At 42.9% G+C, this 144,179-nt stretch overlaps 1 protein-coding gene across 2 annotated transcripts; it reads left to right on the top strand.

Annotated features, from left to right (window-relative positions):
* The first annotated feature begins 78,755 nt into the window (after nt 1-78,755).
* LOC147426900 (protein translation factor SUI1 homolog) lies at nt 78,756-135,362 on the top strand. 2 transcript variants are annotated; one of them, XM_086498344.1, is made up of 5 exons: nt 78,756-78,909; nt 79,202-79,267; nt 80,575-80,780; nt 134,999-135,052; nt 135,134-135,362. In XM_086498344.1, the coding sequence occupies exons 2-5, from the start codon at nt 79,231-79,233 to the stop codon at nt 135,176-135,178; spliced, it is 342 nt and encodes a 113-aa protein (XP_086354470.1). In that variant the 5' UTR covers nt 78,756-78,909; nt 79,202-79,230; the 3' UTR covers nt 135,179-135,362. The 2 variants fall into 2 exon arrangements, with proteins under 2 accessions (XP_086354470.1, XP_086354471.1); XM_086498345.1 differs by having other exon boundaries at nt 78,889-78,945.
* The last annotated feature ends 8,817 nt before the right edge of the window (nt 135,363-144,179 follow it).

The raw sequence follows: 144,179 nt of genomic DNA, 5'->3' as shown, positions 1-144,179 counted from the left end.
CGCTTGAGCTTATTGTACTCTATTTTCCTCTTTGTTTTGGTCATTTCGGACTTTGTTTTCCCCCCTTTCTACGACTTAGTTGTTTGCTTCTTGTGTATGTTCTTCTAGTTGTTTTTCTGCGGTTTAGTTTTGATAAACCGGCCAGTGACCTCGTCTTTGACACAATCATCAACTTTGACAAGCTTTAGATATCCCGTTCTATCATTGACAAGAGGCATCAGATTATGCTTATTCACCCTTGATTTTCTCGTTCTTTTGGATTTATACCGCTCCTGTCGACTAGGTTTTTGGTTATGAAACTCGTAAAACCTGTCCTATCTCGACCTGTATTTCCTATTCGTCTCTGATGCGCCTCTATCAGTTGGATTTCATCGTTCAGTGATGGAAGGTCACAGCATAGTGAATCCATGAATTCCTCCTCCGTTCGATTTCTATCAATCACCACAGATATCTCATCAATGATTCTTTTACACTCGGTCTCACGTGGTAGTTCTTCTTGTTCCTCGCTCTCCGATCCTGACTCAAGGATGATGCTAGCCATTTGCAACGTTACTAGGTCGTATCTTTCTTCGTCACAAAATGTCGTAGGTGTACATTCGTTAACACATATGTCCAAGGTTGACAATATTTGAGTCCACCCGAGTGGCTCAAATAAATGTTCAAGAAAAGGCTCTGGGAAATAAGCTTCGTCTTCTATGGATCTTTCCAAAACGCATTCCTCTTTGATTATCTCTCCACAATCAGATGCTCCACACATCCAGACGTGCACTTTCGTTTGCATCCATGCAGGTATTTCTTTTTTATTTACAGTGGTTGAATTAAATTCTTGCACTGGTGTTTTTGCAATGTCTCTATAGCTGTGATCCTTCATGTTGATCTTCGTTATTAGCTCTTCGTGCCTTAGGTAGATTTGGTCGTAACCCCAATCTTGTATCATTTTGAGTTGACGCATAAAAGGTCGTCCCAAAATAATGTCAAAGTTGTTCGTTTTCCCGAAATCCACCACAGCAAAGGTGTGCTCATAGTTAATTCCACACGAAGTTACAACTATTTGGTCCAGGATTCCCAATGGTATCTCTACATACCCATCTGCGGGTTGCAGTTTCATTCTCGTTTTCTTGAGGGTTGGACGGCCCCATTTCTCCCAGATTTGCTTTGTAGCAATCGCTACTCTTGATCCACTATCTAGGATGGCTATCGTTTTTATATCCCGAAATTCAACAGGTAGGGTCGTATTCCCCTCCTCGCCTTCACAGTAATCTCCAACCTTGTTTATGGGCACTGGTTGGGCTTTGGGTTGACTTTCCCGTTTGTTTTCTTCTCTCGTAGGGTTTGTCGAAAGAGGAATCTTTATTCCCTTGTGCTCCAAGTGTTTCCCCATGTCTTCCAATAAGTGTGGTCTGACTCTCAAGAATTCGGACAGCGTGATTGTGCATGTTATAGGTGTCGACAGCATATCTTGAAGACTTTTTGAGTCAACCATATGTGGAATAGTTCTCGTCTGGGATGGAACTAACCTTATCTCCGATTGTGCCTCATGTTCACCTATAAATGAAGGCAGGGTTTTCAAGGATTGGGCTTTGCTTTCCACTGAAATTTCCGTTCCCGCATCCCCATACAGCGATTGTATATCGACTGGATAAAATTCGTTATCCAGGTTAATCTCAAGAATTGGAGCAGACTGTAACGTCGCGCTTCCGTCCTTTCTGTTTCTAATGGTTTCCCACAAGTGTTGTGGTCATTGTTCTTCAACTTCTAGAATTGGCATCATCGTCATTGACTTAGCGTCATCACTCGTGTTTGGCACCACTCGATGATTCAGTGACAATATTGTTTCAGGCCTGGATTCGTTTACTTGTTTTGGTCATTGACTTAGCGTCATCACTCGTGTTTGGCACCACTCGATGATTCAGTGACAATAATGTTTCAGGCCTGGGTTCGTTTACTTGTTTTGGTTCATCGGTTTGTAGTTTTTCTCGCTCTTTATGAATCAACACTTCTTGTTCTGGGGTTCTAACCATCTTAGGTTCCATCAACGCCTGGGCTGTTTCAATGAGGTGTTTACACATTTCCAAATGCTTCGTTTCCACTTCTGGTTGAGGATCAGTTAACCATCTTTGCTTTAAAGTTTGCCATTGTTTCTAGCCTTGCTTCGTACGCTTGTAATAGAGCATCTAACGGCTCTAGCACTTTGTCAACCAAGACTGATCCCCCTCAGGACGCTTTCCTCGGTTTGCTATTATCCTCAGCAGTCCTACTCTCTCTCTCTCTTGTTTGAGTTGCTCCTTCGTTTCATGCAATTCGTTTTGCATGGCAATTTGGCTGTTCACCCTTCTTGTTTTCATCCTGTCTCGTTTCGCCTTCCAGGATTTTCGTTGGGTTCTCATGGATAAGCTTTCATTTTCTGTCAGTATAGACAACTCTACCCTTTCCTCCATGGGCTCGTTTTTACTTAAGTCCTTGGCTTGGGCTCTGGTTATCGCATTGATTTGGATCATTGGATCGGTTTCTGATCCGCTGCTTGCACTTTGTATCACCCCCACTATATTCATAGTCGCTTTTCCCTTGTTGTCCGGATTTTTTAGGCAATATGGCAATATGTGATTCACACCACATCCATCTCAAAACCCAAAAATTTTCACTCTTTCGCCTTTGAAAGGACAGTTACGCTCCCAATGATCCGTACTACCACAGCTATAGCACTGTCCAATTGGTGTTTGATTTTGAGGAGGTGGTCCCATAGGTTGTCCTGCTCTATTAGGATATCCTCTTGGTTTGTAATTCTGGTTCGCAATGAACATTAACGTTCTTTCGTCTACCAAATATTGATCTCTCGAAGGTTGTGCTACATACGTTGGTGGTGCCATACCCTCGCTATTTCCCCATGGTTGATATGCTTCGTCTGCGTACATTTGTGATTCAGGTTCTGTTGAGTAAGGCTCATTCGGTTCCTCATAATAAGAAACTTGAAGTGTACTATTTGTTCCTAGTGATGCTTCACAAAGTTGAGCATACCTAATCATGGCCCTATTCTCCTGTGGTAATGGAGGTTGTTGACCCAACACAGGTTGGGGTCTATCTGCTCCAGCTACCAGATTCATATTTGTTCCAACTTGATATCTTGGAGGAGGTGGTTGGGATGGTCCTGCTGGAGGCCCATACGGTCTTTCCCTCACATAGTTTTTGTTATAAAAACGCTCTTCCGTGCTATGATTCGTCCATTTTTGTTCTATGGCGCACCATTTCAGTACTCGTCCATTCACAACTGGTGCTTTCGGCTGTTGTGGGCACCACGGTGTCGGATGATCCCCCCCACATGTGTCACACTTCCTCGTCTGAGACTGTCTCATTACCGGATTTGATCTCATCTGTTGCTGCATTCTCTTCGTTACCTCCTCTATCAATTGATCAGCTGTCGGCATCAAGGATGCCTGGGCATCTTTCTTGGTAGAGGGTTCGCTTTTAATCAATGAAGAGCCACTGGTTACTGAATCAGTATCCTCTGACACTTCCCCATATGCTATGCAGTTATCGACAAGATACAACGCTTCCCTTGTAACCTGTTGAAACATACTACAGGCCTTCAGGTGAAGGTCCTTTCTCAAGGTTTCATTCCTAAGTCCTTTAACAAAGAGCACAGACAATCTCTCATCCTGCGGTAATTCCCTCCTCGGGCACCTCTCAATGTATTGCTTGAATCTCAAGGTTGCTTCCTTCACTTTTTCATTCTCCCTTTGTTTAAAAGCGTGTATCTGCGATACAATATTATGCTTTATACCCCGTTTTGAGAATTCTTCCGTGAACTCGCGCAATACATGTTCAATATTCGGACAAGTTTCAGGGTTTAAAGGTTGAAACCAGGTTAAGGCCATCCCTTCCAAGGTCAGCCCGAATCCCTCGTATTGAGTGTGGAAATCAGTGATCTGTTCTGCTCTTAAGACTTGCTTGAAGAGCGATACATGGGCATATGGATCCCCCGATCCGCTATACTTCTTTGGCATGCACTTCGCTACTTGGGATGGCCTGATCCGTCTATGGTCAATGGTCAATCTCATTGCTCCCGTGTCTCGACTTAATCGTTCTCGTGCATCATGGAGGTCATAGGTTGCTCTCGTTGGCTCCCTCACCCCAAATCTACTACTAGGTGGTAAATGTGAAGGAGTGGCTGCAATTGTCAGACCTACAGCCGTATGTGTAGAGATCGGAACCGCACTACCTCGATTAGTAGACATTGATTCTCTAGAAAGTAACGTTCCCATGGGGCTTGGCATCGAATAATGAGGTCGACTGAAAGAATCAACTACATGAGTCCTCCCTCCTCCTGTGGTCAATGGTTCTGGCACGACAGTTGTAGAGGCTGGTCTTAGAGGGCTTGGAGTGACATAGTACTGGTGAAGTGGTCCCCCAAAGTACGTATATCCTTCCAATTCTTTTTTATCGATTGTTGCATATCGTCTCCCATACTTGTCGTATGCTGCTATTTTCGTTTCCGCTCCCTCTGTGTAGGTGAAGACATAAAGTCTTTTCCACTCAGTCATCTCCCCGACGTAGGGTTCCTCGCATCTATAATAGAGATCTTGCTCTCCATTATTATACTTCTATAACCCCAAGTAGACATTATCCGTGTTGATTCTCAACGTTTCGTTTTCTCGCCTTAATCTCGCATTAGGTAAGCTCATTGTTGGAGCCCTTTCCTCATGTTCCTCGTCTATTTTGGCTTTTGTGCCCATCAATCCCCACTTGTCTACAATGTTAGGATTCAGGACTACCAAGTATATGATACCCTCGTCATCTAGGTACCTGTCTCCGCTATAGCTCACAGGCACTAAGTCCCTGAACTCACTTGGTCTATCTTCTATTTTCACACAGTAGCGGTCCATACCATCTTTGTATATCTTGGCACCTTGCTTGTTGTCATATTGATACTTGATGAACAATAGAATTAGTGTGGCCGAGGGGTCTGATGGTCCTGCTGCCATGTTTTCTCTCCCGTTTAGTTTTATTTGTCCCAAGTGTTTTGTGAAATACTCGGAAGATCTCTCTGAAGAAGTATCGGAGATGACTTCTTCAAGGATCGTCTCTAACGGTCGCACTATCCCTTGGTTTACACTCTCCTCCGTTGATGCAACACTCGTTTGATCCGCTAAATTTAGGTGTTTGGTGTTGATTTGTTTTCCCGATCTCAAAAACATGAAGAAAGTGGGATTTACTGACTGAATCCAAACCTCTTACCTGGAGATGGCAAGATCTTCCAATTCCTGCGACGACTGCATGGGTTGGTACTTGATCGGTCTCTGCATATGAATACACTGGATGGCTATGAGATCACTATATCATTCCAACTGTCAGCAAATTCAACACTTCAAAATGATCTCAACACAATTTTGCTTGCAGATTATTGACAGTATGTCCAATTTGAGTTTTGACAACTCTTGGTATCTTGTATAACCTAGGTCTATGAGCAGGTCAAAATTCAGCTGGATCTGGGCCAGAGGTACACCGATCGCGATCGTACTTCTGAGCCCAAATCAGATGAAACTTCACCAGCTTGTTCACTAGGCTATTTTAAGACTACCTGCCATACACTTTTGTATTTGAACTCAAAAAGTCAAGTATTTACCAATTCTTGGTTGGAAGTGTCTGTTTTCCCAAATTTATCAGTTTGACTGGATTTTGATGTTTGATTTGGGATTTGAGAGATACCTGGGGTTGTCCTGTGTACATGCTATCCTTCAGTATGGTTCCTTCCTAGTTTTGACGTTTTTTGGTCTACTGAAAGTCAATTTCTAAGTCCGTTTAGCAATTTTTGACTTGGATTTGTGTTCCGATGGTTTGACAGGTATTTTGAGGTTTCTGGCTCTAGGTCCTTTAGACTTTTATGTTTGTATACACCTGGGGATCTCACAGATAAAATATGGTCCAATTCTAGCACTTGGGTACACCGATCGCGATCGTACTTTTGAGCCCAAATCAGACCAAACTTGGCACGCTTGTAGACACTGATGTTTTAAGGCTATCCCCAAAGTCTTTTTGCAATTGGATCACCAAAAGTCAAGATTTTGCACTTTCTGGGTCTGTCAGGCTAGTTTTACCAAAGTGGCCTGATTTTCTTGGTTTTTGATGTTTTTGGGTGTGGTTGCTATAGACAAAGTTGTTTAGAATCTTATCAGGAAGGCATATGTCAAATCTGGCCAAATCTGGCACTTAGGTACACCGATCGCGATCGTAGTACCTGGGCCAAATCTGATGAAATTTTGTCTGCTCCCTCTGACAAGTGTTTCCTAGTGTTTTGTGCTACCACTTTGTGATTTGAATCAATATCAATCCTTTTGGTCAGTTTTTCAGAATTTCAGAGTCTTATGGCTTTTTTGGCCAAAGTTATGGTTTTTTGGTTTCTCGACTCTAACTTTTGCCCCAAATATGATTGGAATGTGATTTGCTTATCCTACTCCTAAGTACAGAACTGAAAGAACATAAGAAAATGAATCAAACAAAACAAACACGACGGATTTCGGGTGAGATTTCAGTACCACTTTGTGATTTGAATCAATATCAATCCTGTTTGGTCAGATTTTCAGAATTTCAGAGTCTTATGGCTTTTTTGGCCAAAGTTATGGTTTTCTGGTTTCTCGACTCTAACTTTTGCCCCAAATATGATTGGAATGTGATTTGCTCATCCTACTCCTAAGTACAGAACTGAAAGAACATAAGAAAATGAATCAAACAAAACAAACACGACTGATTTCGTGTGAGATTTCAGTACTCAATCGAATTAGAGAACCCTTGTCTAGCAGCCTAACTAAGGTGTAAAATGGATTTGTGGATTGATATTTTTTAAGGAGTCTAACTGCGCACTCGGTCACTCATCACCTAAGGTGGATTCCCCGGCAGCGGCGCCAATGTTTGCGGGTCGCCGCGACGGACGTCCATAGCATAGCTCTCAAGCATCAACATATTTATTAATACAGGGGAAGCGACTAGGATCAGGCATGGGAACTCACTAGGGTGTCAATCCTAATGAATTGAACTCGAAGAGATGCAACTTACTAACTCTACAAGCAAATCAAACGCATTACCGCCAAGTAATCTGCCTATGTCCTCCTACACTGTTCTTCAGTCATCACGCCCGTTTACCATGCAAATCATATCGGAATCGCACAAAACTTGAAGGGAAGTTATAGGGGATTATCAGGAACATATCCTATCAATGTCATAGCATTCTGGAGAGGTACAACGATCGCGATCGTTCGTCCCAAAGTCAGCAAAAATAGCGAACAAATGATCCTAATGGGTCGTTTTAGGGTCCCTAAAGCCTCTCCTAGGGTCAAAACAACATAAAACACGCTTATAAACACTCAAAACAACGATTTAAGGCCTCAAACTCGTAGTTGAAAACCTACACCGAATCTTGAATGATTACACTTGAATGAAAGAGCAAGAGGAGAGGAACACAATGCAATAATCAAATCTGAATTTGGATTACCGTAGCCGCAATGGCGAAGATTACAAGTTTGACAAGAAGGAGCTCTCAAACGTACGTTGTATTCTCAGTTCTCCATTCAAAAGATTATCTTCAAACTTACAAAAAATGACCTTTATAGATTAGGTCTTTACAAAATGGCTTGTCCGGCCATAAGCCCCTAATCTTAAAACTGGCTCTCTAATATACAATTGCTCCCATAAGAATAATCATACATCTTTGACAATTTCTCAGCTTAGAGATACTTCTTTACAAAAGAATTTTATAATGATTTCTCAGAAAAATATGGTCCTTCTGGCCGCGGCCGCTTGTTGCTTCCTCCACCAAACAACTTGACAGTTGTGCAGGATAAGATACAGTGTCTGAGTACCCTAGTGACAGCGAGGTCACATTTGCTTCCTGTATTACTCCTGATTTTTTGACGTCTAAGAATAGTGCACTTATTTTGCAGTGGGTGCTAGACAAGGATGCTACTTTTCATGTCAGTCCGTATCGTGCCTGGTTCAGTAGCTATTCTAACAAAGTGCATGGTAGTGGGCGATTGGCAGATGGGTCACTGCATGAGATTGCTGGTTCAGGAGATGTGAGACTGTCATTACCGAGCGGTGCATCATATGTGCTCAGAGATGTGCATCATGTGCCAGATTTGAGGATGAGTTTTATCTCCGTTGGTTAGCTCAGGGATAGTGGATGTCGGGTATCGTTGCTTGAGCGATCTTTTGGGTTGCATTTGGATTCGCTAGTGATTGCGAGAGGTGCTAGATTTGGCACATGGTACCCATTGCACGTAGTACTGGTGCGAGATGGTTGAGTCTCAATCTTGTTACAGCCATACAGAGAGCGTGAGACCCGGACAGTCTCTTGTGCTCATGGGTTGCAGGGTGCTTTGCATGGAGTGCAGAGTAGTGAGCTCATTGTGCACACAGTTGGGGCACGACTTGAGCAGTCACACAGAGAGGTGACAAAGTCAGACATGCATGCTTTGCTAGTGATTCAGCAAAGCAGAGAGTCAATTGTGCGAGATACTTCTATGCAGGATAGATAGGTAGAGCGGTCTTGCTCTAGTGAGTCACGACAGGAGGACGTTGTGCAAGAGTCTATACATACGGAGTTAGAGCATGAGAGCTCTAGTGAGTCACAGCAGATTGAGTGGTCATGTTTGCAGTGGATGATTACAGAGGAGGCTGAGATGTAAGCCATTATGCAGTCATTCCTTTCTATGCTCGACAATGAGCATGGGGATAAATTTATGCAGGATATGTCTTCCAGTAGACACCTAGAGCAGCTGGTTTTCTCTGAGGTTGCACGACAGGTTGATGTGTCTTTTGCGGACACTCAGGCGATGCATGTGGCAGACACGCCTTGTCAGTAAGAGATGCCTATTGCCAAGGATATATATGTTGATGCATGCTCCATAGAGCTATCACGGCCCGCTAGCATTGCATCGGCATTCGGTGGTCTCATGTATGAGATGCTGATCTTGAGACCGGATATCGCAGCTGCAGTGGGAGCATTTGCAATTGGGGTTGTCAGTCGTTTGTTGACTGATGATGGCATAATGCACGAGGGAGATATGCAGGTATTGCGTACATACTTGCAGTACATGTGTGGTACGTCTGGTGGTGTATGGACTTACACGGGAGCACGACAGCCGGATGCACACGATCATAGCCAGCCAGTGGGAATCGGTTGAGAGCGATTTTCTCTCGCCTTTTGTAGTCTTTAGACTAGGTTCTCTTGCTTAAAGGCACAGTCGCCTTTAAGTGGGAGGTTGTTGGGGTATAGGCGCCTGTGCCTTGCCCGACTGCCCAAAGTCTGGGCGCCCACTGACTTGTATATCTTATACATAGCATAAGTGTATAGGGGGTTGCTCACTCTTTGAGTCTCCCCACCCATATCTGTGTGTCGTGTGTCTCCTTCTCTCTCTGACTCTCCATTTGTGGTGCTCTCCGATCCCCTTCATAAAGTGCTAGGCCTCACATGGACACAACATAACATAGAAATTTTCTTTTCATGTGTCTAGTAGTTTCTTGACACTTTTTTGTTTCATTGATTCATTTTTTAGCACTTTTTTACTGCTTCCAACATGAGATTCTTATGGCAATTGGACTAAAGGACTAAAGCCTAATCATAGCCCTAGGTCATGTTAAAAATGAATGGAGTATTAAGACTATCACTAAGAGTCTAGGACTAATGAGAAATGAACCTACATTAACCTAATGTCAAGGCCAATTACGTATGATTAGCACACATAAAACTAATTTTTGATGAGTTAATATTCACAAAGCAAAGTGTTGAAACTTTAGGATTCCTAGCTTTTGAATATGAAAGAACCATAGCTTAGAATAAAAAAATTACTTAAGCCAAGCATAGAGAATGGAGAGATTTTAAAAAAGAGCAAAATCATGGAAGGATTACACCTATTCATGCTCTTTGTGCATCCTTAGCTTCCTATGACATGGTGACCCACTCTTGGACTCTAATTTCTGTTTTCAGCTCAGAGGAGGTCCTCGTTTTGGCTCGTCCAATCAGCAGCTTCACTCAGAGTAAGTGGTTTTCTTTTCCTTCGACAATCCAGCTTGTGTGCTGCAAAGATGAATTACGACTGGTGGGGGGGCGCACAAATTGTTTCTTGGAACCATTGTCTTACTGGTGCATGCAAGTGGATCTCAAGAGTGGCCCCATCTTAGACTGAGTGGAGTTGCTTCCTTCACGTCTGACTTATAAGCCCGGTGTCTGCTCCCTCGTCTACTATAATCCGGTGAGGCTTGGCAACATCCCACTTCGAGCCGCCTTGCGGATGCCCAATAACTGACTTTCAGCGCTGGGTTCATAGCAATGCATTTCACCAGCCCTTGATATGGAGTGCCCCAATTGAATAATTATATTGATCTCACTTTTATACAGGCTACATCTAGTTAGCTCTTAAAACTGTTTGGTTAAATGTACTCCTAGAAGCTGGAGTTAGCTCTCAAAACTTTTGCATGTTGTAAGCGAAAGGACACCGCATGTCACCTCTTGTTGCGATTACATTCTTGACAGGAAGCTTGGCAAGCATAGTTTGATCTTTTGTGAAGCTCTACAAGCACATTCCATGATTTGGCTTATGCGATGCTGATTTTGATCGATCCATGGTAGCTTGATATTGCCCGATAGATATGCTGATTTTGACCGATCCATGGTAGCTTGATATTGCCCCTTTGTAGAGAAGCTTCTTGATCTTTTATTACAATCCAAGCTTTTTTGAACCTAAGTGTAAACACAAACTCCAAAGGCCTTTTATTGAAATCCAAAAGCACACAAAAAACATTAATGAAAACCTAAAGCTAAGGTCTTCCATACCCGAATTTGCCAAAGGGAAAAAACCCAAGGGAAAAAAGTGCCTTTGGTTATGCACATGATGCTCTTTGTAGCAAATTTATGCATACATACCAACAATGAGAGAGATAAAATGCTTCTAACTAAGAAAATTTTACAATTTTTACCATCTCTCATGCATGATTCAAAAGTTAATTAGTTTCTAGCTCACTTAAGTATGGAATTTAAAAGAAGTCAAGAGCTAACAAATAATGCAACTTTGATGAAATGAAGTGGCTTCGATAGCCAAATTTTACAATTTTAAAGCTTTCCAAAAAGTTGGCTAACAACTAACTCATAAAATTCTACATTTTTAGAGCAATATATGAGCTAGAGATGACTCCAACTTGATGAAATGAAAATGAATGGCTCTCAGTAGCCAAATTTTGTACTTGAAAGCTCTCAAAAAAGCTGGGTAAACACTAGCTCAAAATGAAAAAATTTAACTTTTGACCAAGCTATGAGCTAGCATATATACAACTTTTAATCCAAACAATTGGAATGGCTCTAAATAGCCACATTTTGCAATATGATGCAATGATGACCCCTTCTTGGATCAATTGAAAGCACACACCTGCCCACAACCTTTCAAAACAACTCAAATCATTAGTGCTCTTTAAGCATTTGGTCATATAACACAAACACTAAAAAATCATGTTCAATGCTATCTCATGGTCATTCAAGAAGCTCAATGATTAGTACTTTTGCAAGAAATTTTCTTTGAAATTAAGCACAAAAAAAGTATCAAGCAATGCACACTCTCGACCACCAAGTGTCAATGCATCATTTGGTTGTTGTCAAAAGTGAAGCTTCATGCATGTAAAAATGAACTTGTCTTTTAGTGTAAAAAGCTCTTGATCAAACCAAACACCACATCATGCTCAATCATAATTCAATGGTCCTTTGAGCAAGCTCAATGGTTAATGTTATGTAGTGATTTTAGCATTCAAATCAGACGCAACAAGCTAATCAAGTCCAAGCACAAAGTCCCAACCCAGCACAATTCTCCATCCAATGTAACTCTCAAACCCCATGCATGTCAATCAATCCAAGCACTAAACCATGTTCTGCACTAGCCAACCATTAGTGCAAAATACGATCATTTGTGCATAGAAGTTATCACACAATCAAAACACACAACCGATGTACACATCATGTTGATATAGCACATATGGCATTTAGAGCAAATCATGAAGTGTCAATTGAGCTCTCTTGAAGCATCAAAACCTTGTTTTGTATTATTGGCCACCATCCCTTCAAAAAAGATCATTGATTAGTGTTCGCAGGAAATTTTTATTCAACCCAAGTTCCAAAAACCACAAACTTGGCAATTTTGATGTAACTCTATGAACAATTGTTCACCCATCGCATAGTAAATCAATGCATTTGCTTCTCATGCTCTTATGTAGCATATTTTGACATACAAAGCAACAAAAGAGAGAAAATGGCATTGGCCAAAGATTGCACCTATCATAACTTCATTCAAAACTCTCTCTCAAGTGGTTCAAAACAAAAATTGCATCTTAAATTACAATGTCACATTTTTAAATGCAATCTATGCAAAAATGTTCCGAACCTCTTAATAAATGTACATGAATATGCCCTCAAATCCCCATAATCCAACTTGATTAGAGAATTTCAATCAATTTTAATTGTGATAATGACAACATGAAAAAATGTTCGATCAAGCTTAAAGCCATGCACAAAAATTCCCACACCGTTCTTCATGCAGTCGTTCTTGATTTTCCACATGGACAAATCCACTTTAGGCGAAACCACTTTTTTTTTTCTTTTTACTGTTGGCTTCAACGGGGAGACTCTTTTCAAATTTCAAGTTTTTTGCCAAAATTTGTGGTACAAGGGTGGGAACTCATTCTTGGTATGAGAGTTTTTAATTTTATTTTTTGTTTATGCTTTCTCATTTGATTTGATGGCAGCAGTCTGTGACAGAGAGAGTGCACGAATCAAGTGATGCAGGGAAGCATCGCATTGCGTGCAGCATTTTCCAAAGTGCCATGGCCAGTGAGAGATGAGAAGAGAGAAGCTAAGCGCTTGCAAAATGGGTGTGTGTGTGTGTGTGTGTGTGTGTGTGTGTGTGTGTGTGTGTGTGTGTGTGTGTGTGTGTGTGTGTTTTAGACAAGCCGGGCCAAAAAAAGGCTCAGTGACTGCAGGCGGCAAAGGTGTCCACGCCCGCAACGTGTGTGTGTGTGTGTGTGTGGGGGGGTGGGTGGGGGGGGGGGGGGGGGGGGGGGGGGGGGGGGGGGGGGGGGGGGGGGCGTTGGCGCAAATCCGAGTAGAAAAGTATGTGGCCCGTGGGTGACGTCATTGAGGTGTTTGTTTTGAGTAATTTGGCATCCTCGCAATCAAGGTAGGCGTGCCATAATTGGCAGCACCAATAGCAACAAAGCAAGGCTCATGTATCATACTGGCAGTCCCGCGGTTGGTGTTGTACTCCTGGACCCAGGTTTCATGTGTGAGCAACGAGCTTATGGGCGACAGTCAGGTGCAGGTGGTCCTGTTGTGGTGATCTCAATAGCATGCGAGCTAGCACAAAAAGTGTGTGTGTTGTGTGTTGTCTTGCATCATGCATAAGCGGCAATCCAGGCAAGGCATTTTGTGTCTGTGTGTGGCAGTGTATGCGCCAATTACGGCCACCGTGGCAAAAAGGTGAGCGCCCTGAGTTCGTATGCAATCATGATGTAGATTCGGCCTCTCTTTTTTTTCCTCTTTTTTTTTTGAAAAAAGATCTAGAAGACATTCCCACGGTAGGCAATGACGTAGTGAATATGCCCGTGTTCATGAGAAAAGTGTCAAGGGTCACCGAGAGAGTGGAGCATGATAATCGTCCAAGATCGAAATTGCACTTCAAAAAATTCTCGCAATCCATAATCAAAATCACAAGGTTTGCACAAATGGTTATCAAAGAACAAAATTTGTATTCCTCCTCAATATCATTCTTTGTATGCAATCATGAGTCAAAATGTTGGCAACTGATTTAAATTTGATATCTATCTCAAAATTGCATCGTTGTTCAAACAAAATACACAAATATTGCATGCACGTTTATCCAAAATCATAATTAATCATTGATTTGCATTAAATCAAATAAAAATTATTCTCAAAACAATTGACAATCCACACACAAATCCATTAGATCATACAAAGTTCATCAAATTCTTGTTCATCTTGCTTCAATTCGGAAATCATTTGTCCATATCCTTTTTGTAGAGGACCAAATTCATGCTCAAAATTGATTTTGAATAGTACATCATTCATGCAGATAGGATGAGTAATCAAACCTTCCTTGGGTAATCCAAGTCCAATCTTTTTATCAGAATCCAATGCTCATATCCAATAGGCATAAATCATCCAAATCAAATTGGCTTGTCATTTTGGTATGTGAGGTGACACACAATAAATTATGGCATTTGCACATGCAAAATCATTGAAATTTTTTGCGTTTTTCAATCAAATTGGCACAGTGATTACAAAGGTAATGCACATAAATCATCTTCAATTGAGTACCAATTGAATCATCCCAAGTCAATCAAGTACATACACATCACCTTTTTAGGTCTTTTAATCATCATAATTGGTAATTACTACCAATTATCCATCCCTAATTTGGATATCCTATACCATTGAGTAGGCACATACATTAGTGCAATCAACTATTGGCCAAATTAATCATCATAATTGATGAAAAATACCAATTGTTCATTCACACATTGGATTTCACATGCCATTGGTTGGCACACACACCCAAATTTAAGCCAATAATTTATATGCAAAAAATCCATCAATTTCACATTGTAATGCTCAAATTGCAAAGTCAATCAAGCATAAGTAAATGCATGCATGCTCAATTTCTTAAAAATTAACATTATTTTGACTTAATCAAGCAATGCACACACTCAAAAATTAAGCACAAAAGATCAAATTTGGCTCAATTGGCAATGTATTTAGGTTTACACTTAATGATTGCATACACTTTTTATGAACATTTCACAATCAAAAATCATTTTGGTGCCCCAATTGACCATCAATCATTGAAAATCATGTGGCCTTTGATGGGCACACACACTCAACTTTTCTCCAAATTTTTGGCAATTAGGCTTATCCAATGATTGAATTAGCTTAGCATACGCATCAACGCATCAATTACATGATTGCATACTCATATACCATCAATTCCATCACTTTATATGCATGTACACACTCAAGATTAGGTGCACACACACTTGAAATTTTTGACAGTTTTTTTTACCTCTTTAGTGCATTACACACACAATGATTTTTATGCACACACATAAATTCTTGATGAGAATTAAGCATTATCTTGATACACAAAGTTCATTAGTCAAGATTTGACCATCAATTTCTTTCCAAGTGTGTCAAATTAGGTACACAGTGTAGGTCCATTGAGTTACACACCTAATTTTAGCAAATAATTAGCAACATTGAATCACATTAATCAATCAAGAATTAACATGAGCAAGTGAGTGTACTTACATCGTAATTACACTCCGACCTATTCCTTTCCTCCATGCAAAGACGCATCATTGCACACACAAGTGTGTGCACCATCAAATTGGCTCCAAAATTTGACCATTGTAGGCCAAAAATCAAACACTCAAATCATCAAATTAGGCATAAATTAGCACAATTAACTTTATTAGAGTGATGATTCCACCTTTAAAAAAGGGGATTTAACATACATTACACTTCAATGTTAGTGGTTAGGTTAGTAAAATTAGTAGAAAATAGCATGAAATTACTACAATCAGCATGGAAATGAAGCAAAATTAGCAAGGGTTAGTATGAAATTAGTGAAACTGTGGGTGGAATTGGGGGTTTGAGGTATTCATAACTAAAAATTGGATTCAATTACTTGCACAATCATCATCAAATCACACCAAATTTGAGTTACATGCACTCAAAAACCAAGAAATTATTAGTGAAATTACTATATTCTAAACATCATATACTCACTAGCTTAGGTTATCGATCCCCGACAGTGGCACCAAATGTTGGGAGGCATTGTGGCAATGACCTAATCACAACCCACACAAAATTATCAAATTCGTGGATCGGCAACCCGGCTAGGGCATGGAAGCACGAGCATCGGATGAATAGAAATAGAAGATTCAAGAGATCACCTGTCCAATGCAAGTAGAGATTGGCCATGGCAAGACTAACTCTAAACATACTCTAATCACTAATCAAACAACTCCTCCACACTTCAAGTCCACTAAAGCCCAACTTACCATAGACTAGAAACCCCAAGCACACTAATGATAAGCACGCACTAATTACATTGGTGTTGGCCTCTCCAATCACCACATGTCAATCACGGCACTTCATCAATAGCTACACACTAGAGGTGAATGGTGCTAGAGTTTCATAAAACCTATCTACACACAAGCAAACAATAGGGACACACACTAATTACAAGATTAAGACCCAACTTAATCAACTTAATTAGTGATGCTAAATATCACAAATCGAATGCTTGTAGAAGAATAGGAGTGGTTAATAGCAAGAAGCACATACCTCTCTCAAATCTAGAATAATGAGAGTAATACTACTTCATGACATAATGAAATGTAGAGAATAAGTAGACTAATGAGAAAATAGGAATTGTATTAATCAAGAAGAGCTTACTCTAATTACAATGGATTAGCACTAGCCTATTAAGCATGGGCAATAAGCTCAAGGCTAGGCCATAGAGTGAACACTCAAGAGAGAGGGAGCTCTCAAAAGTGGATCCTCAAGAGTGGATACTCAAGAATGAAGCCTTCTTGCATAAAGGCTTCCTTTTAAAGGCTTTCACCACAATCCCTTCTACTTTGGGTTTAAGCTTGAGCCCTCTAACTCACATATACAACTTCGGAACTCCAAGTGAGCCCAAGACTTATACAAAGTGAGTTGAAAATATTATGCACAACCATAGCATATCTCACCCTCATATTATATTTTATTTTTGGAATGATAAATGATTCATAAATGTTTATACATGGGTGGAAAACTAGAGCTAGAGCTACGAAGAGCACAAGGCTATAATAGAATAAAGATGCTTACATCAAAAGGGTGGTAGTAATCAAGAATAGGCAAGATGATGGGACGTGGGGATCTAAGGATTTCATCAAGCATCTATTCTCCATATAGGAAAACAATATTTTTTTGATAGAATATCTTCCTATCAATGTACATGTTTACATGCATGTGTTGCAAGAAACAAAAAGAAAAAACATCTGGGGTTATTGTGATTATCCATGTTGGGTGTAGGGCAAGGCTTCAAAGACTAGATTTGCATACCTTAAGTGTTGAGGAGGTGACACCTTCACCATAGGCCTCTACCTCTTGTTGAAGCCCACATAATCCTCCATACTGGGTTCAAAAATTGACTAGGCCAGAAGAGTCTACCTTAATCAGCTTTCCAATTTTGCCAGTTTTCTATGTTTGCAAAAATCTGATATGGTTTCTTCTTTGCCGCCTCTTGAAGCACCTGTCAAACATGTTTGCGAAGGATGTATTCTAGGTAAGATGCAGCATTTGAATTTTCCAAAGGATGGTTTGGTTAGGGCCACATGTAGGTTGCAGCTTGTGCATAGTGATGTTTGTGGGCCCATGCAAACTCCATCCTTGGGCAATTACCTTTACCTCTTGACTTTCATTGATGATTACTCTAGGCATGCATGGGTATAACCCCGTAAAGCAAAGTACGATGTGTTTATGTGCTTCAAAAAAATTTTGGTTATGGCTAAAAATGTCTCAAAATGTACTATGGGCACCTTCTGTCTCAATCGAAGGAGGGAGTATATGTCTCATGAATTTAATGCATTTTTGGCTAGTCGTGGGATAAAGCACCAATGTAGAGTGCCTTATATGCCTCAGCAAAATGGTGTTGCTGAGAGGAAAAATAGATCACTTGCAAAAATGGAATGATGTATGGTCAAAAGTCAAGCTTTGCCGCATTTGTTTTGGCTTGAGGCCATCATGTGTGCCACTTATGCACTTAACATGTGTCTTACAAAATCTTTGCAGTTTATGACTCCATATGAAGCATGGCATGATAGAAAGCCTTCTATTGAGAACATGCGTGTTGTTGGTTGTTTGGCATATGCTTTGGTGCCACAAATGCAACACAAAAAATTGGATGATAAGGCTATCAAATGTATTTTTGTTGGTTATAGTGTTGAAAGCAAAGATTACATGTCGTATCATTTGCAAATAAAGCGTATCTTGGTCTCACGAGATGTTGTGTTTATGGAAGATTCTGTTTAGCCCCTGTTGTCATGTACTAGAGACAGTAATGTAAGCTCACAGGGCATTTATGACATTATCTGGCCTCTTTTAAGTGGTGAAAGTTCGAATGTAAATTCCAATGAGAAAAATGTACAGCCTATGGGGTTCTTTAAAAATGTTACAGGTCAGCCTATTACTTATGTAGGTGTACATGATGAACTTGATGAGGAAAGGGTTGAGAATGAGTAGGCTAGAGGTATGCCTAAATGATAGGTGCATACTTTGTGTGACAATAAATTGGATGCACCTTTGTCTAGTTGTACTCATTCAGGTTCTCCCCATGCATCTTATGCATCAAATTGTTATGCTTTGGTTGTGTCTAGCTTATGTGATGTTGAGGAACCTTTGTCTTTCAAAAAACTGGATGGCTTCCATGCATTTTGAATATGATGCACTTATAGAAAATGACACATGGACTTTATGTGATTTGCCTCCTGGAAAAAACGTCCATTGGTACAAAGTGGGTTTACAAGTTGAAATGCAAGCTGGATGGTGAAATTGATCACTATAAGGCTTGACTTGTTGCAAAGGGTTATCCATAGCAAAAAGGCACAGATTATGAAGAGACTTTTTCTCCCACTTGTCACATGACTATTGTGCATTTTTTATGTGCATTTGTCCGATCGGCTGCCAAGCCTCACCATATCAATGCTAGCAAAGCAAGAACCACATACATAAAAAATATCAATCCGTAAGATTTAGCTGATCTGACTAGTGCATGGAGGCTACAAGAGATAGCTAATCTGTCAAAAATCCCAAGTCTAAGCCGTTCCTACCTATCTCAGTCTCAAATGTGTGTTAGACATCAAAAGCTACTTTCCTTACCACAAGATTGTTTTGATGATTTGGTATAGCTATGGGTCTTTGAATGCAACAAAACTTTATGCCTAGCATGAGCAGAGTATCCTTAATGCTCCCGTGTACTCAAATGTCATTTTTGACACTCGGACAAAATCGCACCTAAGTCAGTCAATTTCGAAATCAGAAGCACTCTATAGCTTCCTCTAGACGTTCTCTATCTATCCCTAAGGTCAAAAACCAATTTTGGTGCGTGCATGGTGCATAGGGAGAAAAATCAACTTGTATTAAATTGAAGAGCTTTCACCTGCAAACATGTTGGTATGCTCGAAATAGAAATGCAACACCATACGAGAGAGACATGAAGAATCAAAGAAACAGTAGACTCACGTTGAGCTTATGCAGGAAACGATTACTTCCATTATCCAAAACTTAGGTTTTGAATTACAAAAGTTGGCTTTTATACGTTAGCCAAGGTTCAAAGAATGGACTTCTAGCTATTTGGGCTCAATACAAAGCTTAGAAAGTGCATATGATTACAAACTTGGAGGCCTTCAACTCCTTTAGACTCATTGGCAATCAACAATATTACAATGGCTTTGGACTTTGCGGGAATTTTTAGTGATATATAGGGATTTAATACATTTGATTGGCTTTTTAAAAAATGAGTGGCATCCCTTTTGATGCTCTTTCTTTAGCTCTTGTTAGCTTAGTAGCTAACATTCCTCTCTCCTCACATGTGTCGTCCACGACACTACTTAGGGTGCTAAGTAGTGATCGGGCTTCCTTGCCATTGTCCTTTGTGCGTGCTACTTGAGACCTTGTTGTTACCTGAGGTGGAGTTGTTTATCTTAAATTGACATAAACTGCATGGTTACTTTATTTTGTAAATCAAGTAGAGAAACCAATAAGATAGAAATGGGCACTAAAAAGCACAATCTTGGCATAATTTATCTTAGCTGCACCTAAGATATAGATGGGTACAAGTTGTTACCATATACATGTGGTAGTGATGTGTGTGAACACACTAGGACCGTCGGGGGCATTTTTCCCCTCTTTAGGAGGTTTTTTCCCCCGTGCATTGTATATAGCCCATCACTCTACGGCTATCTATTTTTCCATTGCACACTAAGTAATACACTCTCTGTTGTGTGCCTTGAGCTTCCTTCATCTTCTCCAAGGTGTGTGTGTTTTTCTACGCCCCTAATTCCAACAATTGGTATCAGAGCAGGTGTCGTCCTCCCGGGCTTAGTCGCCAGCAGCTCCAGCACACGCCTGTTCACTCTCTTTGATTCTTTGAGCTTTGGTGAGCGTTTGTAGGTCAACAAAAATTTTGGGAGTCTACTCAGATTTTTGATTTGGGCTCATTTCGGCCTCCGTTTCCACTATAGGCAGGTTTGCACATGCAATTTTGTCATTTTGTGTAGAATTTCTGTCAGTGCCATTTTTTGCATAGCAAGTCCTATACAATCTACTGCGGGTTGTGCTATATAGCATGTACTACTCTCACTCAGTTTCTCCTCATTTTGGGCAGTTTTCACATCAGGTGTAGACATTTTCCATGGCTGACAACAACACAGATGTGTTCAAGATGTTTGCTGCTTAGGACAGGTTGGATGGGGACAATTACCCTATGTGGGCTTACATGATGCAACATGTTCTTGTGTCAAAGGGCGTCTAGAATATTGTGCAGGGCATTGATGTACGTCCTGGTTCTGAGGATGTAGGCGATGTTGAGGATGTTGTAGGTGTTGCTGCAAGAATTGCTGCTATTAGAGTTGTTTTGCCTATGGTAGAACAAGCTTGTTAGGATGCAAAGGATGCATAGGCTCATGCATTGATTTCATTCTCTATGAAACACACCATTACTCCTCACATTCATTCAGCAAAATCTGTAAAACAGGCTTGGGATATCCTGGTAGGTCTTTATGCAAGCCGCAATGCTACTAAAATTGCTTTGTTGCGTAAAGACCTGGAATCGAAGATTATGCATAAGAAAGATGATATGGAAACTTTCTCTGTTGATGTCAAGGATATCAATGAGCAACTTATTTTTGTAGGTGAAGTCATTTCAAACAGTTCCCTTGTGCGGACTGTTCTTGATGCCTTACCAGATTCTTACCAGACTTTTGCTAGTACTTGGAGACTTCTGACCCAATGAAATCTTGAAGTTGTCAAGTTTGATGCATTATGCACATTGTTGTTGCAAGAGTCACTTTCCAAAAAAAACAGGACTAGGCACCGTGCAGTTGAATAGGCTTTTATTGCTTCTCAAAGAAAGGGTGGTAAAAACAATGCAGCCACTTCTTATGGTTCTGTTGTGAGTGGCAAAACTTCTATTCCTAATGCTTCTGCTGGCAGCAATTCGTATGGAAATTTTGATGATAAGGGCAATAAGAAGATGCATTGCCATTATAATGATCACTTGATCAAGCAGTGTCCTGAGTTGAAGGCCAAAGAGACTAAGAAGAAGGAGGGTGGTTCCACTGCAAATGTTGGTTCCACTACAAATGCATCCATTGTTGAGTCTTTTGTAAAAGGAGACTGTGATGCTGATGTTGATGCAGAATGGGCTTTTAGTGCAGAGTGCACTTGCAATCCTGCTGTCCATGATGCATGCATGTCAGTTGCTGTAGATTCACATGTGTGGTATTTCCATAGTGGTACTACAAATCACATTACCTCACATCGTGAATTGTTCACCTCTCTCGAGTCTGTCCCTCATGGGAATTGAGTCACTTGTGCCAACAATGCCTCTTATCCAGTTCAGGGAGCTAGAAGATTGCACTTTATGTACCTAGGATCAAGAAGAATCTTTTGTCTGTATCTGCACTTGCTAGACTTGGACTTGTAGTCATATTTGTGGATGATAGATGTACAGTTCATGATCTCTTTGGTGATGAAATTGTTGCATCTGTCCTTTTGTGTCGTGGGCTGTATAAGCTCACTTTGTATGACAAGTGTGGACAAAACTTTGCAAATGCAATTGAAGATTCAAGGACTATTTCAGATGCAAAACTGTGGCATGAATGTTTTGGGCATCTGAATTTTGACAGTTTGCTGCATTTGCAGAAATCTGATATGGTTGCTTCTTTGTCGTCTCTTGAAGCACCTGTCAAACATGTTTGTGAAGGCTATATTTTGGGTAAAATGCAGCGTTCTAAGTTTCCAAAGCATGGTTCAGTTAGGGCCACATGCAGGTTGCAGCTTGTGCATAGTGATGTTTGTGGGCCCATGCAAACTCCGTCCTTGGCAAGCATGCATGGGTATTTCTACTTAAATCAAAGTCCGAAGTTTTTATGTGCTTCAAACAATTTCTGGCTATGGCTGAAAATGTATCAAAATGTACTATGGGCACCCTTCGTTCGGATCGAGGGGGGGAGTATATGTCTCACGAATTTAATGCATTTCTGGCTAGTCATGGGATAAAACGCCTATGTACAGTGCCTTATACACCTTAGCAAAATGGTGTTGCTGAGAGGAAAAACAGGTCACTTACGGAAATGGCACGATGTATGGTCAAAAGGCAAGATTTGCCGCATTCTTTTTGGCTTGAGGCCATCATGTATGCCACTTATGTACTATACAAAAGCTTTGCAGTCTATTATTCCATATGAAGCATGGCATGATAGAAAGCCTTCTATTAAGCACATGCGTGTTTTTGGTTGTTTGGCATATGCTTTGGTGCCACAAACACAACGCAGAAAATTGGATGATAAGGCTGTCAAATGTATTTTTGTTGGTTATAGTGCTGAAAGCAAAGGTTACAGGTTGTATCATCCGCAAGCAAAGTGTATTTTGGTTTCACAGGATGTAGTGTTTGTGGAAGATTTTGTTCAGCCCTTGCTATCATGTACTAGAAACAATCATGTAAGCTCAAAGGACATTTATGACACTTTGTTGCCTCTTTTCAGTGGTGGAAGTTCGAATGTAAATTCCAATGAGGCAAATGTACAGCCTATGGGGGTTCTCGACAATGTTACAGATCAGCCTATTACTAATGCAGTGTACATGATGTACTTGATAAGGAAAGGGCTGAAAATGAGCATGCTAGAGGTATGCCAAAATGGTCGGAGCATACATTGTGTGATAGTAAATTGGATGCACCTTTGTCTAGTCGTACTTGTTCAGGCTCTATCCATGCATCTTATGCATCGGATTGTCATGCTTTGGTTGTGTCTAGCTTACATAATGTTGAGGAACCTCTTCCTTTTGATCAAGTACAAAATTCAAAAAATTGGATGGCTGCCATGCAATCAGAATATGATGCACTTACAAAAAATGAGACATGGACTTTATGTGATTTGCCTCCTGGAAAAAAGGCCATTAGTACAAAGTGGGTGTACAAGTTGAAACACAAGCCGAATGGTGAGATCGATCGCCATAAGGCTCAACTTGTTGCAAAGGGTTATGCACATCAAAAAGGCATAGATTATGAAGAGACTTTTGCTCCCACTTGTCGTATGACTACTGTGTGTTTTCTATGTACATTGGCAACTCATTTTGGTTGGGATGTACATCAATCAGACATTGTTACTGCTTTCTTGAATGGTAACATATTTGAGGAAGTTTATGTAGCACAGCCTCACGGTTTTGTCATGAAAGGACAAGAGGACAAAGTGTGTAGATGTAAGAAGGCTTTGTATGGGTTGAAGCAATCTCCTCATGATTGGTATGAAAAAGCTGACACTCATTTGGTCAAACGAGGCTTTCGTAAAACAGTCCAACAGAAAGCACATTGTATGTAAAGCGTGAGGGTGATGTACTTCTCATTGTTGTTCTTTATGTGGATGATTTTCTGATCACTGGTCCCAATGAGGCACATATTGTTGAATTTAAGGCTGATTTGAATGCTACTTCCAAGATGAAAGATTTGGGGTTGCTGCATCAGTAGCAGGTTAATTCCCTGAGTTGTAATTCTCTCATGACAATTGTAAAGGTCCATGTGAACCCGCCATCGGCCATTTAGAATGTTCTAGGTATAAAGGAAGACATCAATTCGTGCAAGCTCTTGGTATCCATCATTTTTGGTGTTGCTTTCCACTAAGAAGGTGCCATTTTAACATGAAATTTTTTTTTGAGTTCTCATATGAAAGATGGCAAAGTCTATAGAGAGTGTGGTTTGCTCTCTTTAGATGCAATAGATGTGACATCTCCAGATCTTATACCACCATGGAAAAATTTGTGATCCATGTTTATCTCAAGGATAGGTGCCAACTGTAAAGTAGCACTACCATCTTTTTGGTTTCTGATTGATTCCCATAAGGATTGTGGCCACGGTTCTTCTACCTCCGGAATTGGCATCATTGCTTGTGAGCCCACCCCATCTGTGGTATTGGCTACTTCCCTTGTATCTAAAGGTGCCTCAACTCCTGGATCTTCCTGGTCTCTATTTACAATACCATGGCTCTCCATTTCGTGAATTTTTTTGCGGATTAGCTCCTTCATTTTTGGAGCATCTAGAACGTGTGATTCCATAAGAGCTTGAGTCGTCCGGATGAGCTCCTTGCACATTTTCAACCTCTCTTTTCTATACCCTGGATGAGGATACATCAGCCATCTATGCTCTTGGGTTTGATTGGGTTTTAGCCTAGCTTCATAGGCCTTCAAAATTGTATCTAAAGGTTTAAAGACTTTGTCCACCAAGACTGAACCACCTGAGACACTCTTTGACAATTTAGGTCCCTTTGCATTTTTTCTTGCTTTCTTGCTCTCGTCTAAGCTGTTCTTTTGTTTGATGCAATTGTTTCTAAAGTTGTTTTCTCCTTCAACCTCTTTGCTTTCATTTTGTCTCGTTTGGCTTTCCATGATTTTCTTGCAGTTCTCACCGATATGTTTTCGATTTCTGTTTGAGTAGGCAATGTGGCCTCCTCCTCAACAATTGCGTTTTTGGCAGCTTCTTGAGCTTGAGCTTGCATCACCTTTACAAGATTTGTGGGTTCTACCTTAGATCCGCTTGAAGAAGGCATCAGGCCTACAACATTCATAGTTGCTTTCCTTTGTAGTATGGATTCTTAGCACAATTTTGGAGTACATGGTCTCTCCCACATCCATCACAGACTCCAAATAATTTTATTTTTGGACCCTTATTTGGAGAACCTCGTGCCCAATGGTCACATTTAAATTCATAGCATGGACCTTCTTGTTTCATAGATGGTGATACAGCCAATGGTTGTTCTTGCATGGTAAGAATTTTCTTCGAACCATACTCTTGATTGGCTATGAACATGAGCGTATTTGCATCCATGGAATATTGGTTTTTAATGGGTTGTGGTATATGTGTTGGCTGAGTGTAGTTAAATACTACTCTACCATCATTCAAAAGAGGTGTTGTTGCCCTAGAATTTGTTACAGCTTTGGTTGAGTGCTACACCACGGAGTGGTTTGATCCCCTCCACAAGTATTACATCTCCTCGATTGATTATGTCGCACATTTAGGTTTTGCTTGTAGCCTTGGTTTATTCTTCTAATCACCTCTTCGACCACTTGGCCAAAGCTCTACACCATAAGAGGTTGAACATCTTTGTTGTGGGTTCGGCTCTTTAGAAACAAGGCACTACTAGTCGCGTTGTCTGTATCTTCAGTCACCTCTCCGTAGGCCTTACAATTGTCAACTAGATATAGAGCTTCGCTAGTGACTTGATCGAACGTTGTGCATCCTTTCAAATGTAGGTCCTTTTTGAGAGTTTTATTCCTCAAGCCCTCTATGAAGAGAAATGGTACCCTCTCACCTTGAGGTAGCTCTCTTACAGGACATGTGTCTATGTACTGTTTGAAGCGAAGCAGAGCTTCCTTCACTTTTTCATCCTTTTTTTGTTTGAAAGCGTAGATCTGGGACACTATGTTGTGTTTGATCCCCCTTTTTGAGAAATCCTCTAAAAATTCTTGTAAGAGTTGTGCTATGTTTGGAAAGTTATCTCTGTTAGAGATTGGAACCATGTCAAAGCCGTTCCTTCTAATGTCAATCCAAATCCCTCATACTAAGTATGGAAATCCGCAATCTTTCAGCTCTCAAAACTTGTTTGAAGAGTGAGACATGAGCATATGGATCCCCTAACCCACTGTACTTTGTCTTGACACATTGAACCACTTGATATAGTCTTAATCGTTGTGGTTCAGTCACTAATCTAACCATTTACGGTCTCTTGGAAAGACGTCTCTCATTCTCTCCTCTCGTTTTGGAGAGAATCTTGGTGGAACCCTCTCAGATATGTGCTCTGGCATCATTATTGGTTGAAAGTAAGTAGAGATCGGAGTACCCTTGTATGTGTATTGTTCTAACTCAATTGGATCGACAAGTTTGCACTCTCTTCTATACTTATCTACAATCAAAACTTGCACTCCATGGGCATCTGTAGATGTGAATGCATAGAGGTTCTTATGGGTGGTCAACTCTCCAGCATAGGGTTAAACACACTTGTAGAAGATATATGAATCCCATTTGTGAATCTACATATGTTCTTATGAACATAATCTATAAGCACTCTCATGGCTTTGTTGGTTCTGATGAATCCGAGGATGCCTCTCCTCTAAGTATTCTCCCAATCCCCCTGTTGTCGACATTGCAACATTTTTCATGTCTCTAGTGGAGTAGAGACCTGGTGGTGGATGATTTATCATGGTCAAGGCTCACTCAAAACTCTCAAGGCAGTCCTTGGCAGGCCCACTTTGGCTTAGTGCAACTTATCCCCTTTTGGCCCTGATCAGGCCTCTCAAAACTTAGGTCTTTGTGGCTTTTTGGTCTCTAGAAACTAGTTCTATGGTACCCTAAAAGTTTGGAATTAGGAAACCTAAAAAAATTCGGCTTTAAAACCAAAACTTTCTTCTTGGCTAAAACTGACTCAATTTGAAGTTGTCTATCAAAAGTTAGTGCAATTTTAGTGAACTGCACTTGAAACAATACTCAAGACAATCTCAGGATCAAAACACAAGAACATTGGCTTGTATATTGATCTCTACAAGGTATTTTTAGCTCAAACTTGAGATTTGGGATGTAGTCAAGTATGTCTACAAGATCACCAAGTCAGATACCCCCACTATACTGAGGTACATGGATCATGATCCATGTTCCTCTGAAAAAAAAAAATCTCCAAATTTTGACAGTATGTAGGCAAGGTCATATGCAAGCTATGTATCAATTTTCATCAAATTCTGAGGTTGAGGTACATGGATCGTGATCCATGTTCAACCACATCTGGACTTGATCTCTTGGGAGTTTGTTCCTGACTATGTCCACAAGCGAAATCTCAAATATTTTTGGATTTGAACTTGGTTTGACAGGTCAAATGCCCAATACTAGGTCCGCACTGCGGTTTTTAGTATGTCACATTTTTTGCACCCTTTTGACCCAAATTTGTTGGTTTTTTTCGAAAGTAGGTCTTGGACATATGTTTCCTTATGTATGCATTAATGATCTGGAAAGTTTCAGGTCAAGCTGTCACTATGGGTACATGGATTGTGATCCATGTTTGGAGCCCAAATTAACTTCTCTTGGTACCATCAGATTCAGCATGATTAGGAGGTCCTATGGTATCAATTTTTTTGAAAATGAGCCTCTGGATTGAAAGTTAGGTCAGTTCTTGCACTTTGCCAAAATGCTTGATAGTTTTGGGCTTTTGGTCTAGTTTTTGATATCCAAATTCAGTTTTGAAAAGACCACTATATTCCTTGTGATGTCCTCTAGCTATGGTGCAAGTTTGGTATCAGTCTGGACAGAGGAACATGGATCGTGATCCATGTACCTCTGTGTCAGATGGTAATGAAACTTGACTCGCAGCTTGCCCTTGGTCTCCTGATGCTAGCTATATGGTTTTTATGTGTTTTGGATCACTTTAGGTCAAGCAAAAGTCAATTTACAGGTCTGTTTTAGGGTTTTTACCTTTAACTGTTTTTGACACTTCTTATGAGTTTTTTGGACTTTTTTGACAATGCTTCTTTGGGGACTTTTGTTCACAATGTTCTTTGCTATAGGCTGGAAAAGTTTGTGTCCAAAAATTTCTCAGGGGGTACATGGATCGTAATCCATGTTCCACCACTTTTGGATCTGAACTCACTTTGGTGTGCTGATAGCTTGTGATGTGTAAGGTCTCTGCCACCCTTGGACAGGGGATTTCCATGTAAAGGAATACATATCAGGCCATTCTAGCCATATACAAAAAGTTACTATTTTTGGCAATTTTTTCACCTTTGATGAGCTAATGATAAATATATTGTTGTAAGACTTTCAAAAATAAAAATTTTAATTTTTTGTCATTTTTGTCCTGAAATAGAAAGTTTTGAGGTGCTTACATCCACCTAGACGTGAGCGTCTCGTCAAAATCTATCCCGTCCTAAATTTGCATAAAAATAGATGCCTGCTTCAAAAACTGCTAAATATAGCAGGTGTGTGCATCCGACACCTTAGTCTGTAGTCCTCAAGCTCTTATTTTAGTAGCAAGTTTTAAAATTAAATTTTGATCAGCCAAGCTCACTCTAGACAATTAATTTTTCATCCTAATGTTAATAAATTAATTCCTAAGTCTAAGATATGCATATGTACGCATGTGCATGGGCATGTATGTGCATGTATATGTATGTGCATGTGTATGTATGTCCATATATTCCCATACATGACCCATATCCATGGACCCATGTCTTATAGGATAATTGACTATGAGCATGGGAGCACTACATGAGGTGTATCACCCAAAAGGGTAAAGAGGGACATCTCTAATGGCTAAGTAGGAGCTTGTGACACCTCTACTCTTTATTTTAGCAAGAGGGGGCGAGATAGGGAGATATGGGGCTGATTTGGGCAAGCCTTGGCCATCAAGCAACCCCAAAAGTCTATAAAAGGAGCATTCCCACCCAATTTTACACACTTGAGCACACATTGGAGATAGGGAGACTCTGCTGTTGTGGCTACTCGTTGGTGAAGCTTCAACAAGGCTTTGAGAGATCAATAACTCCAAGACACATTTGGGTAATGTAAATCTCTTAATTAATCAAGGTTATTATCAATCTCTTCTCTCAATTAGAATCATTTCCAATTGCTGCCATATTACAATTGGAATCCTTTTTAATTACTACCATATTATTATCCAATTGGAATTCTTTCCGATTGCTACTCTATTATCAAATGCTATACTCTTATTTACCTATCCTCAATTGGAAATCAACCATCGTTATACCTATTTTATGGTAAATTCTCTACATTGCAAAGTAATGAAGGCCTCACTGCTTGATTGCACAATTGTGGTGATTGCATGCACAATTCTTCATCATGTAATATAGATGCTTGTATAGTCAATTGTGGTGATTGCATGCATAATTCTCCAGCAATGTAGCTTAGATGCTAGCATGAATTAGCTAATCATATTCAAGAAATGGTCCAACTAAAATGACGGATTATTCTTGCAAGTATATATAAGTAATTAATCATGTGATTAGTGTATAAGTTATGACACATGGTATCATAAGATTATGGCAAGATCAAGCAAGCATATGTTTTTGAGTTGATGTGTAGAGTAACCATTTATGTTTTGAAATTAAAATACTTATAATCATTTACCCTACCTCCATTGTATTCTTATACTTTAGCTCACAACTTCTCAAGTTAAGTTAAGTATCTAGTAGTAGGAATGGCACCAAGAGAACTTGCTATGGTGGATAACACGATCACAAAGCCGGAACCAGTGATGGTAAAGGAAAAGGAAAGCGCCCGGTGAATGAGGATGTGCCACTTATCCCGCGAAGTGATGTTATTTCTCGTGAACAGGTAGGAAACTTCTTTTTGTTCAATGCAGCAATTAGGAAGGAGAAAACTACCTAAACATTGGATCAGTCCCAATTTGAAACCACATCAATTGAACTTGTTAATTTTCTTTAAGTTGTATTAAATGGAAGGATTGTTTTAGGATATACTATCTAAAATAGGAAAGAAATGCTTGCCTAGTAGGAAAACTCTCGAACCTTCTTCATTCCAAATCCTATACCAATATAGTCAAAACTCCCTTTGATATCCAGGGAGAAGGGCTTAGCGGAGTGAATGCTAAAGCAATGCATATGGGTGTACATATCTTGTGGATTTGTGTCCAAAATGCAAGATATTACTTGCAGATTTGTGCCCAGGTTGCAAGTTAGTCACTGCGGGTTTGTGCCCAGAATGTAGGACAATTTAGTTGTATGGGCAACTAAAGACACCAGGAGTTATAAACTCTTGCCAAGAGGAGTTCATGAACTCTTGGGGTTGGGATATTTTAATCAAGAAGGATTGTATGTTGTTTTTCTTCTAGAAGAGATTGTCTTGGTGCCGATTTGACAATTTTTGAAGCGCTGTCTTAACGAACTTGTGATGGAAACCATAAAAAGGAACTTTGTGTATGAACAATCATGTTGTAGTAATCAGAAAACAAGATAAAAATTGTGAGTGTGGAGTTGGAAAGTGGGGACTGGCTCAGGTTGCTAGTCAAGGATGGGTGGTCTTGATTAGTCGAGAAACTCTCCCGCTCCTCATTGATGGAAGAAGCAAAACTAGAGCCTCATTGTGCCAAGAGTCGAGAAGTTCCAATTGTACGTGCCTCTGAAAATTATAGGGAAAAAGGCATTTGGGGTTTCTCTCTTTTGGAAGGTGAGAATTAGGAACGTGAGAATATTGTGTTAGTTCATGCTTTCCTTGTGAGACAGGGCTAGTCTGTCCATTAGAAATCGTGTCTATCTGACTATGCTTTTCTCAATCGATTAGGGCCTATCGACCTGTCAGGTACCCTCCTTTTGCCAAATGGATATGGTAACGGGGTGGCGACATCACCTGATGTTTGTAGCTCGCTCCACAAAAAAATTCTGGATTTGGATGAGTTTTGACCTACCAAAACTGACTTCTACAGTTTGATGTGGCAGTTTTAAGAATGTTCTCTTTTTTGCTCTTTTGACCACTTTTTTCAATTTTTTTTGCAAATGGTTCTTTTGGGAAAAGTGTTTGTCTATGTCTCAACTACCTACTGCCCAAATCTCAGCCAAAAATTTTGATAAGGTACATGGATCTCGATCCATGTCCCATCAAATCTGAACACCAAATTTGACATGCTGATTATTGGCAGGGTCAATAGTCTATTCCACCACTTCTTTTTAAATTTGAACAACTTTTTTCCAGTCAAAAGTGAGTTTTTTTGTCTGTCCTACGATTTTTTACTAGTTTTTTATTTTTGGCTATTTTGGCCAACTTTTTTCAATTTTTTGCTATGGTCCCTTTTGGCAAAGTTGTTCCACTAGTTATCAAGGATGTACTTGTCAAATATGAGCCCCAAATGTCAAAAGGTACATAGATCGTGATCCATGTTTGACTGTATTTTTTCATGAATTTTGTTATGCTGGTTCTCTATTCCCTATAGAAGCCAAATCTTACCCCTTTTTGAATTTGGATCCTAGAAAGTTTTTATAAAAAACATTTGTCTACAACGCTTGTTTTACTATTTTTGCCCTTACAATCAATTTTGATTTGATTTTTGAGTTTCTCTTTCAAGAAAACTTGATTGAGAGCAATGTCCCACTGATGTGCAGTGTCACTAGTCACTTTTTTGCCAAAATGGTCTCTGGGATACATGGATCACGATCCATGTGCCTCCACAAATTCTTGCCAAACTTTCTAGATTGCTTTTAGAGAGTCTGTTGATGCCCTGATCCACAAATTTTTGAATTTAGTTACTTTTGAGGTCTCTACCATCAAATTTTTAGAATTTCTCAGTTATGGTCATTTCAGCCAAAATATGGTTTTCACCCTTTTTTCCCTCAATCTTTTAGTCTGAATTTGATGGTGGTAGTTTCTACTTACCCTACTCCTAAGTACTAAAATGAAACATGAAACAAAAACAAACAAAACGGAACAAAATAAAGTCAAACTGAAAAATGGAACAACACTCTGAAAGCAAAGAGAAAATCAAAGAATGAAATGCTTTTGGCTATCTCACTCACAACCGTCTTTACCTCTCGAGAATAAACCTAGCACATCCTCAACTTTTAGACTGATGAGCCCATTGAGATTAGCATTGGTGCTAATTAGGTTCATAAATTAGAGAGAGAGTGTGTGTGTGTGTGTGTGTGTTTGTGTTTGTTTGTTTTTTGCCATAACCATTAGCTTAATCAACCTTTGCATTGGTATAATTAATTTGCTTACTTCATGTGGGCACTTTGTATCCCTCTATTTGAGCTTTGATTAGATCAACTACTTATCACCTGCTTTTAAGCTTTTTTGTGCCTTGATTAGCATTGTTCCTCATGATTTATGTTTAGATGTGTATGTGAGAAAGAAAGGTTGTTATTAGGCATGTGTGGAGAAAAGGGGTCTTCTCAAAAGTTGTCTACTTCCTTTTCAAGGCACCTCCAAAGGGAGAATTTAGGAAAGTAAAGCATTTTTTGGCTATTGAAGGTGAATGGGCACGTGGACACATCACATGCATGCCTTGTCAGTCACTACCTTCAATTGCGCACTCAAACGGCACTAAAACCCTGTTGGGTCAACTCCAAACGCCATGTCTCTTGTTAGTATTAATGCTAGTCCAATCACCATATTCACACTGCTGCTCTAGGTCAATTTGAAGCTCCTTCATCATCACTAATCAACCAAATTGTGGGTACATGTTGTCCACCTCAAATCAAGCCCTTACCCTACCATTGCAATGTGTTGTACGACCCCACTCCTTGGCTATACACACCCACCACACAAACCCTTTTTTGTTTAGTGTTGACAAGCTTGCCCAGCTCTGTCAATGCCAAATAAGCACTACGCACTTGTTGCTGCACAACATTTGTTAGGCAATGGACAACTTTCAAGAGTTTGCCCCTGCTCGAACAATCCAAACCTGCACCATCCTTGCTCAATTAGAGGAAATCAATATTCTCTTGTTCTAGGCACTCAAGTGAGGAGGCACAAGAGTAATTTTGTTTAGTGGCTCAAGAACCCCTTCCCACCACGGACCCTTCCCAATTTCAAGGCCTCGTTCCCACTTTGTTTTCTTCAAAGTTCCAATTTTATCCCCTCTTGACATAAAGATTCTACAGCGGCATTCTCGGAGAAGAGCAATCAAGCATTGAATCACCCTTGTATTTTGTGCTTGTTAAACTGCTATGTATAATAACTATCCAAGCTTTTGGATCCATCTTGTAAAGGATTAGACATTGCCCATTTTCACATTGGGTAAGACCTTCCTCATACCCCTCACACATGCATTCAATTGCACCATCATGGGAGGGGAGAAAGGCATAAATAAATTCAATGGTAAGGAATTCCACACATGCCAAGCCAAGACCAAAGGGTATTTAATAAAAAGACAATTGTGATATGTGTTCAAACCACTCGGGGAGAGAGAGAAAATAGAGACCAAATATAGCATTGCTCAATTTCTGCCAAAGATGATGGGCATCTTTCTCACCTCACTTGATGACAATTTTGTGCACTATTTAGATAGTTGCAAAACTTATTATGAGGCTTGGATCATGCTAGAGAAGCACTTTGGAGCCAAATCCAAAAACTCAAAAATTCTCTTAAAACGGATCTTTGTAGTGTAAGTATGGAACCCAAATGAAGATATAGCCTCACTAGTGAACTCTATCAAAAGCATTTGCACGTAACTTGAAGAGTGCATGCATGCATGGTGTGGATGCGGTGCGGTGTGTGCATGCAAGAAGGGGAGATTGAGAGAGTAGACCACTATGTGGGTGGAGTAGGGCTCTAATGAGCTACTCCGTATAGTTGTATATATGTACAACCAATCAGGTGAGTAGTGCGCGGGCACCCATAACCTGGGAATTCGGGCAAGGCACGTGCTCATCCCAACAATCTCCCACTTAAAGGAAAATGTGTCGATAAGTGGGTCCTATTAGCTAAACTACTAGTATGTACAAAAAAACGGGTGAGAGACTCTCTCGACCTAAACCCAGTGGCTCACTCATTCGATCTACACACACGCTCTAGCTCGTTAAAGAGTGTGTGTGCTCGGTGTCAGAGGATATGTGTTCGAAAGGTGAGCCAGGAAGGCGCGGGGCCTCTGGTTGTGAGAGGTGTGTGAGAGATAGAGGATCATAGACAATGATATCTTTGGTAATCACCATAATCATAAATAAGTTGCATACAACTTAATCAATACCCAAGGTGGGTCGTTAACGGTACCATCACTTGGTTAACATTAAGATTAAGGATTTTAAGCTCATTACAAAGACTAAGTGGGCCATTAACGACATTGTCGATTGGATTAAATTGAAATCAAGGAGCTTAAGCTCCCTTTATAAAGAATTTAAGAGAAGTTCATCAAGCCCAAAAGACCATGAACCCAATGCCGCCGACGGTAACAAACGCCGACGATCATATCGAGCACGATCGCTCCCTTGGTTCTCCTCTGCTTGCTTCCGTAATGATGATGGAGCTCCTCTCTTCTTTGATCACCAAAAAAAGCTCTTTCGATCTTGCTATGTTAGCTCTCAAAATGTCTCTCTCTCTTTGTGTTGTTCTTCCCAAAAAAAACTCAAACTCTCCACTCCCCAAAAAAATTTCCTTTTATGGGTGTGTGTCTCTATTCTTGCATGCCAGTCCTTACTATTTTCCTCTTGCTTTTTGCATGTGACACACCGCTATCTATATCTGGCTTGACTTGAGCATCACGGGAGGGCCCCCTCCTTGCTATGCAAGTAGTAGCCCTGACACTATTGGGTGGGAACCCCCTCCCTTTATCCTCAATAAAAGAGCTTGGTCCGTAAGGGCGCAAGAACACACACAATGCCACATCATCATCTTGCTCAAGGGCCACCTGTCAACCACTAGCGTGCAGCATCGTTGTGCCAAAACAAGCCCACGCACCGCCTAGCAACACCGCATGTGGGGTCAACCTAGCGCCGCAGTGTGCTCCCCCGTAGCCACATACGATGAGAGCTCTCAAGGAGCCCTCTCTTTTGATGCCTTCAAGTGGGGCGCCCCTATAGCTCTTATACCCCAATAGCCAAGTCCAACTTGAGGTCATTCCATGCCACCATATGGCACTATTCCAAAGCCCTGGTCCTCTAAAGGCCTCCAAAATTCCCAAAACCCCTTCAAAATCTCCCTTGTTAAAAAGATTTTTTCCACCAACTTGAATCATCTGTAGTTTAATGCTCAAGAACTTGGTGATCAAGCCGTAAAACCCCAGAAAACCCGAGTGAAAGCCCCGATCCCCGGCTTCAATCCTCATGAACCCGACCCCTTCTCGGATTTTTTGGGCCCTCCAATCTTCACGATCAAAATTGGGAAAGCCAATCTGGTCACATCCTGCTAGCAACTACTGTCGACTTTGAACTTCAACATCTCACCAATCTGAGCTCTGATTGACGAGTCGTGAACTCGTATGGTCTTCAAATATTGTACGCTTTGCATAAAGACCCTTATGAGGCTGCAAAACCTTCGAATGGCACATTAACCAAGGCGATCAATGTGGTACAGAACTGGTCCACATTGAAACTTAAATTGTTAGTATATTGGCAACCAGAACTCCGATGAAAAAACCAACATGCCCCATATGATGAGCACTATTGGCACATGTATTCATACCAACTTTGACCCCTCATCTGCAACCGCCCAATCCGGTACGGGTCTGCAATGCACTCCAAATTCAAATTGATATAACTTCCTCACCGTATCTCCAATTGATGAGCTGTAAAGGCAACCCTGTAAAGCACTTTGAGTATTGTAGTTCTAGTCCATAAACTCCCTCTTTTGACATATTCAAACATCTTCAATTTTAGCATTACCAATGTCATAAAATCTAATATCTAGCCAACCCAAATGATTTTCTTCATATTAAACTGATCATTTAATGTGGGAGAATAAACGGGAACAAGGGTTAGAATATAGACATGTGCTTATGAATCTGTCTCAACACGATGCCAAGGTTAAAGGGGTCCAAATGAAAGATGGTTTGTTAAAGAGCAATGCTACCTAATGGAGCTTAAAGACCTTAGGATTAGCTTCATTAAAAACCTGCAAAAGTTAGTGTTAAAAAAATCCTTTGACCTTAGGCAAGCTAGTGCTGACCAAGTGGGAATCCTACCCAAGCATGAGGTGCTTGTCGTGCTTGCTAACTAAGGTGCTTAAGGTGTTTGTGGGAACCTTGCCCAAGCTTGAAGTGCTTACCATGCTTAAATGACTAAGGTTCTTGAAGTGTTCAATTCAAACATGATCTCTCAAGAGGCATAAATAATTTTCATGCTTAAATGACTAAGGTGCTTGAAGTGTTCAATTCAAACATGATATCTTACGAAGCATAAAAGACACATGTCAAGATCCTTCCCATTTGGCCCTCATGATGTGCTTGAATCCTATTGGATAGGCTTTAAAGGGGTCAATGAGAATTAGATGCATAAAAATAAATAATTAAGTTCTTTCTCTCAAAGAGAAAAAAGAAGACACATGTCCAAATATATAATTAAATAATACGAGAGAGAGAGAGAGAGAGAGAGAGAGAGAGAGCGATAGGTGGACCAAGCATGAGAGGGGGTATACTCTCCCACAACCACACAAACACTCTCTCATTGTGTGAAGTGCAAAGTGCAAGAGCTCCATCTCCTTCTCCAAGCTTGTTGAGAAGTTGAGAGCCTACACCAACACTCTTGGCTATGGAATGCAAATCCAACTAAGAGCCATGCTTCAATGCTTAAGCTTTCCATCTTCTTTATCTTCATAACTATGCTCGTATGCTATGCTAAGCAAGAAGAATGATGATAAGTCAGAAACTATTTCTTTCTCCTATGAATGATTCTCCTTCCTCTTCCCTACCCTCATTCCCTGCTATCTCTCTCCACCTTCGAAGGTGTTTGAGGCCTTGGGACTGAGGCTTGGGATAGTTAATGCTTTTTGCAAAGTTTATGTTATGCTCGTGATGCATAAAGTTTTCCATATTCATTGCATCACCTAGGTCACAAGGAACACAAAGATTGTATTGTACCAAGTCTCTCTTGATGGGAGAATCTATAACGTAAACGCCTTTTGGAGGGGGGGAACGGCTCCAAGTAAATCCGGTCCTCAATTATTGTCATGTTCTCTAATACTCTCTCTTGAAAAAGTATTATCAATGCCAAGTTAATTAAGTACTATTTTTATGTTGCTACCATCAATTAAGTTCACCCTCTATGTTCTCAAAGTAATCTCACAAAAATTCTCACTTTAATCCTCTTGATTCCGCTATTCTCAAAGTTCATAGGCCATTTCTATTACATTGGTATCAAAGCATTTGGTTTCTCTTTTCTTGCTTAAGAAGAGAGGTCCTTAGATAGCCTATTAAGATTTTGTTAATTATATTAGGGTAAGTGGGACTAAGATCTATTATCAGTTTTCTTGAGCCCACTATGTGGGATATGGTGCACACCTCGGGAGTTTTAGTCTTAATAATGGGCCTTTACCATTATTGAGCCATAAAAAGTTTGAAAGGAGCTAGCCCTCGGCAATTCTGAAATATTAGACCCACTCCACTACTCTCTATAATTAACCAATTCGAGCCGTGGGTGTAGATACTTAAGTGATGATTTTCAAAGGCTATGGCTGACAATAACCAAGAGAGTAGAACGAACATTGATAACTTTGATTTTTGTACATGAAGGTGCTAATGATGATGCTCCCATGTTTGTCAATTATCTTGTGACGGTTGCAGCAAGCTATGGGCAACCCTACTTTGCAAGCGGAAGTTACTCAACAACGTCATTCTTATGGGTTTTCCCTTCCTCTTGAAGAGGAGAGAGAGCTTAGGAGGCCTCTTGATGAGACCCCCAAAAGAAGACTCTCTCCCATACGAGAGGAGGAATCCAAAGAACAAGAAAGTAATGAATCCGTAAGTTCCTCAGAAGATGTGGCTCCATGAAGATGGCGGTCTAGACAATTGCCAACTCCTCCCAAGAGAAAACGGTCAATACACAACCCTTCTCCTTGTCACTTCAGAAGGGAAGAGAGGAAACAAAGGAAGAAAAGTTCAAAAAAGAGGTCACCCTCTTCTCCTTCTTCTTCACCTTCCTCCTCTTTTGACGAAAGCTATGGATATTCTTCTAGAGAATACAAGAGAGAAGGACATCGTAAATCATACCGTACATGGCGAAGGTCCCAAAAGCTCAAGAAGTTCAAAGAAGGAGGAAAGAGTATCTCTTTTCTCACCTATGACGGCACCTTTGGTGCCACTGACAAAGTATTGACCTTTATCGAGCAATTTGATGCGACCTTTGGATACGAGGGCATCATGGAGTCCTCCAAGCTATGCCATGTAGCTATGCACTTTAAAAAATTGGTTCGTCAATGGTGGGCTAGCCTTCGTGGCAACAACGGCGAAGCCCCAAAGATGTTGGTGCAACCAAAGTTGATCCAAGTTGGAAAATGGTATATGTCAGGCAAAGGCTGCAGGCAAGTGCAGTGTAGAAGGCTAGAGCAGGTATGGAGTTCTTGGGCAGATTGGTGGCAGCGAAAATGTATGCTTAATGCAACTTTTTAGGCCAAAAAATCTCCAAGGTGGCTCAATTGGGATAGCAAGTGAAGGTGCCCTAAGTGCCAAGTCAATGCTCTAGAATGTAGTGTTTGATGTGCTCTAGAAGCCGGTCCAAACGGCTCATCAAACGGAGCCCCGGATCTCAAGATATTGCAGTTCAAAGTTAGAAGGTTTAGTAGATCCCCAAGGAACAGGGCAGCTGGGGACAGGTGGTCCAAGTGAATGTCAGCAAATAACTGTGTAGAGCTCAAATTATGGAGCGTGCTTGTCTTCTCGAATTGCAGATCAAAGCTCTAGATAGCAAGTTATGGCTAGTTGAAGATTTGTCAGGGGGCCAGTTAAGGGCCAAGTCGACCGCATGGGGAATCATGCCATTTGGCATCTTTTGAGCTTCAATATGGATTGGAAAGGTAGTGCAAACCGTGTGGAGTTGACAGCAAGTGATCGTGCGTCAATTAGGTTTCTAGACAACAAGATGTGCTAGTTTGAAAGTTGAGTGCAGTCGTCGCCGAGGGGAGAGCATCAGACGATTTTTTATCCTTTTTTGCAGCCCCATATGACAGGCTTGGGAGTGCAAAAATGTGGCAAGGACTGGGCGCTTTCAAGTCGGCACAATGAAATTGCCGCCGGGCTTTGCGACTTGGGGATCCGACCTCGGAGCAGTACATGGGAGTATGGGGAAGGTTGGCCCAAGAAGGGGAGTGTATGAGGGTGTTTTTTGGGGAATTTTCAAAGCCTTTAGAGGCTCGATGACCCAGTGGATAGCACATGGCACTACAATGGTCCCATATGTAGAGACGGCGAGCAAAGAGCAAACTATATAGCCTATAAGCACACTCTCAATGGGTGTAAGTTGAAGAGAGGGAAGCTTGGAGGCCCCGTTGGCTATGGCGTACCCGTCAGGTGGCACACTAGGGCACTGCGTGCATGCCTCTGGGCAGCAACGAGTGAAAATATCAAGGTTTTTGGTGTTCGACGGTAGCACAGAGTGGCGTGCTAGTGACGGCGGCAATCTATCCATCTGATGATGTGGCAAGCTCGAGCGGTTGTTCTCGCGACCCAATGGGGCCTGGCCTTTTAAGTCATAATTTAAAAGTGAGAAGGGGAGCACTAATGACCTTGCTAGTGCCCCCCGGGGGTATATAGTGGAGGGTGAGAGAGAAAGGGGAGGTTTCATGCATGAAGTGAGAGAGAGGGCGGCCGGGTGTGGGGCCCAAAGGGGCTCCGAATTGGCCAAGAGGACCAGCAGTCCCATAGGAGGTGTGTGTGTGTGTGTGTGTGTGTGTGTGTGAGAGAGAGAGAGAGAGAGAGAGAGAGAGAGAGAGAAAGAGGGAAAGAGAGGGTGACTCCAAGGTGGAGAGAGAAAGCCCGCCTCAAAAAGCACCAAGGCCCCGGACCAAACGGGCAAGAGAGAGAGGGCCATTCCAAGGCCGGGCACAGCAAGATAAAGAGAGGGAGAGCCCAAAGGCTTGTCAAAGAGGGCAAATCAAAGCCACCCGAGAGGCACGAAAGGAAAAGGGAGAGTTCAAAGAATCCAAGCTCAAGGGAGAAGTTAAGAGCTGCGGCCAAGGTGGGCAGATGGAGCAAATTTAAGGGTGAAAATGAAGAAAAAATAAAATGAAATATAAAAAATTCCTAGGGGCACTAGTGACATCGCTAGTGCACCCCCTTCTCAAGCGCAAGCCCAAAGAGAGCAAAAGAAAGAATATGAAAATGAGGCGGCTCCCTCCTTCCAAAAGATGCCAAATTAAGGTGCCAGATGGGCCAATTAGGAAGCAATTTCCAAAGTTGAAGACCACCCACTATAAAAGCCTTTTTTTTATGAAAGGGGGGTTTTTTTTGTGCCGTTTGAAGCCTGCAAAGGAGAGCTCTTTGGCAGAAGAGTGTGCCTGTCAAATCCCTTAGTAAGTTTTCTTGAAAATGGCCATGGTGATGACATTGCAAGCTTTGTACATGCCTTTTGAAGCATAATCAAGCCACTATTGCCCAATTCAGTTGTTGTTTCCCCTTCCCCCCTTCTCTTTCTCCTGCTCTTGTGTCTCTCTGTGGTGCCTGCAGTGTGGATGTGTGTGCCCCCCCCCCGGTCTGGTGGTGCTTTGTGTAAGAGAGTGAGATTGAATAGTTGTGTGCGTGTGTAAAGGTGGAGACAGATCGTGGCAGTAGGTGTGCATTGTGTGGTGGACTTGTGGAGTATGTAGGCATTGGGAAAAGAGAAGGCGGTGGTCTACTAGTGTAAAGAGTGTTTTTGAAGGTGTTTTCTGAGAGGATAGGGGTGTTGTGGATACCCTAAGCTATAGAGAGGCCTTTGTTGTTGTGTCGGGTGTGTTCCCCCATTCCCCCTCTCCATCTTCTGGTGCCCCTACAAAGGAGCACACTGATTGCTCCGAGTTGATCGAAAAGAAATAGTTTTTTGCATTGAAAGTCATGGCGGCTAGAAGCTATGGACCGATTTTCACAGGCGAGGAGGACCCCGACAAGTGGATGTTGGATTTTGAGTTGTATATGCTATCGTTGCGTATGTCAAACGAGGATAGCAAAATGCAGCCTTTTCCTTTGATGATACGTGGAAAAGCTAAAGTTTGGTATGAAGCTCTGGAAGGCGATCCGAGGCAAGCATGGCCGGCTCTACAGGCGAGGTTCCTTCCCAATTTTTGCAAGGAGGCGTCCCCAGTCGAGATGGATGCGAAGCTGAAGGCGCTTAAACAAGATGTAAGTGAAGAGTTCAATCTATTTTTAGGTCATTTTGAAGAGTGTTGGGCAGAATTAGCGGCAGTCGTGCAATTGGCTAATGGGGATTACTTTAAGCTGGACAAATTCATGGCGTGTTTTCACCCTAAAGTGAGAGAAAATTTCGATTTCTAGAGCCCAAAAAATTACAATGGTGTTGTAGCAATCGCATGGTCAAAGAGCAAAAAGATAAAGAAAAAGATTGAGCAGGGCCTGTCGGGCTACGAGACAATGGTCCCCCTTCAACCGCAGAGTTCGAGGGAGGCTATGCATGAAGAAAATCACGAAAATCGAGGTGTAGCCGTTGTGTTGCACAATTGGGTATGTACGGTGCAGGATTTGTCCGAGCAGATGCAAGAGTTGCGGCTAGCATGGTTGACAGAGGACAACCAAGAGGAGCCAGAGGCAGTGCAAGACCGCTGCCAGGTAGGTGTTACAATTGTGGAGAGGAGAGGAACCATGCACCTGATTGTCCTCAACCGCCGAGAGAGAGAGGAGGCATTTACCCACTGTTTTGGTAAAGGTCAAGGCCAAAGACATTTCAATGGTCCAAGAGAGCAGACAGTGCAGAATCCTATGCAGCCATCCCTCTTTATTCTCATGTATATGAAGAATAAGGGTATGTAAATATGTGGGCACGCGGTCGAACACTAGACATTCAGGCCGGGCAAAAGGCATAGCGTCTTTACCCCAACAGGTGCATGCATGGTGTGGATGTGGTGTGGTGTGTGCTTGTGAGAAGGAGAGAGGGAGAGAGGGAGAGAGTAGATCGTTGTGTGGATGGAGTAGGGCTCTAATGAGCTACTTCTTGTTGTTGTATATATGTACAACTAATAAGGTGAGTAGTGGGCAGCCACCCATAACCTGGGTGGTTGGGCAAGGCACAGACAGCTTTACTCCAGCAATCTCCCACTTAAAGATGAATGTGCCGATTAAGTGGGTCCTACTAGCTAAACTACTAGTATGTACAAGAAAATGGGTGAAAGACTCTCTCAACCTATGCCCACTATCTCGCTTAGTCAATCTACATGCAGTCGTATCAGCTCTAGTGGTAGGCGAGCATGCGTACCCATGCTAGAGCTTGCATTTAAATCTCGTGCACAACTTTGTATGATCTACAAAACTCCATTATGCATCATGCTAGTGTCAGTCACCGTACGACTGACAATCCCTACTACAAATGCTCCCACTACAACTGCTAGGTCAGGACTCGACACTAGCAAGTCATACATGAGATGCCAAACGCTGACAAAATCTGCACAAAACTGGTTGTCCTAGCCTCCCCTGTGCTATCTACATGTAATGCATCATCATGACTACCTATCATGTATGGATGTGTCAACGCCGACATTGAGATGGCTACATCCCTCTCACCCATAGGCGGAATTGTGTGTCTTGGCACCAACTCATCAGCCTCTAGCATGAGCATATCAAAGAACTCCATGTCTGTCATCTTTGCCTATGTCTCTAGGGAGCAGACCCACTCTACCTCTGCCTACATAGACCCTGACAACACCTAATGTGTCTCACTAGAGCATTGTCACTCTACCTTTGTCTCTACGAGTCTATTGGCACGTCCGGCACAGCTAAATGCTCTATCTTGTGAGCATGGTGGAGCTCAGTCTCACTGCGAAGGAGACGGGTCTCGTCTCTCATTCAAAGCATGCCAGCAACAAAATTGAGACCATGCTATCTCGAACATCAGATACATGCATAGGATATAACAAGCCACTGGGGGTGCCTCTGGAAATCACTAATGAGCCGTAATGCATCTGGAAAGACTTCTCCCTAAGCAGTGTCTGACACTAGCAAAAAATTTCCTTTTATGGGCATGTGTCTCTATTCTTGCATGCTAGCCCTTCTTGCTATTTTCAGCTTTCTTTTTGCATGTGATACACTGTTAGCTGCATCTAACACAGGCTACACCGAATATGCATCAAGCGGGAGATATCTATGGATGTCACAATATTTCCCACTCACTTTGTATAAGTCTTCTGCTCACTTGGAAGAAGGGATTGTGGGGAAAGTCTTTAAAAGGAAGCCTTTATGCAAGGAAGCTTCATTCTTGAGTATCCACTCTTGAGGATCCACTTTTGAGAACTCCCTCTCTCTAGAGTGTTCACTCTATGGCCCAGCCTTGAGCCTTGAGCTTAATGTTTATGCTTGAGAGGCTAGTGCTAACCATTGTAATTAGTGTAAGCTCTTCTTGATTAATCTAATCCTTATTTCTCATTAGTCTACTTCTTCTCTACATTTCATCTTGTCATGAAGTAGTATTACACTTTTATTATTCTAGATTTGACAAATGTATGTACTTCTTGCTAGTAACCACTCCTATTCTTCCATAAGCATTCGATTTGTGATATTTAGTATCAGTAATTAGGTTAATTAATTTCGGTCTTAATCTTGTAATTAGTGTGTGTTCCCTATTGTTTGCTTGTGTGTAGATAGGTTTTATGAAGCTCTAGCACCATTCACTTCGTGTGAGTAGCTATCGATGAAGTTCCATGATTGACATGTGGTAATTAATGTGTGCTTGGGGTTTCTAGTCTATGGTAAGTCACACTTCGGTGGGCTTGATGTGTGTAAGAGTTGTTTGATTAGTGATTAGAGTAGGTTTAGAGTTAGTCTTGCCATGGCTAACCTCTACTTGCAATGGAGAGGTGATCTCTTGAATCCTCTATTCCATTCATCCGATGCTCGTGCTTCCATGGGTTGCCGATCCACGGGTTTGATAATTTTGTGTGGGTTGCGATTAGGTCATGCTACAACGCCTCCCAACATACACCTCTATCTATATCCAATTTTACTTGAGCATCACGGGAGGGCCCCCCTTGCTAGGCAAGCAATAGTGTCAGTGATACTAGGTGGGAACCCCCTCCCTTTATCCTCACCAAAAGAGCTTGGTCCATAAGGGCACGAGAACACACACAATGCCACATCATCATCTTGCTCAAGGGCCGCTTGTCGGCCACTATCGTGTGGCATCGTCATGCCAAAATAGGCCCACGCACCGCCTGGAAACACCGCATGCAGGGTCAATGCAGCGCCACAATGTGCTCCCCCATAGCCACATACGTGATATCTCCTAAGGAGCCCTCTCCTTTGATGCCTTTAAGTGGCCTATAGCTCTTATACCCAGTAGCCTAGTCCAGCTTCTTGCTTATGGGATCATTCCGCACCACACATGGCACTAATCCACAGTCCTCGTCCTCTAAAGGCCTCCAAAATTCCCAGAACCCCTTCAAAAAATCCCTTGTCAAAAAGATTTCTTCCACCAATTTGAATCATTTGTAGTTTAATGCTCAAGAACTCAGTGACCGAGCTGTAAAACCCGAGTGAAAACCCTAGTCCTTGGCTTCAATCCTCGTGAACCCTGCACCTTCTCGGCTTTTTTGGGCTCTCCAATATTTGTAGTCAAAATTGGGAAAACCAATCTGGTCCCATCCGGCTTGCAAACCACCGTCGACTTTGAGCTTCAACATCTCCCTGGTCCAAGCTCTGATTGATGCGATGTGAACTCCTATGGTCTTCAAATATCATACACTTTGTATACAAACCCTTGCGATGCTACAAAACCTTCAGATGGCACATTAACTGAGGCCACCAATCTAGTATAGAACTAGCCTCAATGAAACTTAAACTGGCAATATCTTGGCAACCAGAACTCCAATTGCCAATCCGAAAGAACCACTGTGCACCATATGATGATCACTTCAGCCCCATGCATTCATACCAACTTTGATCCCCTCATCCGCAAGCTCCCAATCCGGTACGAATATGCAATGCACTCTAAATTCAAACTGACATAACTTCCTCATTGTAGCTCCAATGATGAGCCGTAAAGATAGGCATGTAGAGCACTTTGAGTACTGGAGTTCTAGTCCATAACCTCCCTCTTTTGATACATTCAAACATCTTATCTTTTTAGCATTACCAATATAATATTTGGCCCTTTAAAGCCGCATCTGGCATACATTTAGTCATTAAGCTTTCTTGTTACCAAGCCCTGATCACTGGTCAATAATCATGTAGAATTCAATTAGGCAAAATCTGCATCCTTTCGGTCTTTTTCTCATCATGGAAGCGGAGCTTCACGACATTCACCCCATGTGAACCTACACAGCCTCCGATTTATGCCAACTAGTCTTCTATCTGCATCTGCTATAAGCACTTAAGCTCTTTGCCATCATCAAGCTCATGTAATTGGTATGTACATGAAAAACAGTATAAGGTTTAAACCCTATCATCAATGGTCTAGCTTAATCATTTGGTAACTACCCATCGCAAATCTTTGAACCGTATCTGTTGTATCTCCAAAGCACTCAATTATGGAAAACCTGTTCAGTGAACCCCACCATACTCAAGTGCTCCGATTAATTATGCACATGGCTTTACCATCAAGCTCAATTTAGGGAACTCTGTCAAGCTCAAGTATGCCTTAGTCTGTCTGCACATGGAATGGCTATCAAGTTGTTCTTTTCAAGTTGTGGCAGCATAACCAACTTAAAAGATGTGAACCAAAGAAGTCAATTGGAAGGTAGCCATGTAAGGTTACTAACCACAAAACCCAAAACTCTTTCCTCTTATCTTAAATCCAAACAAAGAAAAACCTATGCCAAGCAACCTGCTACAAAAAAATACCCAATGTCCTTTGAATCCGTAACCTGCTCTTCAATAGCCCCCAGGATCAAATGGGATAAGACGGAATTGCCCAAACAATGGAGCAACATAATATTCACATGAGCATACATTTCCTGTATCAATCAACATCAAACATCTCTGGTGCAGGCTTGCTATTCCTGGATCCAATAGGAAGCAACCACAATGCATATCCAAAAGTATCCATCCATATTGAACCTGCTTTCCAAGATCCTTAAAATCTCTTGGATCAAATACCCTCAAGATCACATAGCATTGATGGGCCCCACAATATACTAAAGCATCACCTGAAGCATAGTGTAGCACCCACATCCCATAAATTGTTGGCAACTTTAGCTCGTTACGAGCAAGTATTAAAGAGAACTGACTCCCTTTTACTCGCAGCCAAAACAACACTGACATAAGAATCATCAGAAATAATATCCAAACCCAACCATAGCATGCATATTGTCCAAGGAAATGAATAAGATTGTGCACTTTTTGTAGTACCAAGGAGGATTTAGCATCATGACCCCCTCTAGCTTCATAGCCATCACGAAGAACCTAGGAACAATCTGCACCTATACCATTAGAGGATTTTTTACATGGGATTTCAGCTTGATCATGGGAAACAACTTTAGCTTGTAAATATTCATCCACAACATCCTTAGGAAAACCAGCCTTCAAAGACTCACCATTCATCAGAATTGTAGGAGTTACCTCCTCATGCAACCCCTGTATAAGCATAGAAGTAGAATCCCCATGGATAACTTGTTCACAACCAACGTGATCTAGACAATCTTCAAACTCATCAATGTTGTCCTTTGTTTCCTCGTTTGCATCCATGCTACTTAACAACCCATCATAATATTGCAAACATTCTTCTGACACCCTCTCTAAAGTGGTACATGCATCAGAAAGCTCTTCTATACTATTCTAATCATCTCCTTTGAATCTGGTCAAGAAACCATTAATTATGGCATCTCCTTCTTCTTTTGTGATAACAACACCTGCAATCATATTTTTTGTAGCAACCATAGACTCAAAGGCATTGTCAGGCTCATCCTGTGTTGGCTCCACAATCTCTATCACTTCATCAACTATTGTATAAATAATAACTTTATTAATGCAATCATATGTAGCAAACTTTATTAATGCAATCATAACTTTATTGTCTTGCTCGGCTATAGTACTGATAGATCCTTTAGTATCCTATAGAGGCTCATCTTCTTGATGAACTCCTTGAAAACATCCCATGCCAAGGTTAGTTCCTGGTGAAACACTTGATGTACAGTGTACGTCTTCACTGGAATCATTATTAGAGGTAACTTCCATGCAAGCAATCTTTGAAAAAAATTCATATATTTTTGTTTCAACATTAAATTCATTATTTACATTTGCTAGGTTGCTCAAAATATGGTCCTATGTGACTGAATCTGCTACTTCCAAAGCAGTATTTGCCTTGGCTTTACTTCTTGTTGTCGAAACGTGTTCCCAAAATTCATCATAGTTGAGGAACTGCACCTGATCCCCTTCACCTTAACTGAAGACAATCTGGCTTTGTTCAGTAATTTGCTTCATTGCCAATTCGATAATCCTTGAGTTTTCATGAACAAATCCATCCGCAAAATAGTCCCACTGTGTGGGATATTTGTGTCCTTGAAAAGCACCACATTGTTCCCATACGACATCAGGTGCCATCTCCACCTCATCGTCAATTTGCTTTTTCATCTTCATGGCTTTCACTTCGAGCAAACATCCTTGAACTAATTGAGCATATTCAACAAATCAGGAACTGCTATATTTTTTTCAAATCCCTTCGAATGGAAATCTTCAATAAATTGTACCAATTGTTCTAGCATCTCCATCTCACCTCCCACCCTCGCTCATTTCACGTCGGGTTCACCAAATATGTTGGGGGATATGTGTTCGAAAGGTGATTCAAGAAGGCACGAGGCCTCTGGCTATGAGAGGTGAGAGAGAGAGAGAGAGAGAGAGAGAGAGAGAGAGAGAGAGAGAGAACCGTAGACAATGATAGCTCTGGTAATCACCATAATCATGAATAAGTTGAGTACATCTTAATCAATACCCAAGGTGGCCGTTAACGGCACCATCACTTGGTTTACACTAGGATTAAGGAGTTTAAGCTCCTTACGAAGATTAAGCGGGTCATTAACAACACCATCAATTGGATTAAACTGAAGTCAAGGAGTTTAAGCTCCCTTTACAAAGAATTTAAGAGAAGTTAATCAAGCCCATGTTGTGTGAGTGTCCAAAGACCATGAAAAACAGTGTCACTGACGGTAACAAACACCGATCATCGTAGCGAGCGCGATCGCTCCCTCGGTTCTCCTCTGCTTGCTTTCGTAATGATGATGGAGCTCCTCTCTTCCTCGATTGACAAGAAGAGATCTTTCAATCTTGCTATGTTAGCTCTCAAAAGCTCTCTCCCTTTGTGTTGTTTTTCCCCCAAAAAAAACTCCAACTCTCCACTCTCCAAAAAAAAAAATCCTTCTATGGACGTGGCCTCCAAAATTCCCAAAACCCCTTCAAAATATCCCTTGTGAAAAAGATTTTTTCCACCAACTTGAATCATTTGTAGTTTAATGCTCACGAACCCGATGATCAGGCCATAAAACTCAAGTGAAAGCCCTAGTCCCCGACTTCAATCCTCGTGAACCCCACCCCTTCTTTTTGGGCCCTCCAATCTTCACAGTCAAAATTGGGAAAACCAATTTGGTCCCATCCGTTGTCGACTTTGAACTTCAACATCTTACCAATTTGAACTTTGATTGACGAGTCGTGAACTCCTATGGTCTTATTGTACACTTTGCATAAAAACCCTTGCGAGGCTGCAAAACCTTTAGATGGCACATTAATCGACGCAAATAATCTGGTACAGAATTGGCCCCCAAAGAAACTTAAAATGGTAGTATCTTGGCAACCAGAAGTCCGATTGCCGATCTGAAAGGATCTACATGCACCATATGATGAGCACTATAGGCCCATGCATCCATACCAACTTTGACCCCTCATCTGTAACCACCCAATCCGATAAAGATCTGCAATGCACTCCAAATTCAAACCGACATAACTTCCTCACCATACCTCCAATTGAGGAGCCGTAAAGACAGGCATGTAGATCACTTCGAGTACTATAGTTCTAATCCATAAACCCCCCTCTTATGACAAATTCAAAAATCTTCACTTTTTATGTTAGACAAGGGGAACTAAAACCTAGGAGTCCACCTCCCAACCACCCACTATATAGCATGGCTCCTAGCCCTTTGCCCTAGTTGGACTCCCTTCCACACTGCCTAGCCCGGCCTTGCCCTTGTCTAGTCCAGCCTTGCCGTTGTCTTGACATTACTCCCCCCTTAAAGAAGAGTTTTTGTCCTCGAAAACAAAAGTGGGGAACTTCTTCTTAAGAACACTAATGTTTTCCCAAGTGGTACCTTCCTCAGGTCGATCTTTCCACTTAATTAAGGCTTGTTGACGTACATGATGACGTGTATGTAACTCATGATAGTCGAGAATACGTTCAGGTTCATGCGATAAGGTAGGAGGTTCAACGAAATCAACCAAAATCTGTTGGTCAATGACATTGTCGTCCCCATGTAACCGCTTACGTAAACCGCTTACATGAAACACCGGATGAACACGAGAATGTGTAGGTAGCAATAATTTGTAGGCACGATCACCTACTCGCTTGAGTATTTTGAAAGGCCCACAATATCGGGGAGATAATTTAGGTGTTGGCCCAATTTTCAGACTTTCTGAATGTTCTGGCGCATTTAAAAATACTTCCTCTCCTTCCTCAAAGGTAACTTGCCGACGTTTCTCATCAGCATACTTCTTATACCGATCCTGTGCTTGTCGAACATTCTGACGAGCGAGTTTCAGCATATTCATGTGGTCTTGGAGAAAATCCTTAACCTGTTGAAGCTTTTCGGTTGCCAACCCCACCGTAACGGGTGACCTAGGTTGAAACCCATACATGAGCATGAAAGGACTAAATCCAGATGTGACATGCTTAGCACTATTGTAGGCAAACTCGAGAATAGGTAAGTATTCTTCCCAGTTTGACTGCTTTTTGCTGACGTATGCTCTTAGCATATCCTCTAGCACTTGGTTAACTCCTTCAATCTGACCATCTGTTTCTGGATGATCGGTTGTACTGAGGTTTAGTTGTGTACCCAATCGTTTGAACACAGCCCTCCAAAAATGACTGTTAAACTTGGGATCACGATCACTAACGATGTTACTTGGCAAGCCATACAACTTGTATAGATTGTCCACAAATAACTTGGCTAGTTCTAGTGTCTTAAGCGTTGATTTGGTTGGAATAAACTTACATAGTTTAGTCAACCGATCTACGACCACCCATACTGAGTCATGACCTTGTACAGTGGTTGGTAAACCCACAATAAACTCGATAGAGATACTTTCCCATTTTCCAATGGGAATCTCCAAAGCATGTAAGAGTCCTCCTGCTTTCAGGCGCTCTGCTTTGTTAACTTGACATTTTTGGCAATGCAAGACATAAGCTTGAACAAAGCCATGTATACCTGGCCAGTAAAACTGTCATCGTACGAGAGCATAAGTTTTTCTAATACCTGGGTGCCCTGCACTTGGAATATCATGACATTCATAAAGAATTTGGCGCCAATGTCTGTGTCCGTCGATACACAAACTCTCCCCTTATGGAGTAGGTACCCATTGTCGATGGTGAAATGCTTCTGTCGCTGTAGTTCATCACTCGATAGAGGAGAACTAGGTGTGGAGGTTAACGTTACACTACCATCATTGGAGTGAGAAGGATCCCTCATTTGTACATGGCTCCACACTTTGGAATATGCTTCATCATGCTCATATTTGTCTTTGAGAGAATCCAAAAATTCACTATGAAGTTCCGTAAACAAGAGAGCATTGATCTTTGGCATACGACTTAGAGCGTCAGCCACCACATTGTATCGTCCTTTACGATACCGAATCTTGGCATCATATCCCTCAAGAATCTCGGCCCTTCAAATCCGTTTGTTGTGTAAACCATTTGATGCTTTCATGGTCAAACACAATCTCAAATTGAGCACCATACAAATAATGCCGCCATGTTTTTAAGGCAGACACTATTGCATAGAGTTCGTGCTCATAAGCAGAGTAGTTCTGTTGAGCTGCATCAAGCTTCTTACTTTCAAATGCAATTGGATGTCCGTCTAACAGGACTGCTCCAATAGCATGGTCATTGGCATCAGTTTCCAAAACAAATGGTTTCAAAGGATCCACAATAGCTAGTATGGGAGTTGTAGCTAATGATCCTTGAGCCTATCGAAACTGTGTTGTTGAGCAAGTCCCCACTGAAAAGCTTTGCCTTTCCCTTTCAGTTGATCCGTCGTGGGAACAGCAATATTAGCATAGTTTTTAACGAACCTTTGGTAAAAACCTGCAAATCCTTAAAAAATCTGTAACTCTTCCAGATTTTTAGGAGGAGGCCATTGCCGGATTGTATCCACTTTGGATTGATCCATATATAGCCCATTAGCTGAAATAACATGCCCCAGATAGTGAATTTCTTCTTTCAAAAAATCACACTTAGATTCCTTGGCATATAATTTATTTGTTCGTAACAATTTGAACACCTGCCTTAGATGTTGTAAGTGTTCTTCTTCAGAAGCACTGTAGACTAGAATTTCATCGAGAAAAATGATGACAAATTTGCCCAAGTACGGCTTCAAGACACTATCCATAAGTGTCATGAATGTTGCGGGCGCATTGGTTATACCAAAGGGCATCACCAAGAACTCGTAGTGTCCAAACCTTGTTCGGAATGAAATTTTGGGTATATCAGCAAGTTGAATACGGACTTGGTGATAACCTGGCCGCAAGTCTATTTTCGTCGAACAACTCATCCACTCGTGGCCATGGGTACTTGTTCTTAATTGTAACCGCATTTAAGCCACGATAGTCTACGCACATGCGCATACTGCCGTCTTTTTTCTTCACTAATAGGATAGGAGAAGCCCATGGTGAAGAACTGGGTTGGATAAACCCTCTGCTAAGGTAGTCAGCAAGCTAACGTTCCACCTCAGCAGCTTTAGAGTAACTCATACGGTAGGGCGGTTTACTGACAGGTTTACTGCCTGCAACCACATCGATACTATGTTGCACCGATCGTGTCGAGACGGATAATCCTGGTGGAAAATCATTAGGAAAAACATCTTGAAATTCCTTTATTTTTTTTTGTAACTCACTAGCAACGTTTGCTTGTTTGGAAGTAGCCATTGGTGGCAGAGATGAGAGAGAAGCATGCGGCGTTGAGGAATGTTCAACAGATTCAATGTTAGAGAGAAAATGAGACAATGAGTAACACAAGAAAACTTGATCTATTTCATTATCAAAAACGAGCTGCATAAGCTCAGCTATACATATCAATGGTGAAGAAGGTACATTCTTCTCTCCTAACAACAACACATGTGCGCCATGGGATTCGAACATCAAGCTGTTGTGCTCATAGCTACGCTTCAGTGATGGTCCTAGGTTATGCAACCACTCCCTACCAAGGACCACGTCTGCCCTCTCCATGTTCATAACCTGAAAATCCAAGGATGTGGAGTAACCTTGTACTTCCAACGGAACAGCTCGGACTTGAGTATCCCAGATTTCAGTATCATGTCCATTCATCATTGCTACCTTGTAGCAGTGGGTACTCGGAGTTTGAGGAAATTTGAGTTTTTTCACCAATCCGTAATTGATGAAATTGTGAGTAGCATCATCATCTACCAAGATGCGCACCTTGTGCCCTTGCAGAGATCCGTGCATACGTACTAACTCATGTGGTCTGAAGGTCTATTGCCACATGGAAGCTGTGAGACAGCATTCATGCACCACCTCGGTGTGTGTTACTTCCACTGTAGAGAATCGTGAGGAAGACTCAAGAGGCAGCAGTTGCACCCTGTGCACTGCTTTCTCCTTGCATCAGATTTCTCCTTGGGAGAATCCTTTTTGACCGCTTCCTAAACATTGAAAACATAATTTCTCTTTCTTAGCTTTATCAAAGTCCTCAGGAGAGAGAGGACCTCTAGACCCCTTGGGTTTTTTGATGCTTCTGAATTGGCTACTATAAATTTCCTTTTATTGTGCCCATATTGTGTGCGTATTACCATGTGTATTAGCAGGCATGTGAGTATTATGTGCTTTCTTTTCATCTGGATCATCGTGAACATGTGCTTTCACTATGGCTTCCTCAAGTGTTTTAGGGTCTTGGGTCTTGACGTGCTTCTTAAGTTCTGGTGTCTTTTGGACATTGTCCTTCCCCTTAGGCTCATTGGAACCCTTGTTTTCCGTGGGCTTAGAATTTCTCTTAGCCCCTATTTGGAAATTGATTCGAGAAGCCACCATAGTATGGTGTATAACCGTCGATATGGTGCATGGCCTTTGGGAGTTGACATACTCCACCATTTCTTCAGTTAAGCTCGCATAAAATTGTTGCTTTTGCTCTCCAAAATCCAACTTTTTGAAGACAGTGGCTTTGAGTTGTAAGTCCCAAAACTTGTCTACATATTTGTGAATGGATTCGTAGGGAGAGAGCTTCAAGCTTCGCCATTCAGTGAGTACTTTGTCTTTGGCATCGGTGGCCAAAAACTGCTTCATAATGGAAGCTCTTAAAGCTTTCCATGTTTGTGGAGCTTCACCGTTGGCCCATAGGCTAGACCACCATTGTCTGGCGGACTTTTGAAAGTGCATAGCTACATGGTGTAGCTTAGAGGACTTCGTGAAGCCCTCATCTCCAAACGTCGCATCGAATTGTTGGATAAAGGCTAAGACTTTGTCCGTAGCACCAAAGGTGCCATCGTAGGTAAGGAAAGAGATGCTCTTCCCTCCCTCTTTGAACTTTTTGAGCTTGGATGACCTCTTCCACGTGGCACAGGATTTCCTATGGCCTCTTCTTTTTGATGGTTCAAAAGTTGCACCATCACTTTCTTCAAAAGATGAAGAATTTGAAGAAGATGGAGAAGAGGGTGACCTCTTTCTTGCCTTGATCTTCTTTGTCTTCACCATCACTTTCATAAGAGGAAGAGGATGAAGAAGATGGAGAAGACAGTGTCTTCTTTCTCGCCTTTTTCTTCTCTTGCTTTTTGTCATCTCTCTTTGCATTATGGTGTGGAGAAGCATGCGATGGTCTTTTCCATTTTGGAGGTGATGGAGAGCGTTTAGCCCGCCGTCTTTGTGGAGCCATCTCCACCGAGGTGGCAGGAGACTCACTTCTTTCTCATTCCTTCGGTGGAGGCTCTTGAATTCTCCTTTGGGAAGGAGATGCATCATCAAGAAGCAAATTTTGGAGCCCTTCGTATGGATCCTCTTCTTCTTCCCGAATCGGAGAGAGGCCTCTTTTGGAAGTCTCGCAAGGAGGCTTCCTAGGTCTCTCTCGTCATGGTGGGGAACTTGGAGAATCCCATGAGCACAAACCTGCCGTTGCACTTCACTTAGAGGAATGGATTGCCCGTAGCTTGTTGAAGCCTAGAGATAAGATGTTAACAAGCATCGGGGCATCATTAGTAGCCTGCTCATTAGAAAAATCAAAGTTGTCAACATTAATTTCACTCTCTTTACTATTGTCAGCCATTCTAACAACTTTTAGGTGTACTTTGGCACTTCAAGCCCTAGTTGCTACTCCTCTTTACCCCTTTAGAAAAAGCACTCAAGCTACTGTACCGATGGCTCGAATACCATTAATTTCAAGGAATAGAAGAGAGGGTCATTCAACACCAAAACAACACCAGCTCCTGTCAAGCTTCTAATAGCTCAATAGTGGTTAAGCCGTAGGCAAGCCCCGTAGGACTCCACTATTAAGACCATAGCTCTCGACGGTGATGCCCCGTTATTTGCACGAAGGCAGACGCACTGCAAGGCTGAAAAATCCCTATTCTACTTACTCACATGCAATTAATAATACCAACCATTTATAGCTAGCTTGAGGACCTCCCTTCTTGAGCAAGAAAAGAGAAACCTTGTGCTCTGATACCAATGTAACATTTAATGGCCTAGTAACTTGTGTGTAGCGAAAAATAGCATTAACATAGTGAGCATTTCATTAGAATAGATTCCTAATGAGAATAACCAGAGTGCTTGGGTGGAGAGAGCAACAAAAAGTATAACACCTAGTTAGATAGCATGAACAATACTTCAAAAGAGAGAGAAATTAAGCAATTGACAACATTTGAGAACCGGATTTGCATGGAGCTAGTCCCCCTCCAAAAGGCTTTGTATTATGGTTTCTCCTTTCAAGAGAGACATTTTACAATACAATTCTTTGTGTTCCTTCAATACTAGCTGGTGCAATGAAGATGGAAACTTCAAGCTCTAAGAAAAACACTTATCAAACTCAACATCAATTCCCTCACGGTCTCAGACCCAAGACCTCACACACCTTTGAAGATGGTGAGAGCTAGCGGGGTATGAGAGTAGATTGAGAGGAAGAAGGAGTAGTCTTACGAGAAAGATGTACATCTCCTCACATAATCACTCATATTAGCATAGCTTAGCTTAGTAATTAGCATGGTAGAGGAGATGAGCATGCATTGAAGCTTGGCTCTTGGTTGGATTTGCATCACAAAGCCAAGAGTTGTTGGTGTAGGCCTCCCTTCTCACAAGCTTGGAGTAGGTGATAAGCTTTCCATTAAAGCTTGAGAAGGAGAGAGAGAGTCTTCTTACTTCACACATGAGTTTGTGTGAGTGTGTGTGGATAATGCCTTTGAAAAATCAGCCCCCCCCCCCCCCCCCCCCCCCCCCCTCTCTTTCTCTTGGTCAACCCCTCTTGCTATTTGCTCATGCTCACACCCTATTGGACCTCCCCAGGCTTAGCCAATGGAAATTAAGCAGCATAAGTGAATGCCTTCTGACATGTGTCCCCCTTTTCCCTTTTGTGAGAGCTTTTGCTAATTAATTAATGCAACTAAACTCTCATTGCACCCCTTTGTCTCCTATCCAATAGGAATCAAGCAAGCCATTGGGTTGTTGAATGCTCATTGGACCCCTTGGGAAACTGTCCAATAGTCTTTTAAAGAGATTAACTCCTATTGGTTCGTTTATTTAGTGTTTTTAAATTAAGTAAAATAGATTTACTCTATCCTAATTCTCATTGGTCCACCTCCAAGCCCATCCAATAGGATTTGAGGACACCTTGTGGGCATCTAGGCTAGGGAGCTGACATGTGTCCCTCATTCCCTTTTTGTAAAGGGAGCTTGTGTGTATGACTCTGTGTGTGTGTGTGTGTGTGTGTGTGTGTGTGTGTGTGTGTGTGTGTGTGTGTGTGTGTGTGTGTGTGTGTGTGTGTGTGTTGTTGGGGTATAAAGCCCAATGTGGTCGCCCAGGTAAGTGGGCGGGCCGCCAGGTATGTACACATATTCTTTTGTAAAAACCTAATAAGAACTCACTATGCTCTACACATTACAGTAGAGCGAGTTCACCATATCGTCGTGCTCTTCTTCTCGCACTCTCTCTCGCGTCGCACTTCCGCTCATACCCCTTCAACTGCTTTCAGAGCTCAGATCGAGGCTCGGGGCAGCACTGCAAGAGGCTAGAGTCACCAGCTTAGATTGGAGTGAAATTCGACAGGCGAAAACACGGCCCCAAATCTCGTGGGCGAGCTCGAAGGGCTCGGTGTTGTCAGAATTTCATTCTGAGGTCATCTCGGCCACCGTTCGGCTTCGACAAAGGTCTGCGCAGGCCATTTTCGACTACGTGGTCTCGGCGGGTGCAGATCCGACTCTGCAAATTTGGGGTTTTCGGCCTACGACTGTAGGTGCTGAGGATATCGACACTCCCAGAGTGTTGATTTGTGGCTGTCTACACATCGAAGGACGGCTCACAGTTCTTGGAGGCGTATCACTTACGACACGGGCGCATCTACACACAGACTGTAGGCGACATCCACTAGTTCATCAGGTAGCTTGTGTTTGCTGCTTGATATTCCAGATTTCATCCTGACATTGCAGGTACTTCCACATGGGATGTATTGTCAGAGATGATGTATGTCTGTTGAGGGTTTGCTGGTTGTGAGTCACGCAGCAAACAACCGCCGCAGCGGTTACAGCATACAGTGGGAAATTTGTGGATGTATGACTTTGTGGGAAGTCTATGTACTGTCAGATTTACTGCAGCCTTCGTTGAGGGTCGAGTGAGGTTTTATTGAGCTGGGGGATTCTCGAATGTTGAGATCCTTTCGGTGATACAGGTCTTGGAGCGATCCCTCGAGCACCCTTAGATAGGCAGCTAGGATGTATTCACTGTGAGTTAGACAGTTGGGATTGCATCTTTGCTTTACTGCCGTTGAGGCATTGTCGCAGTCTATGCTTACAGGACAGTGACAGGACAGTGAGAGACAGTACAGGTGCAGGACAGGTTTACCCGCAGCTTACAGTGTCAGAGAGACTGTTTTTTGAGCTGTTTTTTGGTCTGTTTTTAGTACACCAGAGCCATTTTACAAAGGAGACTCTGCCAAAATTTCTGCAGAATTTGAAGCTTTCTTGGTTCATTTGACAGGTTGATATTGGTTCAGAGGTCAGTTTACAGGGGAAACTCTGCCGAATTTTTCCCAGAAAAGTAAACTCCTGTGAAGCGTAGCTATGGCTGAATCACAGGACACTGCTCTTTACAATATCAAGAAGCTGGATGGAACCAATTTCCCATTGTGGAAGAAGCAGATTTGGCACGTGCTAGTACAAAAGAAGCAGATAAAACCTATAAAGCTCAAGGGGATAAAACCAGAAGATATGGACGAAGATGAATGGAGCAAAATGGATGAATTAGCACTTTTCTACCATTATGCTGACTTTGGCAGAAAGCGTTTACTTCAATGTAGCAGACGAGATTATCAAGCATGGTTAAAGCTGAGTGATCTTTATGAGAAGCAGAGTGCAGCTTCACAGGTATACTGGCTTAAGAAGCTTGTTGACTTGAAGATGAAAGAAGGGACACCTATGTCCAATCATTTGAATGAAGTCAACACAATCTATAGTCAGTTGTCAGCTCAAGGTGTCAAGTTTGATGAACCTGTTAGAGCTATGTTCCTGTTGATCACATTGCCGGAAAGTTGGGACACTTTTCGCACAGCTTTGAGTAATTCTGCACCTCCAGATGGTTTGAACATAGCACTGGAAGAAACCAATAGAAAGACAATGAACAAACACTGTTGCAGAGGATGACAGTCTAGTGTCAGGAGACATCTACTTCTTGAAGAATACAATGGACCCGGCTCTTCTTACAGCATCTGATGGAAATGCACTGAGTGACTGGATTATAGACTCAGGGGCATCACTTCATGTGTCTCCAAACAAGGAGTGGTTTACTTGATGATGCTGGCTACGTCACCACTTTTGGACAGAACATGTGGAAGATATCCAAGGGTTCTATGACAGTAGCACATGGAGTAAAGTCTGGAGGACTTTACATGATTTATGTATCAAATGTCTCTAAAAATGTAATCAATGTAACCGAGCAGCCGAACGTTTCTTTGTGGCATAGCCGGTTAGGACATATGTCCAAAAAGGGAATGGAAATCTTGTCTCGTTCTGGTTATTTGCCTGGCTTTTCATTTAATGATTTTGAATTATGTGAACATTGTCTGTATGGTAAGCAAACACAGTAGCCACATAAGCATAGAAGCAGTAGAAGAGATACACAGTTGGCACTTGTTCATAGTGATTTGTGTGGACCTATGCTTAACTTATCTCTAGGGGGAGCTTCTTCCTTTATGACATTTATAGATGATTACTCGAGGAAAGTATGGGTTTACTTTCTCAAGCACAAGGATGAAGCGTTTAGTGTTTTCAAAACGTTTGTGACACTTGTGGAGAATCAGAGTGGCAAGAAGCTTAAATGCTTACGCACTGACAATGGTGGAGAGTATGTTTCAAAGGCCTTTCAGGACTTTTGTGAGTCAAAAGGTATAAAACGTGAACTTACTGCTCCTTACAATCCTCCTCAAAATGGTGTTGCTGAGAGGATGAATAGGACCATACAAGAGAAGGTCAGAAGTATGTTGTCTAATGCACAGCTGCCAAATGGGTTTTGGTCTGAAGCTGTATCAACAGCTGTTCATCTTGTAAATAGATCTCCTAGCAAGGTTTTGCAGAAGGATTCAGTGCCAGAGATGGTATGGTCAAGCAAAATTCCCTCATACAAGCATCTTAGAGTCTTTGGCTGTGAGGCATATACTCACGTTCCAAAGGAATTTAGGAACAAACTTGAGCCAAAGAGTAGAAAGTGCATCTTTCTAGGCTATGGTAATTCTGGTGAGATGGGGTACAGACTTTGGGATCCCGAATCCAGAAAGGTTGTCCGCAGCAATGATGTTCACTTTAATGAATCCAAATATCATTCTAAACCAGAGAGGGTTGAGGAGATTAGAAGAGTTGTCTTCCAAGAAGATGGACCTGCACGTGCAAGACAAAATGTCAGGGCTCAAGAGGAGCAAGGACAGGATAGATTGGAACCACAGGTTGTGGCTGAGCCTGAGCCACCTATTGTGCATAGATCTGGACGTGTCACGCGACCTCCTGATAGGTTTGTTCCATCTATGAACTATGTCATGTTGACTGATTGCAATGAGCCTTCATGTTACAAGGAAGCAGTGCAAATGAAGGACTCCGGGAATTGGCAATTGGCCATGCAGTCAGAGATGACAGCTCTGCATAAAAACAAGACATGGAAGCTAGTTAAATTACCACAGGGCAAAAAGGCTCTACCTTGTAAATGGGTTTACAGGTATAAGATCACCGCTCATGATAGTCAGCCAAAGTACAAAGCAAGGCTTGTTGCCAAGGGCTTTAAGCAAGAACAAGGCATTGACTTTGATGAAGTCTTCTCTCCGATGGTCAAAATGACTACATTGAGATGCTTTCTTGCATTGGTTGCCATATTAGATTTGGTGTTGCACCAAATGGATGTCAAGACAGCGTTCTTGCATGGTGATTTAGATGTGGAAATTTACATGCAACAGCCAGAAGGGTTTGTTGAGAAAGGCAAGGAAGATTGGGTATGCCAGTTGTTAAAGAGTCTTTATGGCTTAAAACAATCACCGAGGGCATGGTACCATAAATTCCACAAGTTTATGCTTTCTCAAGGCTACAAACGTAGTGAGTTCGATCACTGTCTATATACAAAGAAGGCTAAGGATGGTAGTTGGTTGATCCTTATTTTGTATGTGGATGACATGTTGATTGCTGGCAAGCACTTGGAAGAAATTTCAGCTTTGAAGTCAAAGATGGCAAAATCGTTTGACATGAAAGACATGGGTGAGGCAAGTCATATACTTGGTATGCGCATTGAGAGAGACAGATCAAACAAGTTGATTTGGTTATCTCAAACAGAGTATATTGACAAGGTTTTGCAACGTTTCAATATGGAGAAGGGAAAGGCATTGAGTGTTCCATTGCCACCATATGTGAAACTTAGCAAACAAGATTGTCCTGTGTCTGAGGAAGAACAGGCTGAAATGGATAAGATTCCATATGCGTCTGCAGTGGGTAGTTTGATGTATGCAATGATTGCTACTCGCCCATACATTGCATTTGCAGTGGGAGTAGTAAGTCGATACATGTCAAACCCAGGCAAGAAACATTGGGAGGCAGTGAAAGGAATATTGAGATACCTGAAAGCTACAAAGAGTATGCATATATGCTATGGGAGTCAGGAGCTAAGTGTAAAGGGTTTTACAGACTCAGATTATGCAGGTGACTTAGACAACCGAAGGTCTACGTCAGGGTATGTCTTTACATTGGCTGGTGGAGCAGTATCATGGCGTTCTAGATTACAAGATTGTGTTACTCAGTCTACTACAGAGGCTGAATATGTTGTAGCATCAGAGGCATGCAAAGAATCAATTTGGCTTAATCGACTAGTAACAGATTTGGGAATCAAAGAAGAGATGCCTGTGTTATATTGTGATAGTCAAAGTGCTATACAATTGGCTCGCAATCCAGTTTATCACTCAAAGACAAAGCATGTGGATGTAAAGTATCATTTCATCCAGGAAATGCTCGAGGATAAGCAACTTCAGCTTGTCAAAGTTCACACCACAGAAAATCCTGCTGATCTACTTACAAAAGGACTTCCCTCAGAGAGCTTTGCGCATTTTCGCAAGCAGTTAGGTGTAGGGTAGTACATCACTTCTCTACATCTCTTGTATATTAGCTTGTACAGTAGCTTCTCTCACACTTAAAGTACCACATTGGACTTTAAGTGGGAGGTTGTTGGGGTATAAAGCCCAATGTGGTCGCCCAGGTAAGTGGGCGGGCCGCCAGGTATGTACACATATTCTTTTGTAAAAACCTAATAAGAACTCACTATGCTCTACACATTATAGTAGAGCGAGTTTACCATATCCTCGTGCTCTTCTTCTCGCACTCTCTCTCGCGTCGCACTTCCGCTCGTACTCCTTCATGTGTGTGTGTGTGTGTGTGTGTGAGAGAGAGAGAGAGAGAGAGAGAGAGAGAGAGAGAGAGAGAGAGAGAGAGAGAGAGAGAGAGAGAGAGTTTCTCTCTCATCCCCTACTTCTTGGGCTCGCCCCCTCCTTTGTAGGGCTTGTGAAAGACTTTTTGGGACACACACAAAGCATCCAACTTCCCTAAGCTTTTGACCTTTGGACAGAACCTTTGAATTTTGGAACCTTAGCATTTTGGAAGTCTTAATGGGCTGAACCTTAGGGCCTTTTAAGCCCACTGTTGCACCTTGCTCTTTTGCAGATGGCCCCCCTTTTGGATCCCTATTTGCCCTCCTTTGGATCCCTACTGTGGCCGGTCTGCCAGCCTAATATTCTAGCTTTTTCTCCCCTGGCACTTCCCCATATTAAATGATCAGTTTAACATGAGAAAATCATTTAGGAGAATTAGATATTAGTTATTATGACATCTTTCCCTTTGATTAACACATTTGATACTTTTGTATGACTGCCTCTCTCAGGCCTAGTCCTCATCTCGATTCGATAGGCTCAAGATTGGGTTTGGTTTAAGAAGGAAGTCGTAGAATGGATTATATTCTCTCTTGGCATCCTCAAATCCTTATAGAAATGGATATGTATGTGGACATTCCTTCTTCCATAGAATTCTATATTGATGAAGGAAAGAATTTTGAGTAGCCCGTTATGTTCAAGTATCTCCTTGTGGCATGTTTTCACTGTGGAGCCAAAGGCCACTTTATTAGTAGGGAGTCCCCCCCCCCCCCCCCCAAAAAAAAAAAAAAGAGCACACAAATGTGGACAAGGTTCATATGATTTTCCAAAAAGCTAAAATCCCGCCAAATAATCCTACCCCTGAGAAGAAGAATGACTCTCCCAAAAACATAGTCAAAACTCCTAACAGATTTACCATCATGGCTACTCTCCCTACCTATGATGAGAGTGAAGTGTTTCATTCCTTATTTTTAGACTCCGATGAGGAGGAAACTGACCCATCTAAGCTAGAAAAGCCAGTTAATAAGCTATATGGAGAGACCCTACTTGAACTTAATCAAGCTTCCCCTCCCATCGTCAAAGCTAATAAGGAAAACGTCCCTCATTCAATGTCGTTCTCCTTACTTTCATGGACAAGTCATCGACATTCAAAAAGAAAATAAATGGCCTCATGTTTCAATCGTTTGGTCCATGGCCATTTCTACCTAGCTAAGAAGAAAAATGTATTTTAAAAAATCAAAAAATGAAGGTGGTTTCATGGAATTTCAAGGGTTATTGGCAATCCATTCGGTATTATCACTCTTCAAGAAGTCAAAACTACATAGACAACTCGATCAAAAGGTTATTATATATTTTTTCTCTCCATTGGTGGTTCCATTCCCAACACACCAGAGGTTCAAGAGGTGCTACCATTGGAGGATTCTATTTTATCATGGCACTTCAACTTGGTAGAATCTTTAGATGATAGGTTCTCAGGCAAAGGTCATGTTATTAAGGGTGCCAAAAGTCTCTCGTTCCTTTCTCAAGACTCAACTTGACTTGTGGGATATTGGCGCGAAAGGGTAATTTACTTGGCATGATTTCTTGAGAGACTACCTCTCTTGAAAAGATAGATCGGATATATGTTATATCTCATTGGCTTTAGTAAATTCTCAAGAGGTTAAAGTCAAATCTAGGTACAATTCGTGCATCTCTATCCATTACCCATTAATAGACACTTTAGACTTTGTCACTAAAATTAGATACCATTATTTCCACGTTGACCCCAAGCTCTTTAAAGTCCCCTAGGTTCAATAAAAAATTCAAGGAATTTGGTCCTAAACATTTTTTAATGGAGATACAATTGTTTCTATTTGGTTCTCAGCTGTTAGACTTTACCTGCAAACCCTCATTAAACTCACAAAGGAGGTTTTTGACATCAAGAGAAAGAGAAAAGACTTCATTTACCATGATCTCCCTACTCTAGGATCTACTAACTCCCAAGATCAAATCTCCGAACTTAGGGAGCTGTGGAGACTGAAAGAGTATCTTGCTTTCAACATGCCACCAACTTCCCACGGGGTTGGTGGGTTGGGAAGAATGGAATATTTACTAAAGAGATGTTTAAAAGTGCTGAGAAACAAGCAAGGTCAAGATTTTGTCCCTTTCCTCATCACTAGTGATGGCACTGCTTACAACAAGGAGGAAATTTGTGAATTGGCTATAATGCACTTTCAAAAACTTTTTAGTCCTGTTGAATTAATTCCTACTGAAGTTCTCCTAGTCAGCATCCCATGTGGAAAGTGCACGATGTGTAAATCTTAGCAATAGCTACCTAAAGAGTTTGCATGTATGATAACTCAAATTTCCTCTTTGGCTCTACAAAAAGAGGTTGCAATGTATACAATGTTCAATTAGGGTGGATAATCCAATTTAGCATTCATGCTAATATCATGATAAAGAAAATATGAATATGCATATTATTGAGTGTATACACAAGCTCAATTTGTAGCTTAGAGCTTGATATATTCACGCACATAGGTGATGATGGAACATGGATTGCCAAGTAGGCTGCATGCTAGGATTCCACATAGGATTTATCACACGATCTATCACATGTCATAAGTTGACTAGGCACCTAATGTAATAGGGTGCTCACACACATTAGGTGTTACAAAAATTGCACCCTAACAACCCTCCCCTTGTGGGTTTTGTTGCACTAAATCACTCACACTATCCCCCCTTGAAACACACGGGATAGCTACACAAGACACAATCCTCCCCTTGAAGACAAACAGGGAAAAGATGCACAAAATCCCCAAGACACAAGGTGGAATACACAAAATCCTCCCCTAAAACACAAAAGGGTCGAGGAACACATTGTTAAAGTGCTCACAGTAGATTAGACCAATAGATTTATCTTCGGTGTCAAAATCTTTAGTAGAAACATTGATTTGATTTTTGCCTTTGTCTTTGAAGTGTTTGTTGTTGTTTTCATTTGGCTTGTGCTTGTTGTTATCTTTGTATCTGCAATACTTGGATAATTGATTGTTTTGCCACAATGCCTACAAGGGTTCACTTCATAAAAGTCCTTTGAAAAATGATTTGTGTAGCCACATTGTGTGCACTTGAGGTTGATTTTGCTTTTGTTGGAGTAGTGTTTGGTCACTGCATATGCTCCTCCATTGTTGATGTGGACTTTTATCTTCTTTTCAAAAGCTTGTAAAGAGTTTATGACATCCTCTAGAGAGGGTATTGGGTCCTTCTCTGTTGTTTTTGTTGGAGTGGTGGTTGGTCACTGCATATGCTCATCCATCGTTGATGTGGCCTTATATCTTCTTTTCAAAGGCTTGTAAAGAGTTAAAGATGTCCTCTATAGAAGGTATTGGGTACGGTCACAATTTGTTCATACATTGCATTTGGGAGTGTTTTGAGAAGCACTACCACTTTGATCATCTTCATCTATAGTGCATTGTTCTTTCTCTTTGAGTGCGGTCACAATTTGTTCATACATAGCATTTGAAAATGCTTTGAGAAGCACTACCACTTGATCATCTTCATCTATAGTGCACTAGATGTATGTGAGCTGTGTTGGGGCAAAGGCACCTGTGCCTTGCATGCCACCAAGGTTATGGGCACCCGCCCACTAATCACCTTATTTGTTGTACATATATACAACAATAAGGAGTAGCTCATTTGAGCCCTACTCCACCCACACAATGGTCTACTCTCTCCCTCTCCCCTTCTTGCATGCACACATCTCACCACATCCACACCCTTCAACTGGTATTAGAGCCACGATGATGATCGCCTTGCGCCGATAAGACACAAAAACACAAAGCTCGACTTGAGCTTGGTGGCTATGGAAGCTTGACAGAGCTTTCTTGAGCAGATCCGGATCATAGGTGGAACCGAATCGAGGAGGTGGAGTTGGATCAGTGGTGATTCAGGCGAATTATGTATCTTGGAGCCCCGACGTGTGCAACCCCTCTTGGGATTTGGGAATCTTGAGCATTCTCAGAGAAGCTTGGAGAATCGAGCAATAAGCAAGCAAGTCAAAGGCTTGACAAAATTGAGGTCTTGAAGATTCTTGAAGCATCGAGCAGCAAAGCCCGGAATTTGTGTTTAAATTTGGAGCATATGGAGGTCAGGGCAGTGTGCAGGGCAAAAAAGCCGAGCAGCATAACATAGGAGCTTCTGGGCAGCGTGAGCAGAAGTGAAACGAGGCAGCTCACAGGTAGGATATTGCAGCCGAATTAGAGTAAAATCGAGCAGCAGCACTGGGAACTAAGCAAGAGATTGAGTGCAAGCTTGTGAGATTGGGGGAATTTGCAGAGAAATCAGGCAGTAGAGTTTTGAAGCTCACAAATCAACGGCAAAGCATTGCAAGGCTTGCCATAAGGTGCAAAATTGAGGCAAATCAAAGCTAAATTGGACAGCAAAAAGCAACGCTATGTAGGAAAATCGACCAGGTCGAACTATTTACCAGCACTGAAATTTGGGCTCCCAATTGGGTGTGTGCAACTTGTATGAGCAACCCCAAAGCAAAGCAACACAGGCGGTATTGTAGCGCTGCAAGGTAGAGAAGCAGCAGGGGAGAAAGTGTGTGGCACTCACAGGGAAAATGGACAGAGAAGAACAATGATTATGTAGGAAATTAAAAAATTCAGGTAAATTTTTAAAAAATTTTAAGAGTGTGTTCACACGCTCACTATCTAGAATGAGAGAGCAAGTGAGAGAGTGCTCTTAGTCATGGAAAAGAGAGCAGGTACGTGTGCTCTTGGTGTAGGTGCACACACACATACAAACATCGTGTGTGAGCCTCTGCGAGTAAGCCCGAGCATCCCTCAGCATCGGTCCGACATTGGCGATTCTCTCTTCAATGTTCTTCTCGGCTTTCAGCGGTGTTTTTTTCGATATTGTCGGTTCTTTTCCCGGTTGAGAGTGCTTCTCGTGAACGATTCTCTCAACGACAGCTTTGACCTAGCTTTCTCCCAGATAGCTCGACATCGACTTCGAGCATCTGCAGCTACGACCTTGGCAAGCACTTTCGTCTGAAGTGAAAATCGGCATCGACCTGGTTTTTCTCGACTTTGACATATTGAGATGTTTTTGGCTCGCCTCTTACATAACTTCACCAGCGAATTCCCTCCCATGCGTTCATCCAGAGCGATTTTTCTTTCACAGCCTCTCCCCAGCATCCCGACTTCGACTCAACCATTTCGGCTTCAATGACCTCCAATTTTTGGCTTCGACACCACGTACCAATGCATAGCAGCTCCGACGGCCTATTTTGGAGCAGTTTTTCTCGTCAGTGCGGCTCTTGTCGACAATTTGGCCACATGAAGCTGGTTGTGCTTTGCACTTGGTTTTTTGATCGACGTGTTTTTTGACCATTGAGGTAGTGTGCCAATTCCCAGGTGATTTTGCTCACAAGTTGCACGTTCTTTGTGCAACACAGATAGTGCTAATGTATGATTATGTGCGGCATTCCAGAGAGAAGTTTTTAACACAGTTTTGTGCAACCTATGCTATGTATACATTTGCGGATACAGCTTGAGCTGGATATAGTTTGCAGGTATCATGTTCACAGATTTACAACGTTTTTAGACAGGTACAGGTCCATACAGCCGCTCATTCAGGAGTGAGCTTGTTTGCCAGCATTTTATGTATGCCATTTTTGGATCTGTTTACTGAGACAGAGAGTGTCTGTTCTCATGTGGTTTTGGTGAGATTTTTTGAGTTTTCACTCGGTTTTCAGGGAAAACTCTGTCAGATTTTTCTCAGATTCTCGCCATGTTCTATATGTATCTGCAATTTTCCTCCCTGATAGTTTAGTGGTCAAGTTTAACTCCCACTTTGACAGGTTTTGTCAGCTTGGGCACAATTTAGTGTTCTTGTACCCACTCTCGCAGGAGTGAAGATTGCGTATGCTTGTGTGGCCAGACAGATAGTCACAGGTTTCCTAGGTCTTTGCAATTTTTTGCAGGAAGTTTCTCTTGCGGGATGCGTTTTGAGCTAGTTTTCTCACTACTTGCATATATGATTATGCGATTTACACTCAGTTGAGATGTTTGTCCCACATTCTATGCTTGCAAATATAGCAGATTGTGGAGTTGATTTTATGCATATGTGAGCATCGATTTTGATGCATTTGATCATGATTTCTATGATTGTGTAGTGGTTGAGCTATCTCCCACTTTGTTGCCAGTTTGGCATGGTCTATGGTTGAGCTTTTGCTGGAGTTATTTACTCAGTTTACAAGGAGACTCTGCCATATTTCTCTCAGGATTTCTCGCCATAGTTTGATTTCTTGGAATCCACTTAGCAGACACGTATGAGATTTTAGAGTCTATGGTGATGACTCATGAGAGATGCCGATCTTGAAGTTGTCGATATATGCATTGTTGGCATTGTGGTCACATTAGACGCCATTGTTTCAGATGTATGAGGCAGCAGCGAAGATCTATGCGTGATACACATGAGGTTTTGACACATGCTAGAGCAGTGGCTTCATATGCCAGTGACCGTGATGTCACGTTTGCCTTAGCGTTCCACTTAATTATATGTCTTTGAGAGGTGACATTTCTCCCCGTTTACTAGATGAGGATGCAGTTTTCCACATCACACCACATTGTGACTGGAGGGAGCTTTGGTTGTGTGCACTTGGCTGATGGTTTGGCATTTGACATTACTCATGCATGAGATGTTTGTTTGTCATTGCCTAGGGGTGCATCATATACGCTACAATATGTGCGCTATGCTCCTCAGCTTGATCTCAATGAGACGGTTATAAGATTTTGGGTGTCAGACACTGCTTAGAGAGCAATATTTCTAGATGCATTGCGGTTCATTAGTGATTGCTAGAGGCGCTCTCAATGGCTTGGTATATCCTATGCATGTACCTGAGGTTCGAGATGTCATGGTCTTGATTTTGTTGCTGGCATGCTTTGAACTAGAGATGAGACCTGTCTCCTCCGTGGGTGAGATCCACTATGCTCACAAGACAGAGCATTTAGCTGTGCAGGACGTGCCAATAGACTTGTAGAGACAGAGGTAGAGCGACAGTGCTCTAGGCATTAAGTGTTGCCAGGGTCTATGCATGCAGAGGTAGAGCGGGTCTGCTCCCTAGAGACACATGCAAAGATGATAGTCATGGAGTTCTTTGATATCTCATGCTAGAGGCTGATGAGTTGGTGCCAGGACACACAATTTTGCCGATGGGTGAGAGGGAAGTAGCCATCTCAATGTCGGCGTTGACACATACATACACGATAGATAGTCCTGATGATGCAGTACATGCAGATAGCACAGGGGAGGCTAGGACAACTAGTTTTGTGCAGATTTTATCAGCGTCCGACGTATCATGTATGACTTGCTAGTGGCAAGGCCCGCCGACCTAGTAGCTGTAGTGGAAGCATTTGCAGCAGGGATTGTCAGTCGTATGGTGACTGGCACTAGCATGATGCACATGGAGTTTTGTAGACCATACAGAGTTGTGCACGAGATTTACATGCAAGCTCTAGCATGGATACGCATGCTCGCCTACCACTAGAGCTGATATGAGTGCATGTAGATCGACTGAGCGAGCTAGTGGGCATAGGTTGAGAGGGTCTCTCACCCGTTTTCTTGTACATACTAGTAGTTCAGGAAGTAGGACCCACTTATCAACACATTCTTCTTTAAGTGGGAGATTACTAGAGTAAAGCCGCCTGTGCCTTGCCCGACCGCCTAGGTTATGGGCGCCTGCCCACTACTCACCTTATTGGTTGTACATATATACAACAACAAGGAGTAGCTCATTAGAGCCCTACTCCACCCACAAAGTGATCTACTCTCTCCCTCTCCCTTCTCACATGCACGCACTGCATCGGTACCATGCATGCACACATCCACTATCGTGCAGCTCCGCTTCCATGATGAGAAAAAGACCAGAAGGATGTAGATTGTGCCTAATTGAATTCTACATGATTATTGACCAGTGATCACGGCTTGGTAACAAGTTAGATTAATGACTAAATGTATACTAGATGCGGTTTTAAAGGGCCAAAAATTATCTTGGTAATGCTAAAATGTCAGGACAACGGCAAGGCCGGACTAGGCAGTGTGGAAAGGGAGTCCAACTAGGGCAAAGGTCTAGGAGCCATGCTATATAGTGGGTGGTTGGGAGGTGGACTCCTAGGTTCTAGTTTCCCTTGTCTAACATTGGTATCAAGAGCAAGGTTTCTAATTTTGGAAAAGGCATAGTCGTGGTGTTGGAGAGCCACACAATTCTTGCATGCTTTTGCATTTCGGGGTCACTAAGGCCGTGGAGCTCACCCCCTGTGAGGAGGACGACCAAGCCGACTGCGTGGGCAACACCTCTTGCGAGGGCAAGGGGTTGACAAGCGACTTGCAGCAAATCACGACCTCTCGGGCTTGACGGCATCGGGCCAGTGTGAGGACCACTTCACGTGCCTGTAGAGCAGGCGCCCTCGACCATCATACAAGGCGGGGTGAGCAAAGCTCCCCCCTTGCACTGTCTGCAGGCTGCCATAGCCGGTGAGTAGTGTTTTTTTTCACACCCGATGGGCGCCCAACCCAATGGGGTTAGTGGCCACGATTTTTTTCATCAACCAAGGGACGGTACCCACAGTGGGGTACCCCCCCCTCCCTCTTGTGAAGCTTCGGGTGAAGCTAGGGCAAGGTCGGGAAAAATAACGGCAAGGTGCTATTTTCTACTGCGTATCCTGCATATTCTTGTTTCGTACCTTCATTCAAGTCATCGGCAAGTTATCCACAATACATCAACCAAGTGCAGTACGGGTGCTCAAGGCAAACACACCTACACTATTGAATTGTTTTCTTGAGAGTTGGAGCAAGATTACATCCTCAGCGGCAATTGGAGCACGAACGAAATTAGCAAAGCTAATTACCGATATCAACGGGATTCTTTATCGGTATTTACCAGTTGCGGTACATCAAGTATTTTTCTTGCTATTCCTTTCACTGCACTGTGTCACCATGGATTCAGATATCAATATGACTTTTGATTTCGAGCAAAATACGCATGATCTTGCCCATGATGGCTCGCGGCCGGATGCTCTCACAGAGAGTGCCCGCGACACTACGGCAGGTGACGACGCCTATGAATTGCTCGACATTCAAGAATTTTGTGCACTTCAGACACATCATTCATGGAAGGAAATTTTAAATCTTTAAATGAAAACATCACTAAATTATCCACGTTAGTGATCCAATTAATGCAACATTAGTCCCAGGGTCCTGTTGACACGCACATGCATAAGCACGTTGCTACACAGGGGCAAGGTCCTTCTTATCCGGGACAAGGTCCAACTACTGATACTTTGCACACTCTCATTGCAAAAGAGGTGGATGAGTTTTTGAAAAACACCAAACCACCGACTTTTAAGGGAGAATATCTTTCTCAGCAAGCGGGATGGAATTCACGCCTTATGGCGTAATCCGGACGCAGTTAGAGCACTGCAAACGAGCTTAACTCTGGAAGGCAAGGCCTACAAATGGTGGATGTCTCTCAAGGAGAAGAATATCATACCACAGAGTTGGGCAACTTTTGAAGCTATGTTTCGCAAAGAATTTTTGCCTACAAATGAGGCAGATCGGAATTGGATGGCTTGGGACACATGTTCCATGCGCCAAAAGCCATCATTACTTGAATATATATCTCATTATCGGGATGTTATCCTCAAGTTGGAAGGCTTAAATAACTTTCAGCAAGTACGGGGATTTATACGTGGTGGGCAATTCCAATAAAGCTAAGGAGAAGGGAGTTTACAAAGGCAAAAACAAACTCTCTCCTGAAGAGCTTGAGCGTTATCGCAAGGATAACCGTTGTTTTAAGTGCGGTGAGCAAGGGCATGCGTACCGCGCTTGTCCCCAAAAGAACACCCGCCATGAGCCTCCTAGAGCTACCTTAGTCAAAATCCAAGAGGAGGAATCTCACCACAAAGGATCTCCTCTATGTAGTGCTTGGGGAAAGGTAAGAGAACATGATGCTTTTATTCTCTTTGACCCTGGTTCTATTCACAATTTCATATCCACAGAGTTGGCCACCAAGCTAGGCATACAAGCTTATGAGATGGGAGATGTCCTACCCCCGCAGATGGTGCTTTCAGGGGGCAAGAAGCTTCAGTCACTCCCTTAATCAGGAAATTGAGGCTCCATGTCCAAAGCTATGTGGACAAAGAGGACTTCTTTATCTCTCCTCTCAAGCATGAGGATGTAATCCTAGGGGCACCATGGTTTGATCGCATGGCTGCCAATGTTAAATTCCCTGAAAGAAGAATCTACTTTAGGTTCAGGGAAAAAGACATGTACATAGATGCCAAGCAAATGGGTAACACCATACCCATTGTACATACACAAGCTTTCAATAAGTCAATAAAGAGCTCTCTTTCCATGTACATGATTTTTGTTAAAGGTTCTCAAAATAAACCTAATGTTTTAACAAAAGAAAATAAGCACACTCACAAGGAATTAGAGTTATCCAATTTTCTCAAGGGGTTTCAAGATGTCTTTATTGACGACATCCCTTTTGAGCTACCTCCTAAACGAGGCAATGATGACCATGCAATTGAACTTCTTCCAGGAAGTTCACCACCTAATAAACCTCCTTATAGAGTTTCTCAAGCTCAACAAGAGGAGATTATGCGGCAAGTGCATGAGTTAGTTGAGAAGGGCATGGTTAGGCCTAGCTCATCTCCATTTTACTCACCTGTGCTATTAGTGCAAAAGAAAGACGGCACATATCGTATGTGTGTTGACTATAGAGCACTAAATAAGATCACTATCAAAAATAGGTTTCCCGTTCCACAGGTAGAAGACCTATTTGATAAGCTACAAGGGTCCACCTACTTCAGTAGGATTGACCTAAAAAGTGGCTACCATCAAATAAGGATAGTTGATCAAGACATTGTAAAGACCGCATTTCGCACTACGTTTGGTCTTTACGAATACATTGTCGTGTGATTTGGCTTGACCAATACACCAACCACATTCAATTGCTTGATGGAGAAGCTATTCAGGCCTCACCAAACATTTAGTGGAGTGTTCTTTGATGATATCATCATCTACTCTAATTCATTAGACGAACACAGCAACACCTCCAGGTAATATTTCAAGTACTAAGAGAGAATAGACTTTATGTTAATCGAAAGAAAAGTGAATTTTTCTTGCAAGAGATTCAGTATTTAGGTCACATTATCTCTCAAGATGGCATCCAAATGGATCCATCAAAGTTAGAGGTAATAAAAGGATGGCCTAAACCAAGGAATCTTCATGAACTAAGAAGCTTTATATGTATGTGTGCATACTTTTTGACAGGTATAAAATGAGCTTTTTTACTGAGCATGTCTACTATCGTCCATATTCCTGTATTCCCATGAATAGACTAAGGCAATCCAAAGATAAAATCCATGGATATGCTCTCCCATGGTGAATTAGGGATTGGCAAAGTTTGAAGCAATCCAGGTTGCTTCCCTCTATCAAACTTTGTCTTTTGGCATACCACACATTTAGAAACATACTCTTGTATGTTTGCTTTCATGGTAAGCCAATAGAAATATGTTTCAATCCCCTTTAGGGTAGACTGAATCCCTCTATGCCCCGCATAAGGAGGAGCATGAGATTCATACTTACTTTCTCACTGCTGTCTTGAGAGTGCATCGACTACTTGATTATGCTTGCCAGCAATGTGAGCAATATGAAAATGAAATTGCAAAAGGAAATTTGCCCACCTCATTTGTCTGTCGGAGAGCTTGGTCTGCGTCATGAAGTAAAGTACTTAAGATTTTGGTGATCCATTTGCAGAATGAAAGGAGTCCCCAATAAATAGTGCTTCCATGAGTCTAAGGCATGTAGAACTGCAAGGAGCTCCTTTTCATATATTCCTAGAGCTTGCTTAACAGGGTCGAACCTTCGACTTTCATAAGATATGGCGTGCCCTTCTTGGAGCAAAACAACTCCAAGGCAATCACCACGAGCATCACATTGGACCTCAAATGGCTTTGAGAGATTCGGTAGTGTAAGCACAGGTTGAGAGATAAGCTTTTCTTTAAGCTTTTTGAAAGCATTGTTCTCCTTCGCAGACCATGTGTACCTAACGTTTTTCTTTGTTAGGTCATGTAATGGTCCTGCTATTAGTGAGAACTTTTCTATGGAGCGTTCTTTGAAAATTTAGGAACAAGGCTAAACTTCTCTTCGGCCTATCACCCACAAATGGATGGCCAAAGTGAAATAGCTAACCTAACAATTCTTGATCTACTAAAAGCCTATGTAACGGAAGTAGATCAAAGATCCCAATGGGAGAAGTACTTACCCTTAGTGGAGTATGCCTACAATAATACTATACATACTTCCACGGGAAAAGCACCTTCTGAGGTAATTGAGGGAAGATCAAAAAGTCCCCTGCTACTTAAGGTACACGGGAAGATCTTCGCTGCAGATGAGTATAGTCGAAACCTACAAGAATCTTTCCAAAATATTAAGGATGCTATCTCTATCACACAGCAAAGGCAAAAGGCTACTGTTGACAAGCATAGAAGAGCCCAAACCTTTAAGAAAATGATTGGGTCTTACTCAAATTTCCCAAGGCAAACGACGGGCAAGAATCCTACGGGACACCAAAAGTACTATGCAAGTTAGCAAAAAGGTACTATGGTCCCTTCTAGATTCTTAGGCCAATCAATGAAATGGCCTATCAACTCAAGTTGCCGAGCCATTGGCTCATACACAATGCTTTCTATGTGAGCCTACTAAAGCCTTACAAAGGAGAGACACCCAAGAACCAACTATTGAAGACCCACCGGAGATCAAGGACCAAGAAGAGGTGTTGCAGCCCGAGTCCATCCTCCGACATGAAGACGAGGTATTAAGAGGCGGTAAGACTATCTGACGATATCTTATTAATTTTAAGAATTATCCTTTTAAAGATGCTAGATGGATGCAAGGCATACAATTAAAGGATAACCTAAACCTTGTCAATGCTTACAATGCTTCCCAAGAGTAAGCAAAAATGAACAAAGCTTTTGTCTTATAAGACTCTCTTTTTCTTTATTGTGCACATATATGAAGTAGTTTGCATGCCTAGATCAAGTTTGCGGAGATGATGTCTCCCAAACACCAAGTAGAGCTTGTCACTCTACTATGGAAGATTGATAGGACTAATGTGCAGACATGCTTGCGGCAGCTTAGGCTCTCAAGCGCCAAATGGACTAGTCATCCATTCTGGAATAATGTCGTAGGGGAACCTCTACCCGCTAGGAAAAGGACTAATGAATATGCTTTATCTTCTCTACCCATAGTCGAGGACGACTATGATTTCAAGAGAGAGTTAATGTCATAATAACTGATATCTAATTCTCCTAAATGATTTTCTCATGTTAAACTGATCATTTAATATGGGGAAGTGCCAGGGGAGAAAAAGTTAGAATATTGGTTAAGCTGGCAGACCGGGCCAGAGTAGGGATCCAAAGGAGGGAAAATAGGGATCCAAAGGGGGGGCCATCTACAAAAGAGCAAGTTGCAACAATGGGCTTAAAAGACCCTAAGGTTCAGCCCATTAAGACTTCCAAAATGCTAAGGTTCCAAAATTCAAAGGTTGTGTCCAAAGGTCAAAAGCCTATGCTTTGTGTGTGTCCCAAAAAGTTTTTCACAAGCCCTACAAAGGAGGGGGCGAACCCAAGAAGTAGGGGATGAGAGAAAAACTCACTCACACACACACACACACACACACACACACACACACACACACACACACACACACACACACACACACACACACACACAAGCTCCCTTTACACAAAGGGAATGAGGGACACATGTCAACTCCCTAGCCCAGATGCCCACAAGGTGTACTCAAATCCTATTGCATGGCCTTGGAGGTGGACCAATGAGAATTAGGCTAGAGTAAATCTAGTTTAATTAATTAAAAAACACTTAATAAAAGAACCAATAGGAATTAATCTCTCCAGAAGACTATTGAACAGTCACAGTCTCCCAAGGGGTCCAACGAGCATTCAGCAGCCCAATGGCTTGCCTGATTCCTATTGGCTAGGAGACAAAGGGGTCCAATGAGAGTTTAGTTGCATTAATTAATTAGCAAAAGCTCTCACAAAAGGGGAAGGGGGACACATGTCAGAAGGCTATCACTTATGCTGCTTAATTTCCATTGGCTAAGCGTGGGGAGGTCCAATAGGGTGTGAGCATGAGCAAATAGCAAGAGGGGTCGACCAAGAGAGAGAGGGGGCTGATTTTTCAAAGGCATTATCCACACACACTCACACAAACTCATGTGTGAAGCAAGAAGACTCTCTCTCTTTCCTTCTCAAGATTTAATGGAAAGCTTATCACCTACTCCAAGCTTGTGAGAAGGGAGGCCTACACCAACAACTCTTGGCTTTGTGATGCAAATCCAACCAAGAGCCAAGCTTCAATGCATGCTCATCTCCTCTACCATGCTAATTACTAAGCTAAGCTATGCTAATATGAGTGATTATGTGAGGAGATGTACATCTTTCTCGTAAGACTACTCCTTCTTCTTCTCAATCTACTCTCATACCCCGCTAGCTCTCACCATCTTCGAAGGTGTGTGAGGTCTTGGGTCTGACACCGTGAGGGAATTGATGTTGTGTTTGGTAAGTGTTTTGCTTAGTGCTTGAAGTTTCCATCTTCAATGCACTAGCTAGTATTGAAGGAACACAACGAATTGTATTGTAAAATGTCTCTCTTGATGGGAGAAACCATAATACAAAGCCTTTTGGAGGGGGGACTAGCTCCATGCAAATCCGGTCCTCAACTGTTGTCAATCGCTTAATTTCTCTCTCTTTTGAAGTATTGTTCATGCTATCTAAGTAGGTGTTATACTTTTTGTTGCTCTCTCCACCCAAGCACTCTGGTTATTCTCATTAGGAATCTATTCTAATGAAATGCTCACTATGTTCATGCTATTTTTCGCTACACACAAGTTACTAGGCCATTAAATGTTACAAAAGAAAAGGTTGATAATTCCGGGATGATTCCCCAAGGATGCCAATTTCAGCACAGGTCATGATGATGGTGATTCAAGTGACTTAGAGTAGAGCAAACTCTAGATGAGAAATTTGGTATAATCTTGTGAAGACTCTAAGTGCAATAAAGACATGTACAAAATAAGGCACTTGGCAAGGATTTTAGACCATGTAGATTGTTGATTATGGTAGATAGAGCAAAGACGCATTCATTATTACTTGAGCATAATAGAAATAAGCAATTCATTACACACCTATCAAAGCATGCACCAAGAGAGAGAATGAAAACGAACTAAAATTGATTATTGAACCAACAAAATGAGTACTTAATTGCACCTTTAAATAGAGCTAGAGAAGGTAATGCAAAGGTGCAGTACAAACACATGTGAATCCAAAATCACCTTAAATAAGCCCTTAGCATATGGGCTCAACCTTAGAAGAGTGGGAATTAAATATAGCTCTGTATGGAACTCAATTTTTCTCATATAAACCTAGGACTAAACACATGACAATCACATGACTTCTTGCCAAGGGCTGCCAACTAGGCTCCATGTAGAAAAGCAAGGAACTAATGACGTTTTGCATGTTGGGAGTTGGGTATTCTCTTCTATGATAGTAACAATGTGGTCAAAATTAGAAGGTGAAGCTCCCATTACTTTTGTCCTCTTTAGGCACATCACATTTCACATATGTGAGTTGTTTTTCATGCTCTTGAGGCGGTTGACAAGACTTGCTATGTTTTTTCTGGATCCACTTTTAATTTTAGTTCTTTTTTGCCTTACTTTACTCCTTTTTCTCCTAGGCCTACAATTCTTTCCAATTATCGCCTATTATTGAGGATATTTTGCATTCATGTATGAAGTGTACATAATTGTTATGCAAGGATGTGATGATGACCCTAAAACTTGCTCGTCTTTTTCTTGGTTTTGTGCACTCATGGAAGGTGTTTATGCACCTAAACTCAATTACAATTAGGTTCTTGGCTGGCAACATCAATGTTAGGTAAGTGAGGATAGATGTGAATAAGGTGGATATCTTCATGAAGGCCTGGGAGCGGGGAGCAAAGAAGCTGAGGCGATTATTAAGAGCGATCCTTGGAATATGAGAGATGGCATTGAGTTGAGGGGGAGTGTTGAAATATCAAGCTCAACACATGATACGTCTTGAGACTTCTCACCTAGGATTGTCACTGGCATAAGATAATGGACATGAGGATTATTGCTAGTGGTACTACAACTAGGCTTCATAGACTTGGTCTACTTGTCAAGATTGATGACCCCTTATGCTGTTAACTCACTCACCATTTGCTTCACATTGCCCTTTGCACATAGTCTCTTTCTATGTTGTATTTTCCACTTATGTTTTGTAGTCCTTATTACCACTTTTAAGTAGTGAACAAGAATAAGAAGCTTCCACCCTCCATCTCCATCGTGTGCTCCCTTGGTTGTGTACATCTGTGCTTGCTAGCTCTCTCCTTCTCTATCTCTTAACGTTAAAACATGTGTGCCATCAAGGGGATATACAATGTTGGGCTCTCAAAAGACTTTTGGAAATACAAGCATGGCCATATGTCTTTTTTTGACTTCTGGACATGCTTGTATTTTTTTATACAGTCGTAGCATTTTTAGCACCATCTGTAAATAATTTGAGAACATTCAAAAATGTTTTCTCATAGACTTTCTCTAAATGAAGATACAACATCATATATGATCCTTCTCTTCAAGTTTGGATGACTTATCATTGAGGCTATGGGCATGGAGAGAACCGTGGAATCCCTGATAAAGATGCACCAAATCTCTACAAGCCAGTTCCTTGAAATTGCATAGGAGGCAAGCAAAAGAAGAAGAAGAAGAAGAAAGAATATTTAGGTGAGGATGGAGGCAAGACCTCAATAATTGGTTTAAAGATGGCATACAACACACTCTATTCATGATGTATCCCTAGACCCCACAATAATCAAGAATCTCTTACAATTACAATGCATCATGTGATGGAAAAAACTCTAGAGGCTCGCACTTTCTAGATTACATTCCCACATTGCCCCCAAGTACTAATGTATATCTTTGAGAGAGTATACATGATCCAATCCCTTTATGTGCAATCCACATCATAACAACATTTGGCTAGATCCCACCCCCTTGGATATGATACAATGTTGGGACATTGGGAAAGAGTCCCATCATTACACATTGTGCCCCTCAAGTCTGAGCATGATAACATACTTGAGTGCTTTCTTTGAAGAGGAGACCATCTCACCCACACATGCATTTGGCTAGCTCCCACTCCCTTGGATATGATACAATGTTGGGACATTGGGAAGGAGTCCCATCATTACGCACTATGCCCCTCAAGTCTGAGCATCATGACATACTTGAGTGCTTCCTAGAGACCATACTCACTCATACATGCTTAAGCCCATCCCTTTATCTTCAATTCAGACCATAGCAAGAATTGGCTTGCTCCTACTCCCATCCCTTTGATAAGAGACAACGTTGCGACACTCACAAGTTCAATATTATTGAGCATCATACCAAGTTTCAGTGTTCAGCTTTTGATCACCTCAGAGCTCAAAATTTTCAGCTCGGACCACTCCCGAGTGCCCCTGGCCCTGGCTCTATTCTTATTTTGAATACAGGGCGGTTCGCTGTTGCTACTGTGCGAGAGGATTATTTCGAGCTCCAGGTGCCCCCCTCCTCCCTTCTCCTCCTCCTGGCGGGCGTGCGTACACTCTCTCTCTCTCTCTCTCTCTCTCTCTCTCTCTCTCTCTGGGTTTCCGAGTTCTCTCACAATGGCGCCTAAACTTGATTTTCTGGCAAATACTCTACTAGAATTCCCTTCCGGAAGCTGGTTTCCTTGTACGCAAGCATGAATTGGTCCGCGCAGATTCTAGCATTCGCAGTTTTTATCAAGGCCGGACAGATTTCTCCTTTTCTCTTTTTCTGATCTCTCATTGTTTTTCTCTGTTGTGTTGCAGAGGCTGCCACACGTTCGGCTGGTTTTCTCATGTCGGATTTAGATGTGCAGATCTCTGGTACTTTTGGTATGTCCATTTACTTTCTGTGTATTTCCCCTCAATCACTCATCCAAGGCACCTTCTGAACCTCCTCTAAAAGCAGGGTGTTTGGTTGTTTTGTTGATCTACACCTTCACTGTTGTCAGTATGGAAAGCAATGAAAAAAACCTCAGCTTGTGGACCTTCGCATGGATGTATGATCGTGTGTGTGTGCACAGTGCCAGGGGTTTGTGTAGGTTGTAGCATGGATGTATGATTGTGTGTGCGCACAGTGCCAGGGGTTTGTGTAGGTTCATATAGAGGTAGCAAGTTCTGCACCCATGTGTGGAGCTCTTGAACACGGATGGTGCCATTGGAGATGCCAATTGTTTACCTGATACTGTATACAAGGGAGCTGATGGTTCTTGGATATGAACATCCAAAGGACAATATATCGATGGTGACATTAGAAATCATATGATGTGTTCACAATCGTTTGGAACAGTGTAGATTGAAAATATCAAATATGGATATCTTGTTTCTACGTATTCTCTTAATTATGAAAATGGCACTTGCATCTTCTTGACATTGGTAATGTTTTTCTGCTTATTATATGTATTTGCCATCTTTCATAATTGTGCTTTGATGTATTGATATGAGCTCATCTGCATAAGAAACAAAACTATCATAAATTTAGCACATCATAAATCTTCCAGCCTGATCATTGCAAAATTACCATGGCTTGTTGTGTTTGTTGGTTGTCCGATTGACCAGCTCCTTGTTTACCTCTTGTCCTATTGCCAAGAGGCTATCAGCATGGCCAGCTCATTTATGTATTGATTGATGAAAGGAGAGAAACCTTCCCAAGTCTATGTGCCTTTGTGCCCAGAACATCTCTAAGGTACAACTAGCGGCCTGGGCTCTTGCTGCATCACGAGGGGACTGGAGTGCATTGTAGGTGCCGGGCATGGAGCATGTGCTGGTATTAATTACAGAAGACAAGTGACAGAGGCACTGCCCTCTAGCTTTTTGATGACGTTCCATACACCACATTCTGATGGCCTAGCAGTAGTTAGCTGCTGTAAACCTAATTCATCATATCCATTAGTGATTTTTTGCTTATTTTCAACAGACATTTATTTGTGTAGGCTATCTAAGTAAAGGATAATGTCTTTGGAGGTGAATTTGGGCTTATTTCTGGATTGATCTAGGTATATGTAGAGATAGCTAAGTAAAGGAGAATGCCAATATTATTTTTGTTCTTCAGTACCGAGCTAGGCTTATGCCTCATCTTTTTCCTTTGGACTCGTCTATTGCTGGAGCTCAAATCAATAATGGGTGGGATGGTGTTGCAGATCCTTTTGCAGAAGCCAGCGGTGAGGATTCAAGTGCAGGTGCAAAAGACTATGTTCATGTGCGGATACAACAGCGTAACGGTAGAAAAAGCTTGACCACTGTGCAAGGATTAAAGAAAGAGTTCAATTACAACAAAATATTGAAGGATTTCAAAAAGGAGTTTTGCTGCAATGGGAGTCTAGTTGAGGACCCTGAGCTGGGTCAGGTGCTCTCTCTCTCTCTCTCTCTCTCTCTCTCTCTCTCTCTCATGACTGCGTTCGTGTGTGTGATGCATAAGAACAAGAAATTGGAATATCCTATGACCCAAGTGGTAGATTGGCTATCCTAGTTCCCTCTCAAATAGCAGGTCTTGAGTGCAAGAATTGTTGGATAGATCTTTGAGGTCTCTTGGGAATGTTCCCAAAACGCTAAAACTTCTTTATCTTCTTCTTCTCTCTCTCTCTCTCTCTCTCTCTCTCTCTCTCTCTCTCTCTCTCTCTCTCTGTGTGTGTGTGTGTGTGCGGCCCCCTTTCCCAATTTAGTTGCACACGTTGCAGCCTCTGTAGTTTGATTTTGTGAAAATTGCTCGGTACACACCCATTTCCTTTTTATCAACATGTGCATACGTTGTAAACTCATGCATTGGCCTTCTGTGACTTTTTGCTTAGTTGTATCTGTTAAAGTTTTGGCATCTCAAGTGAACTGCCCGTGTGATCCCATTATTTAGTTTGGCTTTTAGGTATTTATTTTACTCATTTGTCAAAGTCTTGGGTAGGGCAATTTACTGGGATTGCTATACAAGCAACCCCTTGCCTCCATTGTATACAAATTAAGTTATTCATTGCCAAGGTTGATCGGTTCAGAGACTCTCTCTCTCTCTCTCTCTCTCTCTCTCTCTCTCTCTCTCTCTCTCTCTCGTGCTCACTCCTCTTGGTCTCTACGCTTCCGCATTGTCGACTTTGACATGGTATCAGAGCGGTGTCGACATTGAAGCCCTTGGCGTGGAGGAGCAACCTTGAGAAGAAGACCAAAACCTTCGTCGCCGATGTTTTTCCCTCCCTAGCCCCCTTTTGTCGCTGCACTTCTCTGACTCTTGCGCTTTAAAATGCAGCACATAGCGGTGCCGACCTTCTCTTTGTCGCTAGCGTTTTGAAACGCTGGCGCTTGGTAGCATTTGCTACTGCCTGACCGGGCGTGTGGTCCCGCGAGCGTATCAAAACGCTCCCTTGCAGTGAGCGAGCAACGGTGTGTTCCCCCCTTGGCAAAGGCAAGTTCGAAGCGTTTCAAAACGCTGTCTTCTACACCTAGTCGACGTCTCACCTTCCTCCCCCTTGCTAGCGTTTCAAAACGCTGTCTGTCGCCAACTCCTACCCGGCCCTCACTTCTCCTCCAACGGTGCCTACATATAGTGTTTTAAAACGCTGCCAATGGCAAGCAAGAGAGAGGCTTGGAGTTTGTAGCATGGTTTTGCCGAGCCTTAAGTCGCAAGGAACGAGGAGTATGGCTCTTAAGAGAGCGGTGCAAAAGGACACTTGTGAAGCGGCTTGGAGATGAAGCGACGGAGTTTGGAAGAGAGGGTGTTAAGAGCTTTGACACTGCCTCGGTGGCTTGTGAAAGGCGGATTGAGGTGTAGCTTGGGAGACGAAGAGGCGGTTATTGGAGCGGCTTGGGAGTACCTGATACGAGTGGAATTGCTTGGGGATTTTTGTGCGGCTTGGAGGAATTTTGCGGCCCTTGGAGTGCGAGCAGGAGTACGATTTTCTAGGTCTTGCAACTTCAAAACAGCCTCCCCTTGCTTGAGCGTCCGCGAGGACAACGACCAAAAGCAACAAGTGGCTATGGATAACAGATCGTCAACCATCCATTTAGCGGCCTGTGCACCGGCACAGTTCTCAAGGAATGCAACAAATTGTTTGGCTCAAGTTTGTGAAGTCAAAAGAAATTGGAGGAGTTCGCTAGGACAGCGGCAAAGGTCAGTTGGACAAGGATGGGAGTACCAATACTCAGTTAACTGCCTCGGTATCCGAGAGGTCTGACCACAATCATGATTGTGATTCAACGTTTTGTTGGCTCGGGAGTTGGAAGCCAAAGGCAAAAGCAAGAATTCAATTGAAGACAAGGATAAAGGCAAGCTGGACAGAGATTACGGTAATAAAGGTTTGGCAAAGGAAATCGGCATGGCACTCGTGGAGGTGGCCACAATGGCCTCGATGTCACATTTCTAGTCAAATGACAAGTGTCACCACTAGCTTCAGCCAAAGAGAGGCTTGTGAGTGGCAGAGGGGGGCAAGCAATGCTCCCTATAATTAATTTGGACCCTTGTGTTGGAGTTCAAGTTATTGGTGTTTGGACCCGTAGGTCAGAGTTCAATGCACATGCATCTGGCAGGGAACCAATTGACGTCTAAAACACTATGGATGGGCGTGCCAATTCATTGTTGTTGGTCAGATTATTGACAGGATGTGTTCCAACAGTTCATTATCTTGGAGTTTTATATTTTGGACTTGATGTGTTCATAGTTCACGAATGGGGATTATTGGACGTAGTATGGTCTACAGTTCAAAGTTTCTACAAAGGCAACCGATGCTCAAGATGGCATTACTTTTAGGTACAAAGTTGAGGAGAGCAACACTGAGGTGTATCAAGTATTCCCTGTCGGTGCTGGGGTCACGGGTGTCCATGGTAGCTTCTTCATGGACTTGGTCTCACTATTGATGTCCACTATGAGCTGCAGAGAGGGTGTTAAAAGTTTTGGCATCTCAAGTGAACTGCCCAATGTGATTCCATTATTTAGTTTGGCTTTTAGGTATTTGTTTTACTCATTTGTCAAAGTCTTGGGTAGGGCAATTTAGTGGGATTGCTATATAAGCAACCCCTTGTCTCCATTGTATATTCAGGAGACTCTCTCTCTCTCTCTCTCTCTCTCTCTCTCTCTCTCGTGCTCATTCCCCTTGGTCTCTACGCTTCCGCATCGTTGACTTTGACAGTATCATGTTATTCTCATTTATCTTGGCTCAGTCAATTATAGGAATATTTACAGAGAAGATTATCTTGTATTAAAACTTAGTTATTTCAAGGCTATTAATGTGGAGAGGCAGATTTGACCCTATGATGTCCTGGATTTACTTTTTGGTTTCATGGCTTTGTGTTTTTCTGGTTGAATATCTTTTAACTAAAGAAAAACGAAAGATTGTTTTAAATGAGTGTAGAGTTTGCATGCCAAGGCTTCACCCCTCTTAATAGAGTTGAGCTTGTAATATTTAGTTTAATTACATGTGAGAGGCCAAAGTCTACAGAGAGAAAGGTCTCAAGACAAGACACATGGTGTTTGATTGTTGGCGACATGATTTGAATATGTGAATCACTTTTGTGAGAGGTATATGAATTGTTTGCAAGCCACAATATTGCACCACAATATTATCGTGTACTTTATCATGCCAAGGAGAGCATTGCGATTGGCAAGCCTTTTGATGTGAAAATCAATGTGTCCATGGTATTCTTGGATGGAAGCTAGCAAGGAATCGATGAGAGAAGTGACCTTGCTGGTATCTCCTGTTGCTAGCATGAAATGTGTTTTGGCACCTTGAAACCTTAAGACTTCTTAAACCTTTTGGGTGGTGCCGAAACTCTTCACATGAAACCTGGGCTATGGAAAGGCCCCTCAAATTTCTATACTTTACGATTGCTCACAAATTTGAGATGTCTTGGGCAATGAATTCCTTTTGATTTCAGTCTGATGTTTTGTTGCCTCTTTCCTATGGGATGAAACGTTACGGACTTCAGTGTTTCATTCTCGACGTTCTAGAATGAAATGTTTCATGGCTGAAATGTTTTGCAACTAAAACATTTTTGCTCAAAAGTAATCTTGCCTTTCATCATATAATAACCACCAACAACATGAGAAGGATCGGAAGTAGGCTTTTCTCACGTGCACTTAGGCCCTTGGTTGTGGGTTGGCCTCCCTTTTGGTAGGGATTCTTGGCACATATAGAGTTGCGCCGAACCTGTTGTCCATTTTTGTATTCCCAACACATTGCATTTTCCTATAGTCAGTGGAAAAGGAGTTTCTTTCAAGTAGGGGGTGGTTGAAGCACTTCTACATTTGATGTGAGAAGATATAGTTTTATGTCCCTTTTGACTCTTATGGAGCATGAGGGTCCTCTAATATCACCTTTAGAGGGTCTATGGGAGAGGGATGAGGCTAGGGCTCGTTCTTTGGCACTCTTCTAGAAGAAGGTGCAGAGCGTGGAGTACCGGCTTGTACCGTGTTGATGCAGTATAAAGAAATACCGAAAGGGGCGCCAAGATTTGGGGCCAATACTCTCTGGGGTGGAATTTTGCCACTCCGTGTCGCGTGTTGTCTCTCTTTTAGTTCAATTGAAGTGCTAAAAGTCTGTTCAGTCTGTTCTTTTCTATTGGCACATGGTGCCCGTCTTGTGATAGTATAACAGACGTTTCTCAATCCCCTTGTTGATTGTTTGCAGCTAGTAAATAGCGGGATTGTTATGGAAGCATGGGAGATGGAGGTCCACTCTTTATTAGAGCTTTATGCTCACCTTCCAAGTGCTTTCAGTCTTGCTCATGGCTCTTCTCACGTGCGCACGGGCCCTTGGTTGTGGGGTGGCCACCCTTTCACCTCTTGGTGTGGATTTTGGTACATGTAGGATTTGCATCAGCCATTTTGGCCATTTTATATTTGTTCCCTAGTTTTTGTGGACTTTTATGTTGGGAGGACTCTCTTGTAGTTTTGCTCGATTCAAACTTGGCACATTGCCGTGGCCCATAGGCCCACAAAGCGATGCCGTGGTGTGTGTGTGTGTGAGAGAGAGAGAGAGAGAGAGAGAGAGAGAGAGAGAGAGAGAGAGAGAGAGAGAGAGAGAGAGAGAGAGAGAGAGAACTGGCCTATAGACTCGCTAAAGGATAGTAGACTTTGGCTTTCATCCGTTTTTAAAGAAGATACGCTGGATACTTATTGCAAGAGGTTTGGGATACTTCTCTACCCGTCTCTTCTTTTAAGAAAATCACCTTCAAGCATAGATTGGTGGTCAACAAGAAAAAGAGCTAGTTTTTCTTGCTAGAGAGAGACTTTTTGGGACACACAATAAGATAGAAATTATTCGGAAGTGGCCAAACTTAAAGAATATACATGAGGTTCAGAGATTTTTGGTTTTATGCTATCACTATAGGCGGTTCATTAGAAAGTTTGCGGAGATTGCTTCTCCAATGAAAGGGGTTCCATTTGCTTGGGGACCCTCACAAATTGCATCGTTCATGACACTCTAGGAAAAGTTGATGACTACTCGTGTTTTGATTTTGCGAGATTTGGAGAAACCGTTCGAAGTTTACTGTGATGCTTGTGGTAGCAGCTTGGGAGTAGTCTTAAAAGTTAATGCAAGAGGGCCATGGCCCATGCCATAGCCTATGAGAGTAGAATGTCCTCTCGACCAGAAAGGGTTGCATACATGTACAAGAAGGAGCTATTAGCAGTGATACATGCTCTAACTCAATGGAGACATTTTCTACTCGGAGCAGATCTCATAGTGTTTAGAGACCATCGGAGTCTGAGATACTTCTTCAAATAGTTGGCGAATAAGCAAATGAGATGGGCAAACATTTGGTCGCAATATCACCTAATTGTTCATGTTACGGGAAAGAAGAATCTGGTGGTAGACGCATTGCATGAGTACCAGCGAGACCAGTATTACCGGTACAACATTGAAAATCTGAGACCAGTACCAGTATTCAAGTATTGAGCCGTGGAGCTTAAGGCAAGCTAAGAATAGTATTTAAAGGGGCGAAAAATAGGGAAAAGCGAGGATTACACACGCAATGCAGAAGCTAAATAAAGAGGAAGGGGGGGCTAAAAATAGGAGATTGGATGTGCCTGTGGGAGGGGACATGGAAGAAGGAAGGGGAGATTTTTCCGAGGAGACAGGGAAGTTGAAGAAGGAGAGAGTTTTTGGAGGAGGGGGGGGGAAAGGAGCTCGGTAAGCGAAAGCAATGCAAATATACAGAGTTCAACAACATTCAAAGCAGGGATTGAAAGCCCTAGGTATCAGACATCTCGGAAATACATCATCAGAGCTTTGAAGATATGGTTGATCAGTATCTACAGATGTGGGAGATAGTATTAACGAAGGTTATCTCATGAGAAAGACTTGTGTATCACAAAGGATTTGTGGATAAGGTGTTGGCAGAGTGCCTTAATCGGATAATCCACCTATTGCTGGGGCTTGGGCATCGTATCTTGAAAGGGGTGGAAAAGTATCTCTACTAGCCTCAATGTAAAAAGGATGTGGATGAGTCACGTGCACATTTAACCCTATGTGCATGTTGACAAGCTATAACTCCTACTTCTAGGGCTTAGGTTAGCCTAGGAAGTGTTCTGGCACCCTTGTGAGCCTGTATGCGGGACATGCATGTCCAGGCACTTTAGAGTAGTTACATACTCTCTGATTGCACATTCCATATAGTACCAGTAGTACCAAGCCTAGGCAAGAACGGCATATGAAGCACCTCTTATTAATGGGTCACTAACTTATTAATAAGTGACATTTTAGCATAATTTTTCCAAGGTCGTGGGGGGCTCTAGATTGTATTGCTCGACCCAGCAAGGCCTGCTGGCTATACAAGGGATTGGGGGGTCACCTCTCAAGGAAAGTAAGGAAGAAGAAGAAGAAGTACCAGTACCCGCAGCACAAGTACTAGCAATAACCTATTGTTTTCAGCCAGCCCTTCAGCGTTTTCACCCTCAGCCATCGCCAGTCACAGATCAGCCCTTCAGCGTTTTTGCCTCATCACCAGGCTCCAGCACCTCAGTACCCCCAGCGTTTTGCTCCAGCAACTCAGCCATGAGTACCCTCAGCAGAACCAGCGTTTTTCAGCCAGTTTCACTACTGTTTCAGCCCACAAACGCCAGTGTTTTTCAGCATCAGCATCATCAGTTTTTAGTCCTTCAGCCATTGCTGAATTCAGCGCGCAAGCATCAGCGTTTTCAGATTTCAGCCCGTAGCCGAGAATACTGTTTGGTATTGTTTGAACTTGATTGGATAATATTTGGAATCCGTCCGAACTTGTTTGGACTTGGTGGTAAACCCTCCTTGAGCGGATGAACATGGTGGTATACCCTCATTGAGTGGGGGAAATAATCACGTGCTTGAGGTGGACTTGGTGGTAAAACCCGCTTTGTATTCATGTTTACGTGAATGCAAATGTGTGCTGCGCATTTGTGGCATTTGCATTGGCTTTAGCATGGCATTTTATTGTATTTATGAAGCATTCATTTGATTCTAATGCATCAAAAGTTTTAGCTTGAATGAGATAGACTTAAATGCGTGGTCTTAGTGCATCTAGACATCTGTGAGAGATCGGTGAGATCTTGTAAGGTGCAGTGGAAGTGAATGTTGAACTTTGCTCAAGATTAGTGCTCCGAACTGTGCTCAAGGGTTCCTTTTACTACGGAAGGGAGAGCCTTCCGTTCCTTTAATGAGAGAGTGCAATGGACACAAAGTTCAAACAAAGTGATGAACACTGTGAATGAAGGTGCTGAGATTGAGAGATAGAGAGAGAAGAATACGACACAAGAATGTTGTCAAAACCCTCCTCCGAAGGCCCCACTCTCTATGCCGAGAGCGGTCTACTATTGATTGCACAAATCTCTACAATGCTTGGACTTGCCGACGATGTCGACGACGATGAGGACGACGACGAGACGGGCTGAAATCTGAAAACGCTAATGGCTGAAATCTGCAAATATTTATCTGCTGAATTCCGACTCTATGTCGATGACAATGTCGATGGCGACGATGCAACGACAATGCGCTAAAAGCGCAGATGCTGAAATCTGTGTTTTCCGGGCTGAATCTGCAAACTTCGACGGATCTGACCGTGCGGCGAGGATCTACTGCGAGAAGGTGAGGTCTGCGAGGTTTGGGACTTCTAGTGCGATGTCTGATTGCTGAAAACTGAAAACGCTGGTGCTTATTGAGGCTCCGTCGTGATGAATCTGCAAAACGCTAAGGGGTCATGCTGATGCAAAAATGCTAGGGCTGAAAATTGTCTTGCTACTGCCGGTTGTCTTGCAAATGCAAAACGCTAGGCTTCTTGATCTTTCTTGCTGCTTCCGGGGCTGATTTGCTGTGCAAAACATGCCATGCTGCCTGTGGATGAAAACGCTAGGTCCTTGCAGATGCAAAAACGCTAGCTCTGCTGATGTGGGGGTCTTGTTGAGAAGGTGCCTGTTGAACTTTGGTTCCTGTTGCCTCTTTTGCCAGAAAGTGCTAGCGCTAGCTTTACTTATATATTGACTTACTGAATTTGCCCTACCTACTTTCCAACAAAAGTCACTTAAAAATAATAAGTGAAAAATGGCTAAAATAGGGAAATTAGGTCTATGCACTGTAAAAATGCTCCTGATGGGGTTTTGATGGAAATCTGATGATCATGCTGTGTGCAACCAGAGGATATGCATCTATTCTAAGTGTCTGGACATGCACGGTCTGTGAACAGACTCACGAAAGTGCTAGATCAATTCCTAATCTAACTGAACTGAACCCACGTCATAAAGTAGCTTGTCCACGTACACATAGGGTTAGATGTGCACGTGACATCCCCTCCTTTTCAAAGTGAGGTATTGGTACCGAACTGTATGGCGTTGAGGGAGATCACCAACAGCGTCTGGAATCTTGGAAAGGACTCTTCGCCAGCCCACGCTAATGCGTGGGTCATGCGATACTTGAACTTCATAAAGGTTTGCAACGCTTGCTTCTTTGGGCCGCGCCGAAAGTGACAAAGTCATCTGTGGCTCCTTCAATGCTTCAACTTCGTCGATAGTCATGCGTCTACCTTCTTCAAGGATCTCTGAGGTTGAAAATTCCTGAAACCACTTCCAACACAAAAACATGAACATACCCATTCAATGTAAAGTGACTGGAAAAATTATAGTCTTTCGAAAAAACTGTGCATGCAAGGCAGATGAACATATAGACGGAGTGCCAAACAGTTCATCAAACACACGCAAACAATAGGGTTGAATCTTGACTTTCTGATCTAAATCAATCATCTGTGGCAAATCACAATGAAAATACCGATGCTTGATGCTCAATCCTTCTTGTGCTCTTCCGGATACTGTGTCATGCCAAGGAAGAGACATGGAATGTGAATTCCTTGGGTGCAAAACGTTTCATCTTTCCATAAATAATTCGTATACATCTTTGCTTATTCATGAGTGAATCGGTGTTCATCGTGCAATATGTCATGCCTGTGAAAAGGGATCACATAAGGACGGTGACTAAAATACAGGAAAGCATCACGAATGAAACACTCGAACAATGCTTGCTGACTAATCATTCGAACACATAGTACTTCCTGTGGGGGTTCTTTGGACCTCGACTCGAGAGCCAAGATCGGTTCTTCGTGATTGATAGTATCTTCCTATGAGGGTCCTTTGGACTTGATTCGAGAGCCAAGATTGGTTCTTCATGATTGAGCGAATCTGCAATGAGGTTGTCTTCACTAGAAAAAGTATCAACTAAATCATCATCCTTGTGAACAATCACATCATCTTCTTGCAAATCATCATGCTTGTGAGAAATCACATCCTGATCATGCAAATCATCATGCTTGTAAGAAATCACATCTTGATCATGCAAATCATCATGCTCGTGAATAATCACATCTTGATCATTCAAATCATCATGCTTATCATTATCATGCAAATCATGTGTGTCATGCTTTGGAAAAGAAGAGACTGAGAGAGTCTCCTTTTCCGGATTCTTTGCAATCTTGGCCTGCACATTAGAAATGAGAGATGAAGAACGAACAACTTGCTTTCCTCGAATGATAAGGGGAGAGTCACTTTTGGCATTGAAAATGAATGTATTTTCCGCCCAATCAATGAGAGGGTTATGCTCACGAAACCATCGAATGCCCAAAAGCATATCACATCCTGAAAGAGGAGAGATTACAAATTTTATGCGGAAGGACACTTGTTGTGTAAGGTGCAGCGGAATGAATCTTGAACTTTGCTCAAGAGGAGTGCTCCGAACTGTGCTCAAGGGTTCCTTTTACTTACGGAAGGGAGAGCCTTCCATTCCTTTAGTGAGAGAGTGCAATGGACCCAAACAAAGTGAATAGACATTGTGAATGAAAGTGCTGAGACTAAGAGATAGAGAGAGAAGAATACGACACCAAAATGTTGTCAAACCCTTCTCTGAAGGCCCCACTCTCTATGGCAATAGCGGTCTACTTATGATTGCACAAATCTCTACAATGCTTTGGACTTGCCGACGATGTCGAGGACTATGAGGACGACGACTAGACGGGAACTGCTAATGGCTGAAATTTGCAAATCTTTATCTCTGAATTCTGACTCTATGTCGACGACGATGTCGATGACAACGGTACGATGATGATGCGCTGAAAACGCACATGCTGAAATCTGCGTTTTCCGGGCTGAAACTGCAAACTGTGTTGGATCTGACCGTGCGGCGAGGATCTGCTGCGGGAAGGTGAGATCGGCGAGGTTCGGGGTTTCTACTGCAGTGTCTTGATGCTGAAAACTACGCTGGTGCTTCTTCGGGTTCTGTCGCGAAGATCTGCAAAAACGCTAGGTCTCTTGCAGATGCAAAAATGCTAGGCTGGTTTGGGATCCTGCTGCGAAAACGCTAACTCCCTTGTTGTGCAATCTGCTAACGCTAGGGCTGATCTATCTTCTGCTGGTTCTGCAAAAGCAAAACGCTGGCTGATCTGCTTGCAAATGAAAACGCTGGCTGATCTTTGGTCCTTGGCTGAAAACGCTAGGTTTACCGCCGGTGGGGGGTCTTGTTGAGAAGGTGCCTGTTGAACAAGTTGTTTGTGCTGCCTCTTTTGCCAGAAAGTGCTAGTGCTAGGTTTCTTATATACAAACTTAGCAAAATTGCCCTACCTAGTTCCCAACAAAAGCCCTAGAGGTGGAATGTCTTCCCTTCTCTCTTCTTCCTCTGTGTGGGGTGGAGTGGGCACCCTCTCCTGATGATATTCTGATTGGTCTACACTCCTTGGGATTTCAGCATGTGGCGGGGAGTCAGCTGGTGGTGTTGGTTGCTTTTCACTCACTTCTGGCCTTGGTTGTGGAGGTGGTACCTCCTCTTCTATTGTGGCCGGCCTCAGCTGATCTCTCAGTGTTTTCAAGTCTTCTTCTTCAAGTAGTATCTCTGGTTCATCTGTGGCATTTCTTTGTTGGATGTATCTTTCAAACCAATCCAATTCAAAAGCTTCAGCATTTGCGTTTTTTGTCATGAGGGTGTATGAGCTACTAGAAGGCTTCCAAGTGGCGCCTACATCGCCTCGTAGAGATCTTTCTAGTACAAAGCCTTCTAGCATTCTCTCCATCTTTGCTACCTTCTGCAATCTGGTGTTGTTCTCAATTTCCACTTTCCGCTTCTTTAATCTCAAGTTCTCTTCTTCAGCCCTTCTTTCTTCTTCCCTCTTTTCGTATGTACTTCTGGTGACCCTTTCCAGCATGCGTCCTCCAATGGTGTTAGTAGAGGGAGGTACTCGCCTTTGTGGTATGTCTTCAATATTCTCTCGTAGTACCAGCCAGTTGTTCTGTTGAGGAGCAGTGGTAGCTGATCTGTCGCTCCTATGGCATGGTATATCATTCTGGTGAGTACTTCTCCTCCTGCAATATAATTTGGCTTGGCCTGCTGTAGCTTTGTCACTTCCTCAAATAGATATGATGCATGATCTATATAGAAATCATGTGTCATTCCCATAGCCCATGTCATTGTTGTTGAAATGACCCCGTGTGGTGTAGTGTATCTAGGCGGTCTCTTGTTGTAGCTCAACAAACATTGAGTGTATACCTATGTCAGTACCCTCACTTCTGGGTTTGCTATGAGTTCAAAAGACGGCAGTTTGGATCTTTGCAGGTAGACGGTGAGATTCTTCCTTCTTTCTCTCATGTTGGCTCCCTGATCAGACACTTTTAAAGCTTCTTTGATGATTTCCTTGGTGATCTGAATCTCCATCATCTCATTATCCATGCTTGCAACCCTGCAAGTTCCGTCTTCTTGGATAGTCTCAATTAGTTGTTGTACTCTCTTGAAATCTATCCCCACTGGCGGTAGTGAAACAAAGTCCCATAAGCCAACTTTCTTCAGCCATGATCTTTGCGGCGATCTTTTCAGGTAGTTTTCTGCCTCCTTGGGGATCATTACTGTATCCACTAAATTTTCTTTGCCATCCATATAGGAACCTTGGTAGATTTGGAAAGCTGCTGCCTATTGCACTTCTGCAGGTATCCATGTGGCTGCTAGCTTTAATGAATTTTGTAGAAGTGTACAGGGTGTTGCACCCTCCGTTGCCAGGTTCTTGCCTTTTCTTTTTCCCGGAGAAGCGTCCATGGATCCTGTATCCACAAGTAATGGTTAATGTATAAACATAGTGCCTCTTTTCTAAATTGATTATCACTTAAGCATGCATCTAGTTGAGCCCTCTTAGTCCCAAGATGAGTTAGTGAAAAATGTTAGCAGATAGACAAGTTCTTTCAGTATCTGACTCTGACGGCTTCAAATTAATGATGTTGATGAAGGAGAATGTGTCCAAATGCTTTGAAACTTTGTGTGGTACATGTGCATAGGGTATCTAAGCTCTCCATATGGTCACAATTTCAAAATCAGGCCGATTTCAAACTCTGTTGAGTCTATCGCGATAGACTCACTATCTTCTCATAGTGGAGGTATTTTTCACATGTGACTTCACACTCAGGTTCCCCATGGCTTGTACATGATCTGACTTCATTTTCATCTCAAATGGATGTCAAGTGACCTCCCTTTGGCTCAACTTTCATTTTTCCAGAAATCCTCCAAGGAGATGTTGGTCTATCTCCCTCATCTTTTGTTGTTTTGGGTCCAAACTTGTGGGCAATCTTCTGACACCATGTTGAAGCTAGCTGTTGAATCCAGTTTTTGATCAAGGGTATCTATCTCATTCTGCTTAGTCTATCGCGATAGACTTGGAGTTAGGCTTATTTTGTCAAATTTTTGGTCTGTAGCCTTTGGTCTGCCTTCCCCTAGTTGATGTAAGGTCCCTTGAACCTTCACATGTGGCTTTCAACTTTCTTTGCTCTTGAGATGTCCTGTTCTGAATCTGGGCTGCTGTCAAGTCTATCTCATCTTTTCATATGAGTCTATCTTGTCTAAAATTTGGTATACTTTCTTCATTAGCTTCTACAAGTCTATCATTGTGATTATCTTTGAAAAGGACCCTCCCAAAGATAGAGTAGTTAGTCTATTGTGATAGACTCAGTCCTTGTGCCAGATAGATCAAATTTTGCACTCTGATGTGATATCTGGGGTCATTAGGCCTTGTTAGTCCCATTTATGAAGTGACAATCAAAATTCCATGTGTCTAAGTGCATGAGCAAGTCTATCGCGATAGACTCACTATCTTGTCATTTTTACAAGTTTTTTGATGTTAGTTGGCCCCCCTGGTGTTAGTAGGCTCTCCTAGACACACACATTAAGTTTTAACCATTTTGGAAAAGTGTACTCCCTGTTGGCAGCACTTAGCTATTTCTGGAGTTGGAGTAGACCACTTAGGTGATGGTCGCCGTACTTTCTGGTCATTGTATGACTCAGGCTGGCTTTCCTTTCGTTTTGACCTTCCGTCGGAGCAGTCGGTTGTTAGGGAAAATAGGTCTATGCATTGTAAAAATGCTCCTGATGGGTTCTGATGGAAATCTGATTATCATGTTGTGTGCAACCAGAGGATATGCATCTAATGTAAGTGTCTGGACATGCACGGTCTGCGAGCATACTCACAAAAGTGCCAGATCACTTCCTAATCTAACTGAACTAAACCCATGCCATGAAGTAGCTTGTCCACGGATACATAGGGTTGGATGTGTCATGTGACATCCCCTCCTTTTCAAAGTGAGGTACTAGTACCGAATTGTATGGTGTCGAGGGAGATTGTCAACAGGGTCTGGAATCCTGGAAAGGACTCTTTGCCGGCCCACTCTGATGCGTGGGTCACGCGATACTTGAACTTCATAAAGGTTTGCAGCGCTTGCTTCTTTGGGCCGCGCCGAAAGCGACACAAACTCTTATGTGGCTCCTTCAATGCTTTAACTTCGTCTATAGTCATGCGTCCAACTTCTTCAAGAATCTCCGATGCTGAAAATTCCTGAAACCACTTCCAACGCAAAAACATGAACATACCCATTCTATGTAAAGTGACTCGAAAAAATCTCGTCTTCTCTAAAGACTGTGCATGCAATGTAGATGAACAAATAGACGGAGTGCCAATCCGTTCACCGCTTACACGCAAACAATGAGATCGAATCTTGTGTTTCTGATCTAAATCAATCATTGTGGCAAATCACAATGAAAATTCCTATGCTTGATGCTCTATCTTTCTTGTGCTTTTTCTACGACTGTGTTGTGCCAAGGAAGAGACATGGATTGTGACTTCCTTGAATGCATACTTTTTAGCTTTTCATGAGAAATCCGCATACATCCGTGCTTATTCATGAGTGAATCGTGCTCTACGTACAATATGGCATGCCTATGAAAAGGGATCATATACAGACGCTGACTAAAATACAGGAAACATCACGAATGAAACACTTGAACAATGCGTGCTGACTAATCATTCGAACACTTAATACTTCTTGTGGGGGTTCTTTGGACCTAGGCTCGAGAGTTAAGATCGGTTCTTCCTGAGGGGGTTCTTTGGACCTAGGCTCGAGAGCCAAGATCGGTTCTTCTTGAGGGGGTTCTTTGGACCTTGACTTGAAAGCCAAGATCGGTTCTTCGTGATTGATGAATCTGCAATGAGGTTAGCTTTTCTAGAAAAATTATCAACTAAACCATCATCCTTGTGAACAATCACATCATCTTCCTGCAAATCATCATGCTTGTGAGAAATCACATCTTGATCATGCAAATCATCATGCTTATTATTATGCTTGTCATCATCATGCAAAGCCTGTGTGTCTGCTTTGGAGAAGAAGAGACTGAGAGAGTCTCCTTTTCCCGAATCTCTTGCATCTGTGCGTGCACTCAAGAAAAGAGTCGCAACATCTCTTTCATGTGTCGATCGTTCATTGCTTGTCTTGCTTTGTTCTCGCGATCAAGTTCTACTTCTCTTGCTTTGGCTTCCAATCGTGCTTGCTCGTGCTCACGCTCTATGGCTGTCATTTCTTTCTTTGTATTCACGATCTATGGCTGCCCTTCTTTCTGCGGATTCACGATTTATGGCTGCCATTCTTTTTGCTTTTCTTTCTGCTCTTCTTTCTTCTCGTTTTAACTTCCTTTCCATAAACAACTGCTTCAACTCCTTCATAGGAGTTAGTGCAATCCTTGGCATAGATGGGGAAGGGGGAGGGTCGAAAAAACCTCATGGTGGGGAAAATTCTTCTTCACCTCTCTCATGCTCATCACCTCCAAGCGAAGTATCCATTCCGCTTCGAGTGATGACCATCCATTGAAGTCTTGGGTTCTTAAGTTCACGAGGAACTTGGGTTCTTGGGTTCTTGGGGGGTCTTGAGTCTTTGAGATTCTTGAGGGTCTAGGGGTTCTTGAGGTTCTTCTTTAGCTTGCAATCTGTGCTAGAGAAGGATCTTCTCTTCACCCGAGTTTTGCTCTTTTCCGGGGGCGCACCCCGTGGCGGCCTTGCACTCACACCAAGGTTTCTTTTTCCCACCTCACGTCGATTTGCCGGCCGCTAAGTGCACGGTCCGCTCTCAATGAGTGAAAAGAGGCACAAGGGGAGGCTGGACAAGCTCTTCTTTCTGGGTTTCTTGTCACTCTTCAAAAACACGATTAGGAATCCACACGCCCAAGAGGCTGGGGTTACGTGCGACCTCAACAAGCAAAAAAAAATACGTGGTTCTTGTGGTTCTTTCCTTGAGTGATACAAAACACTGCCAAAGCTCTGATACCAATGTAAGGTGCAACAGAATGAATGTTGAACTTTGCTCAAGAGGAGTGCTCCGAAATGTGCTCAAGGGTTCCTTTTACTTACGGAAGGGAGAGCTTTCCGTTCCTTTAGTGAGAGAGTGCAATTGACCCAAACAAAGTGAATAGACACTGTGAATGAAGGTGCTGAGACTGAGAGATAGAGAGAGAAGAATACGACACCAGAATGTTGTCAAACCCTCCTCTGAAGGCCCCACTCTCTATGGCGAGAGCGGTCTACTTATGATTGCACAAATCTCTACAATGCTTTGGACTTGCCGACGATGACGAGACGGGCTGAAATCTGAAAATGCTAATCGCCGAAATCTGCAAATCTTTATCTGCTGAATTTTGACTCTATGTCGACGACGATGTCGATGATGACGCGCTGAAAATGCAGATGCTGAAATCTGCGTTTTCCAAGCTGAAACTGCAAACTGCGTTGGATCTGACCGTGCGGCGAGGATCTGCTTCGGGAAGGTGAGATCGGCGAGGTTCGGGGGTTCTACTGCGGTGTCTTGATGCTGAAAACTGAAAACGCTAGTGCTTCTTGGGGTTTTGTCGCGAAGATCTACAAATACGCTGGGTCTCTTGCAGATGCAAAAATGCTAGGCTGACTTGGGATCGTGCTGCAAAAACGCTAACTCCCTTGCCGTGCAATCTGCTAACGCTAAGGCTGATCTGTCTTCTGTTGGTTCTGCTACCGCCGGTTTCGATCTACAAAAGCAAAACGCTGGCTGATCTGCTTGCAAATGAAAACGCCGGCTGATCTTTGGTCCTTGGCTGAAAACGCTAGGTTTATCGTCGGTGGGGGGTCTTTTTGAGAAGGTGCCTGTTGAACAAGTTGTTCCTGCTGCCTCTTCTGCCAGAAAGTGCTAGCGCTAAGTTTCTTATATACAAACTTAGCAAAATTACCCTACCTAGTTTTCAACAAAAGTTAATTAAAAAATAATAAGTGAAAAATGTCAAAGATATGGAAAATAGGTCTATGCATTATAAAAATGCTCTTGATGGGTTCTGATGGAAAGCTGGTGATCATGCTGTGTGCAACCAGAGGATATGCATCTAATGTAAGTGTCTGGACATGCACGGTCTGCGAGCATACTCACAAAAGTGCCAGATCACTTCCTAATCTAACTGAACTGAACCCATGCCATGAAGTAACTTGTCCACGGACACATAGGGTTGGATGTGTCACGTGACATCCCCTCCTTTTCAAATGAGGTACTGATATTGAATTGTATGGTGTCGAGGGAGATCGCCAACGATCGCCAAACAGGGTCTGGAATCCTGGAAAGGACTCTTCGCCGGCCCACTCTGATGCGTGGGTCACGCGATACTTGAACTTCATAAAAGTCTACAGCGCTTGCTTTTTTGGGCCGCGCCGAAAGCGACACAAAGTCGACAAGAGAGTCACTAATCAAATCATGCGTATTGCCTGCGTCAAACAATATGACAAAACGCTGACCCTTCACATGACCATAACACTTAATGAGAGACTCATCAATGGGAGGATCATGAGAGACTTGGGTCACACTCGTGTTCTCATTTATTGCATTGACAAAGGAAGTGGGTTTTGTGGGTTCTTTAGATTCATTTGATTCAAGCTTGGGACATGGTCTTTTTATATGACCCTTGATGTGACAATGAAAACAACGACCTTCCTTAGAATAAATGTTTTGTTCTTCTGACGTGATGTATCCTCCTAAAAGTCCTTGTTCTGCTTTCTCATTTGGAGTGAGCTTAGTTTTAGCAATTGTGTTAGCTTTACCCTTAGGTTCATTTGGAGAATTCTTTTCTAAGAGACTATTGGAAGATTGTTTAGAAGAGTTACCATTCTTACCATTCTTACCGTTCTGAGGGTTTTGAAAGGTACTTCTTGTTTTCCTTAGGCTTTCCCTTGTTGTGCTTCATCTCCTGTGCGAGAGCAATGGCTACCGCCTGGTTGAGATCGATTGTGTCACGTGACACATCCAACCCTATGTGTCCGTGGACAAGCTACAACATGATCAGGGTTCAGTCAGTCCAATCAGTTTAGATTAGAAGTGATCTGGCACTTTTGTGAGTCTATTCGTAGACCGTGCATGCCCAGTCACTCAGTATAGATGCATATCCTCTGGTTGCACACAGCATGATTATCAGTATTTCCATCAGAATCCATTAGAATCCATTAGGGGAATTTTCCAGTGCATTTAGCCTATTTTTCCTATTTTTGGTATTTTTACTTATTATTTTTAAGTGACTTTCCAACAAAAGTAGGTAGGGAAATTTTGCTAAGAAAATATATAAGCAAACCCAAGTTAGCACTTTTTGGCAAAAGAGGCAACAGGAGCACATGCTCAACAAGCACCTTCTCAACAGAACCCCAGCAGTACCCCCAGCGTTTTGGATTTCCTTCATCGCCGGGCATTTCCATCACTTGGCGTTTTTCAGCCCTTGCATGATTGCCATCCTCTCCAATCCCCTAGCGTTTGCAGATTCCCCCAATCGCCAGCAGAAGTCCCATATTTGGCCTAGCGTTTTACTAACACTACACATCAGCCTCTGCGTTTTTGGTTTTCAGCCCATTCCGCAGCAGAACAGTAGCGTTTTCAGCCTTCTTGGACAGCAGCCAATTCAGCCCTAGTTGGATGCAGAAGAACCCCCATTTTCAGCCCTTAAAACGCAGCCAAAACAGTCATTTTCAGCCACCCAAAACAGCCTAGAGATTTGCAGAGTTTCAGCAGTTAGAAGACCATAGATTTCAGCCCTAAAGTCGTCGTCATCAGTGTCGTCGTCATTGGCATAGTCCCAGATTGCATCAGTCCATTGCATCGTCATTGTACCACTTTGTGCAATCATAAGTAGACCACTCTCGCCGATGAGAGTGGGGCCTTCGGAGGAGGGTTTTACAACGTCTCTGGTGTCGTATCTCTCTTCTCTCTCTATCTCTGTCTCATACACTTGCACGCACAGTGTCCATTCACTTTGTTTGTGATCATAGCACTTTCCATTAAGAACGGAAGGCTCTCCCTTCCATAAGAACTAAAAGGAACCTTGAGCACAATTCGGAGCACCCATCTTGAGCAAAGCGCAAACAATCATTCCGTTGCATCTAACATTGGTATCAGAGCTTTGGCAGTGTTCTGTATCACGCAAGGAAAAACCGCAAGAATCACAAGAATTTTTTTTTTGCTTGTTGAGGTCGCATGAACTTAAGTTCGCTTGGCCATGTCGATTCCTAATCGTGTTTTGTTGAAGAGTGACAGGAATCCCAAGAAAGAAGGGCTTGTCTAGTCTCCCCTTGTGTCTTTTTTCACTCATTGAGAGCGGACCGTGCACTTAACGGCCGGCCAATCGACGTGAGGTGGGAAAAAGCAACCTTGGTGTGAGCGCAAGGCCGCCAAGGGGTGCGCCCGCAGAAAGGTGTAGAACTCGGGTGAAGAGAAGATCCTTCTCAAACGCGGTTTGCAAGCGAAAGAAAACCCTCAAGAACCTCAAGACCCTCAAGAACCCAAGAACCCAAGACCCGCAAGAACCCAAGTTCCTCGTGAACCCAAGACCGCAAGAACCCACAAGAACCCACGACTTCAGAATGGTCATCACTCGAAGCGGAATGGATACTTCGCTTGGAGGTGATGAGCATGAGAGAGGCGAAGAAGAATTTTCCCCACCAGGAAGTTTTTCCGATCCTCCCCCTTCACCATTTACGACAAGGATTGCACTAACTCCTATGGAGGCTTTCGACAAGAGGATGATGGACAAGAAGTTCGAAGACAAAGCAAGAGATGCAGAACAAAAAGCAGAAATCGAGCGTGACCACGAAGAAAAGATGGCAGCTATCGAGCGTAAGTACCAAGAAAGAATGCCAGCTATAGCGCGTGAGAGTGAGCAAGCACGCTTCGAAGCCAAAGGAAGAGAAGCAGAATTTGTTCGCGAGAACAAAGCAAGCATGCAAGAGTTCTTGCGACTCGTTTCTCAAGTTCAAGCACAGATGCAAGAGAACCAGGAAAAGGAGACTCTCTCAGTCTCTCCTTCTCCAAAGCATGACACACAGGATTTGCATGATTGTGTGAAGCATGATGATGATTTGGATGACAATGATAAGCATGATGATTTGCATGAGCAAGATGTGTTTTCTCACAAGTATGATGAGTTGCATGAAGATGATGTGATTGTTCACCAGGATGATGTGTTAAGTGGATGCTTTTTCTAGTGAAGCTAACCTCGTTGTAGATTCGATCAATCACGAAGAACCGATCTTGGATTTCGAGTCGAGGTCCAAAGAACCCCCACAAGACGATTCGATCATCCAAGAAGAACCGATCTTGGCTCTCGAGCCTAGGTCCAAAGAACCCTCACAGGAAGTATTATGTGTTCGCATGATTGATACGCCTGCATTGTTCGAGTGGTTGATTCGTGATCGTTTCCTGTATTTTAGTCAGGGTCTTTATGTGATCCCTTTTCCTAGGCATGATATATTGTACGTTGAGCACGTTTCACTCATGAATGAGCACGAATGTATGCGGATTTTTCATGAAAAGCTGAAAAGTATGCATTCAAGGAAGTCACATTCCATGTCTCTTCCTTGGCATGACACATTCGTAGAACGAGCACATGAAAGTATGAGCACCAAGCATGCGCATTTCCGTTGTGAATTGCCACAGTTGATTGCTCTAGATCATAAGAGAAAGATTCAATCTCATTGTTTGCATGTGTTTGATGAACGGATTGTCACTCCGTCTCTATGTTCATCTACATTGCATACATAGTCTTTAGCAAAGACAAGATTTTTCCCACTCACTTTACATGGAATAGGTATGTTCATGGTTTTGTGTTGAAAGTGGTTTCAGGAATTTTCAGCCATGGAGATTCTTGAAGAAGAAGGAAGCATGACTCTCGACGAAGTTGAAGCAAGGAAGGAGCCACAGAAGACTTTGTGTCGCTTTCGGCGCGGCCCAAAGAAGCAAGGGTTGCAGACCTTTATGAAGTTCAAGTACCGCACGATCCACACATTAGAGTGGGCCGGCGAAGAGTCCCTTCCAGGATTCCGAATGCTATTGGCGATCTCCCTCATCGCCATACAGTTCGGTACTAGTACCTCACTTTGAAAAGGAGGGGATGTCACGTGACACATCCAACCCTATGTGTCCGTGGACAAGCTACAACATGATCAGGGTTCAGTCAGTCCAGTCAGTCTAGATTAGAAGTGATCTGGTACTTTTGTGAGTCTATTCGTAGACCGTGCATGCCTAGTTACTTAGTATAGATGGATATCCTCTGGTTGCACACAGCATGATCATCAGTATTCCCATTAGAATCCATTAGGGGAATTTTCCAGTGCATTTAGCCTATTTTCCCTATTTTTGGTATTTTCACTTATTATTTTTAAGTGACTTTCCAACAAAAGTAGGTAGGGCAATTTTGCTAAGAAAATATATAAGCAAACCCAAGTTAGCACTTTCTGGCAGAAGAGGTAGCAGGAGCACATGCTCAACAAACACCTTCTCAGCAGAACCCCAACAGTTCCCCTAGCGTTTTGGATTTCCTTCATTGCCGGGCATTTCCATCACTTGGCGTTTTTCAGCCCTTGCATGATCGCCATCCTCTCCAGTCCCTTAGTGTTTGCAGATTCCCCCAATCGCCAGCAGAAGTCCCAGATTTGGCCTAGCGTTTTACTAACGCTACACATCAGCCTCAGCGTTTTTGGTTTTCAGCCCACTCCGCAGCAGAACATCAGCGTTTTCAGCCTTCTTGGACAGCAGACAATTCAGCCCTAGTTGGATGCAGAAGATCCCCCATTTTCAGCCCTAAAAACGCAGCCAAAACAGTCATTTTTAGCCACCCAAAACAACCCAAAGATTTGCAGATTTTCAGCAGTTAGAAGACCACAGATTTTAGCCCTAAAGTCATCGTCATCAGCGTCGTCGTCATCGGCAGAGTCCCAGATTGCATCAGTCCATTGCATCGTCATTGTACCACTTTGTGCAATCATAAGTAGACCACTCTCGCCGATGAGAGTGGGGCCTTCGGAGGAGGGTTTTACAACGTCTCTGGTGTCGTATCTCTCTTCTCTCTCTATCTCTCAGTCTCATACACTTGCGCGCAGTGTCCATTCACTTTGTTTGTGATCATAGCACTTTCCATTAAGAACGGAAGGCTCTCCTTTCCATAAGAACTAAAAGGAACCTTGAGCACAGTTTGGAGCACTCATCTTGAGCAAAGCGCAAACAATCATTCCGTTGCATCTAACAGATTGGGTCGAGGCCTTCGACATCAAACCTGATATAGTCGTCCAACTCGAAAATGAAAGGCTCTTTGCGCTCATCATTCGATTTGCGTAATTGGGTGCCGAGCTGCAAAACACGATTAGAGAAAAATATAGCTGGCATACCATTTTGCTTGAGACTGCGCTAATCGTCTTTCAACCGAGCTAGGTACTGTGGGGGCATAAACCGCGCCTTGACCTTGTCTTGGAAGTCGGCCCAGTTGAAAGAAAGGGGCGCGCCATCCTCAGCTTCCTCTAGGTGCTCAGCCAACTGTGCCTCTTGCCATGCGTGGTACCAATTAATGGCATCACCGGCAAGGTACATAGCTGCCGTCAAAACCTTGCTATTTCCTGTCTTCTTAGTTGTCGCAAAATAAGCATTAAATTGATGCAACCAAGAATGAATAATCGTAGCATCCATCTTACCATCATACTTACTGAACTGGATCCTCTCTGTGACGGGGTTGTTGGAGTCCAAATCTCGGCTTGCGCCACTTGATGAACTACCAACATCTTTGGCTGGCTCTGACTTCGAGGTGAGAACCTGTCGAACCAATTCTTGCATGCGGAGTTCTCTCTGTGCCTCACGCTCTGCCTGTCTTTCTTCGACCGCCAAGCGCGCTTGCTCACGCTCACGCTCATCCTCCATGGCTTCCTGTCGTGCTGCTTTTCTTTCTTTTCGTTCCTGCGCTTTGTGATCCAAGGTTTCCTATCTGTTTTGGCGTTCACGCTCCTCGGCTTTTTGTCGATCTGCTTTTCTTTCTTTTCGTTCCTCGGCCGCCTAGCGTGCTTCGCGGTCCAAGGCTTCCTGTCTGTTTTGGAGGTCACGCTCCATGGCAACGCGATTCGCTTCTTGTTGCTGTGCCATCATGTCCATCATCGTCTTGATCAAAGCCTCCATAGGATTTGGTGCAAACCGTGGCGTAGATGGGGAAGGGGGAGGGTTAGAAAAACCTCCTCATGGAGAAAATTCTTCTTCACCACTGCCATGCTCATCACCTCGATGCGAAGTATCCATTCCGCTTCGGATAATGATCATACATTGAGATCTTGGGCTCTTAAGTTCACGAGGAACTTGGGTTCTTGCGGGTCTTGGGTTCTTGAGTTCTTGAGGTTCTTGAGGGTCTTGAGGTTCTTCTTTCGCTTGCAATGTGTGTTGGAGAAGGATCTTCTCTTCACCCGAGTTCTTCTCTTTCCTGCGGCGGGCGCACCCCTTGGCGGCCTTGCGCTCACACCAAGGTTGCTTTTGCCCACCTCTCGTCAATTGGCCGGCCGCTAAGTGCACGGTCCGCTCTGAATGAGTGAAAAGAGAAACAAGGGGAGACTGGACAAGCCCTTCTTTCTTGGGTTTCCTGTCACTCTTCAAAAACACGATTAGGAATCGACATGCCCAAGAGGACTTGGGTTATGTGCGACCGCAACAAGCAAAAAAAATTCAGTGGTTCTTTCCTTGAGTGATACAGAACACTGCCAAAGCTCTGATACCAATGTAAGGTGCAGCGGAAGTGAATGTTGAACTTTGCTCAAGATGAGTGCTCCGAACTGTGCTCAAGGGTTCCTTTCACTTACGGAAGGGAGAGCCTTCCGTTCCTTTAATGAGAGAGTGCAATGGACACAAACAAAGTCATGGACACTGTGAATGAAGGTGCCGAGACAGAGAGATAGAGAGTGTCACGTGACACATCCCAACCCTATGTGTCCGTGGACAAGCTACACCACAGCAGGGTTCAGTCCGTCCGATCAAGTTAGATTAGCTGTGATCTGGCACTTTTGTGAGTCTATTCGTAGACCGTGCATGCCCAGTCACTTAGCATAGATGCATATCCTCCGGTTGCACACAGCATGATCATCGGAATTCCCATCAGAATCCATTAGCATCAATTAGGGGAATTTTCCAATGCATTTAGCCTATTTTCCTATTTATTGGTTATTTTCACTTATTACTTTTAAGCGACTTTCCAACAAAAGTAGGTAGGGCAATTTTGCTAAGTTAATATATAAGCAAACCAAAGTTCACACTTTCTGGCAGAAGAGGCAGCAGGAGCTTCCCGCTCAACAGGCAACTTCTCAGCAGAACCCTCTCCATTCCCTTGGTGAGGCCACTCCCTCAAGACCAGCGTTTTCATCCTAGACGACCTCTCCCTCCCCGGCGGTTCCAAGAACTGCCATCGCCCAACTCACTGGCTGCCTAGCGTTTTCATCCCATGCAACTATCGCCAGCAAGCAGGAGGAGCTAGCGTTTTTGCCTTGACCAGATCAGCGTTTTTTTCAAGCACTAACTCCAGAGGAAAACTCAGCCCGTGCAGCGTTTTCATCAAGCCAAAAACCAGAGAACATCAGCGTTTTTCATCACCCTTTTGACCCCGACCAAAACAGTCATTTTCAGCCACTAACACAGCAAGAAAACAGCCATTTCCAGCCAACCAGAAGATCCCAGATGTCACAAAACGGGAACGTACACGAGCACTTGAAAATCTGAAAATTATAATACTTTGCAAACATGAGAGAAGAGAGAAGATCGACACAGTATTGGGGACCAGAAGATGGGCTGGTCCCCCCCCTGTTAAGAGTATTCTTTTATTTAGGGAGAATTCTTATACAAGCACGAGAACCCGAGGAAACCCCTCCGTTCTGTAATCTTAGGCCGGAAGGTCGTGCTTTCCCGTACCGGGGCTTGGGCACAAGGCCGTTCCTTCCCGTAAGGGACTTAGGCGCGAGGCCGTACTTTCCCGTAAGGGACTTAGGCGTAAAGCCGTACTTTCCCGTAAGACGGGAGGTTCTTGCAAAACAAACCACACAAAGCAACAATTCTCAATGCGTATCAACACTGTATACCTGTCGCTCCTTACTCGGAAAAGCGACCTCTGTACTCAGTCGTCACACGAACACTCACAGTTTCCGTCGCCAACACGTGCTCCAGAATCCCAGAGATAGAACTCTCTTCTGCTTCCGGCGTGTCTAAAACTGGAACACTTGCTGCCCAAACTTTAAAAACTCACTTAGTTAGTGAAAACAATGCTACACGAACACATTCCAGGCGTCCCCGGGTGCAAAACACGACACAGATGCAATGCAGACACAGACTCTTCGCGGGAAAACATCTGCCCTCCCACGAATGTTCCTGCTTTTCGTAAAAAGCTTCATTGAAGCCATCTTTATTCTTGTGCTTGTGTTCTTCCTCAATTCGGATTTCCTCCTTAGCCTACGGGATGCCCCCTTATTGATGCACCCGTCACCCATCATGTGACGCATCAGGGGCACTCGTAACCCGGCCCTTTCCACCGAACTTACGGAAACTCCTTCGCGATGTTTACCGTCACCCATCAAATGACTCATCAGAGTTGTCCGTTCTTGATGGCAGTTCCTGTAGCTACAATCTTTTAACAGTCCTTAGTGCACACAATAAAATATCCTAAAAAAGAGATTAATCATTAAAAATAAGAAAATAGTCCAATTAGCAACATCCCTCTGGCTTCTAAACAGTTGACCTCAACTGTAGTGCTTGGACATATACCTCCAGTATCTCGGGATAAGCTGCTAATTCCTCCTGCGTCATCCACTGAGCATCAAGATTCGAATAGTTCTTAAACTTAACCAAATACTTCCGTGTTATCTTTCCGGATTTGAGAGGCCGCTCCTGATGACTTACTATCTGCTCTTGTTGGAGTATTTCTTCTGTTTCCTCAACCTCAGGAGGTTCCTCAGCACTAGGCTGGCTTGGAGGCGGTCCCACATACGGCCGGAGTAAACTGACATGGAAAGCATTATGGATCTTCCAATTAGGCGGTAACTCTAATCGGAAGGTGACATCATTCACTCGCTCAGTGATCTTAAACGGCCCATAATAACGGGTAGAAAGTTTTTCCACCTTCCCCTTATGAGACGCTTGTTTCTTAAGTCTTACCTTCTCAAACTTGAGTAAGACTAACTGTCCGACTGTTAAGTCCAGATTCCTCCTGTGCTTGTCTGCAGCTTTCTTATGCTTTTCCTGAGAGCGTAGAATAGCTCTCCTAACTTGCCCGTAGGCTGTGTCCAAATCTCGGACAAATTCATCTGCTGCAAAGATCTTATCCTTAGTTAAAAGGATGGGTGGAAGCAAAGGCTTACCATAGAGAATCTCAAAAGGTTCTTTCCCCGTCGATGAGTGTATGGTATTGTTATACGCATACTCGACATGAGGCAAATATTTCTCCCAGTCAGATTGCGGGTCCGACACATAAGCTTTTAACATATCCAATATTGTGGAATTGGCTATCTCACTTTGCCCGTCCATTTGAGGATGGTAGGCAGATGAAAAATTCAGCTTTGTACCAAGATTATCCATCAAGGCACGCCAAAAATTGCCTGTCATGCGAGGATCTCGATCACTCACAATAGACTTAGGCATTCCATGATGCTTAAAGATCTGTGCTAGAAAGACCCTAGCCATATGATCTGCTTTGATCGTTTTCTTGACTGGTATGAAGTGTGCTTGCTTGCTAAACCTGTCCACAATGGTCCAGATCGCGTCATTTCCGGTCTGAGTTCTAGGGAGGTCCATGATGAAGTCCATGGCAATACTTTCCCAAGGTTCATTAGGCATAGGCAAAGGTTGTAGCAACCCAGGCGTCTTATGCCGATCATACTTCACTTTTTGGCAAACCAAACATTCCCTGACATACTTATCAATGTCAGCTTTAAGGTTAGGCCAAAAGAAATATCTTTCCATTGCTAAGGTCGTAGGGAGAATACCCCGATGTCCCGCATAAGGCGAAGCATGTGCTTCATCCATGATCTTCTTTCTTAATGGTTCCGCCACACATATGGCCTGATGGTGGTAGAGATAACCGTCCCGAATGGAATAGGGAAACTCATTCTCTCCACGATGTAGCTTTCCCCAAATGGTGGAGAAATCTGGGTCATTCGGATACAAATCCGGTAGTGCTTCTAATTCTTGGTGATACACCGAAGTGATAGCGTTCACCCTTGGCCGCCTAGACAATGCGTCTGCGACCACATTCTTACTCCCAGCCGTGTGAAGGATCTGGAAGTGAAACATAGACAAAAGTTTGCCCATCTCATCTGCTTCTCAGATAGTTTCCTTTGCGTAAGAAAATACCGCAAACTTTGGTGATCAGTCTTGATCACAAAGTCCGCTCCTAGAAGATAGTGCTTCCAGTTGGATAAGGCGTGAATCACAGCCGAGAGTTCTTTTTCGGAGATTGATGCATGCAACTCTGCATCCTTAAGCCGTCTGCTTTCGTAGGCCACTGCATGGCCTTCTTGGTTTAACACTGCTCCGATGCAATCGCCTGAAGCATCGCAGTGAACCTCAAATGGTTTTCTTAAGTCAGGCACTATCAAAATAGGTCCATGGCTTAGCAAGTAGTTGAGCCGATCAAAAGCTCCTTGTTGTCTCGATCCCCATCTGAAAGGAATCTTCTTCTTTGTCAAATCATGAAGTGGTCCTGCTACATGAGCAAATCCTCGGACAAACCTTCGATAATATGAACATAATCCCAGAAAGCTACGTACATCATGTACCATAGTGGGAATAGGCCAATCTTTTACCACTCGGATCTTGGCAAGATCCATACTCACTTGATTGTGAGAGACTATATGGCCGAGATAGTGTATCTCTGAGAGAAAGAACTCGCTCTTCTTTGCATTCACATGCAACTTATGCTTTCGCAATTCTTGAAACACTAAGTCCAAGTGCTTCCGATGTTCCTCTTCTGACTTCGAGAAGATGAGTATGTCGTCAAAGAATACTCCCGTAAAAGCTCGATACGGGCTGAAAATGCGGTCCATCATGCGATTGAACGTCGCAGGAGCATTGGTCAAGCCGAAAGGCATTACCAAAAATTCATAGTCCAAAGGTTGTGCGGAAAGCAGTCTTATGGACATCCTCAGGGGCGATCCGTATTTAATGATACCCACTCTTTAAGTCTATGGGACTAAAGACACTTGCACCTTGCAACTTATCAAGTATATCATCAATCCGAGGGATCGGAAAGTGGTTCTTGATCGTGATCTTGTTTAAAGACCTATAGTCTATGCACATTCGAAACGTGCCATCTTTCTTCTGCACCAGTAAAACTGGAGAGCAGTAGGGTGAAGCACTTGGCCGTACTAACCCTTTCTCTAGAAGCTCGTTGACTTGCTTCAAAATTTCCTCTTGCTGAGCAAGACTTACCCGATAAGGGGGTTGATTGGGAGGCGAGCTACCCGGTATGAGATCTATGTGGTGATCTTCCGAGCGTACCGGAGGGAGTTCATCAGGAAGTGTTTCCGTGAAACAATCTTTGTACTTTTCAATAAATTGAAGACGCTTAATTTCCAGACTAGAGAGAGAGTCCCTACTAGTTTTATCCTTCTCACGTGCAAAAATCAAGTAAGCAGAAACACACTTCTTCATTTCTTTCTTAATGGAGATATGGCTTACAATTGGGAACTGCCAATCTCCTGCATCAGCATGGATCTTTATTTTCTTACCCCCATGATCAAAAGTGAGGGTCTTTTCCACATAATCAGGAATAGGTGTCATGTGGAAGTGCCATGGCATACCCAAGATGATATCACATCCCTCAATGGGTGCCATCAAAAATGATTCGCGGTCCTTGTACTTGCCAATCCGAAGATTGAGCTGTCCTTGCACGGGAGTTGCATTGGTTGTCAACCCCTCGAATGCCGATCCGGATGTAACCGGTGTGCCAAGCTGAGCCGGTGTGAGGCACAAACGTTCCGCAGTATCTAGGGAGATGAAGTTATCCGTGGATCCTGGATGATAAAGAATTAGTACTCGCTGGTTGTTCAAAGACCCCCAGCCCTTCAAAAGTTGACGCTTCCCTTTCTCCGTTTCTGTGTTTCCTTGAACATCTGGAATTGAGTTCGAGCTTGGTGGTGCGGGTTCCTTCCTTGCTTTCTCTTGCCTCGTAGAGGCTTGCTCTTGCCGTTGCTGCTTTAGCGGGCAATCCGGTTTCATATGTCCTTTCTCGCCACAGTAGAAGCATCTTCCTTTCTCTCTGAAAGTTTGAAGTTGAGTAGGAGAAAGATACTTAGTTCGCTTGCCATTGCCCTCTGGCTTCTTAGAGTGATCATCGTCCCTAGATGGAGGACGTTTTATTCCTTGGCTCCCATGGTCATCGTAGACCCCTCTTTGTCTTGCACGGTAAGTGCTATGCTCCATTTTTCTGGGCGTCCCAGTTGAGTGCAAATCCTCAGCAATGATTGGTGACTCCATCATCCTGTGAAGAGTATCACGCGGATACACTTTCATCCTCTTTCGAAGCTGCGGTTGGAGACCCGCTTCAAATTTTCGTTTCTTTTCCTCGTCGGCAATCTTCATGAAGGGAGTGACCTTCAGAAGAACCGACCAATACTTGTCCACATAAGTCGTTACTCTTTCATGTTCCTTTTGGGCAAGCCAGTCCCATTCGTTCCGTATGTCCTGCTCGAAGTCAGGTGGAAGAAATTGTTCATAAAATTCAGATTTGAAGCTCTCCCAAGTTCTGGCCTGAGAACCTTCCAGAATCTTGGCTAACCACCAATTACTTGCCGTTTCCTTGAGGTGCATCCCCACATGGCGTAATTTGGATCTTTTTGTGAAGTGCCCATTGGTAAAGGCGACTTCAAATTGCCTGATGAAGGACAGTGCTTTGGAGATGTCTCTCCGTCCGTTGTAGGTTTCGAACTTGATGTCCTTGTCGCCCGATTTGAAGACTCTCATGCGATGTTGAGACTTGCGACCATGCTTCTTGAATCGAGGCTTATCTTTAGGTTGATGTAGGGTAGTAGTAGTAGTAGCGGCTTCCTTCTCCTAACGAGATGATCGAGAAGTAGAAGTGTAATCAGGAGAGTAAGATGGACATGAGATAGAGATGTCCTTGCTCTCGTCTAGCAAAGAGAGCGCTTTTTCCTGGCCTTTCCTTGGAGTAGGCCGTTCATTCCGATCCGAAGATCCTTTGTGCACCTCGGCACGTTCTTCTTCTCTTGCTTCCTGTGGTCTCACGCCAACAGTGTTGTCTGGATGCTTGGCTGCATCAGTTCCATTCGTTTTCTTCATTCCGTCCAAAAGCTTTTGGACGTTTGGCAACAGTAAGATTTCTTGCAACTCCGCAAGCTGAGCTTGCACTTGTTGAAGCTCCTCTTCAACGCTTCTCCCTTGGCTCGACCTTGTTCTTCCCGTTCTTCTCGGAACCGTCCTTCTTTGCAGAGAAAGAGAGGAGTCCGACCTCTGATACCACTGTCACAAAACGGGAGTGTACATGAGCACTTAGAAAATCTGAAAATTATAATACTTTGCAAACATGAGAGAAGGGAGAAGATCGACACAGTATTGGGGACCAAAAGATGGGCTGGTCCCCCCCCCCCCCCCCCCCGTTAAGAGTATTCTTTTATTCAGGGAGAATTCTTATACAAGCACGAGAACCCGAGGAAACCCCTCCGTTCTGTAATCTTAGACCCGAAGGTCGTGCTTTCCCGTAAAGGGCTTGGGCACAAGGCCGTTAGGCCGTACTTTCCCGTAAGACGGGAGGTTCCTGCAAAACAAACCACACAAAGCAACAATTCTCAATGTGTATCAACACTGTATACCTGTCGCTCCTTACTCGGAAAAGCGACCTCCGTACTCAGTCGTCATACGAACACTTGCAGTTTCCGTCGCCAACATGTGCTCCAGAATCCCAGCGCTAGCACTCTCTGCTGCTTCCGGCGTGTCTAAAACTGGAACACTTGTTGCCCTTTTATAGGCCCTTGCACCCGGCGGGAATAGCAGCCGAAAAAGCAGAGCCTTGGCGCCCTAGAGAGAGGAGAGAGAGAGATCGCTGGTGCTGGCGCTTTTTAGAGAGAGGAGAGAGAGATCGTAGATTTCAGCCCTCTGCGTAGGTTTTTAGCGCTGGTTTTTGATAGCCTTGCTTTATTTTATTAATACAAGGGCTGGTTACTTAAAAGTGACCGGCCACTTAATAAAATAAAGTGCGAACATGTTCAAACTTTAAAAACTCACTTAGTTAGTGAAAACAATGCTACACGAACACATTCCAGGCGTCCCCGGGTACAGGACACGACATAGATGCAATGCAGACACAGACTCTTCGCGGAAAAACATCTGCCCTCCCGCGAATGTTCCTGCTTTTTGTAAAAAGCTTCATTGAAGCCATCTTTATTCTTGTGCTTGTGTTCTTACGCGTATTTTCTTACTCAGTTCGGATTTCCTCCTTAGCCTACGGGATGCCCCCTTACTGATGCACCTGCACCCATCATGTGACGCATCAGGGGCACTCGTAACCCGGCCCTTTCCACCGAACTTACGGAAACTCCTTCGTGATGTTTACCGTCACCCATCAAATGATACATCAGAGTTGTCCGTTCTTGATGGCAGTTCTTGTAGCTACAATCTTTTAACAGTTCTTAGTGCACACAATAAAATATCCTAAAAAAGAGATTAATCATTAAAAATAAGAAAATAGTCCAATTAGCAACACCAGATTTCAGCCTAAGTCGCCGTCGTCGTCATCACCGTCGTCGCCATCGGCATAGTCTTATTTGCATATGTCCATTGCATACTCATTGTACACCGTTGTGCAATCAAGAAATAGACCACTCTCGCCGACGAGAGTGGGGCCTTCGGAGGAGGGTTTTACAACCTCTCGGTGTCTTATCTCTTCTCTCTCCTTCTCTCAGTCTCATTCACTCGCACGCACAATATCCACTCACTTTGTTCGTGACCATAGCACTCTACAAGACGGAAAGCTCTCTCTTTCCCTAAGAACTTAAAGGAACCTTGAGCAATAAAGATCACTAAGCTTGAGAAAATACAACATTCATTCCGCTGCACCTTACATTGGTATCAGAGCTTTGGAAGTGTTCTGCATTACTCAAGGGAAGAACCACAAGAATTTTTTTTTGCTTCTTGTGATCGCACGAACCCAAGTTTACTTGGACGTGGCGATTCCTAATCGTGTTTTGTTGAAGAGTGATAGGAATCCCAAGAAAGAAGGGCTTGTCCAGCCTCCCCTTGTGTCTCTTTTTACTCATTGAGAGCGGACCGTGCACTTAGCGGCCGGCCAATCGACGTGAGGTGGGAAAAAGCAACCTTGGTGTGAGCGCAAGGCCACTAAGGGGTGTGCCCGCAGAAAAAGGATAGAACTCGGGTGAAGAGAAGATCCTTCTCCAACGCGATTTGAAAACCTCAAGAACCCCAAGAACCCAAGACCCTCAAGACTCAAGAACCTCATGACCCCCAAGAACCCAAGTTCCTCGTGAACTTAAGAACCCAAGACCGGCAAGAACCCAAGTTCCTCGTGGACTTAAGAACCCAAGAAGCCACAAGAACCCACAAGAACCCACGACTTCAGAATGATCATCACTCGAAGCGGAATCGATACTTCGCTTGGAGGTGATGAGCATGAGAGAGGCGAAGAAGAATTTTCCCCACCAGGAGGTTTTTCTGACCCTTCCCCATCTACGACACTGATTGCACTAACTCCAATGGAGGAGTTGGAACTGTTGTTTATGGAATAGACTTTACAACGCAAAGCAAGAAATGCAGTAAGAATGGCAGCCATAGCGCGTGAGCATGAGCAAGCACGCTTGGAAGCCAAAGAACGACAAGCCACATTGGATCGTGAATTCAAAGAAAGAAAAGCAGAAATGGAACGCAGACACGCAGAGAACCAAGTAAGACAAGCAGAATTTGATCGTGAGAACAAAGCCCTCAAAGAACAGAGCGACCGACAGAACAAAGAGATGTTGCGACTTTTTTCTCAAGTACAGGCGTACTTTGCACAGAATCACGAAAAGGAGACTCCCTCCGTCTCTCCTTCTCCAAATCATGACCCACAGGATTTGCATGATTGTGTGAAGCATGATGATGATTTGATTGACCATGATTTGCATGATGATTTGGATGAAAAAGACAAGCATGATGAATTGCGTGAAGAAGATGTGATTGTTCACAAGGATGATATGTTAGTAGATGCTTTTTCTAGCGAAGCTAACCTCATTGTAGATTCGATCAATCACCAAGAATCGATCTTGGCTTTCGAGTCGAGGTCCACAGATCCCCCACAAGAAGATTCGATAGATTCCGAAGAAGCGATCTTGGCTTTCGAGCCTTGGTCCAAAGAACCATCACAGGAAGTATTGTGTGTTCGCATTATTGATATGCACGCATTGTTCGAGTGTTTCATTCGTGAAGGTTTCCTGTATTTTAGTCAGCATCGTTATGTGATCCCTTTTCCTAGGCATGACATATTGTATGTTGAGCCCGTTTCTCTCATGGATGAGCACGAATGTATGCGGATTGTTCATGAAAAGCTGAAAAGTTTGTATGTTAGGAAGTCACATACCATTTTTCTTCCGTGGCATGACACAGTTTCCGAAAGAGCACATGATAGTGTGAGCACCAAGCATGGGCATTTGTGAATTGCCACCGTTGATTGATTTCGATCACACAGAAAAGATTCGAGCGCATTGTTTGCATGTGTTTGATGAACGGGTTGTCACTCCGTCTCTATGTTCATCTACATTGCATACACAGTCTTTAGAGAAGACAAGATTTTTTTCCTTCACTTTACATGGAATGGGTTTGTTCATGGTTTTGTGTTGGAGATGGTTTCAGGAATTTTCAGCCATGGAGATTTTTGAAGACGGAAGAAGCAGGACTTTAGACGAAGTTGAAGCATCGAAGGAGCCACAGAAGACTTTGAGTCGCTTTCGGCGCGGCCCAAAGAAGCAAGCGTTGCAGACCTTTATAAAGTTCAAGTACCGCACGACCCACACATCAGAGTGGGCCGGCGAAGAGTCCCTTCCAGGATTCCGGATGCTGTTGGCGATCTCCCTCGATGCCATACAGTTCGGTACTAGTACCTCACTTTGAAAAGGAGGGGATGTCACGTGACACATCCCAACCCTATGTGTCCGTGGACAAGCTACACCACAACAGGGTTCAGTTAGTCCGATCAAGTTAGATTAGCAGTGATCTGGCACTTTTGTGAGTCTATTAGTAAACCGTGCATGCCCAGTCACTTAGCATAGATGCATATCCTCCGGTTGCACATAGCATGATCATCGGAATTCCCATCAGAATCCATTAGCATCAATTAGGGGAATTGTCCAGTGCATTTAGCCTATTTTCCTATTTATTGGTTATTTTCACTTATTATTTTTAAGCGACTTTCCAACAAAAGTAGGTAGGGCAATTTTGCTAAGTTAATATATAAGCAAACCAAAGTTCACACTTTCTGGCAGAAGAGGCAGCAGGAGCTTCCCGCTCAACAGGCAACTTCTCAGCAGAACCCTCTCCATTCCCTTGGCGAGGCCACTCCCTCAAGACCAGCGTTTTCATCCTAGACGACCTCTCCCTCCCCGGCGGTTCCAAGAACTGCCATCGCCCAACTCACTGGCTGCCTAGCGTTTTCATCCCATGCAACTGTCGCCAGCAAGCTGGAGGAGCTAGCGTTTTTGCCTTGACCAGATCAGCGTTTTTTTCAAGTACTAACGCCAGAGGAAAACTCAGCCCGTGCAGCGTTTTCATCAACCCAAAAAGCAGAGAACATCAGCGTTTTTCATCACCCTTTTGACCCTGACCAAAACAGTCATTTTCAGCCACTAACACAGCGAGAAAACAGCCATTTCCAGCCAACCAGAAGATCCCAGATTTCAGCCTAAGTCGCCGCCGTCGTCATCACCGTCGTCACCATCGGCATAGTCCAATTTGCATCTGTCCATTGCATACGCATTGCACACCGTTGTGCAATCAAGAAATAGACCACTCTCGCTGATGAGAGTGGGGCCTTCGGAGGAGGGTTTTACAACCTCTCGGTGTCGTATCTCTTCTCTCTCCTTCTCTCAGTCTCATTCACTTGCACGCACAATATCCACTCACTTTGTTCGTGACCATAGCACTCTACAAGACGGAAAGCTCTCTCTTTCCCTAAGAACTAAAAGGAACCTTGAGCAATAAAGATCACTAATCTTGAGAAAATACAACATTCATTCCGCTGCACCTTACAGAGAGAGAAGAATATGACACCAGAATGTTGTCAAAACCCTCCTCCGAAGGCCCCACTCTCTATGGCGAGAGTGGTCTACTATTGATTGCACAAATCTCTTTAATGCTTGGACTTGCCAACCATGTCGACGACGATGAGGAGGACGACGAGACGGGCTGAAATCTGAAAACGCTAATGGCTGAAATCTGCAAATCTTTATCTGCTGAATTCTGACTCTATGTCGGTGACGATGTCGATGGTGACGATGCAACAACGACGCGCTGAAAACGCAGATGCTGAAATCTGTGTTTTTCGGACTGAATCTGCAAACTTCGACAGATCTGACCGTGCGGCGAGGATCTACTACGGGAAGGTGAGATCTTCGAGGTTTGGGACTTCTAGTGCGATGTTTGACTGCTGAAAACTGAAAACGCTGGTGCTTATTGAGGTTCCGTCACGATGAATCTGCAAAACGCTAAGGGGTCATGCTGATGCAAAAACGCTAGGGCTGAAAACTGTCTTGCTGCTGCTGATTGTCCTGCAAATGCAAAACGCTAGGCTTCTTGATCTGTCTTGCTGCTGTAGGAGCTGATCTGCTGTGCAAAAAACGCCTGTTTGCTGTGGATGAAAACGCTAGGTCCTTGCAGATGCAAAAACGTTAGCTTTGCTGATGTGGGGGGTCTTGCTGAAAAGGTGCCTGTTGAACTTTGGTTCCTGCTGGCTCTTTTGCCAGAAAGTGCTAGCGCTAGGTTTACTTATATATTGACTTATTGAATTTGCCCGCCCTACCTAGTTCCCAACAAAAGTCACTTAAAAATAATAAGTGAAAAATGGCTAAAAATAGGGAAATTAGGTCTATGCACTGTAAAAATGCTCTTGATGGGTTCTGATGGAAATTTGATGATCATGCTATGTGCAACCAGAGGATATGCATCTATTCTAAGTGTTTGGACATGCATGGTCTGCAAACAGACTCACAAAAGTGCCAGATCACTTCCTAATCTAACTGAACTGAACCCATGTCATGAAGTAGCTTGTCCACGTACACAGAGGGTTAGATATGCACGTGACAGATCTAGATGCAATAATTGAGAAAATAACTATTTTGGAATATTGTGACAAGGATGAGATGACTAGATAGATTTTGATTGTGGAATTTGATTTTGTTTGGATGCATGCTAGAGAATGATCATTGTCATGTATGCATGAAGTCAATGTGTGCTCTTGATTTTTGGAGTTGTAATCATGGGTGATAACCTTTCTCTAAGGGGGAGGGGTATGTCACAACTTGATAACGTGGCATGACCATGGACCGCACTGGAAGAGAGAGGAGAGAATCGATCCGAACCGGGACCCAAAAAGGACCAAAATTTGGTCGTCACTGCTTGTGAAGCGTCGCAAGTTATACGCTTGATTTTGTGGCATAAACCTAGGTTGACGTGGCAGCTTGCATCAATATAGAAAGCAATTGACTTTTCTAGCTTTTGGGGAGTTCCAGCTATTAAAAACCTAGTGCTTTAAAGTTCGTAAAAGCAAGCCACGGGCCTACAAAAGAGTGTCTCATGGGAGTTAATTCTTGTAACTATTTCAATTTTCGTAAATAATTAATTTATTTACTAGAAAATAATGACTTAAATAGTTGTGTGCTGTCACAAACTGGTGACGTGGCAACCCTATAAGTTGTCCCAACTTATGGCCGGAAATTACGTTGACATCTTTTGGCAGTTTTGGACGACCAGTTGCTTTTGGAAACTGATTGCTTTTGGAGTTTGAAGCTTTTGGGGTCTTTGCTTTTAGCAACCCTATGTAACCTTTATAAGTGGCCTTTGGGGCTCACTTCTCAGAGCATCTGGACGCAGAGTCTGAGAGTGAGACCTACGGGTCCTCTTTGTACTTTGAACACATATTAATATAAAAAGAAATACCGAAAGGGGCGCCAGTCTTTGGGGCCAATACCTCTGGGCACGAAACTACGCTGGGCCGTGTCGTCTTTGTGAACTGTTTGAAGTGAATCTCTGTTGTGTCCTGGTAGAATCTTGACTTGGGGTGTCCAAGTTTGTTACAGTGGTATCAGAGCGCGGCCGATTTCTCTTCTACCGGGAAATCCGATGCTTTTCTCCTGACACTTATGGATTCCAACAAGAATCAATCGACTTCTCTGCATTTGCTAATGCGGGAGGAGATCACGAAGAAGATTTTAATGATCAAACCGAGGAAGAGTACGAGCCACCTCAGCCTACTCAGTACGAACTCGAAGAGATGGAATCGTCTCGGCAATCCATCGCAAAAGTGCACACCCAGTGGCAGAAAGAACCACCCAGCAAGTAAGAAACCTCCCTCTCCGAGGATGTTTACAGAGCAAGAATTCAAGACGTCGTTAAGACACAGATTAGTCAGCTTTTGGATGCAAACAACAAATCCAAAAAGCAAGAGAGAAAGCACAAGAAGGGGACTGACTTTCCGGGTTATTTGGGGCGTCAATCTTCTTTTGCATTGGCAAGAAAGCAAAAGAAGCGTGTACGATTTGAAGGACTACACAGTTCTTCTTCTTCTTCTTCTTCTGACAGTTCTTCTAGCTCTTTTGACTCGAGCGAGGAGGATAGAAAAGGCATAAAGCGAAGCAAAAAGCAAAGCTACGGAAAGGGCAAGAAAAAGGAAAAGATGCTCAGATTTCGCCCAGTTTTTGACAGTTCTACAGAGGAATCATCCTCAAACAATTTGGACTGTGACAATCACATGTTTTATGCAAAGAAGAAGCATTTTTACAGAGCCAACCAATATGACTTTCTTGGAGACAAAAGCAAGAAAGTAAAAGAATTCAAAGAAGGTGGACAATCGATTAAATTTGAATCCTTTTCTGGATTCCGAGCTCCCAGGGCTTTGGCCTTCATTCAGCAGTTCGGCATAGCTTTCTCCGGAGGGCATTACTTAGAGCACTCTATGATTAGGAGGGCTACATCTTTCTTCAAGGGAAATGCTCGAATATGGTGATCTACTCTTCTTCTGAGGAAGGAAGCTCCAGTTAAATGGTTGAAATTCAAAAGGCTCTTTATTTCTTCTTGGCTGACTCGGGAATACGAACGAGATATACGAATTGCTTGGAATCATCTTCGGATGACCAAGGGAGATTCTTTGGACGCTTATTGCAAGAAATATTGGAACTCTTTTCTACCAACCTCTTCATTTAAGGTCGTCTCTTTTAAGGAACAGATTGAGCGGTTTTGCTACACTCCCTACAGAGATCCGAGACTATTGCCTGGAACAAAAGTCGAATTCTATTCAAGAATTGATGAGTCATGCAAAACGGGGTTTTGTGATACATTCGGGAAATTTTACCTACCTCACTGATGAGATCGACTCAGAGAACCCAACAGACCTCTCACAATGAAAGTACAAAGAAAAAGAGTTTCCAAGAAAAGGACGACAAGGATACACGACCCCGGCTCACTCTTCAAGAGAGGGCTAGTTACATCAAAGAAGGGAAGTGTTTGGATGCGGGGAACATGGGTACGTCTCTGCGAAATGCTCCAAAAAGGCACATCAAGAACAACATGAAGACAGGCCAGAGAGTTTGAGAGCAACAAAGGAACGTGGCAGAAAAGGCAAGACTGGTTCCAAATTGCATGGGTACTGATCCAAGCACGATTGATGAAAGTACAGAACTTTGCTGAGCTTGGGGTAAAGCGAAAGATCAAGAAGCCCTGATTTCCTTTGATGGAGGAGCCAAGGCCAACTTCATTTCACCTGAATTGGTGGCACGGCTCGAGATTACACCCGATAGAATGGGACCACCAACAGAGGCAGTTCTAGCGGCACCCAGACGGGACATAGCCATTACACTTGTCATTGGCAAACTTCAGTTGCATTGTCAGGGGTATTTGGGGCACGAGGACTTTTACATAATGCCCTTGGAAGGTTGTGACGTCCTCCTCGGAGTCCCTTGGTACCATAAGAACAACGTTGTGGTCGATTATCGGGCAAAGAAAGTGACATTCACAAATGAAAAGGATTGAAAAATTGTACTTGATGTAAAACTGAAGGGCAAGTCTGTCCCTATTGTATCGCCCTCTGCCATTTCCAAATTAATAAAATCTAGTCTGTTTGTTTACTCGATCTATTTGAAAGAGTTAAAAGATGAACACAGAACCAATGTGTCTGAACTTGATAAAGAATGCCAAGATTTTCTCCACAGTCATGCTGATTGCGTTTATGAGGGCTTGCCAGGTGAGTTGCCACAATCTCGTCCTGAGGATCACACTATTGATCTGATACATGGAAGCACACCACCGAACCAGCCGCTAAAAGACCTTTTGGAAAAAGGTCTTATCCAGCCGAGTACTTCACCCTATTGCTCTCCTGTGTTGTTGGTTTTAAAGAAAGACGGATCTTGGAGAATGTGCATTGATTACAAAGCTCTCAATAAAATCACCATCAAGAACATATTTCCAATTACGAGGATCAATGATATTCTTGACCGACTACAGGGATCCTCTTGTTTCAACAGGATTGATTTGAAAAGCGGATATCATCAAATCAGAATCGCGTCGGAAGATGTCTACAAGACAGCTTTTCGGACGAGCTTCGGTTTATATGAATTTTTGGTGATGCCTTTTGGCCTTACCAATGCTTCAGCGACCTTCAACCAAATGATGGATAGGATTTTTAGAGAGTACAGATCTTTTGTCGGCACTTTCTTTGATGATATTATAGTCTTCTCCAAGGATGAGGCAGAACATAGACACCATCTGCTACAGGTCTTTCAGGCATTGCGAGGTCACAAGTTAGTTATCAATTGCCAAAACAAGTGAATTTTTCTTGCCGGAGATGCACTTTTTTGGACACATCGTCTCATCAGCAGGAGTACAGATGGACCCGGCCAAGATTGGCACTATTCTGGATTGGCCTGATTTGAAGAATGTTCATGAAGTTAGAAGCTTCTTGGGCTTATGTTCTTACTACTGGCGGTTCATTCAAAAGTTTGCACAGGTCGCTTTCCCTTTGCATATATTGACACAGAAAGGAGTCCCTTTCTCATGGGGACCCACAAAGTTGACTGCCTTTCAGACATTGAAAGAGAAATTGACTACGGGTAGCGGGACCAGTATTGACTTTGCCGGATTTACAAAAGTCATTCGAAGTGTATTGTGATGCTTGTGGTCGTAGTCTGAGTGCGGTCTTAATGCAAGAAGGCCATGTTATTGCCTATGAGAGCCGATTGTTCTCAAGGCTGGAATTGACAACACAGATTTATGAGAAAGAGCTTTTGGTGGTTATCCATGCTCTTACTCAGTGGCGACATTACCTACTCGGAGCCAATTTTACGGTCTTCACTGATCATTAGAGTTTACGCTACTTCTTGTCACAGAAGCAGCTTTCGGAAAAGCAAATGGGTGGGCTCTCAGTGGCGATATTACCTACTCGGAGCCAATTTTACGGTCTTCACTGATCATCAGAGTTTACGCTATTTCTTGTCATAGAAGCAGCTTTCGGAAAAGCAAATGCGTGGGCTAACATCTTGTCACAGTTTCACTTCCAGATTGTTCATGTTCAGGGACAAAAGAACTTGGTGGGAGATGCTTCGTCCCGGAAGATGTAGTCTTGGCTATTTTTGTGATTCATCATAGAAGCTTCGAAAACATGGTCGATCAGTATGCCACAGATCCAGATTTTGTAACAAACTGGGACACCCCAAGTCAAGTTTCTACCGTGACACATCAGAGATTCACTTCAAAACAGTTCACAAAGACGACATGGCTCAGGGTAGATCCGTGCCAAGAGGTATCGGCCCCAAAGACTGGCGCCCCTTTCGGTATTTCTTTTTATATTAATCTGTGTTCAAAGTACATAGAGGGCTTGAGGGTCTCACTCTTAGACGCTGCGTCCATATGCTCTAAGTAATGAGCCCCAAAAAGGCCACTTATAAAGATTACATGGGGTTGCTAAAAGCTGAGCCCCCTAAAGCTTCAAACTCAAAAGCAAAGTTCCCAAAAGCTTCTAAAAACAGCTAGCGCAATCTACGGAAAATCCGTATAGTTGTCAACGGAAATCACGGACGTCCGTATGTTGCCACGTCAGCATGTCAGCGTAATTTCCGGTTGTTCGTACAGTGCCACGTCAGCCTGTCGATGCATTATCCGGGTTGCTGCCACGTCAGCAGGGTTGTGTCTGAGAGCCAGCCAGGTCACCAGTTTGTGACATACCCCCCTCTTAAAAGAATTGTAATCGCCCTCAATTACGCTTGCAAAACAGACAGAGGCAGTAAAGTGTCTTAGTAGACACTGACTGTTAGTGCCGACGCTCTAGACACAACACATCTAGCACTTGTACAAATCGGCAGTCACATCATCGGACATCACAGGACATCACTTGACTTCACAGGACATCACATGACAAATCACATTTAAAGTCATTCCAAATGTCAGACCATGATTAATCGGCAACGTATATAGTAATCGCATCTAGATCCAATCGGGACCTTTTACGGGTCATTGTCACAAACGTGGCATTGCCCCAGATACACACACAGACATGGACGAGGTTGACAGTACGAAAACCCCAATTTTACGTTGACTACTGTTGATGTGGCATCCGTACGGAAATCCTTGAATTGCGTTGCAAAATCCGTTGACATGCTGACGTGGCAGGCTACGAAGAGCAGTACGGAATCTCCTGCTTTTGCGCTGGCTGAAAATAACTGGCAGTGTTTGGGAATAATGCTTTACTTTTAGAAGCTTTTTACTTATTGCTTTTGGGCATCCCTTGTAACAATAAATAAGTGGGCAGGGCCTCACTTCTCAGAGCATCTGGACGCAGAGTCTGAGAGTGAGCACCTACCCACTCTCTTGTACTTTGGCGCCATTCTATGGGGTCAACATCTCTAGGCACGGAACTACGACGGGCCGTGTCGACTCAAGTGTGGTTTGTGAATTGTTTTTGAAGTGAATCTCTGCTGTGTTGCGGTAGAATCTTGACTTGGGGTGTCCAAGTTTGTTACAGTGGTATCGGAGCACAGAAAGGTTCTTCTTCTACGGAGGATCCGATCCTTTTTACAATGCACACACAGCCTTTGGATAAGAATCTTCGCGCCCCGACCCCGGACTTATTAGCCACTCCCACCCTTCATACTTCGCATCGGGCGCGCTCCCGTCTTCATCGCTGTCTTACAGGGCATAAAGCCATAAAGAATCCTAGATTATACATGGGTTCTCGTGAAGAATCTGCCAGAGATGACAACTCTCAATGGGAAGGAAAGAAAAGTTGAAAATCCGGCGTGAGAACTAGAGAAAAGAATGAAGATTTGGGCAAATTTTTTTCAGACAAGTTTGCCAAAAAGGAGTACAAATATTGCAGATTGGCATATCTGTGAACATATTGATTAAGTACTCCAAGGACCTGAGATGGGCAAAACACCTGATTGATAAGATTTACTCGAGATGGCGTGTGGCCATTGCTTCTCCTCTCAGGTAGGGAGGAAAGCCAAAAAGACAGAAGAGTGCAGAAAAGCGGAACTTTTACTTGCAGAAAGACATGGAGAAGCACTCTTGAAAAGAAGCACTTCTATAGAGCCAACCAATATGACTTTCTCAAAGCCAAAAGCAAGAAAACAAAAGAATTTTAAGAAGGTGGACAATCAATTCAATTTGAATCCTTTTCTGGGTTCCGAGATGCTCCAAGGGCTTTGGCCTTCATTCAGCAGCTTGACATAGCTTTCTCTTTATGCTCGAACATGGTGGTCCACTTTTCTTCTGAGGCAGGAAGCTCCAATTGAATGGTTGAAATTCAAAAGGCTCTTTAGTTCTTCTTGGCTGGCTCAAGAGTACGAACGAGATATACGAACAACTTGGAATCTCTTCGGATGACCAAGGGAGATTCTCTGGACGCTTATTGCGAGAGATTTTGGAACTCTTTTCTATCGACCTCTTCATTTAAGAAGGTCTCGTTGAAGGAACAGATTGAGCGTTTTGCTGCGGACTTCCTACAGAGATCTGAGACTACTGCTTGGAACAAAAGTCGAATTCTATTCAAGAATTGATGGGTCATGCGAAACGGGGTTTTGTGATACATTTCGGAAATTTGACTTACTCAACTGATGAGATCTTGACTCAGAGAACCCAACAGACCTCTCACAATGGAAGTAGAAAGAGAAAGAGTTCCCAGGACAAGAAAAGAAAGTTACACGTCCCGGACAGACTCTTAGAGAAAGGGCTATCTATCTCAAAGAGGAGAAGTGTTTTGGTTGTGGGGAATTTGGACACATCTCCGCAAAGTGCCCCAAAAAGGCACAACGAGAACAGACTGAAGATAGGCCAGAGAGTTCTAGAGCAGCAGAGGAATGTGGCAAAAAAGGCAGATGAAAACATAACTGGTACCACATTGCGTGGGGCCCGAACCGAATCAGATGAGCGAAAGTACAAAACATTGCCACACTTAGGGCAAAGTGAAAGATCAGGAAGCCCTCATTTTCTTTGATGGAGGAGCCAAGGCCAACTTTTCACTTGAATTGGCGGCTCGATTTGGAATTACGCCCGACAGGCTGAGGCCACAGGCGGAGGCAGTTCTAGCGGCACCCGACAGGATGTTGCCATTACATCGATCATTGGCAAACTTCGTTTGCAATGTAAGTGGTGTTTATGTAAGGTGCAGCGGAATGAATGTTGAACTTTGCTCAAGATGAGTGCTCCGAATTGTGCTCAAGGGTTCCTTTTACTTACGGAAGGAAGAGCCTTCCGTTCTTTAATGAGAGAGCGTAATGGACACAAACAAAGTGAATGGACACTGTGCATGAAGGTGCATGAGACTGAGAGATAGAGAGAGACGAATACGAAACCGGGAAGTTGTCAAACCCTCCTCCGAAGGCCCCACTCTCTATGGTGAGAGCGGTCTACTTATGATTGCACAATCTCTACAATGCTTTGGACTTGCCGACGATGTCGACGACGAGACGGCTGAAATCTGAGAATGCTAAGGGCTGAGACTGCAAATCTTTATCCACTGAATTCTGACTCTATGTCGATAATGATGTCGATGGCGACGATGCAACGATGATGCGCTGAAAATGCAGATGCTGAAATCTGCGTTTTCTGGGCTGAGACTGCAAACTTCACTGGATCTTACCGTGCGGCGAGGCTCTGCTGCGGGAAGGTGAGATCTACGAGGTTTGGGACTTCTACTGCGGAGTCTGATTGCTGAAAACTGAAAACGCTGGTGCTCGTGGAGATTCCGTTGCGAAGATCTGCAAAAACGCTGAAGGGGCTTGCAGATGCAAAAACGCTAGGGCTGAAAATCCTCCTACTGTTGCCGGTTGTCCTGCAAATGCAAAACGCTAGGCTTCTTGTTCTGTCTTGCTGCTGTCGGGGCTGATGTGCTGTGCACAAAACGCCAGGTTGCCTGTGGATGAAAACGCTAGGTCATTGCAGATGCAAAAACGCTAGCCTTGCTGATGTGGGGGGTCTTGCTGAGAAGTTGCCTGTTGAGCAAGGTGCTCCTGCTGCCTCTTCTGCCAGAAAGTGCTAGTGCTAGGTTTCTACTTATACAAACTTAGTAAATTTGCCCTACCTACTTTCCAACAAAAGTCACTTGAAAATAATAAGTGAAAAATGTCAAAAATAGGTTTAATGCACTGGAAAATTCCCCTGATGGATTCTGATGGGAATGCCGATGATCATGCTGTGTGCAACCGGAGGATATGCATCTAATCTAAGTGATTGGTCATGGACGGTTTGCGAACAGACTCACAAAAGTGCCAGATCACTTCCTATTCTAGACTGACTTGACGGAACTGAACCCTGGTCATGGTGTAGCTTGTCCACGGACACAGGGTTGGATGTGTCACGTGACATCCCCTCCTTTTCAAAGTGAGGTACTGGTACCGAACTGTATGGCGTCGAGGGAGATCGCCAATAACCTCCGGAATCCTAGAAGGGACTCTTCGCCGGCCCACTCTGATGTGTGGGTCGTGCGGTACTTGAACTTCACAAAGGTCTGCAACGCTTGCTTCTTTGGGCCGCGCCGAAAGCGACACAAAGTCTTCTGAGTCCCCTTCCTTGCTTCAACTTCGTCTAGAGTCATGCTTCTTCTTTCTTCAAGAATCCCCATGGCTGAAAATTCCTGAAACCACTTCAAACACAAAACCATGAAAATACCTATTCCATGTAAAGTGAGTGGAAAAAATCTCGTCTTCCTAAAAGACTGTGCATGCACTGTAGATGAACAAATAGATGGAGTGCCAAACCGGTCACCGCACACACGCAAACAATGAGATCGAATCTTGTCGTGCTGATCTAAATCAATCAATTGTGGCAAAACACAATGGAAATGCCCATGCTTGGTGCTCATACTTTCTTGTGCTCTTTCTACAACTGTGTCGTACCAAGGAAGAGACATGGAAGGTGACTTCCTTGAATGCATACTTTTTAGCTTTTCATGAATAATCCGCATACATCCTTGCTCATTCATGAGTGAAACGTGCTCAACGTACAAGATGTCATTCATGCCTAGGAAAAGATATCACATAAAGACGTTGACTAAAATACAGGGAACGATTACGAATGAAACACTCGAACAATGCGTGCTGACGAATCATTCGAACTTATAGTACTTCCTGTAAGGGTTCTTTAGACCTAGGCTCGAGAGCCAAGATCGGTTTGTCGTTTTGATCAAATCTTCCTGTGGGGGTTCTGTGGAACTCGACACAAGAGCCAAGATCGGTTCTTCGTGATTGATCGAATCTGCAATGAGGTTAGCTTCACTAGAAACAGTATCAACTAACACATCATCCTTGTGAACAATCACATCATCTTTATCTTGCAAATCATTATGCTCGTGAGAAATCACATCTTGAAATGCAAATCATCATGCTCGTGAGAAATCACATCTTGATCATCATGCAAATCATCATGCTTGTCATTGTCATCCAAATCGTTATGCTTATTATTATCATTCAATTCATCATGCTTATCATCATGCAAATCCTGTGTGTAATGCTTGGGAAAAGAAGAGACTAAGAGAGTCTCCTTTTCCCGAATCTCTTGCATCTGTGTCTGCACTTGAGAAAAGAGTCGCAACATCTCTTGCATGTGTCGGTCGTTCATTGCTTTTCTTGCTTTGTTCTCGCCATCCATTTCTGCTTTTCTTTCTTCGCGCTCACGCTCTATTTCGGCTCTTTTTTCTACGCATTCACGATCAAATTCTGCTATTCTTTCTGCTCTTCTTGCTTCGCATTCTAACTTCCTGTCCATCATCATCATGTCGAAAAGCTCCATAGGATATGGTGCAATCTTTGGCGTAGATGGGGAAGGGTCGGAAAAACCTCCTGGTGGGGAAAATTCTTCTTCGCCTCTCTCATGCTCATCACCTCCAAGCGAAATATCCATTCCGCTTCGAGTGATGACCATCCACTGAAGTCGTGGGTTCTTGTGGTCTTGGGTTCTTAAGTTCACGAGGAACTTGGGTTCTTGGGGGTCTTGGTTCTTGGGGTTCTTGAGTTCTTGCGGGTCTTGAGGTTCTTCGCTTACAATCTGTGTTAGAGAAGGATCTTCTCTTCACCCGAGTTCTGCTCTTTTTTGCGGGTGCACCCCTTGGTGGCCTTGCGCTCACACCAAGGTTGCTTTTTCCCACCTCAGCTAAGTGCACGGTCCGCTCTCAATGAGTGAAAAGAGGCACAAGGGGAGGCTGGACAAGCCCTTCTTTCTTGGGTTCCTGTCACTCTGCAAAAACACGATTAGGAATCGACATGCCCAAGTGAACTTGGGTTCGTGCAACAAGCAAAAAAATTTCTGTGGTTCTTTTCAAAACATTGCCAAAGCTCTGATACCAATGTAAGGTGCAGCAAAATGAATGTTGAAGTTTTCTCAAGATGATTTCTCTGAATTGTGCTCAAGGGTTCCTTTTACTTACGGAAGGAAGAGCCTTCTGTTCTTTAATGAGAGAGCGCAATGGACACAAACAAAGTGAATGGACACTGTGTGTGAAGGTGCATGAGACTGAGAGATAGAGAGGAAGAATACGACACCGGGAAGTTGTCAAACCCTCCTCCAAAGGCCCCATTCTCTATGGTGAGAGCGATCTACTTATGATTGCACAATCTCTACAATGTTTTGGACTTGCCGACGATGTCGACGACGATGAGGATGACAACGAGACGGCTGAAATCTGAGAATGCTAAGGGCTGAAATCTGCAAATCTTTATCTGCTGAATTCTGACTCTATGTCGATAATGATGTCGATGGCGACGATGCAACGACGACGCTCTGAAAATGCTGATGCTGAAATCTGCGTTTTCCGGGCTGAAACTGCAAACTTCGTTGGATCTGACCGTGCGGCGAGGATCTGCTGCGGTAAGGTGAGATCTACGAGGTTTGGGACTTCTACTGCGGAGTTTGACTGCTGAAAACTGAAACCGCTGGTGCTTGTGGAGATTCCGTCGCGAAGATTTGCAAAAACACTAGGGCTGAAAATCCTCCTACTGCTGTCGGATGTCCTGCAAATGCAAAACGCTAGGCTTCTTGTTATGTCTTGTTGCTGTCGGGGCTGATCTGCTGTGCACAAAACGCCAGGCTGCCTGTGGATGAAAACGCTAGGTCCTTGTAGATGCAAGAACGCTAGCCTTGCTGATGTGGGGGGTCTTGCTGAGAAATGCCTGTTGAGCAAGGTGCTCTTGCTGCCTCTTGTACCAGAAAGTGCTAGTGCTAGGTTTCTACTTATACAAACTTAGTAAATTTGCCCTACCTACTTTCCAACAAAAGTCGCTTGAAAATAATAAGTGAAAAATGTCAAAAATAGGAAAAATAGGTTTAATGCACTGGGAAATTCCTTTGATGGATTCTGATGGGAATGCTGATGATCATCCTGTGTACAACCGGAGGACTTGCATCTAATCTAAGTGACTGGTCATGCACGGTCTGCGGACAGACTCACAAAAGTGCCAGATCACTTCCTATTCTAGACTGACTTGACGGAACTGAACCCTGATCATGCTGTAGCTTGTCCACGGACACATAGGGTTGGATGTGTCACGTGACAGTTTAGGACACGAGGACTTCTACGTAATGCCCTTGGGAGGTTGTGACGTCCTCCTCGAAATCCCTTGGTACCACGGGTTGAGAAAGCGACTTTGACAAATGAAGGGCACAAAGATTGTACTTGATGAAATTCAGTTTCTTTACTCGATTTTTTGGAGAGAACTGAATGATGATTGAAGGTCTAATATGTTTTGACCTCGAAAAAGAACGCCAAGATTTTCTCCACACTCATGTCGTTTGCTTTTCTGAGGGCATGCTAGGAGAGTCGCCACTATCTTGTCCTGAGGATCATACTATTGATCTGATACCTAGAAGCACTCCACCGAACCGGCCACCTTATTGAGTGAGCCGAGCCCAGAATGAAGAGATTATAAACCAAGTGAAAGACCTCTTAGAAAAGGGTCTTATCCAATTGAGTACTTCACCTTATTGCTCTCCGGTGTTGTGGGTTTGGAAGAAAGACGGATCTTGGAGAATGTGCATTGATTATAGAGCTCTCAATAAAATCACCATCAAGAACAAATTTTCCGATTCCGAGGATTGATGATATTCTTGACCGACTAAAGGGATCCTCTTGTTTCAGCAGGATCGATTTGAAGAGCGGATATCATCAGATCCGAATCGTGTCCATCAAGAACAGAGTTTCCGATTCCGAGGATCGATGATATTCTTGACCGACTACAGGGATCCTCTCGTTTTAGCAGGATCGATTTGAAGAGCGGATATCATCAGATCCGAATCGCGTCAGGAGATGTCTACAGGACAGCTTTTCGGATGACCTTCGGTTTATATGAATTTTTGCTAATGCCTTTTGGCCTTTACCAATGCTCTAGCAACCTTTAACCGAATGAACAGGATTTTCAGAGAGTACAGATCTTTTGTTGGCACTTTCTTTGATGACATTATAGTCTTCTCCAAGGATGAGCCAGAACATAGAAAACATGTGCTACAGGTCTTTTAGGCATTGCGAGATCACAAGTTGGTGATCAATGCAAAGAAGATTGAATTTTTCTTATTAGAGATACATTTTTTGGGACACATTGTCTCAGCAGTAGGAGTGCAGATGGACCCGGCCAAGATTGAGACTATTCGTGATTGACCCAATTTGAAGAATGTCCATGAAGTTAGAAGCTTCTTGGGCTTATGTTCTTACTTTAGGTGGTTCATTAGAAAGTTTGCATAGGTTGCTTCCCCTTTGCATATCTTGACACAGAAAGGAGTCCCTTTCTCGTTGGGACCCACAGATGTGAATGCCTTTTAGACTTTGAAAGAGAAATTGACTACAGGACCAGTTTTCACTTTGTCGGATTTGCAAAAGTCATTCGAAGTATATTGTGATGCTTGTGGTCGTAGTTTGTGTGCGGTCTTAATGCAAGAAGGCCATGTCATTGCCTATGAGAGTCGATTGTTTTCAAGGCCGGAATTGACAGCAAAGATATATGAAAAAGAGCTTTTGGCGGTTATCCATGCTCTTACTCAGTGGCGACATTACCTACTCGGAGCCGATTTTATGGTCTTCACTAATCATCAGAGTTTAAGCTACTTCTTGTCAGAGAAGCAGCTATCGGAAAAGTTGATGCATTGGGCTAACATCTTGTCACATTTTCACTTCGAGATTGTCCATGTGTAGGGACAGAAGAACTTGGTGGCAGATGCTTTGTCCTGGAAGCCGTTGGTCTTGGCTATATCCGCGATTCATCATAGAAGCTCGAGGACATGGTCGATCAGTACGCCACAGATCGAGATTTTTTCAAATGTATTCAGTCGAATATAGAATGGGAGGTAGTAGCGGGATATTCCATTCAGGATGGCTACTTGATGAAGAAAACGATGTTGTGTGTTACATAGCCGTTGAGGGAAAAGGTTCTAACCGAATGCCACTGTCCACCATTTACGGGTCATCGTGGCATTGATACCACCTTGAAAGGTGTGGAGCGATACTTCTTTTGGCCGAGACTCAAGAAGGATGTGGACGATTTTGTACGTAGTTGCTTGGTATGCCAGAAGGTCAAGTTTGACAGGCATAAAGCACAGGGATTGTTACAGCCTTTGACCACTCCCACCCGCCCCTGGGAAAGTATTGCTATGGATTTCATTTTTGATCTCCCGAAGACATGGAGTGGGTAGATGGTATCGGGACTGTTATTGACAGATTTAGCAACCAAGCTCATTTCATTCCAGTGAAGAAAACAGTCAAGCCGGATCATTTAGCGAGACTGTTCATTGCCCAGATATTCAGATTACATGGCATGCCTGAGACAATAGTCTCTGACAAAGATCCCCTATTCACGAGTTTGTTTTGGAAGGCTATTTGGGAGAACATTGGCACACGGTTGCAATTCTCATCATCTTTCCACCCGCAGACAGATGAGCAATCTGAGATTGCAGATTCAGTCGTACTGAATTTGTTGAAGTCTTCTTCTTTGGATCAAAAGACTACACGGGGAAAGTTTTTGCCCTTGGTGGAATTTGCCTACAATAACACGATCCACTCTTCGATAGGGAAGGTGCCATTTGAGATTATTGAAGGTGCTACGAAGGTTCCACCCTTCCTAAGCACGAAAGATAAGATTTTTGAAGCCGATGAGTACACGAGGGACTTGGACACTGCTTTTGCCAAGGTTCGGGTGGCTTTAACGAAATCTTAGGAAAGACACAAGAAGGCAGCAGATCGTTGCCGTCGCGATTTGAAATTAAAGGAGGACGATTGGGTGCTCTTCTGTTTTGAGAAGGCACGCCTGAGAAAGAAAAAGCGAAAGGAGCGGCTTTTTCCAAAGCTTAGTATGAGATACTATGGACCTTTCCAGATAAAAGAAAAGATAATGATGTCTCCTTTAGACTGAAGTTGCCCAATACTTGGAGAATTCACAGTGCTTTTTATGTGAGTCTCTTGAAGCCTTTTAAAGGCGACGTGTCCCATGATGGGGAGCCAGATGAGCAATCCGAAGTGGAGGAAAGCGAGGAGATACTCGTTCCAGAACAGATATTGGCACATAAAGATAGAAAGATTAAAGATAAAGTGATGAGGCGGTTCTTGGTTAAATTCAAGAACCATCCCGCATTGGATGCAAAGTGGATGGAGGAGGAGGACCTAGTAGATACTCTTCAGATTGTGGAAACTTACCTTGAAGCATTCGGTTTAGCATAGTCTACTCCGATAGAACCCCGTTTTCAGCATGGGTGAATCTAGTGCAGCGGGTTTGCACGAGAGGGGAGTCACTCCGCTCCTTTGCCGACAGATTGCCCCGATCTTTTGATATAGAGTCACTGGTGTCCCTTTGGGTTTCAGGGATATTGCTGAGCTGACAATATATTGTTGAATGACTTTATGAACTGGAATTCTCGAAAATGATACTGATTGATTTGTACTTGACTTGTTTAAGTGCAGGAACTGATAGACGAAATGACTGCAACATTTTGGTCTCATAAATCTCTATAGACATGATTGCAATATAGATTAGTTAATCCGGCATTCGTGAGGTCCGACTGGATCTGATTTGTCATGTGATGTCCTTTAATGTCGAGTGATGTGATTGTTGATTGGTACATGTGCTAGATGTGTTGTTCCTAGTGCGTCGGTACTAACAGTCAGTGTCTGCTAAGACAGTTTATGGCCTCTGTCTGTTTTACAGGCGTAATCGAGGGCGATTATTGCTTTCAAGAGGGCGGTATGTCACAAATGGGTGACGTGGCATTGCCCCAGATACACACACACAGACAAGGACGAGGCTGACAATACGGAAACCCCCGGATTTTATGCCGACTATTGTTGACGTGGCATCCATACGGAAATCCCTGAATTTGCGCCGCAAAATCCGATGACATGCTGACATGGTAGGCGTACGAACAGCAGTACGGAATCCCTTGCTTTTGCGAGGGCTGAAAATAATTGGCAGCTTTTGAGGATAATGCTTTAATTTTAGAAGCTTTTCACTTAATGCTTTTGGGGCTATGCTTTTGGGCATCCCTTGTAAATAAGTGGGCAGGTGCCAGGACCTCACTTGTCAGAGCATCTGAACGCAGAGTTTGAGAGTGAGCACCTATTTACTCTCTTGTACTCTGAACATGGATTAATACAAAAAGAAAATGGGGCCAATATCTCTAGGCACGGAACTACGCCGGGCCGTGTCGACTCAAGTGTGATTTGTGAACTGTCTTTGAAGTGAATCTCTGTTGTGTCGTGGTAGAATCTTGACTTGGGGCGTCCAAGTCCGTTACAGTCAACGCGGCATTGACACCACCTTGAAAGGTGTGGAGCGTTACTTTTTTTGGCCGAGACTCAAGAAGGATGTGGACGACTTTGTACGCAGTTGCTTGGTATGCCAGAAGGTCAAGTTTGACAGACATAAAGCATAGGGATTGTTACAGCCTTTACCCATCCCTACCCGCCCCTGGGAAAATATTGCTATGGATTTCATTTTTGATCTCCCGAAGACACAGAGTGGGCATGATGGCATTTGGATTGTCATCGACAGATTTAGCAAGCAAGCTCACTTCGTTCCAGTGAAGAAAATAGTCAAGCCGGATCATTTAGTGAGAGTGTTCATTTCACAGATTTTCAAATTACATGGCATGCCTGAGACGATAGTCTCTGACAGAGATCCGTGATTCACGAGTTTGTTTGGAAGGCTATTTGGGAGAACATTGGCACACTGTTGCAGTTCTCGTCATCTTTTCACCCGTAGACAGAGGGCAATCTGAGATTGCAAATTTAGTCGCGATTTGAAATTAAAGGAAGACGATTGGGTGCTCTTATGTTTTGAGAAGGCATGTCTAAGAAAGAAAAAGGGAAAGGAGCGGCTTTTTCCAAAGCTTAGCATGAGATACTATGGTCCTTTCCAGATAAAAGAAAAGATAAATGATGTCTCCTTTAGACTGAAGATGCCCGATACTTGGAAGATTCACAATGCAGTTTATGTGAGTCTATTGAAGCCTTTTAAAGGCGATGTGCCCGATGATGGGGAGCCAGATGAGCAACCCGAAGTGGAGGAAAGCGAGAAGATACTCGTTCCAGAACAGATATTGGCACACAAGGATAGAAAGATTAAAGGTAAAGCGATTAGACGGTTCTTGGTTAAATTCAAGAACCATCTTGCATTGGATGCGAAGTGGATGGAGGAGGAGGACCTAGCAGATACTCCTCAGATTTTGGAACTTTACCTTGAAGCATTCGGTTTAGCATAGTCTACTCCGATAGAACCCCGATTTCAGCATGGGTGCATCTAGTGCAGTGGGCTTGCACAAGAGGGGGGTCACTCCGCTCCTTTGTCAATGTTTTTATATTAATCTTTGAGCGAAGTACAATGAGAGTCTGCGGGTACTCACTCTCAGACTCTGCGTCTAGATGCTCTGAGGAGTAAGTCACCGAGGACTTATTTATTCTTACAAGGGATGCCCCAAAAGCAGAGCCCCAAAAGCTTTAAAATTAAAAGCAAAAGTTTCCAAAAGCAACCGGTCTTCCAAAAGTGCCAAAAGCTGTCAGCGTAATTTTCGGAAATCCCCGTACTGCCACGTCAGCAGGCCAGCGCGTTTTGTGAAAATTCTGCCACATCAGCAGTCAGCGGAAATTGCGGGTTTCTGTACACTGCCACGCCAGCCTGTTGGCGCGTTTTCCGAGCTGCTGGCACGTCAGCAGGGTGTGTGTGTGTGTGTGTCCGGGGGCCTGCCACGTCACCAATTTGTGACATTTCACCAACACCGCTGTCATATTGGGCACATTAGTCTTTGTAAAATAGTCGGTGATTTCCATGGGCAAACCAAAACATTTGTTTTGTTTTAGCAGTATCTCTCGATCTGCTCTGTAAATGGCACAACCTTGTAGGAGGTAACGAGCAACAATGCCATCCAAAACTTATTGTACTCTTGAAGGTTCTCAATATCATGCCATGCTGCGTAACACCCACGACAAAAGTGTTTGTCAGCTATGCAGACGAAAAGACATGTTCAAATTGGACAGGGGATGAAGATGATCGAACCAGAGTAACGCATTTCTTTGAAAAGGATGGCGGCCTTAATGCATTTCTGTGGACTCCATGAAAGTTTTAAGGGACTTCAACCCACATTTCTATGTCCTTATGGACATTGCTTATTTTTTACTTGAAAGGCGAATATCACTTTTGTCATGTCTTGTCTAGATCTATGTTTTACAAAAGAGGTGTGTGTGTGTGTGTGAGAGAGAGAGAGAGAGAAGAAGAATGGCGCTATAGTTTTTGGTTTTTTGTCTGTGGAAAGTCTGTCTCATGGGAAATTGATTCTTCTTTCAGGTGATTCAGCTGCAGGGGGATCAGCGAAAGAATGTTTCTCAGTTTCTTGTGCAGGTATGTTAAAGCCTAGATTTGAGTAGAAGTCATCAATTTTGTGTCGATCGGTTCTCATAACGTCCAACTTGAAAGTTGCAGGCTGGTGTTGTCAAGAAGGATCACATCAAGATTCATGGCTTTTAAATGATCGAGAACTTACCAAGCCTAAGAAACAAATTCCACCGTGGTTGTGTCTCAGCAAGCAGTGTGGATGGGTATGGGTGTGTTATGGCTATGTACTTATTGATTCTCAACTGTGAAAGTTGTAATGCTTATCTTAGATGGTCGCTTGAATTAATGATCTTTTAATCGTGAAGAAGATTGAATTGATCGTGTGCTTGCTTGCTGTCTTTGTTGTAAAAAGCTTACGAAAACCTTTTAACTTTGAATGATCAAGTCTTATGTAACTGTATGAACATCCAAAGAGCATCTAATTTCCAGTTTTAACACTTCAGTTCATCGTGTTCCAAGAATGTTTTTTGTTTTGTAAGCAAAGTTAGTATCGGTCTGCCTTGTATGGTGTAAGTCACAATGTTATCTTTGTACCAAAAGCATGAAAGACCGCATGTAATTCTTCACTGTGCAAGTGCCATTCATGTACTTTGGGATCTTTTGCAGGAATGGTCATGGCTTCCTTTCCTGGAATATTGTGTTTTCCAAGTTGAGTAGTTGCTTGAACAATTCTGAGTGCATCTTAGGAACTACATTAAATTTAACTTTTTTAATCCTCATTTAGCAAATTTGACTAAAATTCTGGACATGAACTGCTGTTCCTCTTGCCTTTGTTTACTTCAGAATAATTGTTTATGTGGTTTGAGATTTCTGTCGTGTGCATTTTATCAATAACATGAACCAAGCCTGGTTAAGGTTGGCTTATCAAACTGTTTATCTTTACCTTACTTGGGTTTTAGTTCATTTTTATCCTTGGGATGTTCCAGGTTTTGTTTTACGGGCTATTCTAAGCTGGATTGAAATAATATGCTGAAAATCTTGATTATTGGTGATTTTGTTTCCCTTGTATAGAGTCTCATTTGTTGTTTCCCAGTGAGATAGATGTAAGAGCCTTAATGGCTGGCTTTTGTTTATGTAGGTTGCATCTGAAGATGCGAGTTATAGAGCATCAAAGTCCCCTGAATTAATTGAAGTATGTGGCTTTTATTATGTCAGGGCAATAATAATTAGTAGAAGTTCTGAGTTAGAAACTCTCGAGCGAAGTTGTCATGTGCTTCTCATGGTTGATGAAACTGATTTGCTCATTGCTTGAACTCTTGAAAGGGGATTAGAGGTGAATAAAATGCTAGAGAGTACGCATGTAGAAAGAAGAGGGATGGGGACGCAATCTGACAATTCATTTTATAACCTAAAACCAGTTCATGGCCTTCCGAAATAAGGTGAATAGAAAGATGTAGGTAGGACATGTAGCATGTCATACTTAATTGTTTGTTGTGGCCTGTTTTTAATTCATTAATAAATTTGGGGAATTTTTAATGGTTCCATGGGCCAATGCAATGTTTTGAAGACACTACACCTTCATTAATTACTTTTTTGACATATTGAGATCATGTGTAGTTTGCTAGGAGAACATAGCTATAGGCATAGCTTATGGTCATTCATGACTATTGTGATATCGACACTGATACCAGCATTCTTAATAATGACTATTGTTGTCATCATCAATGTGCTAATATTCTTTTTGACTATTTAGGCTCTGCCACCCATCAATCAAATAGACAATAATTTGCTTCATGTATCACAACTTGTAGCTGGTTAAAAACATCTACAAAGTGCATTGACTTGATGCCAGTGTAAATATATATATATATAAGAGTGTCAAATTCAGACATATATTGACAAAGATGCATATGTTGTAGCATGTTGTAGAATTGAAATAGGAGTTCAAAAAATTGCATACATGTATAATGATGTTTTGTATTGCAGCTCTCCAGTCTAAAAGAAATTGTGTAGAGTATCAATTTGATAATAATATGAGAAATTAAAAAAAACATCATTGTGTCGTTGGAAACACTTGAACGAGACCTTTGTCTATCCCTATCCATCAGAGTTTGTGCCCTCATGGAACAGGTTTGTGCAACTTCACTAGCAAATGGGTCAGCAATGGGCTTGGTTCATTTTGCTTTGCACTTGACTAGGGCTTGTCTCCAATGCGTTTCCCAATCCACATTTTTTCAACAATTGTTTGATTTGTTTCTAGAAGGTGTTGCAGCCCCTCATTACACTCCCAAGAGCACGTTTCAAAGTTTTCTTCTAGCATTTATAGGACACCAATGATGGTCATCACTCTTGCATGTGGTCTATCTAAATGGTAACTTTAGGTAAGGACCCTTCAAATATCATATCACCTTTACCAAAATTTGTTGATCTCCTAGTAATTTTGTTCCTTTGGTGGTAATACAAAATTGACCGTTTGCTTCTCAAATTGTCTTATAGTCACTATTCACTCAACCCAGTGATTAATGTGGCTCTTTCTCCTACACTTTTGTTAGACATTGACACTTGACTTTCCACTCATCGTGTCATTCTCCCATGCTGGTTAGACACTGTTGATTTTCCACTCACCGTGTCATTCTCCCATGCCGGTTATTGCCACTATTTGTTCTCTTTACTAGTGCAAACTTTCTTCCAAGATGTGTTGCCAACCATTTTGTGGCATTGAGCTACACACTAGAATACTATAACAGATGTCAATTTGATGAGCTCAAACTTTGCTAGGGCATGGAGTATCATACAATGAGTATGGGAATCAAAGTGCGTGCACGTACGCGCGCACATACACACGTGTAGTTGCCCAATACTTCAGTTCTAAAGTTTCCTACTAGAACTTACACTTCAAAATATTTGTAATGGAAATGGCCTAAGAACTTCGCGAATAGCGGAATTAAGAGAATTAGAGTGAGCATTTTTGTGAGATCACTTTGAGAACATAGAGGGTGAACTTAATTGATGGTAGCAACATAAACAAAGTACTTAATTAACTTGGCATGAACAATACTTTTGCAAGAGAGAGAGTATTAGAGACATGACAATAGTTGAGGATCGGATTTAGTTGAAGCCGGCCCCCCCTCCAAAAGGCGTTTGTATTATAGATTCTCCTATGAAGAGAGACTTGGTACAATACAATCTTTGTGTTCCTTGTGACCTTGGTGATGTTATGAAGATGGAAAGCTTCATGCTCGCGAGCATAAACTTTGCAAAAAGCATTAACTATCCCAAGCCTCAGTCCCAAGGCTTCAAACACCTTCGAAGGTGGAGAGAGCTAGCGGGGAATGAGGGTAGGGAAGAGGAAAAAGAATCATCCATAGGAGAATGAAATAGTACCTCACTTATCATCACTCCTCTTGCTTAGCATAGCATAATAGCATAGTAATGAAGATGAAGAAGATGACAAGCTTAAGCATTGAAGCATGGCTCTTGGTTAGATTTGCATTCCATAGCCAAGAGTGTTGGTGTAGGCTTTCCACTTCTCAACAAGCTTGGAGAAGGAGATGGAGCTCTCGCACTTTACACTCCACACAATGAGAGAATGTGTGTGTGTGTGTGTGTGTGTGGGAGAGTATAGCTCCCTCTCATGCTTGGTCCACCTCTCTCTCTCTCTCTCGTATTATTTAATTATTTCATTTGGACATGTGTTCTCTTTTTCCTCTTTGAAAAAAACACTTAATTAATTATTTTTATGCATCTAAATTCTCATTGGACCTCTTTAAAGCCTATCCAATAGGATTCAAGTACATCATGAGGGCCACACGTGGAGAAATTTTTGAACTTTTGTCTTTTCTGCTTCTTAAGTCATTTGGTTTGAGTTGAATACTTCAAACATGTGTCTTTTATGCTTCTTAAGTCATTTGGTTTGAAGTGAATTGAATACTTCAAGCACTTAGTCAATCAAGCATGGAATGTTGATGCCTCTTGAGAGTTTATCTTTGAATTGAACACTTCAAGAACCTTAGTCCTTTTAAGCATAAAAGCAAAGTTTCCACAAACATTTTAAGCACTTTGGTTAGCAAGCCGACAAACACCCCATACTTGGGTAGGATTCTCACCTCAATGTTAACCCTAGTTTGCCTAAGGTCAATGCCTAAGGTCAAAGGACTTTTTAACACTAACTTTTGGAGGTCTTGAATGAAGCTAACCCTAAGGTCTTTTAAGCTCCATTAAATGCACGTTGCTCTTTGATAGACTACCTTCTTTTGGACCCCTACTGAGATATAACCATCTCTCCTCTTGGTCCCTTGTTGAGGTAAATGTAGAAGCACTTATTGTACATTGCTCTTTGGTAGACCGTCTTCTTTTGGACCCCTATTGAGATGCAACCATTTCTCCTTTTGGTTCCCTGTTGAGATAGTGTTGGGGTATAAAGCCCAATGTGATCGCCCAGGTAAGTGGGCGGGCCGCCATGTATGTACACATATTCTTTTGTAAAAACCTAATAAGAACTCACTATGCTCTACACATTACAGTAGAGCGAGTTCACCATATCGTCGTGCTCTTCTTCTCGCACTCTCTCTCGCGTCGCACTTTCGCTCATACTCCTTCAACTGGTATCAGAGCTCAGATCGAGGCTCGCGGCAGCACTGCAGGAGGCTAGAGTCACCAACTCAGATTGAAGTGAAATTCGACTAGCGAAGACACGGCCCCAAATCTTGTGGGAAATCCCAGAGGGCTTGGTGTTGTCAGAATTTCATTCTGAGGTCATCTCGGCCACCGTTCGGCTTCGACAAAGGTCTGCGCAGGTTGTTTTCAACTACGTGGTCTCGACGGGTGCAGATCTGACTCTGCAAATTTGGGGTTTTCGGCCTACAGCTGCAGGTGCTGAGGATATTGACACTCCCAGAGTGTTGATTTGTGGCTGTCTACACATCGAAGGACGGCTCACAGTTCTTGGAGGCGTGTCACATACGACACGAGCGTATCTACAGACAGACTGTAGGCGACATCCACTAGTTCATCAGGTAGCTTGTGTTTGCTGCTTGATATTCCAGATTTCATCCTGACATTGCAGGTACTTCCACATGGGATGTATTGTCAGAGATGATGTATGTCTGTTGAGGGTTTGCTGGCTGTGAGTCACGCAGCAAACAACCGCCGCAGCGGTTACAGCATACAGTGGGAAATTTATGGATGTATGACTTTGTGGGAAGTCTATGTATTGTCAGATTTACTGCAGCCTTTGTTGAGGGTCGAGTGAGGTTTTATTGAGCTGGGGGATTCTCGAATGTTGAGATCCTTTCGGTGATACAGGTCTTGGAGCGATCCCTCGAGCATCCTTAGATAGGCAGCTAGGATGTATTGACTGTGAGTTAGACAGTTGGGATTGCATCTTTGCTTTATTGCCGTTGAGGCATTGTCGCAGTCTATGCTTACAGGACAGTGACAGGACAGTCAGAGACAGTACAGGTGCAGGACAGGTTTACCCACAGCTTACAGTGTTAGAGAGACAGTGGTTTTTTGGTCTGTTTTTAGTACACTAGAGCCATTTTACAAAGGAGACTCTGCCAAAATTTCTGCAGAATCTGAAGCTTTCTTGGTTCATTTGACAGGTTGATATTGGTTCAGAGGTCAGTTTACAGGGGAAACTCTGCCGAATTTTTCCCAAGAAAGTAAACTACTGTGAAGCGTAGCTATGGCTGGATCACATGACACTGCTCTTTACAATATCAAGAAGCTGGATGGAACCAATTTCCCATTGTGAAAGAAGCAGATTTGGCACGTGTTGGTACAAAAGAAGCAGATAAAACCTATAAAGCTCAAGGGGATAAAACCAGAAGATATGGACGAAGATGAATGGAACGAAATGGATGAATTGGCACTTTCTACCATTATGCTGACTTTGGCAGAAAGCGTTTACTTCAATGTGGCAGACGAGATGTCGGCTTATCAAGCATGGTTAAAGCTGAGTGATCTTTATGAGAAGCAAAGTGCAGCTTCACAGGTATACTGGCTTAAGAAGCTTGTTGACTTGAAGATGAAAGAAGGGACACATATGTCCAATCATCTGAATGAATTCAACACAATCTACAGTCAGTTGTCAGCTCAAGGTGTCAAGTTTGATGAACCTGTTAGAGCAATGTTCCTGTTGATCACATTGCCGGAAAGTTGGGACACTTTTCGCACAGCTTTGAGTAATTCTGCACCTCCAGATGGTTTGAACATAGCAGGTGTAGAAGGAAGTCTGCTTACTGAAGAAACCAATAGAAAGACAATGGACAAAGGCAAAGGAATAGCCTTAGTTGTCAGGGGAAGGACCAAAGAAAAGTACAAAGGTGGAAAGAGGAATCAGTCTCGTAGCAAGTCCCGCAGTGCTAAAGGCAAGAGTGACATAGAATGCTACCATTGTGGCAAGAAGGGTCACAAGAAAAGAGACTGCAGAGAATGGAAAGCTGAAAAAGGCAAAGAGAAAGCTGAAGACCACGGTGAGAAGAACAAGTCCTCAGTGAAGATTCAAGCAATAAATGTGACAAACACTGTTGCAGAGGATGACAGTCTAGTGTCAGGAGACATCTACTTCTTGAAGAATACAATGGACTCAGCTTTTCTTACAGCATCTGATGGAAATGCATTGAGTGACTGGATTATAGACTCAGGGGCATCACTTCATGTGTCTCCAAACAAGGAGTGGTTTACCTCTTATGTGACCACTAAAGATCATGTTCGGCTAGGCAATGGGCAGACATGTGAGATCTTAGGTGTTGGAGATGTTCAATTGAAGTTTCAGAATGGCTCTTCTTTCACGCTGAAGAATGTGAGACATGTTCCCGCAATTACAAAGAGCTTGATCAGCACAGGTTTACTTGATGATGCTGGCTACGTCACCACTTTTGAACAGTTAATGTGGAAGATATCCAAGGGTTCTATGACAGTAGCACATGATTTATGTATCAAATGTCTCTAAAAATGTAATCAATGTAACCGAGCAGCCGAACGTTTCTTTGTGGCATAGCCGGTTAGGACATATGTCCAAGAAGGGAATGGAAATCTTGTCTCGTTCTGGTTATTTGCCTGGATTTTCATTTAATGATTTTGAATTCTGTGAGCATTGTTTGTATCGTAAGCAAACACAACAGCCACATAAGCATAGAAGCAGTAGAAGAGATACGCAGTTGACACTTGTTCATAGTGATTTGTGTGGACCTATGCCTAACCTATCTCTAGGGGGAGCTTCTTACTTTATGACATTTATAGATGATTACTCGAGGAAAGTATGGGTTTACTTTCTCAAGCACAAGGATGAAGTGTTTAGTGTTTTCAAAACGTTTGTGACACTTGTGGAGAATCAGAGTGGCAAGAAGCTTAAATGCTTACGCACTGACAATGGTGGAGAGTATGTTTCAAAGGCCTTTCAGGACTTTTGTGAGTCAAAAGGTATAAAACGTGAACTTACTGCTCCTTACAATCCTCCTCAAAATGGTGTTGCTGAGAGGATGAATAGGACCATACAAGAGAAGGTCAGAAGTATGTTGTCTAATGCACAACTGCCAAATGGGTTTTGGGCTGAAGCTGTATCAACAGCTGTTCATCTTGTAAATAGATCTCCTAGCAAGGTTTTGCAGAAGGATTAGTGTTAGAGATGGTATGGTCAGGCAAAATGCCCTCATACAAGCATCTCAGAGTCTTTGGCTGTGAGGCATATACTCACGTTCCAAAGGAATTTAGGAACAAACTTGAGCCAAAGAGTAGAAAGTGCATCTTTCTAGGCTATGGTAATTCTGGTGAGATGGGGTACAGACTTTGGGATCCCGAATCCAGAAAGGTTGTCCGTAGCAATGATGTTCACTTTAATGAATCCAAATATCATTCTAAACCAGAGAGGGTTGAGGAGATTAGAAGAGTTGTCTTCCAAGAAGATGGACCTGCACGTGCAAGACAAAATGTCAGGGCTCAAGAGGAGCAAGGGCAGGATAGAGTGGAACCACAGGTTGTGGCTCAGCCTAAGCCACCTATTGTGTGTAGATCTGGACGTGTCACGCGACCTCCTGATAGGTTTGTTCCATCTATGAACTATGTCATGTTGACTGATTGCAATGAGCCTTCATGTTACAAGGAAGCAGTGCAAATGAAGGACTCCGGGAATTGGCAATTGGCCATGCAGTCAGAGATGACAGCTCTGCATAAAAACAAGACATGGAAGCTAGTTAAATTACCACAGGGCAAAAAGGCTCTACCTTGTAAATGGGTTTACAGGTATAAGATCACCGCTCATGATAGTCAGCCAAAGTACAAAGCAAGGCTTGTTGCCAAGGGCTTTAAGCAAGAACAAGGCATTGACTTTGATGAAGTCTTCTCTCCGGTGGTCAAGATGACTACATTGAGATGCTTTCTTGCATTGGTTGCCATATTAGATTTGGTGTTGCACCAAATGGATGTCAAGACAGTGTTCTTGCATGGTGATTTAGATGTGGAAATTTACATGCAGCAGCCAGAAGGGTTTGTTGAGAAAGGCAAGGAAGATTGGGTATGCCAGTTGTTAAAGAGTCTTTATGGCTTAAAACAATCACCGAGGGCATGGTACCATAAATTCCACAAGTTTATGCTTTCTCAAGGCTACAAACGTAGTGAGTTAGATCACTGTCTATATACAAAGAAAGCTAAGGATGGTAGTTGGCTGATCCTTATTTTGTATGTGGATGACATGTTGATTGCTGGCAAGCACTTGGAAGAAATTTGAGCTTTGATGTCAAAGATGGCAAAATCGTTTGACATGAAAGACATGGGCGAGGCAAGTCATATACTTGGTATGCGCATTGAGAGAGACAGATCAAAGAAGTTGATTTGGTTATCTCAAACAGAGTATATTGAAAAGGTTTTGCAATGTTTCAATATGGAGAAGGGAAAGGCACTGAGTGTTCCATTGCCACCATATGTGAAACTTAGCAAACAAGATTGTCTTGTGTCTGAGGAAGAACAGGCTGAAATGGATAAGATTCCATATGCGTCTGCAGTGGGTATTTTGATGTATGCAATGATTTCTACTCGCCCAGACATTGCATTTGCAGTGGGAGTAGTAAGTCGATACATGTCAAACCCAGGCAAGAAACATTGGGAGGCAGTGAAAGGAATATTGAGATACCTGAAAGCTACAAAGAGTATGCGTATATGCTATGGGAGTCAGGAGCTAAGTGTAAAGGGTTTT

The sequence above is a fragment of the Adiantum capillus-veneris genome, chromosome 24 (genome assembly GCF_014529385.1).
Source record: "Adiantum capillus-veneris isolate H3 chromosome 24, ASM1452938v2, whole genome shotgun sequence".
Taxonomy (NCBI): domain Eukaryota; kingdom Viridiplantae; phylum Streptophyta; class Polypodiopsida; order Polypodiales; family Pteridaceae; genus Adiantum; species Adiantum capillus-veneris.
The sequence above is the reverse complement of the archived record's forward strand: the minus strand, read 5'-3'. Positions and strand labels throughout refer to the sequence as shown.

What these genes read in the sequence shown, in the direction of transcription:
- LOC147426900 (XM_086498344.1), top strand. Translation starts at nt 79,231, where the DNA reads ATGTCGGATTTAGATGTGCAGATCTCTGGTACTTTTG. An exon ending in GCAGATCTCTGGTACTTTTG is followed by an intron (nt 79,268 to 80,574) that starts GTATGTCCATTT and finishes ATGGTGTTGCAG; the next exon opens with ATCCTTTTGCAGAAGCCAGC. An exon ending in TTTCTCAGTTTCTTGTGCAG is followed by an intron (nt 135,053 to 135,133) that starts GTATGTTAAAGC and finishes TGAAAGTTGCAG; the next exon opens with GCTGGTGTTGTCAAGAAGGA.